General features: G+C 40.4%; 2 protein-coding genes and 1 pseudogene across 4 annotated transcripts; 2 read left to right on the top strand and 1 right to left on the bottom strand.

Annotated features, from left to right (window-relative positions):
• The first annotated feature begins 9,854 nt into the window (after window positions 1–9,854).
• Window positions 9,855–10,876, top strand: LOC308511475 (cyclin-dependent kinase 4-like; annotated as a pseudogene). Its single transcript has one exon. The product of its transcript is annotated as a cyclin-dependent kinase 4-like (transcript).
• Window positions 10,877–35,567: 24,691 nt separating this feature from the next.
• Window positions 35,568–128,030, top strand: IL13RA2 (interleukin 13 receptor subunit alpha 2). Of its 2 annotated transcripts, XM_081081473.1 has the most exons (10): window positions 35,568–35,615; window positions 108,823–108,948; window positions 111,030–111,181; window positions 112,569–112,722; window positions 116,055–116,175; window positions 118,882–119,066; window positions 121,829–121,974; window positions 123,787–123,931; window positions 126,761–126,873; window positions 127,887–128,030. In XM_081081473.1, exons 2-10 carry the CDS (start codon window positions 108,855–108,857, stop codon window positions 127,935–127,937), a joined length of 1,161 nt encoding a protein of 386 aa, XP_080937599.1. In that variant the 5' UTR covers window positions 35,568–35,615; window positions 108,823–108,854; the 3' UTR covers window positions 127,938–128,030. The 2 variants fall into 2 exon arrangements, with proteins under 2 accessions (XP_080937599.1, XP_080937598.1); XM_081081472.1 differs by lacking the exon at window positions 35,568–35,615 and having other exon boundaries at window positions 108,357–108,948.
• Window positions 115,750–115,890, bottom strand: LOC308511430 (short transmembrane mitochondrial protein 1-like; the record flags this gene model as incomplete). The annotated part of the gene is made up of 1 exon (XM_081081474.1): window positions 115,750–115,890. One exon carries the CDS (start codon window positions 115,888–115,890, stop codon window positions 115,750–115,752), a length of 141 nt encoding a protein of 46 aa, XP_080937600.1.
• Window positions 128,031–128,780: the final 750 nt, after the last annotated feature.

The raw sequence follows: 128,780 nt of genomic DNA, 5'->3' as shown, positions 1-128,780 counted from the left end.
TCAAACAAAAGAACATGAAAAATAAACAACAGTTACAAAGGAATTTTTTAAAAGAATACTAAAGGAGAGGAGACTAAAAGAATTAGAGATGAAAATAAGAAAGGGAAAAAGAGAACATGAAAGAAAAGAAGGAAGAGAAATGAAAAAATACGAATAAAAAATAAAACAAAATAATAAATGAAATAATTTTAAAAAGTAATAATAAAATGTAGAATTGGAAAAGAAAAACAGAAAATATCTACACTAATAAAAGAGAAACAGGGTAATTGGTGTACGACTGCTACCCTTTTCATTGGCTAATCAGCGAGATATGCAAATTAACTGTCAGCCAAGATGGTGGCCGGCAGCCAGGCAGCTTGAAACTAACATGAGGCTTGCTTGCTTCAGTGACGGAGGAAACCAACGTTCCCCGCCTGCGCTGCAGGCCTCTGAGCCTGCAGTTTAAGAAACTCTGTAACAAATACCGCTGGACTTCAGCCAGCAGGATTGCAACATTATAAGCAAAGGCCAGAAACCTACTTTCAGCAGCGGAGGCCTAAGAGCTGGAGCCAAGCCTCAAAGCTAAAGCTGGCCCAGAAAAAAAAAGAAAAAAAAAAAGAAAAAAAGGAGCGGTTGGGAGCTTCAGTCACCCCCAGCCTGAAAACAGCCCTCAGCCCCTCACCCAGACTGGCCAGGCACCCCAGTGGGGACCCCCACCCTGAAGGGTGTGTGACCAGCTGCAAACAGCCATTATCCCCTCACCCAGGCTGGCCAGACACCCAAGTGGGGACCCCCACCCTGATCCAGGACACCCTTCAGGGCAAACCAGACAGCCCCTACCCATGCACCAGGCCTCTACCCTATATAGTAAAAGGATAATATGCCTCCCAGCACCGGGATTAGCAGAGCCGTGAGGACTCCCGGCACCGGGATCAGCGTGACAGGGGGCAGTGCCCAAACCCCCTGATTGCCCTGCGGCTCTGTGTGTGACAACGTGCGGCACCCCAACGGCCCCCCCCCCACGGGCCCTGCTCTGTGTGTGACAGGGTAGAGCCATAACCTCCCCATCGGCCCTGCCCTGAGTGTGAGAGTGGCGGCGCCCCAACCCCCTGATGGGCCCTGCTCTGTGCGTGACAGGGTACAGAGCCCCAACCCCCATGATGGGCCCTGCTCTGTGAGTGACAGAGGGCAGTGCCCCAACCCCCTGATTGGCCCTGCTCTGTGCATGACGGGGGATGGCGCCGCAACCTCCCCATCGACCCTGCCTTGAGTGTGACAGGGGACGGTGCCCCAACCCCCCAATTGGCCCTACCCTGATCATGACTGAGGGTGGCATCACAACCTCCCAATCTCCCTGCTCTGTGCATGACAGGGGGTGGCGCCCCAACTCCCCAATCCGCCCTGCTCTGAGCCCGACCAGGGGCTGCACCTAGGGATTGGGCCTGCCCTCTGCCACCCGGAAGCAGGCCTAAGCCAGCAGGTTGTTTTCTCCCGAGGAGTCCCAGACTACGAGAGGGCACAGGCCGGGCTGAGGGATCCCCCCTCCCACCCCCTCCCCCCCCCTCGAGTGCACAAATTTTTGTGCACCGGGCCTCTAGTATAAAATAATATAAAAATAAAGCTTAAAAACAAAAAGAATAAAAGAGAAAATAAGAGACATGAAGGAAAAAGAACAATAAAATGAAAAAAAGAAATATTAAAAGATTAAAAAGATAAATCAGTAAAAATATGTGGAGTTTGCCTCTACAGATTTTGGTACCTGCTGCAAGTACCTTTTGGGTCTGCTGTTTGTGGGGCTTGCTGGATTTTGCTCTGATACTGTTTGAGTCTGGCTTCTTGGTGTGTGGTCCTGGGCTTTCTGGAAGATTCTTTGGTGCAAGTCAATGTCAGTTGTAGGGGAGCAAAGGAGACTTGGTTGGAAAGTTTGTAAGGAGGAAATTCTGATGTAGGGGAGTTGGCTGAAGGTGGATCCCCTAGTTGTTCCTTGACCTTTCCAAATACGTCTGTGCATGTGCAGACCCTAAAGATTATGCTTAATTGTTAGGTGTCCTTGCTTAAAGGACACTGCAGATACATGTGTCCTCCCAAGATTACTTACCCTACTGATTGTACCTAAAAGATAAACTTTATCCCAAACTGCTGTTACAATAAAAGTCTAAAGAGGCAGGCAAACGAGGCTGTCTGGTTCCTTTAGCCAGGCAGTCCCTTAGCCCTCTCTTTTACAGCAAACCTGTGTCAGAGTAATCATTCATCTGTTGCTCAGGGTCTGCTGATCAGCCCTGGCAGTCAGTTGCTGTCCCTGCCTGTCCCTCAGCAACCTGCCAGAAGCACAGCCAGAGAGAACCCCAAGTAGTCTGGTAGGCATGGCCTCCATAGCCCAGAGGCTGGGTCTGCCTGGGTCTCCCATCTTGAATTTTCCTGATCGCAGCTGCTCTTCCTTCCACCATGGAACTGGGCTCTGCAGGGGTATCCTGGACCTGGCCAGGTGGTTTAAACAGACTCGCATTTGGGGTGATGCCCATAGATTGTAGAAGGGCGGGGTGTGCACTTCCACTCATTCCCAGGGCTACATGGGCTGAACTCACTGGGGAGATCAGATCTGTTTCCCCATAATCCGGCCGAAGGGCCCAGGACATGTCCATCCCTGGAGACATAGTTGCAATTCCTTAGCTCTGCTTGGTTCCCTGGCAACCCCTAGTCACCACACCAAGTAGGAGAGGATAAAAAAAAACAACCCCACTTGTCACTCTAGCTTTTCAGCCTATCCAGCCCAGGCTGGGTGGGTCCTCTGCCCAGGCTCTCACTGAGCCAAATGTCCCAGTCCTCCACACTATCAGACCTAGCCATGCTTGTGCTAATTTCCAGTTCATAGCCATTCCCTTTTGTCTTGGGTCGCAGCAGGACGGGGAATACCCAGCCATTCTACATGTAGGGGGAGTGTTGCCACCCATGCACTCGAGTTGGGCAAGATTGATCCTCTTTCCCAAGCCACACTTCCCAGCCCCCTTCTGAATGTCTACCCAAAGTTCTTCCAGAGAATAAAGGGCTCCTCATATTCACTGATGAGTGTACCAATCAAACCGCTCTACTGGCCTTGAGCTTTGCTACTGGTCCCTTCCACAGACACAGATTGGAGCGAACTTCCTAGGCTGCTGTTTTAACAAAGAAATTGCTCTTTGCCTGAAATGATGAAGTCTGAGATTCCCAGGTGGACCAAATCCCCACTGATTACCAAAGCCTGATGCTATGCTTGCTCTCCTTCTCTTTTCTGTTTTTCTGGATTGGGGATTCCTGTGTGGGGCTGAGACTCCATGCTCCCAGGGAGTGGGGGCTCCACTAATGCACTTTCTCTCAGGTTTCCCAGCCTCGCAGATGGGTGAGTTGGCTCACCCTCTCTGCATTCCCTGCCTACAGTACTTAAGATCAACTACAGTTCAGCTGGTTTTTCAAGCCAAATTCTCTGCAGTTATAGCAGCAAGTCCAGTCTGATGTTGGGAGCAAGTGGACTTGCTCCCAACAGCTACTCTGCAGCCATCTGGGAATTCCTCCCTCTATTTTTCTTGATGAGTCTGGTTAAAGGTTTGTCAATCTTGTTTATCTTTTTAAAGAACAGTTTTTGGTTTCATTGATCTTTTGTATTGATTTTTTTGGAAATTTTATTTATTTCCACAGTGATCGTTATTTTCTTTTTTCCACTAACTTTGGGTATTGTTCTTTCTTTACTTTAAGTGTAAAGTTAGATTGTTTATTTGAGATTTTTCTTGCTTCTTGAGGTAGGCCTGTAATTCTATAAATTTCTCACTTACAACTGCTTATGCTATGTCCTATAAATTTTGTATTATGGTGTTCCTATTTTAATTTGTCTCAAGGTTTCTTTGGATTACTTCCTTGATCTCATTGTTAACTCATTCATTGTTTAGTAACATGTTATTTAGCCTCCATGTTTTTGTGTACTTTTCAGGTTTTTTCTTGTGATTGTTTTCTAGTTTCATGCCATTATAGTCAGAGAAGATTCTTGATTGATTTCAATCATCTTAAATTTATAGACTTTTTTGTGTACTAACATGTGGTCTATCCTAGAAAATGTTCTATGTGCACTTTTAAAGAATGTATATTCTGATGCTTTTTGGGTGAAATGCTCTGAAAATATCAATTAAATACATCTGATCTGGGTCTAGTGTGTCAGTTAAGGCTGCTGTTTCCTTGTTGATTTTCTGTCTGGGATTTATTCATTGATGTCAATAGTGTTTTCAAATCCTGTATTATGACTGTATTATTGTCGATCTCTCCTTTTATGTCCATCAAGATTCGCTTTATATATTTAGGTGCTCCTATGTTAGGTACATAAATTTTACAAGATTTATATTCTCTTGTTGAACTGATACCTTTATCTTTATGTAGTGTCCTTCTTCATCTCTTATTATAGCCTTTGTTTTAAAGTCTATTTTGTCTGATATAATAAGTATTGCTACCCTAGTACTCTAGCTTATTTTTCATTTCCACTTGCATAATCTATCTATTTCTATCCCTTTACTTTAAGTCTGTGTGTGTCCTTCGTTGTGTGTTGGGTTTCTTGTAGACAGTATGTACATGGGTCTTATTTTCTTATCTGTTTTGCTACCCTATGTGTTTTGATTAGAGCATTTAAGCCATTTACATTTAAATTGATTATTTATAAGTACGTATGTATTGCCATTTTATTCTTTATAGCTATTTTTTCTTCTTCTTCTTAAAGAAGACCCTTCAACATTTCTTGTAATAACCAAAATATTTTACTCATTATGCTTATATCCCCTTTTTTACTCCTAATGATGTAAATTCTTTTTAAATTTTTAATTAATTTATTATTTTTTTAATTTTAATTTTTTTTTAATTGCGGTATATATTCAGCACTATCCCGCATCAGTTTCAAGTGCACAGCACAGTGGCCAGACAATCAAATTGTTCTCCCTAACTTCTATAGTACCCAACCAGTACCACACACAGTCAAAACAACACTATTAACTATATATCCCATGATGTACTTTACATCTCCCTTTAGTGTTTTGTAACTACCAATCTGTATTTCTCAATCCCTTTACCCTTTTCACCTAGTCCCACCACCAACTCCACTCTGTTAAAATCACACAGAAAATTTTTATTTTCAAGGAAAATGCTACATTATCAAAACTGGCTAAAGAAAGTAAGGAAATTCAAGTAGATCAATGATACAATATAAATTAAGAATTTTGCCGAAACTGGTTTGGCTCAGTGGATAGAGCGTCAGCCTGCGGACTGAAAGGTCCTAGGTTCGATTCCGGTCAAGGGCATGTACCTGGGTTGTGGGCACATCCCCAGTAGGAGATGTGCAGGAGGCGGCTGATCAATGTTTCTCTCTCATTGATGTTTCTAACTCTCTATCTCTCTCCCTTCCTCTCTGTAAAAAATCAATAAAATATATTAAAAAAAAAATTTGTGAAAGAACCACTTACGATAAAGAACAAATCCATGACCTAACCGGTTTGGCTCAGTGGATAGAGCGTCAGCCTGTGGACTGAAGGGTCCCAGGTTCGATTCCAGTCAAGGGCATGTACCTTGGTTGCGGGCACATCCCCAGTGGGAAGTGTGCAGGAGGCAGCTTCATCGATGTTTCTAGCTCTCTATCCCTCTCCCTTCCTCTCTGTGAAAAATCAATAAAATATATTTAAAAATAAAAAAGAACAAATCCTGCCCTGGCCAGTGTGCATAATGGTTAGAGCACCAGCCTTTGCACCAAAGGGTCACAGGTTTGGTTTCCAGCCAAGGGCACATACCTGGGTTGCGGGTTTGTTCCCCGCCCCCAGTCAGGGTGCATGTAGGAGGCAACCAGTTGATGTGTCTCTCACATCAATGTTTCTCTCTCTCTCCCTCCTTTCCACTCTCTGAAAAAGCAATGGGAAAAATATCCTCTGATGAGGATGAAGAAAAAAAGACTAAATCCTGAATAGGTACAGAATACTTTCATCAAACTTAAAACAAAACTACAGACTAATATGAGGTACTGGTTCAAAAAGCTTGAATATAACATTCATATATCAAATTTAAAAGAGATTAATTAAAAGAATAAAAAAAGATTGATAACCCTTTAACCAAGCTCATCAAGAAAAAAAGAGAGAGGGCCTAAATAAAATACAATCAGAAATGAAAGAGGAAAAGTACCATCTGTCACTACAGAAATACAAAAGAGTATAAAAAATATGAACAATTATATGCCAAAAAATTGGGCAATCTGGAACACATGGATAAATTCCTGGAAACATATAATCTTGCAAAATGGAATCAAGAAGAAACATAAAATCTGAACAGAGCAATTACAACAGACCAATTACAACAAATGAAATTGATGCAGTTATCAAAAATTTTTGGACAAATAAAAAGTACTGGACTGGATGGCTTCACATGTAAATTTTACCAAATATCAAAGAAGAACTAACAGCCATCCTTTGCAAACTATCCAAAAAAATTAAGAAAAGGGAAGACAGAGATCAATGGAACAGAATAGAGTGCTCAGAAATGTATCCTTGTCTAACAATGAAATACTATGCAGCTGTCAAAAAGAAGGATCTCTTACCCTTTGGGACAGCATGGATAGACCTGGAGACTATTATGCTAAGTGTAATAAGCCAATCTGAGAAAGACAAATATTACATGATCTCACTTATTTGTGGAATCTAATTAACAAAATGAACTGACCAACAAAATAAGACCCGAAGCATGGAGGCATGGAACAGACTGATATACATCAATGTGTGGATGGGGGATGAGAAGAGATAAACCATGGACATGGGAAATAGGGTGGTGAACACCTGGGGGGGCATGGCTAGGGGCTGGGAGGAGGAGAGTAAGGGGGGTAAGGGTAGAGAGTAATATTATCAACAAAAAATATATATTAAAAAAGAAATATACCTGTGTCTATATGGTCAATTAATATTTGACAAGGTAGGCAAAAATGCAATGGGTAAAGAAAGACCAATAAATGGTGTTATGAAAATTGGATAGATACATGCAAAAAAAACACCTGAAACTAGATCACCTTCTTACACCATATACAAGAATAAACTCAAAATAGATTAAAGACTTAAATGTAAGATTTGAAACCATAAAACTAGAAGAAAACATATGCAGTAAAATCTGGAACATTTCTGTTAACAATAATTTCTCTGATCTACCTCCTCAGGCAAGGGAAACAAAAACAAAAATAAAAAAATGGAACTACATCAAAATTAAAAGCTATTGCACAGCAAAAGAAACCATCAACAAAATGAAAAGGCAACCAACCAACTGAATGGGAGAACATATTAGCTAATGATGTTATAATGGGTTAATATCCAAAATTTATGTGGAACAGATACAGACAAACACCCCCCCAAAATCAAATAATCCAGTTAAAAAAATGAATAGAGACTTCTTCAAGAACATATAGATGGTAATTTGCCATATGAAAAGATACTCAACACCTCTAATCATCAGAGAAATGCAAATTAAAACCACAATGAGATATCATCTCACACCTGTCAGAATGGCTATCATCAATAAAGCAATGAACAACAAATATTGGTGATGATATGGAGAAAAGAGAACCTCTTGCACTGTTGGTGGGTAAAAGGGGTGAAGGTATTGAGAAATATAGATTGGTAGTTATAAAATATTCATGGGAATGCAAAGTACAGCATATGAAATTTAGTGACTATTAATAAACTATATATGGTGCCAGTTGGGTACTGGTAATATGAGGGGCAAAACTTTTTAAAGTATATGTCTAACCACTGTGGTATACATCTGAAATTAGTACAAAATAATATTGACTGTAAAGTGTAATTTTAAAAGATAATTAAAACATGAGACCTAAAACAAAAGGGTGAATTTTATATGTGAATTATATCCCAACTAGAGGCCCAGTGAATGAAAATTCATGCTCTGGAGAGGGGTTCCCTCAGCCCGGCCTGCCCTCTCTCACATTCTGGGAGCCCTTAGGGGCAGGAGGCGACCCGGCAATCAGGGGAAGGCGATGCCCCCATCACACCTCTGCTGCCGCCACTGCCTACAGCGCAAGCCTCGGCTAGCCCTGGTTACCAGAGCCTCAGGCAGCCCTGGGCGGCTGGTCAGCCGCCATCTGAGGCTTGTCTGCACCTCTGGCCGGCCCTGGGTGGCTGTGGGGCTGAGGGGCCTGGGGGACTCTGGAGGCAGGTGCGTGCCTGCCGCCCTGGCGGGGCTGAGGAGACTGGGCGCCACCATCTTGTGGCTGTGTGCACTGCCATCTTTGCAATGACATGAGGGCCAATTAGCATATTCCCTCTTTATTATATAGGATGATTTGTTATTTCTAAATAAAATAGAAATATACAGACAAGTAAGACAAAAATATATAATAACTTTAGACAGTAAATGTAGACAGACCTAAATTTCCAGTTAAGGCCAGATTGCCAGAATGAATCAAAATATAAAAGACAAAAATATACAGGTGTATGCTGTTTATCAGATTCACTGTATAGCTGATGTAAAATTATTGTAAAGTTAACAGGCAAATTTTAACAGTAAAGAGCTTATGTATTATTCTGAAGCAGCATAGACAATAATTATGACACATTTCCATAAACAGTTACCACATAATAAAAGTTTCAGCTCATCATGAAGATATAAGCCCAAACTTGTGTGTACCTAATATCTTAGCCTTAATATACTTAAAGCAAAATCTATAGATAGAAAATAAAAAATAAATTTATCATTTATCATATCTATTTAACATATTTATCTTAGTGGTTTTTATTCATAAAAAATGAGTAAGGATAAAGAAGATTTTAACAGCACAGTTAACCTTTCTGATTAAGAACACCTTTTATACAGAACAGTATACCAAGCAAATGTTAGGTCACAAAACATAGGAGGTGAGGACACTGGCAACAGAGGGTTTGAAGTGATTGATAGACTATGAAATCTCAATTTGATAGGGAAGAATAGCAAAGACAAAGAAAGTATTAGATGGTTGGAGTAGATGGGTCTGTGAGATGGTGGTTGAACAATTGATGCTTTGATATTGGTAGAGTGAGAATCTTGGAAATATTGCCAAATGGTATAGCAAACAAATTTATTTCAGAAGTAGTTAGTCATGGACCACTACAAGGTTCACAGTGTTTCCACTGAAATATGTGGCTGAAGTGGGGTAGAGGCATTGAAGATAGAGATTCAGGTAGTAAAAGTCCATTATAATGGATAGGTCATTAACATAGATATGAAGTCCTCTAAGGTGTGAGGACTTTGAGTAGAAAAGAATGCTGAACTAACCATGAGTCAAAGGTTGATTGAATGGAGGAAGATTAGGTAGTTCCACAACCAAAAAAAGGTGTGATTAGAGCTAGGTGGCATCAACCAAGGTTTTCACAGGCAACTAGATATGTGAAACTCTAAAAGTAGCATGAAATGAAGAGGCCACTGATCCCATCACTTTACCCAGAGTTAAATTGAATGTAAAACAAATAGCAGCTTCTACTGATGGTATGGTAAGAGAAACCTTTTTAAATTAAGATCAGAAAGTTACCATCAGTGAAGGAACGTACATACTAGTACAGTTTGTTAAAATGTAATAAAAAATAAAGCATGAAGTCCAAAAAATGTAATGAAAGTTTAAAAGGTATAATGGAGAGGTAAGAAATAAAGTGATAAGTGGTGTGTTCAGTCAGAAGAGAAATAATAGAGGGAGAACATATAACTGAATGAATTTACATTCTGGGAGGTGAGCAAGAATGACAGGAATGTGTAGATTAGGCTGCTTGACATTTATAAGAAATTCTGGCTTTGACATGGTGAGGGGTCCACTCTAGCTTGCGGCCCGTGTCTATGGTCGGCCCATATGGTCCAGCTGCTCCGGCCAGAGATCAAGTGTATGGCGCCGCAGAAACCGGCTCCCAGGACCCGATAACGGTCCGCCCCCGCAGTTCCCCGCGCGGGGAGAAGGTCTTTTCTAATCTGAGAATGGCTACTCCATGATATGAGCCAGTGGCTGAGATTGGTGTTGGTGCCTATGGGACGGTGTACAAGGCCTGTGATCCCCACAGTCGCCACTCTGTGGCCCTCAAGAGCGTGAGAGTCCCCAGTGGAGGAGGTGCTGGAGGGGCCCTTCCCATCAGCACAGTTCGTGAGGTGGACTTACTGAGGCAGCTGGAGGCTTTTGAGCATCCCAGTTTGCCCGGATGATGGATGTCTGTGCCACCGCCTGAACTGACCAGGAGACCAAAGCGACCCTGGTGTTTGAGCATGTGGACCAAGACCTAAGGACGCATCTGGACAAGGGACCCCTACCAGGTTTCCCAGTGGAAGCCATCAAAGATCTGATGCACCAGTTTCTAAGAGGCCTGGATTTTCTTCATGCCAATTGCATTGTTCACCGAGACCTGAAGCCAGAGAATATTCTGGTGACAAGTGATGGGCCAGTCAAGCTGGCTGACTTTGGCCTGGCCAGAATCTACAGCTACCAGATGGCACTTACACCTGTGCTTGTTACACTCTGGTACCGTGCTCTGGAAGTTCATCTGCAGTCCACATACGCAACACCTGTGGACTTGTGGAGTGTTGCCTGTATCTTCGCAGGGATGTTTTGTCAAAAGCCTCTCTTCTGCGGAAACTTTGAAGCTGACCAATTGGGCAAAATCTTTGACCTGATTGAGCTGCCTCCAGAGGAACATTGGCCCAGAGATGTGTCTCTACCCCGAGGAGCCTTCCCCTGAGAGGGCCCTGCCCAGTGCAGTCGGTGAGACCGGAGATGGAGGAGTCTGGAGCACAGCTGCTGCTGGAGGTGCTGACTTTTAACCCTCACAAGCGAATCTCTGCCTTCCGAGCCCTGCAGCACTCTCATCTACAAAAGGAAGAAGGTAACCCAGAGTGAGCAATGGAGTAGCTGCAACAGAACCGAGAGAGAAGCTGTCACTTACCTTCCTTTGAACACTTGAGTGCAGAGCCCCCCACCAAGAAGGTGCTCTGTGTCTTTTTATCTGAGGCTGTGGAGATGCTTCCTCCAACTTTTTACAGGGAATATCTTGCTGGCTGCCTTAATGACATTCCCCTCCCTCCCCTCCTTTGGGGATTATCCTTCTCCTGCCCTCCTATTTCCTGACACCAAGGAGTATGTCCCTTGTTCTTCCCTTCCTTACCTTGATATTGGGATCCTTTTTTATACAGGGGGGGGGGGAGGGGGGACGACGACAAAACAAAGCAATATGGTCTTTAAAAAAAAAAAAAGAAAGAAAAAAGAAATTCTGGCTTTCCTGTAGGTGACACTGATTTTCGAGGAGAAGAAGAAGAAGAAGAAGAAGAAGAAGAAGAAGAAGAAGAAGAAGAAAGAGGGAGAGAAAAATATCAGTGTATGAGAGAAATATTGATAATTGGCCTACCAGGGATCAAACCCACAACCTCGGTATGTGTCCTGACCAGTAATCAGACCTGCAACCTTTCCGTGCATGGGACGACTCTCCAACCAATTGAGCCGCACTCTTCAGGGCAGTCCATTATACTTCTGAAAGGATTTGAGTCTTTGCTGGATACTAGGAAGGCAGTTACTATCTGGCTTGAATTCTATGGGGATCTGGCTCATAGCTCTCAAGATTCACAGAATAGATGTGAGGTTCCTATTACCTCCCTGTTTTGCATTTCATTGAGTCTTTTGAAGTGTCCAGGCAAGAAGTTCTGCAGAATGCCCCACATTTTGAATTTATTTGAATTTCTTTATAATTGGCTTAAGATGAAGCATATCTAGCAAGATCACCTCAGTGGTGTGTATAATTCCCATAGCATCAAATCAGGAGGCACATGATGTCAAGCCACTACACTATTGTTGGTTAATTCGACCACTTGTTTAATGTGGTGACCAGCAGATCTATCCATTGCATAACAGTATTTCCTCTTTAGTCCAATTAGCCGTAGCTTAATGGTGAACAGGGTCATTTAGTATAGACCATGGTGATACATACTCAGCAGGGTTGTGAGAAACAGGCAATACATCATTGCTAGTATACACGTACAATCAATGTATGAAATAAATTGGTAAGAGCTGTAAGAGAAGTGCTTACAGGAACATACATGAAGGAACAATTATTTCTCTGTGCCTAAAGTGAGGATCGTGGTTGTGGAGGAAATGAAGGGAAAGCTGTGGAGCAAAGGTGATATTTGAAAGTGTATCTCTGCCCTAGACCAGTGGTCGGCAAACTCATTAGTCAACAGAGCCAAAGATCAACAGTACAACGATTGAAATTTCTTTTGAGAGCCAAATTTTTAAAACTTAAACTATACAGGTAGGTACATTGTTATTAACTTAATTAGGGTACTCCTAAGGCTTAGGAAGAGCCACACTCAAGGAGCCAAAGAGCCGCAAGTGGCTCGCGAGCCGCAGTTTTGCCGACCACTGCTAGACGATTTGTCTCAGTGGAGAGTGTCAGCCTGTGAACTGAAGAGTCCTCAGTTCGATTTTGGTAAAGGGCACATGCCTGGGTTGTGAGCTCGATCCCCAGTAGGGTGCATGCAAGAGGCAGCCAATCAATGGTTCTCATCATTGATGTTTCTCTCTCCCCCTCTCCCTTCTTCTCTGAAATCAATAAAAACATATTTTTTAAAAAATAAAGTGTATCTTTAAAGATGAGTTAGAATTTATTAGTGGTTGAAGGTGGTGAGGGCATCCTAGGCAGAGGGAAAAAGCATGAGGAAAACAAAAACAGGCCTGTAATTGCATGGTTCAGCTGGGAGAAAAATAACATAATAAAAAGCAAGTCCTGATAACTAGCATATAAGTTGCATGGAAATGAGTGGCTGGAAATGAGGTTGGAAAGGGAGGCTGAGATAGGTTATAAAAAACCCTGAACTCCATTGCTAAAGAATTTATTCTTAATTCTGTAAGTAAATGAATGCTAATGAAGGTTTCTAAGCAAAGGGATATTCAGTTTGGGCTTTTAAAGAAATGTGTGGATGGAGGTGGAAGATTGGCAAGAAGTCTGAGAGGTTTTCGTGCGATACCATGAGGACACAGACTAGGTCAGTGCCAGAGACTGATATGAGAAATTGGGGGGGGGGGGTGAAATCAACAGAACTGCTTCTATTACCAATATATGATGGTAGTAAGAGAAGCAGATTTGGAAAAGGAAAAACAAGTTCTACATATATTGAACTTGAGTTACCTAAAGCGTACAATTTCCTATTGTAATTTCAATTGATTTTTCTTCTTTTTTTTCATGAAGCTTTTTCCCCCTCCATTTAGTCCTTATTCCTACTTTAATCACTGGATAAGTATACTGGAGTAATATGAACAACACAAGTTCCAGGTAGTCATTAAAGAGAACAAAATATGTCCTTTGACTTAAAGATAACTAGGAATCCAATTAATTGTTCCCTGAGCTATATACTGACAGGGAACAAAACAGACAAGAACATATAATGTGACAGCTGAAGAAACTTAGATTAAAACTCCAGGAAGACCTTTCTCAAAGGGTTAAAGAACCTATACATTGATATGCATTATGAAATGATGACTTGAGTCATTTACCTTATCGTCAAATGCAAAAAATCAATTCACAGCTCGGCTGGCATGGCTCCATGGTTGAGCGTCGACCTATGAACCAGGCGGTCATGGTTCGATTCCCAGTCAGGGCACATGCCTGGGTTGCGGGTTCGATACCCAGTTTGGGGCGTGCAGGAGGCAGCTGATTAATGATTCTCTCTCATCATTGATGTTTCTATCTCTCCCTTCCTCTCTGAAATCAATAAAAAATATTTTTAAAAGATCAATTCACAGATTAAGTTAATGTTTTAAAGATTTACAAGAGCTAATTAGATAAAACGTTTGTTTTGCCTTAGAAGCCAAGGATTTTTATACTGGTCCCAACAAAGACAAATGAATATTTCTTTTTGTTGAATTTTTTTGTTTTCCTGTCAAAGCTGTTTTTATTTTTATATCCAATTCCACCGAACTCTCTAATTTAAAAAGATGCTAGAAATGAATTCCCTAAAGGAGAAAACTAATGAACAAAGGAAGAAAATTAGCTAAAAATAGGACATGGAACTGCATGCATATCTGGCTCCGGAATAATAAACAACATTCAAGAAGACTGGATTCTTAAGAACATTTCTTTGATCATGGTCATGACCTGTGACTTCCAAGAATAATATAGTATTGCAATATTTTAACAAGCGTAGAGAAGACACTGGTTACAAGATGTCTGTTTGCATTAATTTTTCAGATCATGACATGTAAACACAGATGTCTGATATATTCCTAGGAAAACAAGATATCTTTAAACTATAAAAGTTTGACAATTTTGAACATATTTTTATTCATATTCTGTTATGGTTTTTCTTTTGTTGTCGTTGACACTATTACAGATGTCCCTATTTTACCCCATTTGCCTGCCTCCACCCAGCTCCCACTTCCCTGAAAATATTTTTAAATGAAATAATTGATTTATGAAACTTTAAATAAATATTTCTAGGATGCTCAGGAATTTCAAGACATGGTATTTCCCCCCTTCTAATACAAAGCAAGTTTCTTCTTTTGTAGAATCTAATGCCAATTTCCTCTTCCTTTAGTTTAGGTTATATTGTCTAATGATCAGAGTTTATAATCCAATAGTCCCAGATGCATTTTGTTTTAAAGTTCTCTCTCTGGACTACCTTCTAATTTTTTTTCTAATCTAAAGATTGTGTAATGTAATTTTGATCCTGAATGTTACTTGGGGTGAGAAACAGAGAAAGAGCCATTATACCTATTTGCCTATACTTCATATTTTCTTGCTTATAACTTGGCTTTTTACTTTTGTGTACCTCCTCTATTTGTGCCCAGAAATTCCATACTGATTCTTTATTTTCCAATCTGCCAGATTAAGCCTTTCTGGATTAGTAATTAAAGAACAGAGATTAGGAAATTAAGTATAATATAGGATTAGGAATCTTCAGGGAAAAAAAACAAAGAGGGAACCAGAAGATCTAAAGCTGGGCATAATCAAATTTATGAAGCAGAGTTGGAGAGAAGATGGTGGCCAAATAGGCAGATCTTTCTTGCATCTCCTCCCAGGACACGGCTGGAAATAAAACCAAATTGGAGACCATTCACCTGGAATTACCAAGTGAGGTCCAGCTGAGGAGGAGAGGGATATCAAGGAAGGACAGAAAACACCTGGAGACTGGTAGGAAGGGCGAGGTTGTGAGAGGGGGTTGACCCAGCAGTTTGAGAGGGAGGAAGGATCTCTCAGCTACAAGAGGGTTACTCTCCTGAGAAGATCAAGGCCTGTAACCCAGGCCCGGCTCCACAGCCCAGTGGCCCAGGTAACATCCAACCACGAAAGGCAGCAAAGGCTTCTTGCTGCCCAGGTGATCAGAGCTGGTAGATTGGAGTGAGTCAGAGAGAAAGCCTCAGGTATATATTTTTTCTTTTTTTAAACCCAGAACACAGGAGTTTTGTTCGTAGTTACTCACCTGAGGCTTTGGAGGAGGGAGGGAGGTGAGCACTTGAGGTGCCTAAGGAGAGGCTGGGGTGCGGAGCACTGGGGGATGGGAAAAGCAGCAGCTGTGAATTCTCTATTCGGTCGGTCTTACCTCCCCAAACTGAAACAACCATTTTAACTGAGAGGTGCAAGCCCCCCCCCCCTCCACACACACACAGAAGACAGCTCAAGAAAAGAAAAAGCCCCGCCCTAGGTGAGACAGCATGCCCTGCCTGTCACACCCCGCATCCCCACCTTTACAGAGGAGACAGCAGCATAGGCCCAGCCTACGGGTTTGAACAGTCTCAGGAAGCAGAAGTGACTGGATGGAGGGTGGGGCTGACCACCTCACTATCCAGGGAACCCGACTGATGGTTCCCCCACACCGGAGAGTTGATAGAAACTTCCGGTATCTAGCTGCTCACACTGGATTGCATAAGAGGATCTTTGCTCAGCGGAGGACAGAATAATATTCTGGGACACTCTCAGAGGAGTAGCTCTCCTACAGGGAAACACTCATCACTTTCCTTGAAATCTGAATGGCACCTCCCCCTCACAGGAGACCCAGAGGTCTATATTCCCAATTCTGCTTCTAGCCCTTTTAGAAACAGACTTTTAAGTGATTAACACATTCGTACCGCTCACAAGTTTTCTTGTGTTTCGCGCGCCATCTGTTAAGGACAGCTCACGAGTGTTCTCATGTTTCGCGCGCCATCTGTTATGGACATTAGATGTCAACACACTGTCTTGTCCACTGTGGGGTGCGGTTACAGTGTTTTGGCCAGGTTCAAGCCTCGGACTAATGAAAGGACAGGGTCCTCTCACTGACACGTGCAAGTCCCAGCTGGAGGGCAGGGCCCTCCCAGCACAATCATAGCCAATGGCTGTTGTTGTAAGCTTGAACCTATGGTCTGCACACGTACCCCCACGTGCCTGTGATAGAGTTCGGGTGCATGTAGTTGAGTAGGGTTGAGACTCACGAGAATGCTGTAAACAATGTGATCACGCCCCTACTTTGCCTCGTGGCATCTGCTATAAAATAAAGACACGGCTTGTGGGCGCTGGTGTTGTCTCCTCTTCAGGGAGCAGCGTCCCACCGAGACCCAGCTATTATTCTCTTGTCTGTCTTTCCTTAATCCTTTCACACCCCCCCCCCCCACTCAGAGACACCCTTGGCTGTGCTGGCGCTGCACAGTCCATATCAAATGAAGCGATCTCATTGGTGGAAACCGTGCAGGTCAATCTACAAAAAACTATATAATTGCATGAACCCATAAAGTATTGCAGTTACATTGTATTTTGGTCATTCGAATAGTCTTCGTCTTCAAGTTCCTGGCGCTTTTAGAAATGCCCTCTCTCAGAAAAAGGAAGGAAACCAACGAGACTGATACACTTCCGGAAGTATTTAACGATAATTTATCAGATATTCCTAGTGAGATCGAAGATGCGGATGACTGTATTGACGATTCCGGAGACGATTCTACTGATTCTACTGACAGTGAAATTATTAGACTTGTAAGGAAGCACAAGGTGGCGGTACTTTCAAGTGATTCGACACTGACGAAGCTACTGATAATTGTTGGTCAGAAATTGACACACCACCACGCTTACAAATGTTTGAAGGTCATGCTGGGGTCACTACATTTCCGTCTCAGTGTGACTGTACCCTCTGTGACCAATCTCTTTTTTGGTGATGAATTGTTTGAGATGTTGTGCAAAGAGCTGTTCAACTATCACGATCAAACCGCAATGAAACGCAAAACACCATCTAGAACACTAAAGTGGTCTCCGGTTACACAGAAGGACATCAAGAAACTCCTTGGCCTAATTATTCTGATGGGTCAAACAAGAAAAGATAGCTTGAAAGACTGTTGGTCAACAGATCCTTTGATATGTGCCCCTATATTTCCACAGACAATGAGTCACCATAGATTTGAGTAAATATGGACATTCTGGCATTTCAATGATAACGCCAAAATGGACAGTCGCTCAGTGAGACTTTTCAAGATCCAACCTGTGCTGGATTAGTTGCTGCATAAATTTCGAACAATATACAAACCAAAGCAACTGTTGTCTTTGGACGAGGGAATGATTCCATGGAGAGGACGTTTAAAATTTCACACGTACAACCCAGCGAAAATAACAAAATACGGTTTACTTGTTTGGATGGTGTGCGAGAGTGACACTGGCTATATCTGCAATATGGAGATATACACTGCTGAAGGAAGGAAATTGCAAGAAACTGTTCTTTCAGTCCTTGGACCCTATCTTGGCATATGGCACCATATTTACCAGGATAATTATTACAATGCTACATGTACTGCTGAATTGCTGCTACAGAACAAAACTAGAGTCTGTGGGACTATTAGGGAGAGTAGAGGTTTACCGCCAAATTTGAAAATGAAAACATCAAGAATGAAGAAAGGTGACATAATATTTTCCAGAAAAGGCGATATTCTTCTCCTAGCATGGAAAGACAAGCGGGTTGTCCGAATGATATCAACGATCCATGACACTTCTGTCTCAACAACAGGAAAAAAAAATAGAAAAACGGGAGAGAATATTGTAAAACCTACCTGCATTAAGGAATACAATGCCCACATGAAAGGCGTTGACCGTGCGGATCAATTCCTTTCGTGTTGTTCCATTCTAAGGAAAACGATGAAATGGACCAAAAAAAAAGTAGCGCTGTACCTTATAAACTGTGGACTTTCCAATTCATTTAGAGTGTACAACATCCTCAATCCACAAGCAAAAGTGAAGTATAAACAGTTTCTGCTATCGGTGGCGAGAGACTGGATAACGGATGACAATAATGAAGGCTCTCCGGAACCAGAGACAAATCTGTCCAGCCCTTCCCCTGGGGGTGCAAGGAGAGCACCTCGTAAAGATCCACCCAAAAGGTTGTCAGGTGATACGAAGCAGCATGAACCTACGTGTATTCCAGCGAGTGGAAAGAAAAAATTTCCTAGGAGAGCCTGCAGAGTTTGTGCCGCCCATGGAAAAAGGAGCGAATCTAGATACTTATGTAAATTTTGTTTGGTCCCTCCTCATAGAGGAAAATGTTTTACGCAGTACCATACGTTAAAAAAGTACTAGAAACTTTAATTGTTTTTGTAAATAAAAATGTTATAATTATTGAAAAACAACACCTAAAGTGCATTATGATCTGTAGTTATGATGATTTAAATAACGTGCAGTTTGCCCAAAAACATCCGGTCCCTGGTGTATGTCTTAGAGATTTCTATGCGGCACGAAATGTTAAGATTGACAGCTGGCTGGCAGGTGGAGGCGGGCAGAGGCAGAGCCTGGAGAACCTGGAAAAGTTTACTGAACCAGCCCTGGGACCCGTGCTGCTAACAAACAGGCCTTAGAGTTCAGCTTGCCCCCTCTCTCATGCAGCCAAGTTCTGTGGAGACAGACACAAACTGTGGATTTCTTGAAGCTTCAAACAGGTTGCTGAAAGCTAAAGGAGGAGAGTTTCTGACAATGGTTAGCACCTAAGTACCTCTTGGGCAGCACAGAATTGGCAGACAGAACAGTCAGGCACGGTCATCAGAAGAGTAGGATCCAAAGGGAGCTCCAAGGAGGCACTAAACTCTGCTGAGATGAACATCACTTTTTTCTCTCTTTTTCCCCCCTTTTTAAAATGTATCTTCTTTATCTGTCTGCTGTACTGATTTGTTATTACTTTAGTCTCTATTGTTTCTTTCATATATCTAATTTTTCTCTTCTCTTTTCCTACTCTATTTTTTCTTTTTCTCCTGCTTTATCTTCATTCCATTTCTTATTATGTGTCATCTACTTGCTTTATTTTCTTCTGTCATTATTACTCTCTATTCTCTTACCTAATTCTCTCTTATTTTGTGGTTGCTTTTGTTATTGTTGTAGAGCTCTTGTGTATGTTTTTTTTTTGTTTCTTGTTTTGTTTCGTTGTTTTTTGTTCTGTTCTATCAGCACCTCCACAACAGCTCACCTGATGTGGTAGGGGGCGAGCCTCACACTCAGCCAGACTGAGAGGAGATTCCATCTATGAAGAGGACAACAACATTCAAGACCCAATTACAACAGGAGAACCCAAATAACTCAAACAAGGGGCATTCCTAAAGCACCCAGCTCAGGAGATACAAGAGACTACAACACTGGGTCCCACAAAATACCTACTACATGAGACCACCCCACGGAGACTGGGAGGCGTAACAGTTTGGTTGAATACAGAGAAACAAACACAAATGGATAGCAAAAGTGGGGAGACAAAGAAGCAAGCCCAAAATGAAAGAAAAGGAGGAATCGCTAGGCAAGAAACTATATGAAATGGAGTCAAGCAATTTTTCAGATAAAGAATTCAAAGTAATGGTTATAAGGGTGCTCAAACAGCTTAGTGAGACCCACAAGAAATGTAATGATAACATTATGAAATTTAATGAGAACTACAGCATAAAAAAGAGGTAGAAACCATGAATAAGAATCAAGCAGAAATGAAGAATGACATAGGTGAAAAAAAAAATACCATGGAAGGAATCAACAGTAGACTAGAAGAAGCCAAGGACCAAATCAACAAATTAGAGCACAAGGTAGGACAAAAAACAAAAACATTCAGAACAGCAATTGGAAAAAAATGAAAAAGTAGGAGGAGAGTTTAAGGGAACTTTGGGACACCATTAAATGTAACAACATCTATATAATAGGGGTCCAGAAGAAGGAGAATCTGAGCAAAGAATAGAGAACCTGCTTGAAGAAATAACAGAAAACTTCCCTAAGCTAGTGAAAGAAAAGTCACTCAATTTCAGAAAACACACAGAGCCCCAATCAAGATGAACCCCCAAAAGACCTATACCTAGACACATCATGATTAAAATGCCAATGGCTTTGGAGGAGGAGAGTTATATCATTAAATGGTAAACATTAAAGACAAAGAAAGAATCTTAGAGGCTGCAAGAGAGAGACAGAAAGTTACCTACAAGAGAGCTCCCATTAGACTGTCAGCTGATTTCTCAATAGAAATACTTGAGGTCAGATGGGAGTTGTATGAAGTATACAAAGTAATGAAAAGCAAGAGACTTAATCCAAGACTACTCTATCTAGTGAGATTATCATCCAAAATTGATGGTGAAATAGTTTCTAAGACAAAAAAAGAGGCTAAAACAGTTTATCACCACCAAACTAGCACTGCAATAAATGCTAAAGAAACTGGGACTATTGTAAATAGAGAGATAGATGAACAGACATAAGGTATAAAAATGGCAACAAATAAGTACTGTTTCAATAATAACCTTACATGTGAATGGCTTATAAATGGCTTAAATGTTCCAGTCAAAAGACATAGGGTAGCTGAATGGATAAGAAAATAAGACCCATATATATGCTGTATACAAGAGACCCACCTCAGAACAAAAGACTCACACAGGATGAAAGTGAAGTGATGGGAAAAAATTTTCCGTGAAAATGGAAATGAAGAAGAAAAGTTGGGGTAGCAATATCATATCTGACAAAATAGACTACAAAATGAAGGCCATCACAAAAGCAATGAAGTCCACTGCATAATACTAAAGGGATCAATACAACAAGAGGTATAACCCTGGTAAACATATATGCACCCAATACAGGGGCACCCAAATACATTTTAAAATCGTCTGGAAGATTTTAAGGGAGAGATAGATGGCAATACAATCATAGTAGGGGACTTCAACACCCACTGTCATCACTGGATAGATCTTCTAGAAAAAAATCAACCCAAAGGAACAGCAACTCTAAGTGACATAATAGATCAAATAGATTTGATATTTACAGAACATTTCACCCCAAAGCTACAGAATATACATTCTTCTCCAGTGCACATGGGACATTCTCAAAGATAGACCACATGTTAGGACACAAACTAAGTCTCTAAAAGTTCAAGAAGATTGAGATCATATTAAGCATCTTCTCAGGTCACATTGGCATGAAACTAGATATCAATGACATTAAAAACATCCCAAAAAACATCTAAACACATGGAGGCTAAGTAGCATATTATTAAAAAATCAGTTGGTTACCAATGAAATCAAGGAAGAAATAAAAAAAACTTCCTGAAAACAAATGAAAGTGAACACACAACAATCCAAAATCTATGGGACACAGGGAAAGCAGTTCTGAGAGGGAACTTCATAGTACTACAGGTACACCTCAGGGAATATTTCTAATAAACTATCTAACCCTACAAATTAAAGAATTAGAAAAAGAACAACAAGAAAAGCCCAGAGTAAGTAGAAGGAAGGAAATAATAAAGATCAGAGTGGAAATAAATGACATAGAGACTAATTATATAGCAGATCAATGAAACCAAGAGCTGGTTCTTTAAAAAGATAAACAAGATTGATGAACCTCTAGCCAGACTCATGAAGAAAGAAAGAGAGAAGACCCAAATAAACAAAATCAGAAACAAAAGAGGCGAAGTAACAACTGAACCCACAGAAATACAAAGGAGTATAAAAAATATATACTATGGACAACTATATTCCAACAAGCTGGACAACCTGGACAAAATGGACAAATTCCTAGAAAAATACAATCTTCCAAAACTGAATCAGGGAGAAGCAGAAAACCTGAATAGGTCATTAACAACTGATGAAATTGAATAATCAAAAACTCCCAGAAAACAAAAGCCCTAGTTCAGACAGCTTCAGAGGGGAATTTTACCAAGTGTTCAAAGAAGAACAAACACCTATCATTCTAAAGCTATTCCAAAAATAAAAAAATAAAAAAATTGTAGCGGTAGGAAGACTTTTCAGCTTTTTCATGAGGCCAGCATTATACTAATTCCAAAACCAGATAAAGACACTACAAAGAAAGAGAATTCCAGGCTAAAATTCCTGATGAACATAGGTCCTAAAATCCTCAACAAAATATATGAAAAAGATCATACACCATGAGCAAGTGGGATATATTCCAGGGATGCACGACTGGTACAATATTTGTAAATCAATAAACATGATGCATTACATAAACAAATTGAAAGACAAAAATCACATGATCATTTCAATTGACACAGAAAAAGCATTTGACAAAATTCAACACCCTTTTTTAAAATAAACTCTTAGCAAAGTGGGAATAGAAGGATCATACCTAAACATAATAAAAGTCATATATAACAAACCTACAGACAACATCATATTCAATGGGAAAAAACTAAAATAATTTCCTCTAATATCAAGGAAAAGACAGGGCTGTCTTACATTCTCCACTTTTATTCAACATAGTACTGGAAGTCTTAGCTACAGTGGTCAGACATGAAGAAAAAATAAAAGACATCCAAATTGGAAAGGAGCATATAAAACTGTCATTATTTGCAGATGACATGATATTGTACATAGAAAACCCTTAAGAGTCGGAACCAAGATGGCGGCATAGGTTAACGCCGGAGTTTGCTGCTTTGAACAACTATTTCAAAAGTGAAACTAAAAGACGGAACGGACATCACCCAAAACCACTGGAACGCTGGCTGAGTGGAAGTCCTACAACTAGGAGGAAAGAGAAACGCATACGGACACTCAGAGGAGGCGCAGTGCTGAAGTCAAATTCTGAGGTGCGGAGTGCGTGGAGCGGGCTGGTGGCGGAGGGCGCGGTTGGCGTTTTCAATCGGGAGGGAGTCGCAGACTCTGAGCTCCAGATCCGGGCGAGTCTTTAGGGACCCAGACTCAAACGGGAGAAGCGGGACTGCCTAGCTTCGGTCAGAGCTAGTGCAGCTTTCTCTCCGAGCTTTGCAGCGGGTGCTGGGACTCAGAGAGGCAGAGCCCCTGGGGACAGGACTGAGAGCCGCCATAACTGCTCTCTCCAGCCCACCCTGTTGATCCTGTGCGACCCGCCCCGCCCAAGCCCTGCACACAGGCATTTGCCGGATAGCCTCAGGCAAACGCCAGATTAGCACCTCCCTAGAGGACAGAAGTTCTCTCACTGCAGACACAGCTGATTCTCATAGCCACTTGGCCTGGAGGTCAAACCCTCCCTGGAATTAGCTACAACAATCAAGGTTTATAAGACTGCGCACAAAGACCACTAGGGGGTGCACCAAGGAAGCATAACAAAATGCGGAGACAAAGAAACAGGACAAAATTGTCAATGGAAGATATAGAGTTCAGAACCACACTTTTAAGGTCTCTCAAGAACTGTTTAGAAGCCGCCGATAAACTTAATGAGATCTACAAGAAAACTAATGAGACCCTCGATGTTATATTGGGGAACCAACTAGAAATTAAGCATACACTGACTGAAATAAAGAATATTATACAGACTCCCGACAGCAGAACAGAGGAGCGCAAGAATCAAGTCAATGATTTGAAATGCGAGGAAGCAAAAAACACCCAACCGGAAAAGCAAAATGAAAAAAGAATCCAAAAATGCGAGGATAGTGTAAGGAGCCTCTGGGACAGCTTCAGGCGTACCAACATCAGAATTATAGGGGTGCCAGAAGATGAGAGAGAGCAAGATATTGAAAACCTATTTGAAGAAATAATGACAGAAAACTTCCCTCACCTGGTGAAAGAAATGGACTTACAGGTCCAAGAAGCGCGGAGAACCCCAAACAAAAGGAATCCAAAGAGGACCACACCAAGACACATCATAATTAAAATGCCAAGAGCAAAAGATAAAGAGAGAATCTTAAAAACAGCAAGAGAAAGAAACTCAGTTACCTACAAGGGAATACCCATACGACTGTCAGCTGATTTCTCAACAGAAACTTTGCAGGCCAGAAGGGAGTGGCAAGAAATATTCAAAGTGATGAATACCAAGAACCTACAACCAAGATTACTTTATCCAGCAAAGCTATCATTCAGAATTGAAGGTCAGATAAAGAGCTTCACAGATAAGGAAAAGCTGAAGGAGTTCATCACCACCAAACCAGGATTATATGAAATGCTGAAAGGTATCCTTTAAGAAGAGGAAGAGGAAGAAAAGGGTAAAGATACAAATTATGAACAACAAATATGCATCTATCAACAAGTGAATCTAAGAATCAAGTGAATAAATAATCCGATGAACAGAATGAACTGTTGATTATAATAGAATCAGGGACATAGAAAGGGAATGGACTGACTATTCTTGTGGGGGAAAGGGGTGTGGGAGATGCGGGAAGAGACTGGACAAAAATCGTGCACCTATGGATGAGGACAGTGGGTGGGGAGTGAGGGCGGAGGGTGGGGCGGGAACTGGGAGGAGGGGAGTTATGGGGGGAAAAAAGAGGAACAAATGTAATAATCTGAACAATAAAGATTTAATTAAAAAAAAAAGGTACACAGATTAGAAAGGAAGAAATAAAACTGTCTTTGTTTGCAGATAAAAAAAAAAAAAAAAAAAAAAAAAAAAAAAAAGAAAACCCTTAAGATTCCACCAAAACAAACCTCTACATTTAATTAATGAATTATGCAAAATAGCAGGGTACAAAATTAACACCCAGAAGTCAATGGCATTTTTAAAAATATATATTTTTATTGATTTTAGAGAGGATGACAGAGAGATAAAAACATCAGTGATGAGAGAAAAATCATTGATCGGCTGCCTCCTGTACACCCCACACTGGGTAGCAAGCCCACAAACTGGGCATGTTCCATTACTAGGAATTGAATCCTGATCTCCTGGTTCATAGGCTGAAGCTCAACCACTGAGCCAATTGTGGCCTGACTCTATGGCATTTTTATACACCTATAATGAACTCTCAGAAACAGAAACTTTAAAAAACTATCCCATTTATTATTGCAACAAAAAATTAAGATACACAGGAATAAACTTAACCAAGGAGGTAAAAGACCTGTCACCAGAAAGGTTGAAAAAAGAGATAGAGGAAGATAAAAACACGTGGAAGAGTACACTGTGTTCATGGATTGGTAGAATTAATATCATTAAAATATCTATATTAGCCAAAGCAATCTATAGATTCAATGCAATCCCTATTAAAATTCCAATGTCATACTTCACAGAGCTAGAACAAGTACTGAAAAAATTTAGATAGAATCATAAAAGACCCCGAATAGCTGCAGCAATCTTGAGAAAGAAGAACAAAGTTGGAGGAATCACAACACCAGATATCAAGCTATACTTCAAAGCCACATTAATCTAAACTTCCTGGTACTGGCACAAGAACAGGCATAAAGATCAACGGAACAGAACAGAGAACCCAAAAATCGACTCAAGCCATTATGCTCAATTAATATTTGACAAAGGAGACAAGAGCATACAATGGAGTAAAGGCAGTCTCTTCAATAAATGGTATTGGGATAATTGGTCAGGTACATGCAAATAATGAAACTAGACCACCAACTTACACCATACACAGGAATAAACTCAAAATGGATAAAGACTTAAATGTAAGTGGTGAAACTATAAATATCCTATAAGAAAACATAGGCAGCAAAATATCAGACATTTCATGGAGCAGAGTTTTCACTAATATATTGCCTTGGGCAAGAGAAACAAAGGAAAAAATAAACAAATGGGACCACATCAACATAAAAAACTTTTGCACAGCAAAGAGAACCAGCATTAAAATCAAAAGGGAGCCCACTGCATGGGAGAAAATATTTGCCGATGATACATCTGATAAGAGGTTAATTTCCAAAATATCTCAAGGACTCATAAAACTCAACAACAACAAAAAAGACAACCCAATTAAAAAAAAATGGGCAGAAGACCTGAATAGACACTTCCCCAAAGAAGACATACAAATGGCCAAGAGACATATGGAAAAATGCTCAATGTAACTAATCATCAGAGAGATGCAAATCAAAATGACAATGAGGTACCACCTAACACCTGCCAGAAGAGCTCTCATCAATAAATCAACAAACAATAAGTGCTGGTGAGGATGTGAAGAAAAAGGAACCCTAGTACACTGGTGGGAATGCAGACTAGTACAACCACGATGGAAAATAATGTGGATTTTCCTCAAAAAATTAAAAATGAAACTGCCAGTTGACTCACTAATCCCACTTCTAAGAACATATCCTAAAAAACAGAAACAACAATCAGAAAGATTATATGCACCCCCATGTTCAAAGCAGTGTTAAGTACCAATCAATAGATGAGTGGATTAAAAAACTGTGATACATTTACACAATGGAATACTATGTGTCTGTAAAAAAAGAAGAAATAGAAAAAAAATAAGGATCTTTTACTCTTTGAGACAGCATGGAGGGACCTGATGTTGTTATGCTAAGCAAAATAAGCCAGTCAGTGAAAGACAAGTATCACATGATCTCATTTGTATGTGGAGTCTAATGAACAAAATAAACTGATGAACAAAATAGATCCAGAGACATGGAACAGAGTGATGTATTTTAGAGGGAACAAGGTGGGAGAGGAGATTAACCAATGAATTTATATGCATATATGCATAGGCCATGCAAGGACAGTAGTGCGGGGAAGGCAGGGGGAGGAGTCTGAAGTGGGGTGGGGGAGATCAAAGGGGGGGGGCTTTTGTAATACTTTCAACAATAAAGATAAATTTAAAAAATTTTATGAAGCAGACAAACACTTATCTTTGGTACCTCCCATTCTCCTTGTTCAGCCTCTCTCCCTGACTATTTTTGCTCTTTCATCCACTTGTTGCCTAGCCTGGTTTTCCTTTCTGTAGGGCCTTGCTGTTTCCTAGCTTGTTAGCAATTTCTTCTAAGACATTAGTGGACACATCTAAGAGTATTATTCTTCCCATAGGTTTTTGAATTTCACTAAAAGTCTATTACAGACTAGAATGCTTTCTAGTCTTGAGAATGAATTCCTAATAGTTTAATGGAATTTGCTATACATTTGTATAAAGGTGTTCTCTGTGCACCTAGTAACATATTTCTCACTTTCTTATCTGCTTCCCTCTTCAACCACATTCTTCCAGCTACCCCAGTCTGACAAGGCTTTATAAATATTCAATTCCCAGAAGTTACTAGTACTTTAACCAGGCTAGTAAAAGTGAAGTGTGGTGGATGTGTGTGTGGGGAGGAGAGTAGATAATACAGGAGGCATCTGCTTCACCACTGCATTCAGCAAAAGAAGATTTTATGTATTTCAGGAAACTCTTATATCTCTGATTGCTTAGTTCCTAGCGTATTCTTGTATTGTTTTCCAGTCTGAATGACTAAAGGTACAGATGAGACTATAATAAATTGGAAGATATGTAAACACAGTGATCTGGTTGTGAACATTTTCTCCAATAGCAAGAGTGTCAATATGATAACTTGATTTCCTATGCGTACGGACCTTGCTGTCTTTCTTATGTCTTTTCAAAAATCAACTGCAGACTGACAACTGTCTACCAATCTCTCTTCTCCCTTATTTCTGTACGTACAGCTAGACTACATGTCCCAGCTTCTCTTGCAATTATGTTAGACCACCTGACTAAGTTCTCTCTAATGGAATGGGAGCAGAATTACATATGTCAATTCCAGGACTTGCCCATAGAATCTCCACACATGCACTTTCAAGCTTTATTTGCCTCCCCATGGGAAGGAATGGTAGCAACCAAAGCAACATTGGAAACTACACATTGAAAGTAGAAAAGCTACCTGGTGACCTGAGTACCCACTCTGGATTGTTACATGAAGAATTAAGATGTTGTTGCATTTGAACATCATATGCCTGTGTCTATTTGTTAATAGCAGTTTACCCTACTACATTGTAGTAGGAGATCACAGTATCTCCCACAAAATGTGCCACGATGCTGAGCATAGTGTATGTACTCAATAAATAATTGTTGAAGGAATGACACTACACCAGCCCATTCATGAAAGATCTTCTAACCCAGGCGGCAAAACTCAGTGGTTGAGTATCAACCTATGAACTAAGAGGTCATAGCTTGATACCCCGACAGGGCACATGCCCAGGTTGTGGGTTTGATCCCTAGTGTGAGGTGTGCAGGAGGCAACCGATCAATAATTCTCTCTCATCATTGATGTTTCTATATATCTCTCCCTTCCTCTCTGAAATCAATAAAAATACATTTAAAAAATATATCTCCCAGAAGTTATTATTACTATGCAACACTAAGCTGCAAAATTCCTGCATTAGCACATAATTCCATTCATTTTAAGTCATAATTAATATTTGGGTTTTGAGCACTTACTGCATGGTTTACTCCCAAAATATTCTAATGAGGAAGGTGATATTCCTCCATTTAATACATGAGGGAACTGAGATTCAAATAATTAAATCACTTTCCCAAAGCCACACAGCTCTTAAATGACTGAGCCAGGATTCAAATTCAAGCATGCCTGACTTCAAAATTCTTTCCATTACTCCATGCTTCCTTGAATATGTGTTTGGCTCCACACACCATGTTTATTGCTTTGATTTATAATCCTGAGAGTACAATATGATTCAGAGCAAGTTATAATCACTTGGACCTTAATAAATCAGTAAAGTAATACTAGATGAAATATGTGATATTAGCTAATTAATAGAACATAGAATAAAACTGTAAACATCATTCACTAATGTTAGCAGCAACCATTCTAGAATTCTGCAGTTTTATTCTTTTTTTTTTTTTAAATATAGTTTATTGATTTTTTACAGAGATGAAGGGAGAGAGATAGAGAGTTAGAAACATCGATGAGAGAGAAACATTGATCAGTTGCCTCCTGCACATCTCCCGCTGGGGATATGCCCGCAACCCAGGTACATGCCCTTGACCGGAATCGAACCTGGGACCCTTCAGTCCGCAGGCCGACGCTCCATCCACTGAGCCAAACCGGTTTCGGCGCAGTTTTATTCTTATTACCATCTCTTACACTCTTTCTTCATAAGTGATCTTTAAAATTATAAAGTAAATATAGTAAAAGCTCAGTTAGAAAACATGGGGATTGAATCTGAGATACCATAGCTGGCTGATTTTCTGGTTAGGGATCAGAAAGCAACAAAAACATTTCTAATTTTAGTACTTACTTTTTGGAAAGTCTTTCAAAATTCAGAAATTTATTTTCTGACCATTGAACAGACTGTTGCAGTGGTATTCCAAACTAGAGAAATGTACTTTACGTTTTTAATATTTTTCATTTCTTTCAATTGTTCAGGAAATATTTATTGAGCACCTATTATGTGCAAGAATGTACTTCAAGAACTGGAAATCCAGCACTGAACAACAATAAAAAATCCCTCATAGAGCTTACGTTTTAGTGGATAGAGAAATATGAGAAATAAATAAACACAAATACATAGTCTGCCGGGTGGTAACAGATATTTGGAGGAAATAAAGCAGGCCGAGAGAGAAAGGGGCTTTGCAGGGAGCAAGAGCAGTTTTGAATTATTGAGTGACTCAAGAAAGCCTCTAACAGACAGATGAATGCAAGACCTGAGGAACTGAGGAAGTCAGTTATGCAGATGTCTGGACAGAGTCTTCTACTCAAAGGAAATAGCAAAGGTCCTGAGTGGGAGACTGTGCTTGGAATGTTGAAGGAACACACTGAGGAAGAGAGGGTAGGAGATGAAGTCTGTCTCAAATGGGACCATTAAAACACAAATATATTTATTCTAGAATGGTTGCTGCTAACATCGGTGAATGATGTTTACAGATTTATTCTATTTTAGGGCTACCACGGGGAGATTAGGAAAAGATGCCTGGATATTTATATTTGTGTGAACTTGGCTATTTTTTCCTCTCTTGGTGTTGTTAAGAGTAAATGCAAATAAATAGGAGTAAGAGAGAGTTTATCACCCTTGTGAAATATTTATTTATGACTTTCCTGTCATTTTAAAAAATGTGTTACATTCCAAATATAAACTCCGTTTTGTGCTCTCTTTTTGTAAAAAAATATTTTTAAAGATTTCAGGGAGGAAAGGAGAGAGAGATAGAAACATCAATGATGAGAGAGAATCATTGATTGTCTGCCTTCTGCACGTCCCCTACTGGAGATGGATCCTGCAACCCGGGCATGTGCCCTGACTGGGAATCAATCTGTGACTTCCTGGTTCATAGGTCCACAACCACTGGGCAGCACCAGCTGGGCAGTTCTTTGGTCTTTCTGAGAACATCTTGCACATCTAGAACTAATCTATTGAAATAAAGCCTCCTATGTGCCCATTCTGGTATTTTTTTTTCAGTGTTGAACTTGCAATTGCAATCATGCATTTGTTGGCTCATGGTTGCTTTAGTGCTTCATCTTCTTCATTTCTGGTTATAAACACAGCTATGGGTGCTTCTCAAACAGAGAGAAGGGAGATTCTCACCAGGAACCTGTCTTTTCAGGTGCTCTGCTGCTGTCTTTATCAAGCAGCTCTGCAGGATTTGCATGGACTTTGTCTTGTGCTGATAATCCTGGAAGAAACTATCTGGGAGAAATCATCTGGATGGTACTTATGAAATTTGAATTTAATTTCAACAATTAACTACACAATTTACTTTAAAGCACTGCAGCTCTTCCTGTAATCTCCCTTCAGGAACACTTCTCAGGGGGTGAAATCATACCAAATAGGACTGTCATGTCCAATGAAACATACCTGTGATGTCTCTCCTGAGAAAAATCAAAACCAGCACGTCAAAACCCGAGAAAGCGCTGCTACAGTTAGGATGGCCCAAGTCTTCACTCCATCCCACGTTGAGCATAGGTGGGCTGGCCTTTTAGGAGTTTATTACCTACAAAGTTTGGAGATCACTGTCTTAATACAATTTCTTTTTTTAAAACTCTTTTTTTCTTTATCGATTAAAGTATTACATATGTGTCCTTATCCCCCCATTACCCCCTCCCCGTATCCCCCACTCATGCCCTCACCCCCCTGTTGTCTGTGTCCATTGGTTAGGCTTATATGCATGCATGCAGTCCTTTGGTTGACCTCTCCCCCTTATCCCCACCCTCCCCTACCTTCCTTCTGAGGTTTGACGGTCTGATCGATCTTCTCTGTCTCTGGATCTGTTTTTGTTCATCAGTTTATGTTGTTCATTATATTCCACAAATGAGTGAGATCATGTGATATTTATCTTTCTCTGACTGGCCTATATTGCTTAGCATACAAGTTCTTATCTTACCACATTAACAATATTTATGTACATGTCTGTTTTCTACGCTAAGTACTAATGTCCTTGATGGAAGAGGAACAATGTCTATTTTTGTATCTAGAGTATGTAGCTCTTGGTTTTGCAGAGGTAGGTGCTCAATTAATTTCTGCTATATGGAAATAGAAGTTCCCAACCAGCATTTAAATGAAGCAAGGATTAAAACAGCCTGAGTTCTGTTACCAAATAGGTCATTTTTGGTCATGTGATCTTGGAAAATGCACTTTTATTTTCCTCACATAGAAAATGTGGTGAATTCTTCCTGTTCTACCTTTCTCAATGGTTGCTTATGAAACTCACATGCAAAAACGAATTTGAAAACCATATAAAGCTATGACGTATTCATATTATTTTTCAAATATAAACTACTTTTAAAGCTTACTGTAATGAAAAACTAAGCTTAGAAAATGACAGATGCGAAAAATAGTGACTATGTTCTGAAGATTAAAATAAGTATCTTCTAGTGTGTTTAGCCTTTGAAATGTTGGCACTTTCCTTCAATAGTTCAAATTGTTTCAACAAACATGCTGTCACTGTTACAGGATTTTTTGAAAAGGAGAGGGAGATATAGACATTGCTTACCATTTCCAAGTGCCTTAGAGTGCAAAGTGGTGTCAGCATTCCCCTTGTTCTTGTTTTAGTCAGTTCTACTTAAAAATCACTCATTTGGAGATAAGAACTGAAAATTGACAGCACAAAAAGGAAACCAATGGGGCAGCTTTCCTGTTCTGTGTGAGAACTAATTTCCTGATAATGAAGGCCTATAGTCACATGAGAAGGCAAGCCTAATACTTTATTTCTCATTTGTTAACTAAGGTAACCAAATACCTTTGTTTGGATTTCTTTTTTTTAAGGTGTGAGGAAATGAACTATACCAGTTCAGTGAAACCAGGGAGATGTGTCAGGTTGGGAGAAAAAAGTTTGGTAATACAGTCTCAGGTTTTTAATAGGTAGGGGTCCCAGAAGCAGGAATAAAAGGAGTGAGGTTTATATGGAGTGGGGCTGACTTAGCCACCTGATCAAAATGAAGGTACATGAGAGATCCAGGTGAGAAATTTTCTGATTATGCTCTGACCCCACCTCTCTTCCCCCACCCCTGAACATTTCTGTGCTCTTTTCACCTCCCTGCAAACCACTTGCTGCTACCACTTCACAAATCAATCCATCATTGTCTCTATTTTATTTTCACTTGCCTCCTGCTATTCTCCTCCTTTATTCCTCTTGCTTCTTGCATGTGTGCTCTTGTCTAAGTGTTTATAAATACTACATATGTGATTATGTATATGAATAGATATATCTTACTAAATAATGATGAAATGCAACTTGTAAGAGCTGAATAAATGTTTTTAAAATAAATAGATAAAAGCAACATCCAATGAGTGTAATTGGATATATTATACTTACTATTTCTATTTTCTTTTTTTGCTTTTTTTATTGATTAAGTTATTACATATGTGTCCTTATCCCCACATTACCTCCCACTATTTCTATTTTCAACTTAATGATTTAACCAATGATTGATGCCTTCACTAGTATATGAAAATAGAGCTTGTCATAGTGCTAATCTGTATACTAGCTATCCCTTATAGGGATTGTTCAACTCATTCATATATTTAGAACATATTTGTTGAGCACGTAATGTGCCTCAGGTACTGTTTTAAGTATCTGGGCATTCTCAGTGAACAAAATAGACAAAAATGCCTGCTGTTAGAGCTTACAATCAAGAAGACGGAGATGGGTAATAAATGATAAAATAACCAACTCATGAACTAGGAAATAGATGCTTTGAAAAACATAGAGGGGAGAAGGAGATATTAATGTATGGTGACAGAAGAAGATTTGACTTATACATTTCTTGGAACATAGAAACTCACACCTGAAACCTATATGATCATATTAACCAATGTCATCCCAATAAAATTAATTTAAAAAGAGGGAAAATAGAATTCTCAGAAATATAGAAAAAATAAAAAATATAGAGACGGTGTGCTATGTGGTGGTAGTGGTGGTGGTGTTGGTACAGGTTGCAATCCTATATAATAAAAGCCTAATATGCTAAGTGTCAGGTCAACCAGTTGTCTGTTCAACTAATCAAAGTGTAATATGCCAATGATATGCTAAGGCCACTCAACTGCTCACTATGACGTGCACTGACCACCAGGGGGCAGACAGTCGACCAGTCACTATGACGTGCACTGACCAGCAGGGGGAAGATGCTCCGACTGGTAGGTTAGCTTGCTGCTGGGGTCTGGCCAATAGGGACTGAGCAAGATCAGCTGAACATGCCCTGGAGCCCTCCCACAGTCCCTCCCCGGATGGCCAACCTCCCATGTCCGATTGTGCACCAATGGGGTCTCTCAGCCTGGCCTGCACCCTCTCGCAATCCGGGACCCCTCGGGGAATATCAGAGAGCTGTTTCGACCTGATCCTGCAGGCCAGGTTGAGGGACCCCACTGGTGCACTGGACCTTTAGTTCTAAATAATATGGCCACGGTGTAGGCCATCTCCTTATTGAGAAGGAGACATTTGAGAACCCAAAGGACCAAGTCAGATACTGAACCAGACTGATCTTTTAGGTCCCCTCAAATCTCACTATAGAAGTGATGCCGATTCTCCCTATGTGTAGGGTTGGTCCCAATTGTAAGCCATGTCAGAGTTAAACCCAGAGGGCAACCGTTCCTTTCTCTTGCTGAGAGCCTGATTCAGTAATATAAGACAAATGCTTTGGAGAGGCATTAGTTCTTGTGCTATTGAGTAATATCTAGAAAGACAGCTTTTATATTGGCAGGACCTTCATACACTCCAAAAGTTCAAATTTCAAATATATAACTTAGGGCAATTAGACCATAAAAATGCACCTTGGGATGCACTGTGAAATTCTCCAAAAAATCTAACTTCATAAAATGATGTGGTCTGGAAATGAGGATGAGTGCTCAGCCAGAATATTTCTTTGATGACATAAGAACCAGGGGTAGCCAAGAACCAAATCAACCACTCCAGATTTCTGGCTTCCTCTCAGGAGTCTAAACATTTGTTTCCTGAGAAATACCACTTGAATAATTTCTTGGCCTCTGGACAAGGATACCACAAAACTAAACTGTATTGCCCTAACTTAATTTGTGAGCTGGAGTCAGGACTTAAAATTTTTTTATTTTTATTTTTTCTCACTGTGGTAAATGCAGCTGTATTTTGAATATTCTGAGCAACATTGCTCAATATTATTCTGGGAGATAAAGTTTTAGGGAAGAAACAGATTTTATAGACCCCCCATGGAAATTCTAAATACAGTGTCATGAGTTTTAGAGGGCAAAACATGAATAGAGAAACTCAAATCCAGGATGACCTTAGCAGAATCCTGAAGCCAGGCATTTGCCTGCAGAAACAGAGGATAGGTCATAGGGGATGAGATGTACTCTGAGAGGAATGTGGCAGGAACGGTATTCATCAGCCCAGAAGAAGAGAAGCCTGAGGGATAATTTAATGATTATCTTAAAGTATCAATGACTCAGATGAAGAGAATAGTCAACAAATGGTCTCTTTCTTCTTAGATGATTCAATAGACATAAGAGAGGCCATGGGAGATTTTGGTTAGACTTAACTGGGAATCTTGATTGTGAAACACTGGAAGTGGTTCCCGAGTAAAGTCTTGAGGACTCTTCTTACTAGAGAGGCTTATAAATAGGAGAAAGTCTCATTCATCTGTGATGGGTAGAGTGTGGAAGCAAGACCTAGTGACTCTAAGGTTTCTTCTGCAGGACTACACTTAGTACGCCAGCTCTTTTGGAATAATGTTGTCTTTGCATAAGGTTGGAGTAGACTGGCATGATTTGTATTTAAGCTATTGGTTAAGTGATGTTTAAAATATACATAGACCTTCTGTAAACAAATTATAACCTTTAGTAGTTTCCTCTCATTTCCAAACATATCATGACAGTCTAAGTAATTTCTTAGTATGTCTTCTTTTACTTTGTTATCTTCTTTTTGGGAAAGAAAACAGCATTTATTTGAATAATATCCATAGATATTGTCAGAAAGTTATGACATTTAATGTTCCTCTTCTATAATTCTATTTGCTTTTAACCTATATTACTCTCCTTACATAGGGCTTGTAGAGACAATTCACAAGAAGTGGCTGAATCTCACACACTTTTGGAAAGGTAAGTTTTAATTTTCTTAAAATTTATAATAAAATTGTATAAAATAAATGTATTTGTAATAAAGCAAATTTAATCATAAAATATTTTTGGAGACTAATTAGAGTAGGGTATGACTTCGAAGGTCATTAAACTTATTTTACTGTTGAGAAAATTGAGGTCCTGAGAAAAGGATGTTTATATCCAATGTAACAAAGGTAGTATTAGGACCAAAACTCAGGTCCCCTAATTCACAGTCTAGTGCTCTTTACAACACACTTCACTAAATCTTTCTCTGTTTGGGTGGTTATTGTCTGGTGAGGTGGCATGAGTATCTGCATGTCTGTTAGAGCTAAGAATCTATTGGTCCATAGAAGTGTGACAGCCATATGAAAGTGAGAGATGATTCAGAAGAGTGTGTTCTTTAATGTAGAGGGACACAGGAAAGGTAACATGGCAAAGGGAAACTCATACAGAATATATTTCCTGACTCTAGAGATGAAAATTTGGGGGGAGACTCTTCTAGAATAAGGTGTGAAGAGGACAAGGAAGAGATACTAATATACCATGCATGAAAATATAATCAAATGGTTGATATCATGAAAATTTGACTTATATTAAATATTATGTTTTTATTTTTTAAAAATATGTTTTTATTGATTTTAGAGAGAGAGGAAAGGAGAGGGAGAGAGAGAAACATTAATCGGTTGCCTCCTGTACATGCCCTGATCAGGTATTAAACCTGCAACCTGGGTATGTGCCCTAGCTGGGAATAGAACCAGCAACCTTCCATGGCTCATATTAAATACTAGAGGCCTGATGCATGGATTCGTGCACCAGTGGGGTCCCTCAGCCTGGCTTGTGCCCTCATACAATCCAGTTCACCTTGGGGGATGTTGGACTGCCAGTTTCAGTTGCAGGCCAGGCTGAGGGACCCCACCAGTGCACGAATCTGTTCCCTCGGTCTCTAGTATGCATATAAGATCTTTGGTTAATCTCTTCCTACCACCCCTCCCCGCTTCCCTCTGAGATTCGTCAGTCTGTTCCATGCTTCCATGCCTATGCGTTGAGGTTTGCCCCCTGGTGGTGAGTGCACATCATAGCTACCAGTAGAATGGTTGAATGGCCAGACACTTAGCATATTAGCCATATATATATATATATATATATATATATATATAATAGATGGTAGTTAAGAAATTAAATGTGTTCCATCAAACCTTATGAAAAAGGTTTCACAACAATTACATTTTTCACAGCTATTGAATTTTTTCTAAGGTGTTCATAGTAAGCAGCATCCATGCAGCATCTATGTAGCTTGGAATTAGAGTCTGTCTGTGTCATTAAGTATTTGTGTGACATAGAAAATGAGAATTGTCAAGCAGTGTGGCACTCTGAAAGTGTGACTTATGGTAATGTGGAAGGCCAGTATTACTGAGACATTAAATGAAAGAAAAGGCAGATAGCCCAAATTTACATACAATCAACCTATATTGTTCTAAATAAAAACCATGTTTCTTGGACTCACCTCAAGTTCTGCCTTGAGTAGAGGAAATATATTTTTATCCATCTTTGAGCTCTTGGAGTCTGACACACAACACATATCCAGTGGAGCCAGAGAGGATGGGTCAGAGGGAGCAAAGATGTAAGCCAGAAACGGACTTATCTGGGATGGCAAGAGCTTGAGGAAATAGCATTGATAGGACCTCATGTTGGGTTGATTGTGGTGGATGAAATAAAGGGAGAGAATAAGGATATCTTATCTGGACTGAGCAACTAGATAGCAGTGTCATTCTCTGAAATCTGAAACACAGGAGGAGGACCAGTTCTAGGTGGGGAGGAAGATGATGCATTCAGATTTGGACATGTTGAGTTTGCTTGTCTGTGAGACATGTAGGTGAAATTTTTTAGTATACAATTTGATATAATGGAGTTCAGTCGAGTAGTATGTATTTTTCCTTCTTTGCCTCTTCTGAATGCCGTTAGAGACCATCCTCAAAAACTTAGTCCTTGATCCCATACTGCCCTGGACTCACCTTTTATTTTCATTTCCTTCTATTTCTCAAAGGCAAACATTGTTTATCCATCTGTACTTTTTACAGTGCTTAACTGACTTGCATTTGGCCACCTCACCACTGAGGTCATTCAGGAAAACATGACATGCATGATAATACTTATTAAAAGGTGCAAAGGATATTTAAGTGTTTATAAATAGTTACAAATATCACAAGCCAGGTGTATATGTGTGACAAATTTTACAGATTAGTAGAATATTCTCCATTACTCCCTTTCCCTAATTCAGGTTTTTCAACCTTTAGCAAGAAGTGGGAATGATAACTGCTTTTCTATGCTGGCTTTTTTACAATTCTTTATTCTACCTTCTGTTTTTGAGAATCTGCATCCCAGTCTGGAATATGACATTAATAAACCAGGGAAGGGGTCAGTCAGGTCGTTGTTATTTAATGTTTGGGACCTCCCAATTATCTGTGAATGTGATATCCTGAGACACTCTCTGCTTCATTTTTGCCAAAGGAGAGGCCTCTATTATACCCAAAATGGAATATATGTGGGATTTCTGTTAAGCATTTACAGTGAATAGTTCCTCTTAAAAAAATGCAAGAGGCTTAGGCACATTTGTCAAGTATGGGAATGAGGTCTTTGATGGCTTCGTAATTCTCACTTTCCCATCTCCCCTTTTGATATTTGTTCATGATGTTTACCCTCCCTCTTTCAGGACTTCTAAATTTCATTTAGGCACACATCCATGCAGTCACACACTTATTTCTCACATCAATAAACTTTACCAGCCTTAGTCTCTGTACTTTGCAAAATACTTAATATAAGAATTAGTCATGTTGTGCAAATGAGAAAGACTAACACTTACCTGCTTATTTCCGACACTGACCTCTTAAGTACGATATGGGAATATCGAAGGGTTTTAATCTCCACATATTTGTGGGTTTCTTTACTTCCTTTTTGCAGTTGATTTCTAATGTTAAAGCATTGTGGTCAGAGAATATGCTTGGTATAATTTCAGTCCTCTTGAATTTGTTGAGCATAGTTTTGTGACCCAACATATGGTCTAACCTTGAGAATGTTCCATGTGCACTGGAGAAGAATGTATACTTTATATTCTGGGATAACAGACTGTAAATGTCAATTACGTCCATTTGGTCTAATGTGTCATTTAAGGCTGATACTTATTTTTTTAATATATTTTCTTTATTGATTTCAGAGAGGGAGGGAAAAGAAGAGAGAGATAGAAATATCAATAATGAGAGAGAATCATTGATTGGCTGCCTCTTGAACGCCCCACACTGGGGATTGAGCCTGCAACCCAGGCTTGTGCCCTGACCGGGAATCAAACCCAGGACCTCTTGGTCATGAGATGACACTCAATCTACTGCACCACACCAGCTGGGCAAAGCTGATACTTCTTTATTGATTTTCTGTTTGGATCATCTATCTAGAGCTGTCAATGGAGTATTAAGACCCCTAACTATTATTGTGTTTTTGTCAGTTTCTCTCTTTAGTTCTGTTAGTAGTTGCTTTATATATTTTGGTGCTGCTTGATTGGGTGCATATATATTAAAAGGTGTTTTGTCTTCTTGATGTAATGTCCCCTTTATCATTATAAAATGTCCATCTTGGTCTCTTGTTACCTTTGTTACCTTGAAATCTATTTTGTCAGAAATAAGTATGGCTACACCTTCTTTCCTGTGAATATTATTTGCTTGAATTATTTTTACCCTTTCACTTTGAGTTTAACTTTGTCTTTGAAGCTGAGATATGTCTCTTGAAGGCAACATATGGTTGGGTTTTGTTTTTGATCCAATCTGCTACTCTGTGCCTCTTTATTGGTGAATTCAGTCCATTTATATTTAGAGTAATTATTGATGTATGAGGATTTCCTATAGCCATTTTATCTTTTTTAAAATATATTTTTACTAGAGGCCCAGCACATGAAATTCATGTGTGGGTATGGTCCCTAGGCCTGGCCTGTGATCAGGGCCATCTTTCTGGGCTGCCTGCAGCCAGCCCTGCCCCCCCACACCCTGGTTCCCCGTTCACCATTGGGCATTGGAACCTGACAGCTGGGGAAAGGGACTGAGATGTTAGCCGTTCCCACCCACTCACTGGCCCCGCCCCTGCTGCAGGTTGCCCTGAGTGTATGGGGTGACTGGTGGAGTGGGGGCCTTGGCCTGGAGCCACCCTTGTCCCCCACCACCGATCCCAGGTTCCCTGTTCACCATCAGGCGATCAGAGCCTGCTGGCCAGGGAAAGGGACTGAGAGGTGGTCAGTGTGCCTCATAGTGACTGGTCGTGTGGTCATTCTGGTCATTCTGCTGTTAGGGTCAATTTGCGTATTACCCTTTTATTATATAGGATAGATTTCAGAGAGGAAGGGAGAGGGAGACAGAGATAGAAACATCAATGATGAGAGATAATCATTGATCGGCTGCCTCTTGCATGCCCCCTACTGGGGATCGAGCCCACAACTTAAGCATGTGCCCTTGACCAGAATCGAACCGGGGACCCTTCATTATGTAGGCCAATACTCTATCCACTGAGCAAAACCAGCTAGGGCTCTTATTTATTTATTTTTTTTGTAGCTCTGTGGTTCTTTTCCTTTGTGTTTCTGTCTGTTGTTTTTGTTTGGTGGTATTCCGTACTTCATTTCTTTCTTCCTTTTTTTTTTTTTTAAGCTATGTGTCCTGGTTTGGGATTTTTGTGTGTGGTTATCATTAGGTTTATAAAAAATGAAGTTGCATATATCCCATAGTTTGTTTGTTTTTTCTTTTGAGTGCATCTGATCTTCGTCTTCCTTTGCAAATTCAGACCTTTACTCCCTCCCCTTATATGTTTTTATTATCACAAATTATCCCTGTTTGTGCTGTAAGTTTGCTGGTGAACTTACTCATTGTTTTGTGAGCTTTTGCTCTTTGTTTCAGGTAGAGTCACCCCCTTGAGTATTTCCTGCAATGGAGCTCTTCTGGTGATAAATTCCCTCAGCTTCTATATGTCTTAAAATTCTTTATTTCTCCTTTATACTTAGAGGATAACTCTGCTGTATATATTACTCTTGGCTGGTAATGTCTCTCTTTCAATAGTTTGAATATTTGGTTCCACACTCTTCTAGCTTGTAGAGTTTCTTCTGAGAAGTTTGATGATAACCTAGTGAGCTTTCCTTTATAGATTACTTTCTTCTTTTTTTCTGGCTGCCTTGAGAATTCTTTCTTTGTCATTAATTTTTGACAGTCTTAAAACCATGTGTCTTAGAGAAGGCCTCTTTGGATTGAGAGAGCTAGGTGTTATGTTTGCTTCTTGGATTTGAAAATCTAGCACTTCCCTTAGATTTGGGAAGTTCTCATCAATTTGAATAGGCTCTTTGTTCCCTTTTCCTTCTCTTTTCCTTCTGGTATGCCTATTATCCTTTTTTAAAAATATATATATTTTATTGATTTTTCACAGAGAGGAAGGGAGAGGGATAGAGAGCTAGAAACATCGATGAGAGAGAAACATTGATCATCTGCCTCCTGCATACCCCCCACTGGGGATGAGCCTGCAACCAAGGTACATGCTCTTGACTGGCATCGAACCTGGGACCCTTCAGTCTGCAGGCCGATGCTCTATCCACTGAACCAAACCAGTTAGGGCGCCTATTATTCTTAAATTGCTCTTTCTGATGAAGTCAGATAGTTCTCATAAAGTTCTTTCCCTCCCTTCCTTCCTTCCTTCCTTCCTTCCTTCCTTCCTTCCTTCCTTCCTCCTTCCTTTCTCTCTCTCTCTCTCTCTCTCTCTCTCTCTCTCTCTCTCTCTCTCTCTCTCTCTCTCTTTCTTTCTTTCTTTCTTTCTTTCTTTCTTTCTTTCTTTCACCTTCTTTCTTCTCAAGTCTCTCTCTTCTTCCTTTGGTGTCATTTCTAGGTTTCTATCTTTGATACCACTAATTCTGTTCTCCATCTGGTCAGCTCTATTTCCTGTGCTCACTAGTTCATTCTTGATCTCTGTTAAGCTCTTCCTATCCAGAATTTCTTTTTTGAAATTTTAATCTATTTGGTAAATTACTCATTTTGTTCATTAATTTGTTTCACTAAATTGCCTATCTGTTTCTGCTCACATCTTGTTGAGTATTTCCAGAATGGCAATGTTGAATTCTCTGTCATTTATACCAATATTTCCATGGGTTCCAGTTTGCTTTCTGGAAATTTTTCATTTTCTTTCTAAACTGCCTTGCTACGTTGGTTATTTATGGTGATTGTTGAATTCTTTCACTTTCTAGGCAACTGTGTATGAGTGGCACTTCTCTAACAGATTAATATGATGAGGTCTTTCTATTATTTTCCAGTAAGTGGTGCTGAATCACAAGTTTTTAGCTCTGTGAAATCCCAATGCTGACCCGCCCCCCATCTCTGGCTGCAGCCAGTGTAGCGATGATGTGTGGGGTTGGGTTGGTTGGGGGAACCTCGTCACCTTCTTTGTTTTGCCCTCCTGGTAATGGCAACTTTGGGCCTCCATGGGGCCCCTCTTGCACCCCAACCCAGGACCAGTCACAGAGCACAACCTTTCCTTGGGGAAAATAGTGATGCTGTGGCACCAGTTCTCAGGTTTGCAGATAATGTGCTCTGCAACCTGACACCAAGGGTGAAGGGAGGCAAGCTCTGGGAGTCTATAGGGTGGCAGGGCTCCACGACTTTGTTTCTATGTCTAAATTGCTGATGGCCCTAACAACCATGGTAGCACCCTAGTGCTGTGTCCTTGCCTAGATCTCTGGACTCAGCTGCACCTCATACTGCTCATTCTTGCAGAGATACCCACTGAGTATCTTTGCTCCTCCTAGCTGAAGGGGCACTCACTATAACTGGCTTTATCCTCTCTCCTGGAGGAGCCCTGCCATCATGAGCTCCCTGCTGAGGGCTGTGTCCCAGACTAGTTTCAGCCCTTACTCACCTTTCCCATTTATTCCCAGTTGCCCAACTTTAGATGCTTCAATGCACAAATCTCTCAGGTATGCCTGTAGTTTGAGCAGGGAATCCTTTGTTGAGTTATAGCTGTTTAAATAGTTGAAACTTCAAGGGGAGAGACCAAGGGGATCTCTCACACTGCAATTTCTCTGACTGAATTTCTCAGTGGGTTTTTAGAAAAAGATAATTCCTGCTTTGGGAGCACACCACAAAGGAGTGATGCCAATATTGGCACTTGTAATCCCAATAAGTGACAAGGGGTAAATCTTGGCATGTAAACAGACAGATGGCGCTTTATTTATTATTTTTAAAATAAATTTTTATTGATTTCAGAGAGGAAGGGAGAGGAAGAGAGAGATAGAAACATCAATGATGAGAATCATTGATTGGCTGCCTGCTATATGCCCCCCACTGGGGATCAAGCCTGCAAACCAGGCATGTGCCCTTAATCAGAATCAAACCTGGGACCTTTCAGCCCACAGGCCAACGCTCTATCCACAGAGCCAAACCAGCTAGGGCATGGAGCTTTATTTTAATCACTGCTCTGCCCACTTTTCCAATCAAAATCTTCTATCACCTAATTCATACATAAGCTACTGTGGGCCAGGCACATTGTAGGTACTTTACACGTATCAAGTCATTTAATTCTCACTACAATTCTGTGAAGTAAACCTATTACTATAGCCATTTTAAAGGCGAAGAAAGTAGGGCATAGAGATGATTAGTGCATTCTCCAGCATCACACAGCTGGTAAATGATGGTGCTGAGATTCAAACCTAGGTTTAATGTTCTTAGATCAATATACTAAGATATGAATCTGGTATGATCAGTTTAGTATCTGTACTTGCATTTTTCTCAGTTATTCTGTGTATTCTTCTAAATGTGTGTCACATGTATATACTGAAGAGCAGCTCAAAACCAAGGAAAATGGTACCCAGCTTTGCTTTCAACATTTAAACATAGCACACAAGGATTAATGGCAAATCTACCAGAAAAATCAACTGAAAGTAATAGTAATAGGAAATCAGTACAACAGTACACAAGATAAAGGAAGGTTTAAATATATATCCTATATAATAAAGAGGTAATATGCAAATTAACCCTCATGCCCTTACAAGATGGCTGCCTACAACCAGACTGGCAAGGGGGTTAGTGAGGGATGACCAAATGACTGAACAAGCAGGTTGCATGGGGCGACCAGGCTGGCAGGGACGTTAGTGAGGGACGACTGAACAGCAGGCTGTGTGGGGCGACCAGGCCAGCGGGGGCGGGGGGCTGTGAGGGGTGACCAGACTTGCAGGGGGGAGCAGGTGGGGGCAACCAGGCCGGCAGAGGGGGGCAGATGGGGAAAACCAGGCCAGCATGGGGGGAAGTAAGAGGTGACTAGGCCGGCGGAGCAGAGGCAGTTAGGGGTGACCAGGCTGGCAGGGGAAGTCAGTAAGAAGCAACCAGGCCAGTGGGGTGGGCAGTTAGGGGTGACCAGGCCAGCAGGGGGGTGGCAATTGGGGGCAATTAGGCTGGCAGGAGGGGCAGTGAGGGGTGACTAGGCCGGGGGGGTGTAGTTGGTGGCGACCAGGCTGGCAGGGGGGCAGTTAGGAGCAACCAGGCCAGCAGCGGGGGTGGGGGGCAGTTAGGGGCAATCAGGCTGGCACGTAGAGGCAGTGAGGGGTGATGAGGCCGGCGGAGGGGGGAGGGGAAGTTAGGGGCGACCAGGCAGGCAGGCAGGCAGGTGAGTGATTAGGAGCCAGTGGTCCAGGATTGTGAGAGGGTTGTCCGACTGCTGGTCTAGGCCTGATCCCCTACAAGGGATTGAGCCTGCAACCCAGGCATGTGCCCTGTCTGGAATAGAACTGTGACCTCCTGGTTCATAGGTCAATGCTGAACCACTGAGCATACTGGCCAGAATAACTAACATATTTTTGTTTATGGTCTATCTCCATTACTGGAATGTAAGTTCAATGAGGGCAAAAATTTGTTTTTTTCATAGTTATATCCCAATAACCTAACACAGAACTCAGTAACTATTTGTTGAATAAATGAAAGATTGAATGAATGAATCACTCAATGGCAGTAACCTAGGGAGAATGTAGGTCATAGTCTGAGGAAAGAAATAAAACAATTTTTCGAAGATATACTGCCAATATAAAATATAGTTCACAAGATCACCTCAGTATTAGTGTAAAATATCCAGCAGTTCTCTTTTTAGGACATACAGCCACTTTGAAGGCAAATGTTAATATGATCCATAAAATCTGTGATTTTATTCTAAATCAAATATAAAGTTTAATAGGTGAGATGGTTTTGAAACCTGATTTAGTAACCCATTTAAGCATTTTAAAACCTATATACCACTAATGGAATGACAACTTGAGAAAATTAACGTGTATTGTTGATCTTTATTTTTCCTGAAAATCTGGTGTGCTCTGGCTATTAGGAATTTTCTGTTGGTTGTCCAGTCTCCAGCTGGAACTTAACTTCCTAATTTTATTAAGGCTCAATCCAAGGACACACATGTGTACACTCTGGTTTCCTATTACTAGTTTATTAACAAGTTCATCATGTGTTTGTTCCTGTCTCAGCATTATCAAGAAACAAATGGGGAAAGATCACTATATTATGGTAAAATTCAATGTGATTGTTTCTTTGAACTGTTTTGATTGAAGAACTATTTATAATACAATTAGATGCAAAAGAAGACAAATGAGAGAGTTGTTTTATAAATTGTATTCTTGCAAAATAATTTAGGTAAAAAAGACTCATTAGGTAGAAAAGGTTATATCTGGAGAAAGCCTTTTATGGAGAAAAGGCTTTTACCATATTTCATCAATTATTTTTAAAGGATTCAAATAAATTAAAGTGATTACTACTAAATAGCAGTGTGGTAGAGTGGAAACTGATTCTTGTATAGGTTATTACTAATTAAATTATCTGATTAGATCATCTCTCAATTCAGGGCCTTGGTTTCCTTGGCTGTAAAAAGGAGGTTTTAGATTAAAGTGCTTAGATTTGTTTCAGCATAACCAGTTTAAGATTCTGTGAACATGATACTTCCTGATCTTTAAGAGTAGGAGTATCAGTTCTCATGCTATGATTAATAAATATTAATATTTATCTTGATAACTATTGAATCTAGATAATGGGTACATGTAATTTCATTTAGGGAAATCTTATGTATGTTTGAATTTTCTTAAACAATAACAAATTTAGAAATTTATTGATTAATAAATGCTTGACAATAGATAATATGCTACATTCAAAATCTTGTGAAGTCTATTTCATGTCTGTGCTGTTTTCTTCCATTGTCCTCTGAACCAGTTATACAAAATAGCAGTGCCTCTTATGATTTTGCATTTATACTGCAATTGTGCATTCCAGAGCAGTTTTCTTCAGTTTTTAGGTAACTGTGCCAAGATTCAGACAAGATTAACAAATTTCCCAATATACAGATTTTTCAAGGTGAAGGTATTTATTGATTAGGAAGCTATCAAACTTTTCTTAGAAGCATGATATAATTTACATTGATTTGGCAACTCACAACATGTAATTTGGATTGGCTTAATTATCTATAACATTCTGAGATATAGGCTGATTTTTCCCCTTGCCACCTGATACATTGCCAGACCATTTTTAGAAGATAATGTGGCAGACTACATTGCAGCTAAGAAAGTATCTTTTGATGTTAAGCAACTCTTAGTTCAAATTCTGATTTCAACCTTTTCCCTAAATGTGAGGCTATGGAAAATTTTTTAACTTCTCTGAGCATCAGTTATCTTTTTTGTAAAATGGGAATGTCAATAATAGAGTCTATATCATGGGGTCACAGTGAGGAATAAAGAACATGGTTAATTATTAAACACTAGAGGCCCAGTGCACAAAAATTTGTGCACTCGGGAGGGGTCCCTCAGCCCGGCTTGTGCCCTCTCACAGTCTGGGACCCCTTGGGGGATGACCACCTGCCTTGCTAGCCTGGGTGAGGGGCTGATGGCTGTTTGCAGGCTGGCCACAGCCCCTTCAGGATGGGGGTCCCCCTGGGGTGCCTGACCAGCCTGGGTGAGGGGCTGATGGCTGTTTGCAGGCTGGCTAAGCCCCCCAGTGGGGACCCTCACCCCATGAGGGTGTGGCCATCCTGGGTGAGGGGCTGATGGCTGTTTGCCGGCTGGCCATGGCCCCCAGCCACCCAAGCTCCCAGTGGAGGCTGGCTGGAAGCAGGTATCTGGGATTTATTTATCTTCTATAATTGAAACATTGTTGCCTTGAGCTGAGGCCACAGCTGGCCAGGGCAGGCGGGAAGCTTGGCTTCCTCCATATCTGGGGCAACCAAGCCTCCTGCTTGCTCCAGCTCCATGGCTGCTGGCCGCCATCTTGTTTGGGTTAATTTGCATATAGTCGCTCTGATTGGCTGCTGGGCGTGGCTTGGGGGCACAGCGGAGGTGCTGTCAATTTGCATGTTTCTCTTTTATTAGATTAGATACTGCCTGGTAAGCACCTTAAATAAACAATATCAGCCTATTTGTTTCATCATTATTTTTGCATTTAGTAATTTGTAGTAGAATAAAATGTATATGTGAAAGAGTTTAAAAAAAACACTCAAGGAAGTGTGGCTATTTTGGTTACCTTCATTAGCAGCATTCAATGCATATTTATTTAACATCTGTTGTACTCTAGGAATTGGATTTATAGAGAAAAGTAAGGCACACTTTTTGTTCTTAAGAACACAGACAACAGTTTCTTACCTGTGTTTCTGCTTCCCTCAGCTTCAGTTATCTGTGGTCAACTGCAGTATGAAAATCCTATCTATTAAAAGAGAAACATGGTAATTAGTGTACGACCGCTACCCTTCCCATTGGCTAATCAGGGAAATATGCAAATTAACTGCCATCCAAGATGGCGGCCGGCAGCCAGGCAGCTGGAAGCTAACATGAGGCTTGCTAGCTTCAGTGACGGAGGACTCCAACGTTCCCTGCCTGCCGCTGCAGGCCTCTGAGCTGCAACTCTAAGCAACTATGTTACAAATATAGAAGCTAAACAAAACCCCAGAAACCTGCTTTAGTCCATCGGGCTTCAGCCAGCAGGATCGCAAAATTGTTTCATATACAGAAGGTAAACAAAGGCCAGAAACCTGCTTTTAGCAGCGGAGGCCTAAGAGCTGGAGCCAAGCCTCAAAGCTAAAGCTGGCCCAGAATAAAAAAAAAAGAAAAAAAGGAGTGGTTGGGAGCTTCCGTCACCCGCCAGCCTGAAAACAGCCCTCAGCTCCTCATCCAGACTGACCAGGCACCCCAGTGGGGACCCCCACCCTGAAGGGTGTGTGACCAGCTACAAACAGCCATCAACCCCTCACCCAGGCTGGCCAGACACCCCAGTGGGGACCCCCACCCTGATGCAGGACACCCTTCAGGGCAAACCAGCCAGCCCCCACCCATGCACCAGGCCTCTACCCTATATAGTAAAAGGGTAATATGCCTCCCAGCACCGGGATCAGCGGGGCCGAGAGGCCTCCTGGCACCGGGATCAGCATGACAGGGGGCAGTGCCCAACCCCTCTGATCGCCCTGTGGCTCTGTGTGTGACAGGGGGCGGGGCCACAACCTCCCTATCCGCCCTGCTCTGTTCGTGACAGGCGAAGGCGCCCCAACCCCCTGATCAGCCCTGCTCTGTGCCTGATAGGGGGAACTCCCCAACCCCATGATCGCCCTGCAGCTCTGTGTGTGACAGGGTGTGGCGCCCTAACCCCCTGATCAGCCCTGCTCTGTGTGTGACAATGGGCAGTGCCCCAACCCTATGATTGGCCCTGCTCTGTGTGTGACGGGGTAGAGCCATAACCTCCCCATCAGCCCTGCCCTGAGTGTGACAGTGGCGGTGCCCCAACCCCCTGATCCGCCCTGCTCTGTGTGTGACAGGGGCGGTACCCCAACTCCCCTATTGGCCCTGCTCTGTGAGTGACAGCAGGGAGTTTCTCAACCCCCTGATGGGCCCTGCTCTGTGCGTGACAGGGGGGAGCTCCCCAACCCCCTGATAGGCCCTGTTCTGTGCATGACAGGGTATGGAGCCCCAACCCCCCTGATGGGCCCTGCTTTGTGCGTGACAGGGGGCAGCACCCCAACCCCCTCATTGGCACTGCTCTGTGCATGAAAGGGGGTGGTGCCGCAACCGCCCCATCGACCCTGCCTTGAGCGTGACAGGGGGCGATGCCCCATCCCCCCAATCGGCCCTACCCTGAGCATGTCTGAGGGTGGCATCGCAACCTCCCGATCCTCCCTGCTCTGTGCATGACAGGGGGCGGCGCCCCAACTCCCCAATCGGCCCTGCTCTGAGCCCGACCAGGGGCTGCACCTAGGGATTGGGCCTGCCCTCTGCCACCCGGGAGCAGGCCTAAGCCAGCAGGTTGTTATCTCCCGAGGGGTCCCAGACTGCATGAGGGCACAGGCCGGGCTGAGGGACCCCTCCTCTTCCCCGAGTGCACAAATTTTTGTGCACTGGGCCTCTAGTATTAAATAAAAGGTTCCAGAAATAAATAATTCATAAGTTTCAAATTTCATGTCCTTTTGAGTTGTTTGATGAAAGCATGTGTTGTCCTGCATGAGGAGTGAATCATCTCTTTGTCCAGCATACCATACGGTATGAACTACCTGCTCTTTAGTCAGTATTCATCTTTGTTATCAGATCAACTATCATGGTATCACAGTGTTTGTGTTCAAGTAATTCTCATTTTACTTAATAATGGCCCCAAAGTGCAAGACTAGTGGTGCAGCAATTCTGAGATGCCAAAAAGAAGCCATAAAATATTTACTTTAATTGAAAAGGTGAAAGTTGTTGGAAAGAAAACAAATCTGTATGCCAAGGTTGCTAAGAGATATGACAAGAATGAATCTTGTATCCATGAAATTGCAATGAAGAAAAAAGAAATTTGTGCTGCTTTTGCTGTCCTACCTCAAGCTGCAAAAGTTAAGGCTACAGTGCCTGGTAAGTGCTCAGTTAAGATAGAAAAGGCATTATATTTGTGAGTGGAAGACATGAATTATGTTTTCTGATGAAAAGCTGGGGTAGCAATCCTCATATCTGACAAAACAGACTTCTAAAGGAAGGCCACTTCCTAATAAAAGGAATTGATACAACAAGAGGATATAACTCTGGTAAATGTATATGCATCCGATACAGGAATACCCAAATATATAAAAAAAAAATATTTCTGGAGGATTTAAAAAAGAAAAGATGGACAGCAATACAATTTAGTACGGAATTTAAACACCCCCATTAACATCACTGGATAGATCTTCTAGATAAAAAATCAACAAGGAAGCAGCAATCCTAAATGACACACTAGATCAGATGGAGTTAATTGACATTTATGGAATATTTCACTCCAAAGCTACAGAATACACATCCTTCCCAAGTACATGGACATTTTCAAAAATAGACCATATGTTAGAACACAAACTAACTCTCTACAAATTCAAGAAGATTGAAATCATATCAAGCACCTTCTCAGATCACAATGGCATGAAGTTAAAACCAACTATAATAAAAACACTCAGAAACATTCAAACACATGGAAGCTAACTAGCATGTTATTAAATAATGAATGGGTTACCAAAGAGCTCAAGAAAGAAATAAAAAAAAAACTTCCTGGAAACAAATTAAAATGAACACACAACAATCCAAAATCTATGGGACACAGCTAAAGCAGTCCTGAGAGGGAAGTTCATAGCTCTACAGGCCTACCTCAAAGAACAAGAAAAACTGGTAATAAATTATCTAACCCTACAAGTTAAAGAATTAGAAAGAGAGCAACAAGAAAAGCACAGAGTAAGTGGAAGGAAATAAAGATCAGAGTGGAAATAAATGACATAGAGACTAATAAAACAATACAAAAGAACAACAAAACCAAGAGATGGTTCTTTGAAAAGATAAACAAAATTGATAAACCTTTAGCCAGACCATCAAGAAACAAAGAGATAAGATCCAAATAAACAAAATCAGAAATGAAAGAGGTGATTAACAAGTGACTCCACAGAAATACAAAGGATCAAAAAAAATATTATGAACAACTATATTCCAAAAAGCTGGACAACTTGAAAGAACTGGAAATAGTCTTAGAAAAATACAATCTTCCAAAATCGAATCAGGAAGAATCAGAAAACTTGAAAAGGCATATAACTACTGATGTAATTGAAGCAATAATAAAAAACTCTCAGCAAACAAAAGCCCTGGTCCAGATGGCTTCACAGGGGAGTTTTACCAAAAATTCTAAAAAGAACTAACAACTATCCTCCTCAAACTGTTCTAAAATATCCAAGAGGAAGGAACACTTCCAAGCTCTTTTTATTGGGCTAGCATTAGCCTAATTGCACAACCAGATAAAGACAGTGCAAAGAAAGAGCATTGCAGGCCAACATCCCTGATGAACATAGATGCTTAAATCCTCAACAAAATATTAGCAAATTGGATCCAGCAATATATTAAAAAGATCATACACTATGACCAAGTGGGATTTAGTACTGGGATACAAGGCTGGTACAGTATTGGCAAATCAATAAATATGATACAGCACATAAACAAATCGGAAGACAAAAAATCACATGATCATATCAATTGGCACAGAAAAAGCATTTGACAAAATCCAACATCCCTTTTTGATAAAGACTCTCAGCAAAGTTGGAATAGAGGGATCATACCTCAACATAATCAAAGCCATATATGACAAACCACAGCCAAAATCATACTCAATGGACAAAAACTAAAATCATTTTCCCTAAGAACAGAAACAAGACAGGGATGTCTGCTTTCACCACTATTATTCAATATGGTATTGGAAATACTAGCCTCAGTGATCATACAAGAAGAAAAAATAAAAGGCATCCAAACTGGAAAGAAGGAAATAAAACAACCATTATTCGCAGATGACATGATATTGTACATAGAAAACCCTAAAGACTCCACCAAGAAACTGCTAGATTTAAGAAATGAAGTTAGCAATGTAGCAAGATGCAAAATTAACATCCATAAATTGATGGCATTTTTATACACCAATAATGAACTCTCAGAAAGAGAAACTAAAAAAATCAATCCCATTTACCACTGCAACAAAAAATTTAAGATACTTAGGAATAAACTTAATTGAGGAGATAAAAGACATGTCCTCAAAAAAAAACCCTACAAGATGTTGAAAAAAGAGATAGAGGAAGATATAAACAAGTGGAAGAAAATACCGTGTTCATGAATTGGTAGAATCAACATCATTAAAATGTCCATACTACCCAAAATAATCTACGGATTCAGTGCAATCCCTATTAAAATACCAATGGCATATTTCACAGATCTAGATCAAACACTGCAAAAATTTGTATGGAACAGAAAAAAGACCCCAAATAGCTTCAGCAATCTTGAGAAAGAAGAACAAAGTTGGAGGAATCAAAATACCAGATATCAAGTTATACTACAAAACCACTGCACTCAAAACAGCCTGGTACTGGCACAAGAACGGGTATATAGATCAATGGAACGCAACAGAAACCCCAGAAATTGACCAAAGACATTATGCTCAATTAATATTTGACAAAGGAGGCAAGAGCATACAATGCAGTCAAGACAGTCTCTTCAATAAATGGTGTTGGCGAAATTGGACAGATACATGCAAAAAAAAAATGATACTAGACCACCAACTGATACCATACAGAAGAATAAACTCAAAATTGATAAAAGACCTAAATGTAAGTCATGAAACCATAAAAATCTTAAAAGTAACCATATACAGAAAAATCTCAGACATCTCTTGTAGTAATACATCTTTGTGTATGTTTAACAATACATCTCCTAGGGCAAAGAAAACTAAGGAGAAAATAAATGAGACAAGATTAAAATAAAAAGCTTTTTCACAGAAAAAGAAAACATCAACAAAGCAAAAAGAGAGCCCACTCTATGGGAGAACATATTTGCCAATAATACATCCAAAAGGGGTTAATTTCCAAAACATATAAGGAACTCATACAACTTAACAAAAGGAAGACAAACAATCCAATTAAAAAATGGGCAAGGAACCTAAATAGACACCTCTTCAAAGTGGACATAGAGATGGCCAAGAGACATGAAAAAATACTCAGAGTCACTGATCATCAGAGAGATGCAAATGAAAATTACAATGAGGTATCACTTAATAACTGTCAGAATGGCTACTGTCAACAAATCAGCAAACGACAAGTGCTGGCGAGGATGTAGACAAAAAGGAACCCTCGTACCCTGCTGGGGGAATGCAGACTGGTGTAGCCACTATAGAAGACAGTATGGAGTTTCCTCAAAAAATTAGAAATGGAACTCCCATTTGACCTAGTGTTCCCACTTCTAGGAATATATCCCAAGAAATAAGAAACACCAATCAAAAGAAATATATGCACCCCTATGTTTATAGCAGCCCAATTTATAATAGCTAAGATCTGGAAACAGCCCAAGTACCCATCCGCAGATGAGTAGGTAAAGAAATTGTGGTACATTTATATGCAATGGAATACTATGCAGCTGTAGAAAAGAAGGAACCCTTACCATTTCCAACAGCATGGATGGACCTAGAGATTATAATGCTAAATGAAATAAGACAGTCAGAGAAAGATAAGTATCACATGATCTCACTCATATGTAGAATCTAATGAACAAAATAGATCCAGAGACATAGAACCATGAACAGACTGATGAATTTCAGAGGGTAGGTGGGGTTGGGGGCTGGGGGGATGAGATTAACTGGGGAACTTATATACATACATGTATAGCCCATGGACACAGACAATAGTGTGACAAAGATTTGGGAGGGTTGGAGTGGGGAGGAGGGGCTCAATGGTGGGAAAAAACAAAGCAGACATCTGTAATGCTTTAACAATAAAAATAAATTAAAAATAAAAATGATTTTCGATGATGGCAACATGTTGCACCAGAAAGCATTGAGACTTCTGCAAGGGATCGCCTGAAACAAGTGACACCAAACCATTTACTACAAGTGAGGGATGGTTATGCAGATTTAGGAATAGTTTTGGACTGAACAATAAAAAAAGTTAGTGGAGAGAGAGAGAGAGAAAGAGAGAGAGAGACCACATTCACATAACTTTTGCTATAGAATATTGTTATAATTGCTCTATTTTATTATTGGTTATTGTTGTCAATCTCTTACTGTGCCTAATTTATAAATTAAACTATATCATAGCATGTATGTATAGGAAAATCATGGCATATATAGGGTTTGACACTTCGAGTTTGCAAGCATCCACTGGGAGTCTTGGAATGTATACCCCTTGGATAAGGTGGAGGAGAGACTACTGTGCTAATTGGAGAAACAGACATGTGAGAGCTTAGAGTCAGGGCTAAACTTAAAGAAATGACAGAGTAGCCAATTGCTCGTATACTGAAATTTAAGGCAGGTGAAAACAAAAACCTCTGGCCTGAAACACCATTAGCATATTTTTAGTGTGAACTTTGTACAATTACTAGAGACCTGGTGCACAAAACTCGTGCATGGGTAGGGTCCCTAAGCCTGGCAGGCGATCAGAGGCGATCAGGGCCTTCTGGCTGCTGGCTGGGGCCTTCCTTCCCTGGCTGCTGGCTGCCAGCTGGGGCCTTCCTTCATTCTGTGTTGCCCCCTTGTGGTCAGCACACGTCATAGTGAGCAATAGAACTCCTGGTCTCCTGGTCGAACTCCCCTGAGGACATTTTGCATATTAGCCTTTTATATATATATAGGTTTTTGGAATCCATGTGCAAATGTCTTTGGAAAGATTAACACATTAATATGAATTGCTCTTTAATATGAATTGCTCTGAAAATTTATGTCTATATTATTTAAGGTACAAGGTAAATTGTTATAATCAAGCAACCTCAAAATATTATGGCTCAAGCAGTTGACCAAAGGTGGCCAGGTAGCATTGATACAGAAAGTCTTCCAAGGCCCAGGATCATTCTACCTTATTGTTTTGTCATCTCTTAGTATGTTGACTTTGCCTTTGTGGTCAATTATGGCTCCCACTATCATGTCTGTGCTGGTTGAATGAGGGGCGAGAAAGAAGAGGACAAGAGATTTTCCTGTCAAAACATGATCCAAAGGTTGTATGCATCACTGCTGCTTGCATATCTACAATGTCTACATTTATTCATATCTTCATACCAAACTGCAAAGGAGTCTGAAAAATGAAACCTGGCTGGGAGGCCATGAACACACCTAAAACTCATGAATTTCTATGGCTAAAAGGAAGGGTAGGAGAATGGATACTGACAAACAATTAGCAGTATCTGTCTTAGTTTATCAGGTGACTATTTATTTATTTTAAAATATATTTTTATTGATTTTTTATTGATTTCAGAGAGGAAGGAAGAGGGAGAGGGAGACAGAAACATCAATGATGAGAGAGACTCGTTGATCATCTGCCACCTGCACGCACCCCACTGGGGATCGAGCCCACAATCTGGGCTTGTCCCTTTGACCGGAATCAAACCTGGACGCTTCAGTCCACAGGCTGATGCTCTATCCACTGAGCCAAACCAGCTAAGGCTATCAAATGACTTTTTAAAATATTTATCTTTAATGTTGAAAATATTACAGATACCTCCTTGTCCCCCCCCCCCTTTATCCCTTCTAGCCCAGACCACCCCCCCCCACCTCAGGCCTTCACCATACTATTGTCTGTGTCCGTGGTTTATGCATATAATTTCTTTGGTTAATACCTTCCCACCCACCCACTCACCCCAACTTTTTTTTTTTTTAAATATATTTTATTGATTTTTTACAGAGAGGAAGGGAGAGAGACAGAGAGTCAGAAACATCGATGAGAGAGAAACATCGATCAGCTGCCTCCTGCACATCCCCCACTGGGGATATGCCCGCAACCCAGGTACATGCCCTTGACCGGAATCGAACCCGGGACCCTTCAGTCCGCAGGCCGACGCTCTATCCACTGAGCCAAACCGGTTTCGGCCACCCCAACTTTTTTTTTTGATAAGCTTCCTGAAAGACCTTAGCCTTTCCAAAGAAGTGGGCTCATAAAGAAGTGGTAATAAAGAAGGTTGACTTGTCTGAGGTGTTTTCTGACATCAACCAATTATATGGTCCCAGATTCTCTGATGCCTACGGGGTAGCCTATCATTCAATTCAATTCTGACAGTTAGTATGTGTAGTTAGTTAGCAAAGACCCCACAGGTTGAGGGCTGAGTCTCACAGACTATACCCATTTCAGATGCCAGTAGAAATTCAGGAGTTTCTATGACCCCTTACAGGTTTGATAATTTGCTAGAACACCTCAAGGAACTCAGATAAACACTTTAGTGGTTTACTATGAAGGATACAACTCAGAAACAACCAAATGGAAGAGATGTACAGTACAGGGCAAGGTATTGGGGGTGAGAGTGGTGTACCACAGCCCGGGGAGCTTCCATTCTCTCTCCAGGTATGTTACCTTCCAAGTACTTTGATATGTTCACCAATGTGGAAGCAATTTGCACAAGTTTAGGAGTTTGTATGGAAGTCTCATTACATGGGCACAACTGATTAAATCATTGGCCATTGGTAATTGAATTCAACTTCCAGCCCCTCTCCCCTCCCTGAAGGTCAGGGGGTGGGACTGAAAGTTCCAACCCTCTAATCCAGCGGTTCTCAACCTGTGGGTCGCAAACAATGAAAATACATCCTGCATATCAGATATTTACATTACGATTCATAACAGTAGCAAAATTACAGTTATGAAGTAGCAACGAAAATTTTATGGTTGGGGATCACCACAACATGAGGAACTGTATTAAAGGGTCACGGCATTAGGAAGGTTGAGAACCACTGCCTGAGTGATTAGTAATCACTTAGTTGGTTTCTCTGGCCATCAGCCCTCTTTTTGAAGCTCCCTAGTGGCTCACCAGTAGTCACTTTATTAGCATAAACTTCGGTATGGCTGAAAGGGACTCATTAGGAATAACAAAAGACACTCCCATCACTCAGAAAATTCCAAGGTTTTTAGGATCTCTGTGCCAGGAACTGGGGACAAAGACCAACTACATATATTTAACGTACATCTGAGGATATGTTGTGTGTTCATTTGTTTTTTAAATATATTTTTATTGGTTTTAGAGAGAGAGGAAGAGAGGGAGAGAGCGTGAGAGAGAAACATTGATTGGTTGCCTTCTGTACAAGCCATGGATCGAACCCACAACCTAGGTGTGTGCTCTAATCATGAATCAAACCTGCAACCTTTCGGTGTACAGAATGACACTCCAGCCAACTGACTCACACCGGCCAGGGCCCAAATATATATTTTTTATTATGCCACAACTTGATATGGTCAGGAGCAGGAGTATAGTTATTCAGTATTTGTAGTTTCTATCCCTCAAACTAGAAGGTAAGCTGTATGAGATTATATCTAACTCACCTTTGTACCCCTAGCATCTAGCACAGTGCTTGGCGCATTGTTGCTTTGTAAACCATTGAATGAATGTGAGTGAATTAACACTAGAGTCTGGCACTGCTGACTTCTGCAGTCTGTGAGTGTTTTTAAGACTGTTTGGTGCTAATCTGGGCACTGGATCATGTATTTCCCAGCTCATGTGGGTTTCCTGAGAAGCTCAGCTCGTGTCCTGCTGTTGAATCTGTGCTTGTCTGGAGGGGAATTCAGAGTTCATAAATTAGTTTGTTTCCAAATTTTAAAAAAAACTGGATTTCAGGGAAAGCAGGCAAGTTGATATGTCAAAATCTGTCTCACAGTGTGTTCTTCATAGGACACTGCTTTTCTGTATAATAGCCAGCTCTACTAAATAATTTTTCAAATTAGTTTTCTGGGGGTGCTAATGATTTTTTTAAAAAAACTCAGAACTTTAGAAGTTTGGCATATGCCTGGATATTTAAAAACTGTTGTTAAATCCAAAGAATTTTGGTAAGAATAGTGTGCATGTGTGTATACACACAAACTATGTAGCCACTGGTTACTTTTTGTATGTTTATTGTTTTTCTTTATTTAATGTCTCTTAACCTTAAAAAGGAAATAACACTTTGGGAAATTAAATACTGCCTTTGCTGATTGCCTTATTTGAACAGAAGTTCAGGAATACCCATTTCCTGTTTTGATGGTGAACAGAATGGAAGTTACAGATCTTTACACAATGAAAGAAATATGATCCCTGCTAGCCAACTGTTTTAGCTAGTGAGGTATCTAAAAGTATCCCACCAGTGGCGTGATTCTGCAGGAAAAGCACTGAGCTAGGTGTCAGGTCCACCTAGATTTTATTACTCCTGAATTTTGGACTTTTAGAAAGTGACTCAACCTATTGCAAACAGATTCATATTCATTTGTAAAACTGAAATAGTATCTCCTTAGCTATCCTCGGGGGGGATAATGGATAAAATAAAATAATATACGCGTGTTCCTGCTAGAGAAGCCAAGGATAGTACTTGTCTGCCCTGGGCCCATCCCAGCTTCACTTCATGGTTTCAGCCTAAATATAAATAGTCTCAGTTCATGGCCCAGTGAGAACCATTGTCTTTTAATAGGTAAAAGGTCTAGCACTAGCCTAGTGTGCATGCTTAGCCTCTGGAATTGATTTGGGTCCCCGGGAGACTTTCCAAGCATCAGGCTTTAGTTTTATCTCCTACTCTGCCATCTGCTTTTGGTTGTTTAATTGGACTTTGGCTCTGATCTGGAACCTCAGTTCTTCCCCTGAGTCTCTATTGAAATTGGGGCGCTGGCCTAAATCTTTTTGCCTAGTTTCTGGTAGGCAGTTGGCAGAATCGCTTGTATTATTTTCCCCAGTTCTTTCAGAAGAATGACTTAATCCCAACTATCCTGAAGAACTTTTCCACTCCGGGGCTTTGATATACCTCTTGATTCCATACCTCTTGGGTGACAGAAACCCTGGTCTGCTTCATATGTGGGTGTAGACCTGCTTCCTTTTGGTGTAGACCTGCTTCCAGCAAGGGAGGGGTTCTTCCAACTAGTCTTATCCAGCCTCCTTTCTCTGCACCAAACAGGTTTACTTTCAAATTCTCTTATTCTTAGGAGTTACAACATGCCTTGTATCTGGGGCAGAGTAATGAGAGTGCTAAGGTACAAGCACACAAGTATCATTGACAGCTTCTATTGATGTCACCAGAAAGCCACCAAATGGGGCTTTTAGAATATTAAAATGAGTTGGCTTTTTAGTGTCTTGCTCTTTACACCAAGAAGTAAAGCATAGCCTTATGCTTTCACCGAGCAAGCTATCAAATCAGGGTGGAAGTTCATATCTAATCAATTTTAACATCTGAGGCATGGTGCATTGTTTCCAACTACATCTTATTAACTATGTTTAACAGGTTTTGCATGTCGACAAATAAATGCATTACATCATTCCAAGATATTATTATGGTTCTATTTCTTTGAATCATACTTTTCTATTATACCATAAAGTATGTTATGGTGAATTATTTGCAAGAGTCAGAAGACTTGGTGGAAACATGTTTGAAGAAAACTTCCTGGAAAGTTTTTTAAAATTTTAGATAGAAGATAAATGAGCTCATTGGAATTGCAATCACAGGAAAAGGATTTTAAATTTAGGTCTCCTCCCCCCACTCCCCACCATCATGTGAGCAAATTCTCATTATAAAATACCTCACATAGGCCTGATAAATAATTCTGCCAAAAACAATTGTGAAAGAGCCAAACTAGCTGACATCTGAAAAGCAGATACTAAACTCCCCAAACAATTCTCAGTTTCTTCCCACCTTCAACTTCAATTTAGGGTAAAACATTAACTATACAAATGAATAAAAAAGAAAAAACCTCTTAAGGTAAACATAAAGTTAGTAATGGACTGTATATGATCCCCTCTTTATTCAGTCTGCTTGCTTTTTGTTTTTGTTGTTTATTCACATATTTAGTGTAAACTATATCCTTGGTATCTGAAGGAAATTATTACAAGGAAGATGCTTTTATCCATTGGAATATTAGGTGGTATGTGAACTGGATCCCATCTCAATTCCTTCCTATTTTGGAATAAATCACTAACATCATTTTAGCTACTTTAAAAAAGCATCAAAGTATTCTGGCTTCTTCCTCGATCAGACTGTCAAACCCCAGAGGGAAGGTAGGGGAGGGTGGGGGTAAAGGGGAAAGATCAACTGAAGGATTTGTATGCTAGTATATAGGCCTAACCAATGGACACAGACAACAGGGGGGTAAGGGCATGATTTGGGGAGGTCGGGGGGGGGGTTATGGTGGGATAAGGGCAAATATGTAATACCTTAATAAAAAAATTAAAAAAATTAAAAATGTATTCTGGCTTCTTATGTCTCTTCATAGTTTCTGGGCATGGAGGTTCAATCAGGGGTGGATTAAAAACTCAGTGGGGGCTTGAAGGACAAAGGACACTTTGGTGGTGGCCTGAGTTTGTTTGTTTAATTTTATCTGGGCTGAAAGAAAACCTTGTTTGGTTATGTAAAGAAATATTTGATAAACCTTCAATGGGAAATAAGGTACATGACACCGAATTTTAATCACAACCTGAAGGATTTTTAGAAATTAGAGATACCTTGGGGCAAAAGAGGAGGCAATTTGAAGGTTGGACTAGTTGACTTCTGAGGTTTTGTTGAATGTTTTTTATTGAAACTGAAGTCCAAGGATGTTAAGGAAATTCCCCAAGGTCACCTAAGCTGATTGTGGGAGGGAGAGCCTCGAGTAGAATCCAGGTTTCAGGTTCCTTATTCATTTATGACTCTTCATACTTAAAGATATTTGAAAAAACAGTGGAGTAATTTTGGAGAGTGCACTCTGAGGGAACAACATAGAACAGGCAATGAGATACTTACCTTTGGATTATCTTCTAATTCCCAATGTGGTGAGTCACATACTAAAATAATATTGGCATTCTGAAGTGCCAGTAGGGAACCAATTAAAAGAAAATCACTCAGATGAACTTTGTGATTTCCTCTGAATCTTTTGACAAATGTAGTCTCTGATGCTGACCTGCACATTTTCTCATGACAGTTGGTAAATTTTGGTGGAAAAAGCAGAGCTCCTCCTACATAAAGACTTCAGTTCTAAGGTCATTTAAAATTCATTAAGCTAAGAAGCTGTTCATTGTGACATATTTCATTGATATTACAGAAGATTTGATGGTAACTGGACACATTATTCACTTACAGTAAGTCTGGAACTTAAATTTGGGGGAGGGAATGTGGAAGTGAGAGGTAACTTGTTTTGAATATTGATTTGTTTCACCTTCTTCACTGTTTAAAAAGAGACCCATAAATATTTTTGTAGCAAAAATTGTTTGTTTGACTTGATATAATATTAATTTGGGGAAATGCTGCATTATTTTGCATGAAGCTAATTCATAGGTACTGAATAATCAGCATAAATAACACAATTGCTTGTAATTCTTATTGTTGTTTCCTTACTAACCTCTGTTTTCTATAAAAATCATCATACCTCATAAGCAAACCTGGTCCCTTGGAAATATAAGGATAGTTGCATTTTAGAGTTAAGATCTTTTCTGAGATTATATTCTATTTGATTTATTTCTACAACTGAAAACCTCTACTTTGCAGTAACTTTTCTTTCTTAAGTTCAGAAATAACCATAGAACTCCTCTAAAATGAATGATTTAATTTATTTTTATATGATATTTTGATTGACTTTATAGAACCCACATATTCTCTATATGTAGTGTTTATTTGTATAGTGTTTTTACATATATACTAAGTTTATGAAAATAAAAATTGTAATTGTCACTGTGAAATGAACTAGAATCTTATACATTTGTTGCTTGTTTTCCTCTGAAAGTATATAGTTAACACTTAAAAACACATCACTTTTATACATTGCACTCACTTCAGATGCTTCCAGATTACTTTTAATTTTTAATATGTAAAAGGGTTTATGAAACAAGGACATGAATATAGGGGATTTTTCAGTAGTTTTTTTATTTTATAAATCTTATCAAAATATAGAATGTTTTAGAGAGTTCAAGACTTAAGTGCATGGATTTGTTGTTGTTACAGAATAATAACCTAAAGGACAAAGAGATCTGGTTTTCAGTCCCAGCTCTCCCCCATATAACCCTGTGAACTTGGGAGGGACATCTCATTCCCTCTCCCTTGTAATTTATTAGTTTGTAAAAGAAATCAGATGTCCTGACTCTGCCTAATGTCATGAAAGGCAATAGAAAAGTGAGAAACAGTAATTTAAACAGCAGGATTAAACAAAAAGAGGTGGAACAACTGTTAGATTCTTTTCATTTTTTGTTTTAATGCAAAGATCTTACCTGTAAATGCAAACCTGCTTTCAAGGTATTTTTTGATAATGAGAGAAATATCACTCATGTTTTGCTATAACTTGGATGAGTTGGGGGTAGGGTGGGTTGCTTGTTCCTTTTGATGTATTTTTCAGAGTGTCTTCAAGGAATTTATAGAAGGTACTAGGGGCCCGGTGCACGAAATTCGTGCACTGTGTGTGTGTGTGTGTGTGTGTGTGTGTGTGTGAGTGTCCCTCAGCCCAGCCTGCCCCCTCTCACATACTGGGAGCCCTCAGGCATTGACCCCCATCACCCTCCAATTGCAGGATCGGCCCCTTGCCCAGGCCTGATGCCTCTGGCCCACGCATCAGGCCTGGGAAGGGGACCCCCAGACCCCTCCGATTGCTGGCTCTGCCCCTTGCCCAGGCCTGATGCCTCGGCCAGAGGAGTTGACCCTCATCACCCTCCGGTCACCAATCACCGGATCGGTCCCTTGACCAGGCCTGAGTCCTCCGGCAGAGGTGTCAGGCCTGGGCAGGGGACCGCCAGCTCCCCGTGGTTGCAGGCTCCGCCCCTGCCTAGGCCTAACGCCTCTGGCCTAGGCGTCCGGCCTGGGCAGCGGGGACCCACAGCTGCAGCGGCCCTGCAATCGTGGGCTCCACTTTAGGCCCAGGCAAGGGACCCCTAGCTCCTGGGACTGCCAGCTTCGACCCTGCCCAGCTCCCATCGCTGGCTCCACCTCTACTTCCTGCTATCACTGGCCAGGGTGGCAAAGGCGCCTGATTCTCCGATCATGGCTGGGGGGCAGGGCAAAGGCGGCCCCAGGGCCGCCTTTGCCGTGCCCCCCAGCCCTTAGCTCCCCCCTGGGTTTCCGATCACTGTCAGTGGCAGGGGGCTTCTTCCTGCTTTCCCTTTCGCCTCCCTGCATTGTGCCTACATATGCAAATTAGCCGCCATCTTGTTGGCAGTTAACTGCCAATCTTAGTTGGCAGTTAATTTGCCTATAGCCCTGATTAACCAATGAAAAGGGTAGCGTCGTACGCCAATTACCATTTTTCTCTTTTATTAGTGTAGATTAGTTCTACTTCGAATGTTTGGTAAAATTTGAAAGAGGTGGCTTCTGGACATGGGAGAAGTGGAAGGCAACTAATAACACTTAAGTTATATGCTACTATATTGCAGACATTTTATATGTATGATCTTATTTAATTATTACCTGAACCCCAAGAATTATTGCCTTAATTTTTTATTAAATTTATTGGGGTGACATTGGTTCAAGAAACCATACATGTTTCAAGTGTGTAACTCAGTAGAACATCACCTGCACACTGTGTCATGCGCCCATTGCCCCAAGCAAAGGTTCTTTCTGCCCCCATTTTTCCTCACTCCTTTGCCCACCTCCACCTACCTCCCACTCCTGTTTCCCTCTGGCTATCACCACACCTTTGTCTGTGTCTATGTCTATATATATATATTTTTTTTTTCCCAAACCCTTCACTTTCTTTCATCCAGCCTCCTAATGACTCTCCCTTTTGACAGCTGTCAGTCTGTTCCAATGTTCCATGCCTCTATTTCTATTTTGTTTGTCAGTTTATTTTGTTCATTAGATTCCACATATAAGTAAGATCATATGGCATTTGTCTTTCTCTCAACCTAATAAACTCCAAGTCCATTCATGATCCAGCAAAAGATAAGATTTCCTGTTTTTTTAAATATATGTGATACATCACATTTATTGATTTGCAAATAATGTACCAACTTTATATCACTGGAGTAAGTCCTACTTAATCATGATGTATGATCTTTTTAATGTATTGCTGGATTTTGTTTTCCAAAATTGTTTTGAGGATTTCAGCATCTTTATTCATCAGGGATATTGGCCTATGATTTTCTTTCTTTGTCTGGTTTTGGAATTACAATAATGCTGGCCTTGTAAATAGAGCTTATAAGTCTTCCCTTTTCCAGAATGTTTTGGAATAGTTTGAGAAAGATAGGTATTAGTTCTTTGAATGTTTGGCAAAATTTGCCTGTGAAGCCATCTGGCCCAAGATATTTTTTTTGTTGGGAGTTTTTTCATTATTTTTTCAATTTCATTAGTTGCAATTGGTCTATTCAAATTTTCTGATTCTTCTTGATTCAGTTTTGGAAGATTGTATTTTTCTAGGAATTTATCCATTTCACCCAGGTTGTTCAATTTGTTAGCATGTAATTGTTCATTGTATTTTCTTACAATCCTTTGTGTTTCTGTGGTGTCAGTTGTTACTTCTGCTATTTCATTTCTGATTTTATTTATTTAGCTTCTCTCTCTTTTTTTGTGAGTATGGTTAAACTTCATGAATCTTGTTTATCTTTTCAAAGAACCAGCTCTTGGTATCACTGATCTTTTGTAATGTTTTTTTAGTCTCTATGTCACTTATTTGTGCTCTAATCTTATTATTTCCTTCCTTCTTCTTACTCTGGGTTTTGTTTATTGTCCTTTACCTAGTTTTTTTAAGTGTAGGGTTAGATTGTTTACTTGAGGTTTTTCTTACTTCTTGAGGTATGCGTGTAATGCTATGAACTTCCTGCTCAGGACTACTTTCATTGTATCCCATAGGTTTTAGGTTGTTATGTGTTCATTTTCATTTGATTCCAGGTAAATTTTGATTTATTCCTTGATCTCATTGCTAACCCATTCATTCGTTAATAACATTATTCAATCTTCATGTGTTTGAATGTTTTTCAGTTTTTTTATTGTAAATTATATCTAGTTTCATACTAAAATTCATACCAAGATGCTTGATATGATTTTAATTTCTTAAGTGTAGTAAGACTTATTTTGTGTCCTAACATGTGGTCTATCTTTGAGAATGTTCCATGTGCACTTGAGAAGAATGTATATTTTGCTGATTTGGATTGAAATGTTCTATAAATATCAATTAAATACATCTGATTCAGTGTGTTGTTTAGGTTGCTATTGTCTTGTTGATTTTGTGTCTGGAAGATCTATCCATTGATGTCAGTGGGATGTTAAAATCCCCTAGTATGACTGTATTGTTGCCGATCTCTGCCTTAATGTCCACCAGGATTTTCTTTATATATTTAGGTGCTCCTATGTTGGGTGCATATATGTTTGTAAGAGTTATATACTCTTTTTGGATTGATCCCTTTAGTATTATGTAGTGACCTTTGCCTCTTTACCTGGCCTTTGCTTCAAAGTCTATTTTTTTTTAATAAAAGTATTACTACACCAGATAATTTTTGTTTTCATTTGCATGTAATTTTTTCCCATCCCTTTAGTTTCAGTCTGTGTATATTTTTAAATCTGAGTTGAGTCTCTTGTAGACAGCATATATATGGGTCATGTTTTCTTATCTATTCAGCTATCCTGTCTTTAGAATGGAGCATTTAATCCATTTATATTTAAGGTTATCATTGATAGGTTCTTAATTATTGCCATTTTATTTTTTATACCTATGTTCCTCTCTCTCTTGATTTCTCCTTCTCCTTAAAGCAGTCACTTTAATATTTCTTGCAATACTGGTTTGGTGGCAATAAATTAATTTATGTTCTTTGTGTCTGGGAATCTCTTTATTTAGCCTTTTATTTTAAATGATAGCTTTGCCGGGCAAAGTAGTCTTATTTGTAGGTACTTGCTTTTCATCACTTTGAATATTTCATGCCAATTCACCTGGCCTGAAATGTTTCTGTTGAGAAATCAGCCAACAGTCTATAAGAGCTCCCTTGTAATAACTATCTTTCTCTTGCTGCTTTTAAAATTTCCTCTTTGTCTTTAACTTTTGCCATTTTAATTATGATGTGTCTTGGTGTGGGTCTCTTTGGGTTTATCTTGATTGGGACTCTCTGTGCTGCATGAACTTATGTGACTTTTTCTTTCACCAGGTTAGGGAACTTATCTCTCATTATTTTTTCAAACAACTTCTCTATCCTTTGCTCACTCTCTTCTCCTGGTGCTGCTCTGATGTACATGTTGCTGCACTTGATGTTGTCCCAGAGGTCCCTTAGAATTTCCTCATGTGTTTTTTTTTAAATCCTTACCCAAGTATATGTTTAGGAAGAGAAAGGGGAAGAGAGAGAGAGAGAGAGAGAGAGAGAGAGAGAGAGAGAGAGAGAGAGAGAGAGAGAGAAATAGGAGAGAGAAACATCGATGTGAGAGAGAAAACATTGATCAGTTGCCTCATGTATGTGCTCTGATATGTGCCCTGACTGGGAATTGAAGCCACAAACCTTTTAGTGTACAGGAAGATGTTCCAACCAACTGAGCCACCCACCCAGGGCTTTTTCTCATTTTTAAAAATTCTTTTCTTTTTGATGTTCTGCTTGGGTACTTGCTATTATCTTGTCATCTATATTGTTGATCAGATCCTCTGCTTCATCTATCCTGCTATTGATTCCTTCTAGTGTATTCCTCATTTCAGATATAGTATTCTTCATTTCTGACTGGCTCTTTTTTATGGTTTCTATGACCTTTTTAATGCTTGTTATCTCTATGTTTAAGTTGTCACTGAAATTATGCATTCTTCCCCTAAGGCCATGGTCAGCAAACTGCGGCTCTCGAGCCACATGCGGCTCTTTGGCCCTTGAGTGTGGCTCTTCCTAATCCTTAAGAGTACCCTAATTAAGTTAATAACAATGTACCTACCTATATAGTTTAAGTTTAAAAAATTTGGCTCTCAAAAGAAATTTCAATTGTTGTACTGTTGATATTTGGCTCTGCTGACTAATGAGTTTGCCGACCACTGCCCTAAGGATCTTGAGCATCCTTATAACCATTGTTTTAAACTTTTCATCTGGTATTTTGGTTGCTTCCATTTCATTGAATTATCTGGAGATTTCTCTTGTTCTTTCATTTGGGGAATATTTAATTGTCTCCCCATTTTGTGTCTGTGTATTAGGTAGATCTGCTATGTCTTCCAAATTTGTTATGATGACTTTATGATATAGGTATCTTATTGGGCTCAGTGGCACAATCTTCCAGATCATGTGAGCTTGGTTATCCAGGAATATTTCTTTTTCTTTTTTTTTACAGATGTTCCTCTTTTTTCCCCCCATAGCTCCCCTCCACCCAGTTACCACCCCACCCCATGCCCTTACCCTCCCCCACTGCCCTCATCCATAGGTGTAAGATTTTTTGTATAATCTCTTCCCGCACCCTTCACACCCTCTTCCCCCTGAGAATTGTCAGTCCACTTCCTTTCTGTGCTCCTGCTTCTACTATATTCACCAGTTTATTCTGTTCATCAGATTTTTTTATTGACTTAATTTTTAGATTCACTTGTTGATATATATGTATTTGTTGTCACTTTGTTGTTCATATTTTTTTATCTTTACCTTCTTCTCCTTCTTCTCCTTCTCCTCCTCCTCCTCCTCCTTCTCCTCCTCCTCCTCCTCCTCCTCCTCCTCCTCCTCCTCCTCCTCCTCCTTCTTCTTCTTCTTCTTCTTCTTCTTCTTCTTCTTCTTCTTCTTCTTCTTCTCCTCCTCCTCCTCCTCCTCCTCCTCCTCCTCCTCCTCCTCCTTCTTCTTCTTCTTCTTCTTCTTCTTCTTCTTCTTCTTCTTCTTCTTCTTCCTCTTCTTCCTCTAGAATACCCTTCAGCATTTCATATAATCCTTGTTTAGTGGTGATGAACTCCTTTAGCTTTTTCTTGTCTGGGAAGCTCTTTATCTGACCTTCAATTCTAAATGATAGCTTTTCTGGGTAGAGTAATCTTGGTTGTAGGTTCTTGCTATTCATCACTTTGAATATTTCTTGCCACTCTCTTCTGGCCTGCATAGTTTCTGTTGAGAAATCAGCTGACAGTCGTATCGGTACACCCTTGTAGGTTATTAACTGCTTTTCTCTTGCTGCTTTTAAGATTCTCTCTTTGTCTTTTGCTCTTGGCATTTTAATTATGATGTGTCTTAGTGTGGTCATCTTTGGATTCCTCTTATTTGGGGTTCTCTGAGCTTCGTGGACTTGTAAGTCTATTTCTTTCACCAGGTAGGGGAAGTTTTCTGTCATTATTTCTTCTAATAGGTTTTCAATATCTTGCTCTCTCTCTTCTTCTGGCACCCCCATAATTCGGATGTTGGTATGTTTGAAGTTGCCCCAGTGGCTCCTTACACTATCTTCATGTTTTTGGGTTCTTTTTTCTTTTTGCTTTTCCAGATGGATGTTTTTTGCTTCCTCATATTTCTAATCTTTGATTTGATTCTGGGGATCCTCTAGTCTATTGCTGGATTTTTGTATATTATTCTTTATTTCAGCCAGTGTATGCTTAACTTCTGACTGGTCCTTTCCCATTTTTTTGGCATTCTCATTAAGATCCTTGAGGGTCTTAAGTTCCTTGGGGGTCTCACTAAGTTTCTTGGAGGTTTGTAGAAGATTCTTGAGTAACCTTATAACTGTGGTTTTGAACACTATATCCAGTAGTTTGCTTTCCTCCATTTCTGTCATTTGTGATCTGTTTTGTTGTCTCCGCATTTTGGCTGCTTCCCTGTGTTGATAGAGTGGCTTTGTGTGGTATATGTCCTGTTGAGCACAGTGGCTCAGCCTCCCCAGTCACCTGAGGTGGACACTCTTGGTGCGCCCCTTTGTAGGCTGGGTACACAGTCTTGTTGTAGTTAAGCCTTGATTGCTGTTGGTATCCCTGGGAGGAATTGACCTCCAGGCCAATTGGCTGTGAGGACCAGCTATGTCTACAATGGGAGAACTGCTGTGCTGGAGGCACCCTTATGGGGCAGGACTTGCTTTAGTGGGGCTTTGGTGCTCACTGAGTCTGTCTCTTGAGTGTGTCATTTATGGATATGAGGAGTTGAAATCTGGTATCTGACTACTGGGTACACTGGCCTCTGGATCTCCAAGGAGGTGCAAAGTCATCCACTGCCTGAGGCCACCCAGCAGGAGCTACAATGAGATCTGCAGAGTTGTCCTTTTTGTTTGGGGTTTGGAAGTTTTGGAGCTCTCTGAGGACAGGCGATTCATATGCAAAAGCCGCTGTGCGCAGTTTGGGTGGGGTTGTAAATTGGGTGGGGCGGGGTCTCAGGGAATCACCAGGGCGGAGAAAACAGTGATGGCTGTCAGTCAGCTGTCTCTGTGTCTCCAGTTCTCCGCATCCCTGAGTCCCATGCCCCTGAGTCCCGTGCCCCCACAGTAACAATGATCCCTGCGGGCAGCTCTGTGAGAAAGCCACCTTTGCTTTCCTACCCAACGCCAGACAGTCCAGTTTCTCCCTGTAGGAGTTTGGGTCTCTAGAGTCTCTCCGGAAATGAGTTCAGAGCAGTCAGGAGCTTGTATCTCCCTTCCAATTGAAATAAACAGCGTACCCAGTTGCCAGCCTGTTTCATGAGCCTCCTTACCTCTGCTCTTGGCACCTCTGCACCTCCTACTCAGTGTCAATGTGCTTTTTTCTTTCCTTCTACTTGTAGAACTTCCACTCAGCCAGCTTTCCTGTGGTTCTGAATGATAGCCTTTTTGTCTTTTAGTTGTACTTTTTTTTTTTATATATATTACTACAGGCTATAGCCTTTGAGGTAGTTATGCAGTATTTTTATTTCTTTTAAAGAGCTTGTGCTTTTTTAAAAATATATTTTATTGATTTTTTACAGAGAGGGAGGGAGAGAGATAGAGAGTTAGAAACATCGATGAGAGAGAAACATCGATCAGCTGCCTCCTGCACACTCCCCACCGGGGATGTGCCCGCAACCAAGGTCCATGCCCTTGACCGGAATCAAACTTGGGACCCTTGAGTCCACAGGCTCATGCTCTATCCACTGAGCCAAACCAGTTAGGGCTAGTTTTAGTTTTGGTGTGGTTGTTGGGGGTAGCATGTACAAGTGTATATCTTATGTCACCATCTTGGTTCTTCTCCAGGAATATTTCTTATAGGTTATGTGCACCCTCCTGTTATAGGCCCTTGAGTGCTGTTGGCCCTTTCATGGATAGAATTAATCCTTCAGGCTGTCTGACTATAAGGATAAACCTCAATCACCATGTATGAGTTGCTGTGTAAGGATTGCTCCCCCCCCCGCCCCCCTCCCCCAGAGGTGGATATGTTTCCAGAAGGTTCTGGTGTCTACCAGAATCTCCCTTTGGGTGTACTGCTTTTGTGGCTAGTTGGGTCAAGTTTTGGGTGTGATCTGAAGCCCATCACTGGTTGTATTGGTTCTGGGTCTATTTGGGTGGGGTTCAGGTACAGGTCAATGTCACATGTTGTGTGTAAACAGCCTTGGGTTACCTGTCTGGAGCTACCGCACTATTCACTGTCTGTGGCTGCATCTACTGGGCCTGGATGTATGTGGTGTGTGGGGACAATCTGTGTACAAAGTTAGGCTTCCTTCAGCTTAGACCTGGGGCAGATCAATAAAAGGTCCGAGGCTACCTGAGATCTGCCTCCACCTGTCAGCTACTTTGCCTCCCTCTGAGTAGCTTATTTTCCTCCAGAGCTTTCTGAGGAGACTGTAGAGTGGGCCCAGGCTGGCCATGACTGACAGACCTTTCCTCATGTCATGAGCTTGGTAGGCTGGGCAAATCAGGGTTGGAAGGATGGGGCCTGTGTGTCCCCTACTTGCCGACCATGCAGTCAGGCACTCAACAACGGTAAAAGGGCCCCTACTTCAGAGCCAAACCAGTCATTCTCTGCCAGAATCTCCAACTCAAACTCCCCCATGAGGAGCTCGCTGCAGGTTCAGGTTGGGTGCAGCCAGCCATCCACTCTGTAGAAGCAAGCTCAAGAGGGTGGAGCCACTGGGGCTCAGGTTGGGTGTGGTGCTGGTGGAGTCAGTAGGAGGCGGCTAAGCACTTCAACCTGATCCCAGACAATAACCTCCAAGAGAGACATACTCTAAATGTCCCAGATCCTAGCAGTCTTCCCTTCTTTCTGCAGAACTGAGGTCAGCAGGGCAGGGCCACCAGGACTTGGGGGAAATATCCAAACAGTCTCTTGTTGAAGGTGATGCCAGCAAGCCTGCAGGATAGGAGGGAACTTCTTCCCTTTCCTGGAATAACATGAGCTGAGCTTGCAGAGGAGATAAGAGTGGCCCTTTGTGTTTTAGCCACACAACCTAACACCTACCTGTCTGAGTCCCAGACAAATGCCTCCCCAGGAGATGGTGTTCCTTTTCTTTGTTTAAATTTCATGCCACCCTCTTTCTTTTTCAGAGATCTCCATACATAATTATCCTTTTTCTCTTCTGCATTTTTTAATTGTTTTTGTTGTAGTTGATTTCTAGTTTTATGCCATTGTGATCTGAGAAGATGCTTGATATGATTTCTATCTTCTTGAATTTGAAGAGACTTTGGCTGTGACCCAATATATGGTCTATCTTTGAAAATGACCCATGTGCACTTGAGAGGAATGTATATTCTGTGGCTTTGGGGTGAAATGTTCTGAAGATGTCAATTAATTCCATCTGATTTAGTGAGTCATTTAGGATTGATGTTTCTTTGCTGAGTTTTTGTTTAGAGGATCTTCTGCATTTTTAAGCTCTTCTCCTCTATGAGTTCTTTTGTAAGCAAAGGAAATAAAAGACTCCTTTTCTTGACCCTTTCCTATACAACTAAGACCTGCACAACCTATACAATCAAGCTTCAATAAAAAGTGTTCCACCCATATAACTGCTTTTACCAAAGTCAACAATTACTTCTTATTTCCACATAAAACAGACACATGTTGAAACCAAAATTCAAGTTGAGGCTGGGTTTGTTGTCTCGTGAAATTGAAGAATGAGTTCCAGGGACAAAGAGATAAGTGAAAGCAAAGTTTTTATTACAGAAAAGCTCCCTGCTGCAGGGAGGGGACCAGAACAGGTTGCCATGGCAGCTCCTTTGTATAGGGGTTAATATATACCCTGCTAACTTCCCATTAGTTGGTTAAAAAAAATTTAGCCCTAGCAACATCCATATATTTTAAGCTTCAGGGTTCTGTCTATATTCCTGCCCTGTGTGTTCAGCCTGGGATCAGGGCCCTTTGTTCTTGGGATTTTACATGGGACAGGGTGTGGCTGATGAACTGGTTCCTGTCCACGTCCACAGTATCCAGCTGTACACCCCCTTTACATTCCTCTCCCATAGTCCCATCCCTATAACTGCCTAGTCGCTCCTAGCTCCTCAATTTCAATTCTTGTCTTATTTTCCCCCATGTCTTCCTTTTTTAAGCATGTGAGGCTTTTGAATATTTTTTCCTTGAATTCTTCTGCTTCATTAGTTTCCATGATACTACTTTCTACTGTCAGTACCACTTATTACCCTCAGGATTAAGTCCAAAGTCTTTTAACATGTCTCAGAAAGCATGCATATATACATCTTACATTGCAGCCAAAATAAACCACTGATAGATTCCTGAATTCATTAAACATTCTCGCTGGCTTTTGCTTTATCAATTACCATTGAGACAAAATCCTCTACCCCTGCCAATTTCCCCTCACGGCCTTGGCAAACACCTATTCCTTATTTATGAGATAGTTGAGGAATTCCTTCTCTAAGGACTCTTACTTGACCACTACTACTCCCAAGATCAGGCTACATCCTTGTCCTTTGTATTTCTCAACACTTGCCTCTCTCTCTCTCTCTCTCTCTCTCTCTCTCTCTCTCTCTCTCAGAACTTAGCACATTTTATTATAATTGAAGTTAGTGTGAAATTAATTCACAAACTGGGGTATGCAAGAAATTTTCTTTTTCCTTCTCAGTACCCTGAAAGGAATTTCATCTGTCCTCTTGAGATCATCATTGACACTCCCAAGCATAATCTCTGCCATTACCTTAGATTTGGGGAATACAAAGCCAGGAAATTAAGTCTCTGTGGACAATTTCTGCTTTTAATTCTGGCAGTGGGAGTGGGGGTGAGGAATCCCTCTGGTGAGATAAGGAAGAATAAAAGGACCTGGTTGTTTTCTTGAAATGGGAGGGCGAAGCAAAAAATAAACTTAGAGCAAACCACAGATAATTATCTCAAACCATGTTGCCACATACTTGTCTGTTTATGAAACTCTCTCTTTCAGTAAATTGTGAGTACCTTTTGATATACTGCAGAACTTCATTTTCTAATATTTCTGTGGAGAATACAGAGGAGACTCACAAAATCCAGTCTGGGGAAGGGAGTACAAAAAAACTTAGAAAAAAGTGCTACCTGAGCTAAATCTCAATGACTGAAAGTAATCAAGACTAGGCTAGTAAAACAGGATTACTATTAGGTTACCTGATTGGGCAAAAACTTAGAGATGAAACAAGACCCGACTTTTCAAGATCTATAGGAAGGAGATGAGACTGAATGTGTTGGCAAGGTCTCTAGATAATAAAAATTGTTGATTGCCATGCTAAATATTTTATGAGATGCAATTACATCATAGAGATTCAGGTACAGGCTCTGGAATGACACTTGCCTCGTTTAAATCTGACCACATCACTTACTAGCATAATCATTTAGCTTCTCTATGTGTCAATTTCCTTATTGGTAAAATGGAATGACATAAGTACCTATCTCATAATGCTGTGGTGATGATTAAATGAATTACTATAGTCAAATGCTTATAAAATTACTGGCATACCATGAACACATTGATTTATAAGCTTTTATTATAAATTATTCTGTGGAGCAATGGAAAGCTTGTAAAGGAGTTTTAAATGACATATTTGTGTTTTCAGGAGGAAACACTGACTACAGCATAAAAAATTAAGTGGATATGACTTATTGTAAGGTGGAAATGCATCAGGAGGTCATTGCAGTTGATCCGTCAAGAGATGGTAATGACTAGGATTAGGGTCATGGAAGTGAAGATGGAGTGATACAGATGAATCCCAAATAGAGGAAAGAAGATGATGATAAGTTGCATTAATGTTCTGACTTCATAATCTCCAGATGTATTCATATTCTTTAAAACAGAAAACTGACTTACATCATCTCTGTTTTGAAATCATGCTTTGAAGGATTATCTGGATATTTCAAGATAATTTGCATGAGTGGAATTTATCACTGTTCCAGGAAAGATATACTTTCCTTTTCATGACTCTTTGATAAGTATGGGCTTGTTATTTACATAGCTTAAAAATATAATCCAGAAGAATCCTTTGGTGAATGATGTTGTGGACCTATCAAGGTAACATTATTGAGTATGGTACATTTACATTGGATCAGGAGCCTGCCAGCTTTCCAAAATGAAGAGATCTCTGGAAATAACTAGCTTACACTCTTAAAGACACATCAGTTCATTCATTCATTCATTCATTCATTCATTCATTCATTCATTAATTTATTCATTCACCAAATATTTATTGTCTACTATGATATAGGTATTATGCTAACAAGAAAGCAGAAGCAGTTCCTGTTCTCATAGACCTTGCAATTGACCAGAAGTGATAGACATTATTCAAATAATCTCAATTATAAATATGTAATTTTAAATTCTAACTACCACAAAGGAAAGTTTCCAATGGCATTATATTATGAGTTAAAAGCACATGTTCTAGAATCAGACTGATTGGGCTGGAATTCTACTTCCTCCTGCTTACTATCTGATCATTTAGATCAGTTATTTAACCTCTCTGAGTCTCAGTTTCCTGTCTAAAATGGAGATAATAATATGAGTAAAAGGTAACTTAGTCCAAGGGGGATAGAGAGAAATGTGAATATTCTGGCACACGGAACAGCATGTGCACAGAACCTGTGGTGAGAATGCATAAAAAGTGTCTGCAGAAGTTGTCAGATGCCACAATATTTAGGACCTTAAGGACCAAGTAAAATAATTTTTATCTCTATTTCAAAATAAAAAGCAAGCAATGAATAATATTTTGCAGGGAAGTTGTATAACCAAGTTTGCACTTGGAAAACAGAAAAAAAGAAGTCACTCTGCCTATAGCATGGAAATAAAATGGGACCAGAGTAAATTTAGGAAGATGTATTAAGAAGCTAATAGTAGAAAGTAGGAAATATACACCATGGCTGGTGTGGCACAGTAGGTTGGAGTGTCATCCCATTCACCAAAAGGTGGTGGATTCAATTCCCAGTCAGGGCACTTACCCAGATTGCTGGTTCAATCCCTGGTCAGGGATAGTGCAGAAGGCAACAGATCAATGTTTCTCTCTCTCTCTCTCTCTCTCTCTCTCTCTCTCTCTCTCTCTCTCTAAAAAAAATAATAGAAAGTAGTAAATATACCCCCGTTATTAGCAGGAAGAGAGGAAAAAGGATGTGGAATCAGGAAGATGAGAGAATTTCTATCAGATAGCTTCAATTTGTTTTTTTAAAGAGACAAAGTCATGAGCTGAGATGAGGGAGAGAGGATGAGAAAATTGAGGATATTACAAAAAAAGTTTGTAATTGTTGTCAAGAATGGAATGAAGTTGAACAGAGACATGTAGTAATGTTTATGAGTAGTACTGTGAGTTTATTTAAAATGGATTATTATGGCCCAGCTGGCATAGCTCAGTGGTTGAATGTGGACCTATGAACCAGGAGACCACAATTCAATTCCTGGTCAGGGCACATACCCGGGTTGCAAGCTCAATCCCCAGTAGGGGAGTGTGCAAGAGGCAGCCGATCAATGATTCTCTCTCATCATTGATGTTTTTATCTCTCTCTCCCTTTCCCTTCCTCTCTGAAATCAATAAAAACATATAAAAATAAAATGGAATATTATGAATTTAGCAAGGAACTAGCCTATTGTGGGACTTCCTCCAGAACTCACTACTTAAGCATAGGCACAAAGAAAACCTGAGAGTTGGATTCATTCAGGGTAGTGGTTTTGTTATGACAAAAAGTCAGGCAAATAGGCTGAGTTTGAGATATGGAAGCAAACCTGGATTGAATAAAGAAAGGAAGAAGACAAATCTGGCTGATGAATATAGAAAAAGCAGCTAAGTCTTTGCAAAGCTGAGCAATAATCACAATTGTTGTACTAAGAAGTGTAAGCTAGAATAAAAGGACATTATGGAAAAATCATTTAACTTATCTGGCTTCTTTTTTTTCCCACTGGTGTATAAGCCAAGGTCATAGAGGGTGGAAGCCAAGTATGTGTTTGTATGTGTAAATTTACACGTGTCTCGTTGGTTGTTGGTAGTCAGTATCAAGAAAATCAGGAAGGCCTAGGAGCTCCTTCCTGAAGAGCATCCCACCTACTTCTAAGGACTGAATCAGGGTTGGAGGGTAAGAGGTATTGGTCATTCTAACCTTCCCATGAATGCTCATTGAAAGAAATACAAAGCCATGCTCTGTACATATGATTCTACTACAAGAAGTTCTCTATTCTCTCAGTGGTTCTCAACCTTCTGGCCCTTTAAATACAGTTCCTCATGTTGTGACCCAACCATAAAATTATTTTCATTGCTACTTCATAACTGTGATGTTGCTACTGTTATGAATCATAATGTAAATATCTGATATGCAGGATGGTCTTAGGCGACCCCTGTGAAAGGGTCGTTCAACCGCCAAAGGGGTCGCGACCCACAGGTTGAGAACCCCTGCTCTAGGCAAGTTTAGCTTTACTCAGCCAGCAGTGATTAACCTCTGATTATGCAATCAGCCATCTCTTTTATCTAACAGTTTTGTAGGAAGAAGGGTGTACATTATTGATGAAATTAGTACTGATTTATTGAGAGAAAACTTGAACTCTAGATCATTCTGATAATAACCAAAGCATGTGGGGTGAGCTGTCAACATCTGGAAACGATGGAACAGCATAGGATTAAAGATGTGTGAGTGTACCATCAGGATATCATTCAGAAAACCGTGGCAGCAGCTCATGATGGTGGAAGAAGTGCTGTGGTACTAAGAGCAGCTCATATGAGCAAAACCTGCAGGCAGCCAGAGAGGCCCCTGCAGCACTTACATCCACTTGTTTACAACAGTAAGGACTTCTAAGGCTTCAAAGGGGGACATTGATTTATTGTCACATTGTATTTTGTCACTGTGAAAAGTTTCTACTTCAGTACCTTATGGTTATAATATTTGCAAGTAGAGTACTTCAGTAAGTCTCCCCCATTAGCCCAGGGAAGTACTACATAGCTTAAATGTTGCCCTTTTGAGAAATAATCTTCTGACTCAAAGGCTATGCAGAAAATGAGGTGTTGGACTATATAAATACACTAGAGGACTGGTGCATTCATGCACCGGTGGGGTCCCTCGGCCTGGCCTGCAGAGATCTGGCTGAAACTGGCTTTCCAACATCCCCCAAAGGGTCCCGGATTGTGAGAGGGCGGTTCTCAGGGGACACACCCCAGAATCAGGCTCCCTCCTCTCTGGTTCCGGTGCATCACCCAAGAAACAGAACTGCCAAGTCACCACAGCTCAGCAGCTCCTGCGTTGGGCATCTGTCCCCTGGTGGTCAGCACACATCTCAGCTACCGGTTGGCCGGTCAAACGGTCGGCCATTTGGCTGGTTGCTTAGGCTTTTATAGATATAGATAATTCTTTGATTACTTGGAAATTTGGGCTCAAAAAGTTATAAACTTTTAAAGGATTTTGATACACAATGCTAAATACTCTAATTAGGTTACAGGTTTTGCTTAAATAAAAAAGTGATTTATTTTGCTCCCAGGTACTTGAAAGTAGCTAATCCAGGGCTGCCTGAAGAGTGTGCAATTTTACTGAAGGAGGACAAGGGCCTTGAGCTATTCAGAATGGGTTCTTCTGCCCTGCCTAGGGTGTTTCTCTCATCTGCTGATTGCTTGATCAAAGGTGGCTCATACTCTAAGCAGCAGGATGGAGAAAGGAGAAAGGGTGAGGGGAGAAAAAGGTCCATTGTCATGACCCAGAGACTGAAGATAACAGTTCCCGTTACATCTCTTAGGCCAGGATTTAATGGGATGTCACATATAGCTGAAAGGTGGTTCAGAAATGAAGTCTTCATTTTGTGTGGCAATATGCCCAGCTAACACTTGAGGGTTCCATTACTGTTGAAGGAGAAAATAATGAATATTAGGGGACAGCTAGTAATCTCAGCTGCACCATGTCCAAAAACAATTGTAGCAATTCACATTTCTACCAGTAGCCTGAGAAAGGGCTCATCCTTTATTTATTACTTTGCTTGTATTATAATTTATTTAACAGAAAGTCTGTATCACTTAATTTTTAAAGACTAATTATTTTAGAGCACTTTTAGGTTCATAGAAAAATTTTTAAAAAGGTACAGAAATTTTCCACGTCCCCATGTCTCCACACACACATAGCCTTCCTATTACCAACATCCCTTTCAAAGTGGTGCATTTGTTACAGATTAGTATTGACACATTATTGACACATCATCATCACTCGAAATTTCATAGTTTATATTGGCTTTCACTCTTTTTCTTTTTTGTTAATCCTCACCCGAGGATGTTTTTCCTTTTTTTTTTTTTTTTAGAGATTGGAAAGGAAGGGGGAGAGACACAGAGAGAGAAACATCGATGTGAGAGTGACACATTGATTGGTAGCCTACTGCATGTAGCCCCAACCAGGGAGAGGCTTGAGCCTACAACAAAGGTACATGTCCTTGACCGGAATTGAATCCGGGGCCCTTCAGTCTGAGGGCCAACACTCAGTCCACTGAGCCAAACCAGCTAAGTGGCTTTCACTCTTTTTTTTAAAAAAAATGTTTTATTGATTTTTTACAGAGAGGAAGAGAGAGGGATAGAGTTAGAAACATTGATGAGAGAGAAACATCAATCAGCTGCTTCCTGCACACTCCTACTGGGGATGTGCCCACAACCAAGGTACATGCCCTTGACTGGAATAGAACCTGGGATCCTTCAGTCTGCAGGCTGATTCTCTAGCCACTGAGCCAAACCGGTTAGGGCATGGCTTTCACTCTTAATGTTGTACATCCTTTGGGTTTAGACACATTATAATGACATGTATTCATGATCATGCAGAGTATTTTCATTGTCCTAAAAATGCTCTGTGCTCTGCCAATTAATTTCTCCTGCTTACTCCAACCCCTGGAAACCCCTCCTGTTTTCACTGTCTCCATAGCTTTGCCTTTCTCAGAAAGTCACATAGTTGGAATCATACAGTATGTAACCTTTTCAGATTAGCTTCTTTCACTTAGCAGTTTCCATTTAAAGTTTCTCCGTGCCTTTTCATGGCTTGATAGCTCATTTCTTTTTAGCACTGAATAACATTCCATTGTATAGATGCACTGCAGTTTATTTATCCATTCACCTACTGAAGGACATCTTGGTCGCCTCCAAGTTTTGGCAATGATGAATAAAACCTCCATAAACATCCATGTGCGAGTTTTTGTGTGGACATAAATGTTCAGCTTCATTGGGTAAATATCAAGGAGCATGAATACTTGATCGTATGGTGAGAGTATAGTTTTGTAAGAAATTGCCAAATTGTCTTCCAAAGTGATTGTACCATTTTGCATTCCCATCAGCAAAATATGGAGTTCCTGTTGTTACACATCCTTGTCGTTATTTGCTGCCAGTGTTCTGGATTTTGTTCATTTTAATAGGTGTGTAGTGAGAACTGGTGGGTTTTTTGTTTGTTTTGTCTGCTCCTTCAATAGACTTGAGGGCAGGGAACAGTGTTTCTTGATTGTTTTCGTATCTGCAGTCTTGAGAGCAAAATTGATGCTCAGGAAATGTCTGTGAAATGAAGATCTGGATGGATGCCTATGACCATGTCAGCACCAATACAGCAATCAAAGGCACAGGTTATAAAAATAGACACTCTAAGGTTCTATTTTGATGAGAAGGCTCTAAAGTCACTTAGGACACATTGTCTAACCCAGGCTCACAAACAGCTATCAAAACAGTGAGAAAATAGATTAGTAGGCAGACCTACCACTTAAGATAATGATGTAGATTTAGAGGTTTTAAGCTGGTGACTATAAAGAACCAGTCCTCAGAAAACAGGAAATTCATTTTTAAGAAGGGCAATCAGACCACTGGAAAACAATAAAGCTCTGGCCACATACAAGTAAAAAATAACTGTCATAAGCACTTTTAAAAAGTAAGCTTATGAGCCCTGGCCAGCACTGGAAAGTCATGGGTTCGATTCCCCATCAGGGCACACACTTAGGTTGCAGGTTTGATGCCCGGTCAGAGTGGCAACCATTCAATGTTTCTCATGTCAATGTTTCTCTCTCTCCCTATTGTCCTGCTTTATTATTTTTTTATAGAACTTATAATTATCTGATATGTTAATTGTCTGGTTCTCACACCAAAAAGTTAATTCCAAGAAGGCAAGTTATTTGCCTTGTTCACTGTTGTATTTCCAGTGTCTAGAACAGTGCCTGGCATTTAATAAATAGGCTTCCAAAAATAATTGTTGAATAATGAATACATAATAGAAATATGTACATGTTTTGTTAATGTTTTTAAATGAATGCTACTATATATAATATAATACCCTATTTCCATGTATTTATAATCTATATCTTATGGACATGAAAGAGCATACTGGTAGAATAACCTTAATGTAATATAAAACCTGCTATTTTACATTTTGTATCCTGTTCTCATTTAATATGGAGGGGGTAGGGCACACTTTTTTATTACTTATTCCACAAAATGAATGTTTTGATTACATAGTGTTTGCTTGCTAAAAAGTATTTGAGAGCATCTGGGAGTAGAGAGAAGGGTGTTGATCATAAAAATTGTTTTGCTAGTTCCAGAGCAGTGGAGACTTTCAAGATACTGCACTGCTGTTCAGCCATGACTGCATTTGAATAGAATGTAAGGCATGCTTAATAATAATTTAACCTGCGTTAAGAAGTTGATGGCCTTGGAGGATTGTTTAAAGGGTTGTAAAATCCTGTTGGCAGTATGTTGGATACAATAATAAAGCTCTGGTCTGCTCGGATTGGGAACAGATTCTGAAGTGTGTAAACTGCTTTGTGAATTAACACTTTTAATCTGGCTATCGTAGCTCAAAACTAAATTCTTTAGCTTTGGTAGTGCTTCTGGAAATTTGTTAACTGGATGAATTCAGGATGCCATACAGGAAACCATCTAAAGAATAATTAGGACCCTAGCCAATTTTGTTCAGTGGATAGAGCATCGGCTGCGGACTGAAAGGTCACATGCCCAGGTTTCAGGCTTGATCCCCAGTAGGGGGCCTGCAGGAGGCAGCTGATCGATGATTCTCTCTCATCATTCATGTTTCTATCTCTCTCTCCCTCTCCCTTCCTCTCTGAAATTAATAAAAAATATTTTTGAAAACATTTTTAAAAATAATTAAGGAATGAGAATACTACCTATGCTTTACAAGATATATTGCATGTATTTCTTAAATATCAATAAAAATATGAGTATGTAATATTGGCAGGGAGATAAATATAACTGTATTATACATAACTGGATGTTAAAGTGATATTTGTTTAAAAAGAGATCCTACCTGTATTTCATTTGTCTACAGTGATTTCCGTCATTCAATATGTCCTTAACTTTGTATTTTTGTGGGAAATGACTCACTGCTTGACTAGTGGTGAGCATGACGAATCTGTTTGATTCAAAGTCTTTTTGTGTTTGAGAGTACACAAAGTCATCTTCATTCTTTGTAAACTACTCTACTGCAGGAAATAACATTTTCTAGTTATTATCTAAATTACATTTGACTCACCACCAGTTCATAGGCTGATTGTACTATTACCGAGCAATGCATTCATCTTGGCCTTGTCAGGCCCTACGATCTGGCAGGTTCCAGAGATGCTGATTATGATGCTGAGTCATGGTCATACTCTAGAAGCTTTGTGTACACATTTGTACATGTTGAATGGTGTCCTTGAAATAAGATTAGTTATTCAGTAAGCCAGTGTTTTTGAGTCACATCCTGGAACTGTGGATGGATACACGGCAGATTAACTGAGGAAACAAATTGATATTCCAGGAAAAATTATATGAGAGGAAATTGAGCTTATTAAAGTGAAATTAGTTGAAAGACAATTTATATGTTAAAATGAGCACGGTTTTTAGAATCAGATATACACGTCTTTTCTTGCTTAAGTTGTATGACCTGGAGTAATTTACTTAACATTTTTGAGCCTCAAAAGACTCATGTGTGGTATTGGGATTATAATAATAGTAACTAGCAATGTTGGTGAAATGTAAATGAGCTACCCACATCAAGCATCTGGCACAGAGCTTGACACTTGGTAAGAGCTTAATAAACTATAGTCCCTATTATCAGTGATTTCTAAATCTCCTACAAATTTGGTGCTAGAACCCAGATCTCCTGGTCAATGCCTTCTCATGTAAGGCCACATAAATTTATCATCTCACCCACAGGTGATATTTAAGCCTTTATAATCACACTACTTTTTCTCAAGCTCTACTTCTTGATTTCCCCATTTTCCTCTTCTCTAAACCTTATTGTAATCGATTTGGCTGACATTTTTTGATATTTTAAATAATATGAATGGAAAGTATCAAATTTTATAACACTGATTTTTTTAACACTCGCCCCCCCCCACCCACACACACACTAAAAGCAGTATAAATAACATGCCATAATTCTTTTGGGTGGCTTCTTTAGAAGGCACTTTAGTGACATTGAAAAAGCCTATTCATCATTTTCTAACACATAATTCTTTGTCTCTGTAACTTGGTCACTGCTTTATAAACAAAACAAGAGCCTGTGATCATTTCAGATACTTTGAAGAAATCTTTTCTGTCTTTGTCAAGGTAGAGAAGGAACTTTTCTTCAAAACCATATTATGTGGGTGACTAGATTATTAGCCTTACAACATTTTTCTATCCCTGTCTTCTTTTAACTTTCCTTTTGATATGGATCGTAGCAGCTGTGGGATCTTGTACAAATTGCATCACTCCTCTAAGCCCCAGGTTTACTGATTGTAAATATGCAACACCAATGTTATTGATTTCAATAAATTCAATAAACTCTTTGTAAACTATAAAAAGCTAAACAAATGTAAGAAATTATTGTTATTAAGGCAAAGTCCAGTAAAGGCAGATAATAGATCAACAAGGGAGGTGGAAGTTGGATTTTAATATAAATGCTTAGTTATCAACTGTCAGGTGAACTTTGCTGAATTACTAAAGGCAAATGTATAGGTTGGAGCAAGTTATTTTCAAGTTTTTGCTTAGTGGCAAGATGCTCATAAGCAAGCCCCTTTCAAGCACATAGAACAATTTACTATTCTCATAGCACTTTCACATATATTATCTCATTTAACCTTTAACACAAATCTGCAGTCTGTCCATTTTATAGATGAAAATTGAGTTATAATTTGCCTCTTTAGCACATTAGTGGTTGAGGCAGGGCTGAAATTCAAGTTGATACTTATACTATTGTGCCTTTCATTATAACAAGCTCCTTAGCTGTATATCTGTTAGTTTATGCAAGAATTAATTAGTCCTGTCAGCTTTTTAAAAATACATTTTTACTGTTGATAATATTATAGATACCTCCTATCTCTCCCTTTAAACCCCCTCTCCTCCTCCTTCCAGCCTGTATGGTCAGCTTTATAAAAAGATTTTTATTAAAATTAAAAAAATATTGATTTTAGGGAGAGAGAGTAAAAAAAAAACACATTGATTTGTTGTTCCACTTATTTATGCATCCATTGGTTGGTTCTTATATGTACCCTGACCGGGAATCGAACCCGCAACCTTGGAGTATCTGGACGACACTCTAACCAACTGAATGCCTGGCCAGGGCAGTCCTATCAGCTTGTATAACGCTTTGCTAAATTTGCTTTTGATGGCTTTTAGGCCCATCCATAACCTCACCTATCTTGTTACTTGTGGTTTCTGGATCACTGATCTAATGTTTTTTAGTGTGCTTGATGATCAGACAGGAAGGAAAAGAAATATTAGAGATTCTAGTTAATGTCTCTAAAGTGGACAGGAGAAAGAAAAAAGGGCCTGTGATAAACACCTATGATAACTTATTTCTTGAGAAACCATATTATTGGTAAGTACCTGGAGTTTCTCCAATAATGCAAGGATTATCGCAGCCAACTCTTAGAACAGGGATTATATAACATGCCTTTGAAGAGGTGGGGAAGTGAGGCTGAAAACAGGAACTAGTTTCAGGCTTGCCATTCCAAAGGGGCTTCTCACTAGGAAACTAAGCAATCATACCGTGTGTGTGAAACAGTAGGTAGGAACTGGAAGCTGCCTTCCATATTGACCTTAAGCATGGAAAATGCCTAGTGGAGTGGTTATCTTCAAGGGCTCTGAAATGAGACTATCGGAGACAAATCTAAGCCTCACCATTTATTGTCTGTGTGACTTGCAGGAAATTGTTTAATTTCTCTATGTCTTGACTTCTGGTCTTTAAAATGGTAGTAAATGGAATACATAAGATACATGCAAAAAAAAAAAAAAAGCAACTAGATCGCCAACTTACTGGTATACCATACACAAGAATAAACTCAAAATGGATAAAAGACTTAAATGTAAGTCGTGAAACCATAAAAGTCCTAGAAGAAACCATAGGCAACAAAATCTCAGATATCTCTTGTAGCAATATGTTTATAGATACATTTCGTAGGGCTAGGGAAACTAAGGAGAAAATAAACAAATGTTTCTACATCAAAATAAAAAGCTTCTGCACAGCAAAAGAAACCATCAACAAAATGAAGGAGGAGTTCAATTTGTCGGACAACATACTTGGCAATGATACATCTGATAAAGGGTTAATATCCAAAATATATAAGGAACTCCTACAATTTAGCAAAAAGAAGACAAACAATCCAATTTAAAAATGGGAAAGGGCCTAAATAGACACTCTCCAAAGTAGACATACAGAAGGCCAAAGGACATATGAAAAATGCTCAAAGTCACTAATCATCTGAGAGATGCAAATCAAAACAACAATGAGGTACCATCTCACACCTGTCAGAATGGCTCCCATCAACAAATCAACAAATGACAAGTGCTGCCGAGGTTGTGGAGAAAAGGGAACCCTCATGCACTGCTGGTGGGAATGCAGACTAGTGCAGCCACTGTAAAAAACAGTATGGCGTTTCCTCAAAAAACTAAAAATGGAACTCCCATTTGATCCAGTGATCCCACTTCTAGGAATATATTCTAAGAGACCTGAAACACCAATCAGAAAGGATATATGCACCCATATGTTCATAGCAGTGCAATTTAGTACATTAGCTACGATCAGGAAATAGTCCAAGTGCCCATCAGTAGATCAGTGGATAAAAAAGCTGTGGTACATTACACCATGGAATACTATGCAGCAGTAAAAGAGGAACCTGGCTGGTATTGCTCAGTGGTTGAGCATCAACCTATGAGCCAGGAGGTCACAGTTCAATTCTCAGTCAGGTCTTGTGCCTGGGTTGCGGGTTCTATCCCCAGTGTGGAGCATGCAGGAGGCACCAATCAATGATTCTCTCTTATCATTGATGTTTCTATCCCTCTCTACCTCTCCCTTCCTCTCTGAAATCAATAAAAATATATTTTAAAAGGATCTCTTACCCTTTGAGATAGCATAGAGGGACCTGGAGAGTATTATGCTAAACGAAGTAAGTCAGTCAGAGAAAGAGAAGTATCACATGATCTCATTTTTATGTGGAATCTAATGAACAAAATGAACTGATGAACAAAATAGATCCAGAGACATGGAAGCATGGAACCAACTGTGGAATCTCAGAAGGAAGGGGAGTGGCAGTCATAGTGATAGTGATGGTATGGGTGGGAAGAGTTCAACCAAAGAACTTGTATGCATATATGCATTAAGCATGGACACAGACAACAGTGTAGTGAAGGCCTTCGGCAGGGGTGGGAGTGGGGGGTGGGGCGGGCAAGAAGGGGTCAATGGGAGAAAAAAGGGGACAAATGTAATACTTTCAATAATAAAGACTTTTTAAAAAAGACAAAAAGAAAAAAATAAGATGAAAGGAATACATAGATCCAAGACTGTGAGTATTACATGGGATAATGTAGATGAAGTGCTTAGTGTAGGGCAGTGGTTGGGATGCTATGAATGCTGAATAGTAGGAAGCAATAGGCTGGCGAGTGGGAAGGGAGGAATTGGGGAGAGAGATTTATTGAACCTCAGTAAGAGAAATGGAATCCTCTCTTGTTTTTTTTTAAAAAATATTTTTGTTATTGATTTCACAGAGGAAGGGAGAGGGAGGTAGAAACATCATTGATCTGCTGCCTCCTGCACACCCCTTACTAGGGATTGAGCCCGCAACCCAGGCATGTACCTTTGACTGGAATCGAACCAGGGACCCTTTAGTCCGCAGGCTGACGCTCTATCCACTGAGACAAACCGGCTAAGGCTCCTCCCTTGATTTTATGAGACATAAAAAGAATAGCATGGTGTTGATTCAGTCTGGCTAGCTAATCGAAGGAAGATTTAAATACTGGAGCCCCAGAGGAAAAGCGTTCATAATCCTGAGTCAAAAGTGTGGGATCCCGCTGAGTAGGGTGGAAGTGCACTGGACTGTTAATCATATCTCTGTCCTACTTCCAGCTCTGTTACTAACTTGTTGTGTAGTCCCAGGCAAGTCTGAGTTTTACTTTTCATTATATAAAGGATGATTGGACAACCATTGTCTCCAATATACCAGCTTTCTCTAACAGTTTGATCCCAAGATTCTATTATGTAATAATTGAAGCCTAGCAACATTAGAACATTACAGATTGGCCAGGTAGGTAGGATAAAGACGGTGGTGCAGAGAGAGAGAGGTGTCTGCTACATTCAGTTTACGTAGGAGAAAAGAAACGTCCCTGAATGTTGGGGTAAGTGACTTTTAATCCTTAACTTCCTGTGGAATTGTTGGTTCCAGGAATACAGACTCAAAGAAAAGTATAGGACTTAGAGTAGTAATTTTTCCTTGAAAGGAGAGTTTTGAAAATTTATTTTATTTTTAATTGAATTTATTGACATTGGTTAATAAAATTATGTAGTTTTCAGGTATGCAATTTTATACTACATCATCTGCATATTGTATTGTGTGTTCACCACCCCGTCATTTATCCCCCAGTAACTTCTTCAACTTCTACCCACCCCCTTTCCCTCTGATAATCACCATAATGTTTGTGTTTGAGATGGTTTTGTTTTTTTTTGCTTAGTCCCTTCACCTTTTTCATTCAGCCCTCCAACACCCCTCCTCTTTGTCTACTGTCAGTCTGTTCTCTGTATCTATGCATCAGTTTCTATTTTGTTTGATAATTTATTTTGTTAATTAAATTATATATAAGTGTAATCATATGATACTTGTCTTTGATGCCTTATTTCACTTAGAATAATACTCTGCAGGTCCATCTATGCTGTCACAAAAGGTAAGATTCCTTTCTTTACAAATGCACCACAGCTTTTTTACGCACTCATCCACTAATGGGCAATTGGGCTACTTCCAAATCTTGACTATTGTAAACAACCCTGCAGTGAACACAGGGATTCATATATTCTCTCGAATTACTGGTTCAGGTTTCTTCTGATATATATCCAGAATTGGAATTGCTGGGCCATAAGGCAGATACATTTTTAATTTTTGAGGTAACTCCATGCTGCTTTCCACAGTGGCTGCACCAGTTTGCATCCCCACCAACAGTACATGAGAGTTTCCCTTTCTCCACATCCTCACCAGCACTTGTTGTTTGTTGATTTATTCATGATAGCCAGTCTGACAGGTGTGAGGTGCTTTCTCATTGTTGAGAGTATTACAGATGAACCCCTTTTCCCTGCCATTGCCCACCGCCCAATCTACCCTGTTCCTGCCCTGCTCCAGGCCTTCACCACTCTATTGTCTGTGCCCATAGGTAATGCATACATGCATATAGGATCTTTGGTTAATTTGCCCACACATCCCCACCCCTTCCCTCTGAGATTCGTCATTCTGTTCTATATCTCTGATTCTATTTCATTCATCAGTTTATTTTGTTTGATTTTTTGTTCATTTATTTTTATTTCTAGATTCCATTATTGATAGATATATATTTATTGACATTTTATTGTTCATACTAAAGGCCTGGTGCACAAAAATTTGCGCACTCGGTGGGGGGGAGGTCCCTCAGCCCAGCCTGTACCCTCTCACAGCCTGGGACCCCAAGAGGGATGTCCACCTGCTGGCTTAGGCCCGCTTCCCAGGGGATCGGGCTTAAGCTGGCAGTCAGACATCCCTCTGGCAGCCTGGGAGCCCTCGAGGGATGTCCACTTCCCAGCAGGGAGCAGGCCTAAACTGCAGTTGGACATCCTTAGCGCTGCTGAGGAGGCAGGAGAGGCTCCTGCCACCACTGCTGTGCTGGCAGCTGGCAGCCGTCAGCCTGCCTTGTGGCTGAGCAGAGCTCCCCCTGTGGGAGTGCACTGACCACTAGGGGGCAGCTCCTGCATTGAGCTTCTGCCCCCTGGTGGTCAGTGTATGTCATAGTGACCAGTCATTCTGCTGTTAGGGTCAATTTGCATATTACCCTTTTATTATATAGGATAGAGGCCTGGTGCATGGGTGAGGGCCGGCTGGTTTGCTCTGAAGGGTGTCCCGGATCAGGGTGGGGGTCCCGCTTGGGTGCCTGGCCAGCCTGGGTGAGGGGCTGATGGCTGTTTGCAGATTTGCCAAGCCCCCCAGCAGGGACCCTCACCCCATAGGGGTGTGGCCAGCCTAGGTGAGGGGCTGAGGGCCGTTTTCAAGCTTCCCACAGCCCCGTCAGAGTGGGGGGTTCCGACTGGGGTGCCTGGCCAGCCTGGGTGAGGGGCTGATGGCCGTTTTCAGGCTGGCCACAGCCCCTGGTAACCCAGGTTCCCAGCCCCTCCTTGAGCAGAGTCCATGGCCACGGCCAGCTGGAAGCAGGTATCTGGGATTTATTTATATTCTATAATTGAAACTTTGTAGCCTTTAGGGGAGCCCAGGGCTGTCCAGGGCAGGCAGGAAGCTTGGCTTTCTCCATCGCCGGGGGAAAACCAAGCCTCCTGCTCTCTCCAGCTCTGTGGCTGCCGCCCTTAGTTGGGTTAATTTGCATACTCACTCCTGATTGGATGGTGGGCGTGGTTTGTGGGTGTAACAGAGTGATGGAGTGACAGAGTGATGGTTAATTTGCATCGTTCTCTTTTATTGTAGACTAGAGGCCCCGTGCACAAAAATTTGTGCACTGGCAGGGGGTGGGGAGTATCCCTCAGCCCCACTTGTGCCCTCTCACAGTCTGGGACCCCTTGGGAGATAATGACCTGCTGGCTTAGGCCCACTCCTGGGTGGCAGAGGGCAGGCCCAATCCCTAGGTGCCTGCCCCACAGCCCCTGGTCGGGCTCAGAGCAAGGCCGATTGGGGAGTTGGGCGCCGCCCCCTGTCACACTCAAGGCAGGGTCGATGGGGAGGTTGAAGCGCCACCCCCTGTCTCGCACAGAGCAGGGCAGATCAGGGGGTTGTGGCGCCACCCCTGTCACATACAGAGCCGGCCGATCAGGGGGTTGGGGCTCCATACCCTGTCACACACAGAGCAGGGCCGATCGGGGAGTGGGAAGTCCCCCCCTGTCATGCATAGGGCAGGGCCGATGGGGAGGTTGGGGAGCTCCCCCCTATCAGACACAGAGCAGGGCCGATCAGGGGGTTGGGGGGCCTTCCCCTTTCATGAACAGAGCAGGGTGGATAGGGAGGTTGTGGTCCCACCCCCTGTCACACACAGAGCCACAGGGCGATTAGGGGGTTTGGGCGCTGCCCCCTGTCACGCTGCTTCAGGGGCCAGGAGGCCTTGTGGCTCTGCTGATCCCGGTGCTAGGAGGCCTCGCTGCTCCTCTGATCCCTGTGCTGAGAGGCCTCACGGCTCCGCTTGACACAGGGGCAGTGAGGCCTCGCTGCTCCGCTGATCCCAGTGCCAGGAGGCCTCGCGGCTCCACTGATCCCGGATTCGGGAGGCCTCATGGCTCCGCTGATCCCAGTGCTGGGAGGCCTCGCTGCTTTGCTGATCCCGGTTCTGGGAGGCCTCCCGGCTACGCTTGCCCCAGTGGCAATGAGGCCTCACTGCTCAGCTGATCCCGGTGCTAAGAGGCCTCGCGGCTCCACTGATCCCGGGTTCGGGAGGCCTTGTGCCTCCACTGATCCCAGGCCGAGAGGCCTCGAGGCTCCACTGATCCCGGTGCTGACAGGTCTTAATGCTCCCCTGATCCCGGTGCTGGGAGTCATATTACCCTTTTATTATATAGGATAGAGGCCTGGTGCATGGGTGGGGGCTGGATGGTTTGCCCTGAAGGGTGTCCTGGATCAGGGTGGAGGTCCCGCTTGGGTGCCTGGCCAGCCTGGATAAGGGGATGATGGCTGTTTGCAGCTGGTCACACCCCCTTCAGGGTGGGGGTCCCCACTGGGGTGCCTGGCCAGCCTGGGTGAGGGGATGATGGCTGTTTGCAGCTGGTCACACCCCCTTCAGGGTGGGGGTCCCCACTGGGGTGGTGGCCAGTCTGGGTGAGGGGCTGAGGGCCGTTTTCAGGCTGGCGGGTGACTGAAGCTCCTCCCAACCTCTCCTTTTTTTCCTTTTTTTAAAATTCTGGGGTTTATTTACCTTCTATGGCTGTCACTGGAGCTGAGAACCGGCTTTAGCTCAGACCTCAGCTGCTGAAAGCAGGTTTCTGTGCTTTGTTTACCTTCTGTATTTGAAACTTTGTTGCGACTCCAGCTCTGAGATCCCAGCAGGCTGAAAGCAGGTTTCTGGGTTTTGTTTAGCTTATATCTTTGCAACAATGTTTCTTAGACTGCAGCTCAGAGCCCAGCAGCGGCAGGCGGGGAACCTTGGCTTCCTCAGTCACTGGAGCAAGCAAGCCTCCTGTTTGGGTCAGTTGCCTGGCTGCTGGCTGCCATCTTGGCTGGCAGTTAATTTGCATATCACCCTGATTAGCCAATGGGAAGGGTAGCGAAGTTACGGCTAATTACCATGTTTCTCTTTTATTAGATAGGATTTTTTACCTTTTCCTCCCTTTTCCTGTTCTTACTCTTCTTAAAGAATAACCTTCAACATTTTATGTAATACTGGTTTGATGGTGATGAGCTCTTTAGCTTTTTCTTGTCTGTGAAGCTCTTTATCTGACCATCAATTCTAAATGATAGCTTTGCTGGGTAGAGTAATCTTGTTATTAAGTCCTTGCTTTTCATCACTTTGAATATTTCTTGTCATTCCCTTCTGGCCTTCAAAGTTTCTGTTAAGAAATCAGCTGACAGTCATATGAGCACTCCCTCATAGGTAACTAACTGCTTTTCCCTTGCTGTTTTGAAGATTCTTTGTCTTTAACCCTTGTCATTTTAATTATAATGTGTCTTGGTGTGGGCCTCTTTGGGTCCTCTTGTTTGAAACTCTCTGTGCTTCCTGGACTTGTAATCTATTTCTTTCACCAGATAGGGGAAGTTTTCTGTCATTGTTTCTTCAAATAGGTTTTCAATATCTCACCTCCTTCTGGCACCCCCATAATGTGAATGTTGGTACACTTGAAATTGTCCCAGAGGCTCCTTACACTATCTTCATATTTTTAGATTGTGTTTTCCTTTTGCTCTTCTGACTGGGTGTTTTTTGCTTCCTCATATTCCACATTGTTGATTTGATTCTCAGAATCCTCTGCTCTACTGTTGAATCCCTGTAAATTATTCTTCATTTCAATTAGTGTATGCTTAATTTCTGAGTGGTCCTTTTTCATGTGTTTGAAATTCTCACTGAGATCCTTAAAAGTCTCAGAAAGTCCCTTGAAGATCTCATTAAGATCCTTAAGCAACATTATAACCATTGCTTTGAACTCTGTATCCAGTAGGTACCTTGGTTCCATTTCATTTATTTCTCTTTCTGGAGGTTTCTTTTGTTCTTTCATTTGTGACATGTTTCTTTGTCTTCACATTTTGACTGCTTCCCTATATTTGTTTTTATATATTAGGTAGAACTGCTATATCTCCTGGGATTGGTAGAGTGGCCTTGCATAGTAGGTCTTATAGGGCCCAGTGGCTCAGCCTCCCCAGTCATCTGAGCTGAGCCCTCTAGGTGCACTCCTGTGTAGGCTGTGTGCACAATCTTGCTGTAGTTGAGCCTTGATTGCTGCTGGTATCCTTTACCTCCAGGCCAATTTGGCTATAACAGTGGTTCTCAACCTTCCTAATGCTGTGACCCTTTAATATAGTTCCTCATGTTGTGGTGACCCCCAACCATAAAATTATTTTCGTTGCTATTTCATAACTATAATTTTGCTACTGTTATGAATCATAATGTAAATATCTGATATGCAGGATGTATTTTCATTGTTACAAATTGAACATAATTAAAGTATAGTGATTAATCACAAAAACAATATGTAATTATATATGTATTTTTCGATGGTCTTAGGCGACCCCTGTGAAAGGGTCGCTCGACCCCCAAAAGGGTTGCAAACCACAGGTTGAGAACCGCTGAGTTATAAGGACCAGCTATTACTACAGTGGAAGAGTTGCTGTACAGGAGACACCCCTATGTAGCAGGACTTGCTTCAGTGGGGCTTTGGTGCTCACTGAGTCTGCCCCTAAAGTGTGTTGCTTGTAGATGTGTAGAGTTATAATCCAGTATGGTCTGAAGCTGTCCATGGGGTTCACTGGCTCTGGTTATCCCAGGAGGTGCAAAGTCAGCCACTGCCTAGGGCCACCCAACAGGAACGATCTGCTGATGGCTGCTATTTGTATTGGGCTTGGAAGTAACCAGGCAAGGCCAAGTTGTGAAGCAAGGCAGGCTGGTGCTAGTGCTGAGTCTCAACCATGTTACTGATAGGTATGGGGCACGCTGACTGCAGCTGCTTCTTTTTAAAGAGATGTTAGAAAAGTCTGGAGCCTGAGCAAACAATGACCCCTGTGAGGACCTCTGGGAAAAAGCTCACCCCTGCGAGTTCCTGCCCCAACGCCAGACAATCTAGTTCTTCCCAAGTTCCTCCCCTTATGTCCCTTCTCCCCACAATGGTGCTGCCCAGTGCTGGAGCTCAGAGGAAGCAAGACCATGTAAGTGTGTGCAATGGCCCATTAAGATGAATCCTTTGTGTCACTCAGCCATGATCCCAGATGGTTTTTACAGCCTGAAGTTACAGAGACTTCTTTTCCAAGCTCTGGAGCCCTAGGCTAGAGGTCTGGTGTGGGACTGGAACCCCTTGCTCTTCACAGGGAACCTTTATGGCCGAGATATCCTTCCTGACAAAAAACATGCCACATGTGGGTGTCAAACCAGCCCATTCTATACCTCTGCTCCTCCTACTAGTCTCAATGTACTTTTTTCTTTACTTCTTTAGTTGTAAGACTTTCATTCAGCCAGATTTCAGGTGGTTCTGAATGATAGCTGTTCTGTATTTTAGTTGTAATTTTGATGTGGTTGTGGAAGGATGCAAGTACTGGTATTTACTTAAGCCGCCATCTTGGTTCACAAAAGGAGAGATTTATTTTTTATTTTTCAAAATATATGCTATTAATTTTTTACAGAGAGAAAGGGAGAGGGATAGAGAGAGTCAGAAACATCAATGAGAGAGAAGCATCAATCATCTGCCTCCTGCACACTCCCTACTGGGTATGTGCCCGCAACCAAGGTACATGCTCTTGACCGGAATCGAACCTGGGACCCTTGAGTCCGCACGCCAATGCTTTATCCACTGAGCCAAATCGGTTAGGGCAGGAGAGATTTTGATTGAATAGATATGTGGAGATATGAATCCTTTAAGTGTTTTTGTTTGTCTTGTTTATCCTTACCCAAGAACATTCTTTTGTTTAATATTTTTCTTTTCTTTTTTTTTTTTTTAGAGAGAGGGGAAGAGACAGAGGGAAACATCAAGACAGAGAGAAACATCAAGGTGAGAGAGACACAAGGTGAGAGAGACACATGCCTCCCAGACGCTCACCAACTGGGACTAGGGATCGAGCCTGCAATCAAGGCGTGTGACATTGACCGGAATCAAACCCAGGACTCTTCAGTCTGCAGGCTGACGCTCTATCCACTGAGCCAAATCAGCTAGGGCTTGAGTCCTTTAAGTTTTGATCATAAAACCAATATTTTTCAAGGTTAAGAAGATTATTTTTGGGAGGGAGGGAAGAATTTTCATTTTAATTTTTGTTTTTTTATACACTTTTTATTGTTGATAGTATTACAGATATCTCCCATTTCCCCCCTTTACCTGCCTCCTCACAGCCCCTACCCTCCTCCACATGTCTTCACTACTCTATTGCCCATGTGGATGGGCTATACAGATAAGTATATAAGTTCATTGGTTTATCTCTTCACGTTTCCCCACCCCCACATTCAAGTATATCAGTCTGTTCCATGCCTTCCTTCAGGTCTTCTATTGTTGGTCAATTCATTCTGTTGATTAGATTCCACAAATAAGTGAGATCATGTGATATCTGTCTTTCTCAGATTGGCTTATTTCACTTAGCATAATATTTTTCAGATCCATCCATGCTGTCCCAAAGGGTAAGAAATCCCTCTTTTTTATAGCTGCATAGTATTCCATTGTTTAAATGTCATAGCTTTTTTAACCGTTCATCTACAGATGGGCAAGTGGACTGTTTCCAATTCTTAGCTATTATAAATAATGCTCCTATGAACATAGCAGTGTATATATTCTTTCTGATTGGTGTTTTGGGGTTTTTAGCATATATTTCCAAAAGTAGAATTGCTGGGTCAAATGGAAGTACCATTTTTAAATTTTTGAGGAAATTCCATGCTGTTTTCCACAGTGGCTGCACCAGTCTGCATTCTCACCACCAGTGAACTAGTGTCCCCTGTTCACATCCTTGCCAGGACTTGTTGTTTATTGATTTATTAATGATAGCCATTCTGCTTGGTGTGAGGTGATATCTCATTGTTGTTTTAATTTGCATTTTTCTGATGATTAGTGACTAAATTTTTTTTTATGTCTCTTGGCCATTCGTATGTCCTCTTTTAAGAAATGTCTATTCAGGTCTTCTGCCCATTTTTTATTTGGATTGTTTGTCTTCCTTTTGTTGATATATATGAGTATTTTATTTTATTTACCAGTTTGACAATTTTTATTTTATTTTATTATTTTTTTCTTTGACAATTGTTCCCCGTTATTGAATAAGATATTACAAATGTGTCCTTATCCCCCCAATGTCCCCCCATCCCCCCAATCCTGCCCTCACCCTCACCCCCTGTTGTCCACATCCATCGCTTATGCTTATATGCATGCATACAAGTCCTTTGGTTGATGTTTCTCCCACACCCCCACCCTCCCCAACCTTCTCTCTGAGTTTTGAGCATCTGATCGATGCTTCTCTGTCTCTACATCTGTTTTTGTTCATCGGTTTATGTTGTTCATTATAATCCACAAATGAGTGAGAGCATGTGATATTTATCTTTCTCTGACTGACTTATTTCACTTAGCATAATGCTCTACAGCTCCATCAATGCTGTTGCAAATGACAGGAGTTCCTTCCTTTTTACAGCAGAATAGTATTCCATTGTATAGATGTGCCAAAGTTTTCTAATCCATTCATCTGCTGATGGGCACTTAGGCTGTTTCCAAATCTTAGCTATGGTAAATTGTGCTGCTATGAACATAGGGGTGCATATATCCTTTCTGATTGGTGTTTCTGGTTTCTTGAGATATATTCCTAGAAGTGGGATTACTGGGTCAAATGGAAGTTCCATTTTTAGTTTTTTGAGGAAGCTCCATACTGCTCTCCACAGTGGCTGCACCAGTTTGCATTCCCACCAGCAGTGAACGAGGATTCCTTTTCTCCAAATCCTCGCCAGCATTTGCCATTTGCAGATTTGTTGATGATAGCCAGTCTGACAGGTGTGAGGTGGTACCTCATTGTCGTTTTGATTTGCATCTCTTGGATGATTAGTGACTTTGAACATTTTTCATATGTCTCTCAGCCTTATGTATGTCCTCTTTTGAAAAGTGTCTATTTAGGTCCGCTGCCCATTTTTTTATTGGGTTTTTTTTGTCTTCCTTTTGTTAAGTTGTATGAGTTCCCTATAAATGTTGGAGATTAAACATTTATCAGAGATATCATTGGCAAATATGTTCTCCCATGCAGTGGGTTTTCTTGTTGTTTTGTTGATGTTTTCTTTTGCTGTGCAGAAGCTTTTTATTTTGATATAGTCCCATTTGTTTATTTTCCCTTTAGTTTCCATTGCCCTAGGAGCTGTGTCAGTGAAGAAATTCCTTTGGCATATATCTGAGGTTTTGCTACCTGTGGATTCCTCTAATATTCTTATGGATTCCCTCTTACGTTTAAGTCCTTTATCCATTTTGAGTTTATTTTTGTGTATGGTGTAAGTTGGTGGTCTAGTTTCATTTTTTTGCATGTCTGACCAAATTTCCCAGCACCATTTATTGAAGAGACTGTCTTGACTCCATTGTATGTTCTTGCCTCCTTTGTCAAATATTAACTGAGCATAGTGGTTTGGGTTGATTTCTGGGCTCTCTATTCTATTCCATTGGTCTATATGTCTGTTCTTGTGCCAGTACCAGGCAGTTTTGAGAACAATGGCTTTTTAATACAGCTTGATATCTGGTATTGAGATCCCTCCTACTGTGTTCTTCTTTCTCAGGATCGCAGCAGCTATTCGGTGTCTTTTTTTTTTTTTTAATTCCAGATGAATTTTTGGAGAGTTCTTTCTAGATCTGTGAAATATGCTGTTGGTATTTTAATGGGGAGTGCATTGAATCTATAGATTGCTTTGGGTAGTATGGACATTTTGATGATGTTGATTCTACCAATCCATGAACACAGTATGTTCTTCCATCTGTTTATGTCTTCCTCTATCTCTTTTTTCAATGTCCTGTAGTTTTCTGGTAGTTTTCTTGGTTAAGTTTATTCCTAGGTATCTTAATTTTTTGTGTGCAATGGTAAACGGGATTGTTTTTTTAATTTCTCTTTCTGTAAGTTCACTATTGATGTATAAAAAAGCCATAGATTTCTTGGCCTTAATTTTGTATCTGACTACATTGTCAAATTCATTTATTAAGTCTAATAATTTTTTGATGGAGTATTTAGGATTTTCTATGTACAGTATCATGTCACCTGTGAATAATGACTATTTTACTTCTTCTTTTCCAATTTGGATGCCTTTTATTTCTTCTTGTCTGATCGCTATGGCTAGTACTTCTAGTACTATGTTGAACAGGAGTGGTGAAAGTGGGCATCCCTGTCTTGTTCCTGTTCTTTAGGGAAATGGTTTTAGTTTTTGCCCATTGAGTATGATGTTGGCTGTAGGTTTTTCATATAAGGCTTTTATTATGTTGAGGTATGATCCCTCTATTCTCTCTTTGCTGAGCATTTTTATCAGAAAAGGGTGTTGGACTTCGTCAAATGCCTTTTCTGCATCAATCGATATGATTATGTGATTTTTGTCTCTCAATTTGTTTATGTGATGTATCACGTTTATTGATTTGTGGATATTGTACCAGCCTTGTATTCCTGGAATAAATCCCACTTGGTCATGATGTATAATTTTTCTAATGTAATGCTGGATCTGGTTTGCTAGAATTTTTTTGAGGATTTTAGCATCTATGTTCATTGGGATATTGGCCTGTAATTCTCTTTCTTTGTGGTGTCTTTATCTGGTTTTGGGATTAGGGTAATGCTGGCTTCATAGAAAGAGCTTGGAAGTGTGCCTTCCTCTTGAATTTTTTGGAATAGTCTGAGAAGGATTGGCTTTAGTTCTTTAAATGTTCAGTAAAACTCCCCTGTGAAGCCATCTGGTCCAGGGCTTTTGTTTGCAGGAAGCTTTTTGATTACTGTTTCAATTTCATCAGTAGATATTGGCCTAGTCAGGTTTTTTTATTCTTCCTGATTGAGTTTTGGAAGGTTGTATTTTTCTAGGAATGTGTCCATTTCTTCGTGGTTGTCCAGTTTGTTGGAGTAGAGTTGTTCAGAGTTGTTCATAGTAGTTGTTCATTGAGGGGCCCTGGCGCCAAGCACCTGGAGCTGAGGGGCCCTGGCGCTGAGGGGCCCAGCTTGGATGGGCAGTTATTCAAGCACCTGATTCCCCTTTGTATATCAGTAGGGTCAGTTGTTACTTCATCTCTTTCATTTCTGATTTTGTTTATTTGGGTCCTCTCTGTTTGTTTCTTGGTGAGCCTGGCGAGAGGTTCATCAATCTTGTTTATCCTTTCAAAGAACCAGCTCTTGGTTTCATTGATCTTTGTATTGTTTTTTGGTCTCTATGTTGTTTATTTCTGCTCTGATCTTTATTATTTGCTTCCTTCCAGGTACTGTGGGCTTTTCTTGTTGCTCTCTTTCTAACTCTTTGAGTTGTAGGGTTAGATCATTTATTGCCAGTTTTTCTTGTTTTTTGAGTTAGGCCTGTAGAGCTATGAACTTCCCTCTCAGGACTGCTTTTGTTGTGTCCCATAAATTTTGGATTGTTGTGTTTTCATTGTCATTTGTTTCCAGGATGCTTTTTATTTATTCTTTGATTTCTCTTGTAACCCAGTCATTGCTTAATAGCATGCCATTTAGTCTCCAAATGTTTGATTTTTTTCATTGTTTTTATTGTAGTGGATTTCTAGTTTTATGCCATTGTGATCTGAGAAGATGCTTGTTATGATTTCTATTCTCTTGAATTTGAAGAGACTTTGCCTGTGTCCTAATATGTGGTCTATCTTTAAAAATGTCCTGTGTGCACTGGAGAAGAATGTATATTCTGTAGCTTTGGGGTGAAATATTCTGAAGATGTCAATTAAGTCCATCTGATCTAGTGAGTCATTTAGGGTTGCTGTTTCTCTGCTGATTTTTTGTTTAGTGGATTTATCCAGTGGTGTCAGTGGGGTATTAAAGTCCCCTACTATGGCTGTATTGCTATCGATCTCTCCCTTGACATCTTCCAGAAGTTGTTTTATGTATTTGGGTGCTCCTGTTTTGGTGCATAATTTTACCAGAGTTATATGTTCTTGTTGAATTGCTCCCTTTAGTATTATGTAGTGGCCTTCCTTATCTCCTGTTATGGCCTTTACTTTGAGGTCTATTTTGTCATATAAGTATTGCAACCCCAGCTTTTTTCTCATTTCCATTTGCCTGAAAAAAATTTTCCATCCCTTCATTCTCAGTCTGTGTGAATCCTTTGTTCTGAGGTGGGTCTCTTGCAGACAGCAAATATATGGGTCATATTTTCTTATCCATTCATCTACCCTGTGTCTTTTGATTGGAGCATTTAATCCATTTACATTTAATGTTATTATTGAAAAGTACTTGTTTGTGGTCATTTTTATTCTTAATGTTTGTGTTTCTTCTTGTCTTTCTGTTTCTTCTTTTTACAGCAGTCCCTTTAGCATTTCTTGCATTGCTGGTTTGGTGATAATAAACTCTCTTAGCCCTTTTTTGTCTCTGAAGCTCCTGATTCCACCTTCAATTGTGAATGATAGCCTTGCTGGGTATAGTATTCCTGGATTCAGTCCCTTGCTTTGCATCACTTTGTATATTTCATTCCATTCCCTTCTGGCCTGGTGTATTTCTGTTGAGAAGTCAGCTGATATTCTAATAGGAGATCCCTTGTAGGTAACTTTCTGTCTCTCTCTGGCAGCCTTTAAGATTCTTACTTTGATGTTGGTGTTTGCCAATTTAATTATGATGTGTCTTGGTGTTGGTCTTTTGGGGTTCATCATGTTTGGCACACTATGTGCTTCTTGGACTTGTGTAGTTTTTTTCTTGCCAGTATCAGGGAAGTTTTCCGTCATTATTTCTTCAAACAGGTTTTCTATTCCTTGCTTCTCCTCTTCTCCTTCTGGTACCCCTATTAAGCGAATGTTATTTTCGTTTTGCATTGTCCCAAAGCTCCCTTAGGCTCTCCTCTTGCTTTTTAAGTTTTTTTCCAGTTGCTCCTGTGTTTGTGTTTTTTCCTACCTTGTCTTCTAATTTGCTGATGTGGTCTTCCAGTCTGCTGTTTAAGCCTTCCATTGTGTTCTTTATTGCAGCTATGTCGTTCTTCTTTTCCTTTTGGTTCCTTTTCATGTTGGTGACAGTCTCATTTAGCTCCTTAGAATTCTCATTGAGTTGTGTGCATTTGTCATCCAGCCGTTTGAGCATCCTTATGACCATTACTCTGAATTCTTTCTCTGATAAGTTAGTAACCTCAATTTCATTTAACTCCCTTTCTAGTGATTCCTCTTTTTCTTTCCTTTGTGGATTGCTTTTTTGTCTTCCCATGTTTAGCTGTAATGTTTTAATCGTAGCTCTGATTGCTTTGCTACCTAGTTTTTTTAGGGTATGGTGCTACTGGTGTGACCTCGGAAATCTCCTGGGTTTGATAGTCTAGTGTAGCTCCCTACTTGAGCTATTTGGGTTCTCCTGATGTAGGCCTGCAAGCTGGGAAGGTGCAACTGAGGTGTCTAGAAGTCAGCAGCCATGGAAGTGGTGTTCTAATTTTTGCTGTCTTATGCCCTTGGTTGAAATCACTCGTGCCCCACAGGGACTCACATTGGCACCCAGGAACCGTCTATTGGGGTGGTGGAGCTCAGGAAGCCTGCATTCTGGCAAGGCATGACTGTGGTGTCCAGAGTTCTGTAGTTGTGGGGTGGGCAGACTCAGCTTTTGCTGCTGCCTCCATTGTTGGATACAGGTGATCCAAGCTGCAGTTCACAGAGGCTCTGTGGTGTGTTTGCCAACAGGGTATACTGACACACTCTGAAGGGCCCTGGCACTGAAGCCACTGGATTGCAGTGTCTGTGGGCAGGTATCCCAGAAGAGGGAATTCAGCGTTTCTGCAGCCCAGCAGTGCACCCCTATTTTCTTAAGTGCATGTCCAGCGTGGCTCACAGTGGCGCCCCAGGGCTGCCTGTGGAGCAGTGGTCTTGGGAGACCTGCATGCTGGAAAAGCCTGCACCTGTAGTGTCCAGAGTTCTGCAGCTGTGGGGTGGGGAAACTCAGTTTTTGCTGATGCACCTGTGGTGGATAGGCTCGTGTTCCCAGTGGCAGCACACAGGAGCACCTGCAGTGAGTTTGCTAGCGCAGGTACAGTGAAACACTCTGAAGGACCCTGGCACCCTTAATCGAGGCGTCTTTGGGCAGGTATCCAGGATGGGTGAATTCAGAATTTCTACTGCCCAGGGGAGTGCGTCCCTATTAGTACAAGATCGGACCCAGCAGAGGCTCACTGTGGCTTCCCAAAGTGCCCTGTGGATAGATGGGCTCGGGGGAATGTACAACTGTAGCAGTGCAGTTCACCAGCGCTGAGCTCTGCCACACTCTGAGGGGCCCTGGCGCTTAAGTTGCACAGCTGGGTGTGTGTGGGCAGTTATTCAGGCAGAAGGAATTCAAAATTTCTACTGGGGAAGAGTGCGCCTGTGTCTGTAAAAATCACACCCAGCTGAGGCTCACAGTGACTCCTATTGAGTGGTGTGCCTCAGAGACCTGTGCGTTGGAGACACGCGAATGCAATGTGGAAGGTCTGCCACTGAGGAGGGGGAGGCTGCACTTACTGCTTCGGGTGTGGTGCTCCTTTGGAGGTGGAGATCCCAGGGTCTGTGAGTCTGCGGGTGTGGCTGCAGGATTTTGGCTGGAGTGGCTGCTGGGTCGCGGGCAGTGTCCAAGGACTGTCTGAGTGGTGGTGGTGATGAGTTTCTAGAAGAGGCCACTCTCCCCTTCAAGATGGCGTGGGCTCTGTGCCCAAGTCCCGCAGTCAGGGGAGTGCCTGCAGTGGTGGTAGTCTCTCCCTGTCCCAGAGAGCCTGGTCTGCCAGCCTCTGCTGCTCCTGCCGGATTTAACTGTCCCTCACTCACTCAGACACACACCACACATCCACACACTCTCCTTTCATCCCCTCACTCGCTCACCTATCCCTCACCTCCGTCCTGCCAGCCGCCATCTTTTTTTTCAGTCTATATGAGTATTTTATATATTTTCTATATTGACCCCTTATCAGATGTATCATTGGCAAATAGGTTCTCTCACACAGTGGGTGGTTCCCTTTTCATTTTTATGGTGGTTTCTTTTGCTGTCCAGAAGCTTTTTATTTTGATATAGTCCCATTTGTTTATTTTCTCTTTAGTTTACTTTGCCCTGGGAGATGTATCTGTAAACAGATTGCTACATGAGATGTCTGAGATTTTGCTGCCTATGTTCTCCTCTAAGATTTTTATGGTTTAATGCCTTACATTTAAGTCTTTTACCCATTTTGAGCTTATTCTTGTGTATGGTGTAAGTTGGTGATCTAATTTTATCTTTTTGCATGTGTCTGTCCAGTTTTCCCAGTACCATTTGTTGAAGGGACTCTCTTTACTCCCTTGTATGTTCTTGCCTCCTTTGTCAAACATTAATGGACCTTAATGGTGTGGATCAATTTCTGGGCTCTCTGTTCTGGTCTATTGGACTATATGCCTCTTCTTGTGCCATTATCAGGCTATTTTGGTTATAATGGCTTTTTAGTATAGTTTGATATCTGGCATTGTGATCTCTCCTACTTTGTTCTTCTTTATCAAGATTGCTGTAGCTACTTGGGGTCTTTTATAGTTCCCTATAAATTTTTGAAGTATTTCTTCTAGATCTGTGAAATATGCCATTGGTATTTTAATAAAGATTGTGTTGAATCTATAGATTGCTTTGGGTAGTATAGATATTTTAATGATGTTAATTCCTCCAATCCATGACCATAATATACATTTCCATTTGTTTGTATCTTCCTCTATTTCTTTTTTCAATATCCTATTGTTTTTCAAGTACAGGTCTTTTACCTCCTTGGTTAAGTTATTTCTAGGTATTTTAGTTTTTGTTCTTGCTGTAATTGTAAATGGGAATGCTTTTTTAGTTTCTCTCTCTGAGAGTTCATTATTGGTGCATAAAAATGCCATCAATTTATGGATGTTGATTTTGTATCCTGTTACCTTGCCTAATTACTTTATTAAGTCTAGTATTTTCCTGGAGGAGTCTTTAGGGTTTTCTATGTACAATATCATGTCATCTTTGAATAATGAGAGTTTTACTTCCTTCTTTCTAATTTGAATGCCTTTTATCTCCTCTTTTTATCTGATTGCTATGGCTAGGACTTCTAGTACTATGTTGAATAAGAGTGGTGAAAGTGGACATCCTTGTCTTCTTCCTGTTCTTAAGAGAATTTCTTTTAGTTTTTGCCCACAGAGTATTATATTGGCTGTAGTTTTGTCATATATAGCCTTTATTATGCTGAGGTATGATCCTTCTGTTCCCACTTTACTGAGAGTTTTTATCAAAAAATGGTGCTGGATTGTGTCAAATACTTTTTCTGCATCTATTGATATGATCATGTGGCTTTTATCTTTCTTTTTTTTAAATGTATTTTTCTTTATTTCAGAGAGGAAGGGAGAAGCAGAGAGAGACAGAAACATCAATGATGAGAGGCAATCATTGATTGACTGCCTCCTGCATGACCTACACTGGGGACTAAGCCCACAACCCAGGCATGTGACCTGACCAAGAATCGAACTGTGACCTCCTGATTTCATAGATCAACACTTAACCACTGACCTATGCCAGTGGGCTGTGGTTTTTATCTTTCAGTTGGTTTATGTGATATATCACATTTATTGACTTGCAAATATTGTACCATCCTTGCATCCCTGGAATAAATCCTACTTGATCACGATGTATGATCTTTTGAATATATTGCTGGATCCAATTTGCTAATATTTTTGTTGAGTATTTTAGCATCTATGTTCATCAGGGATATTGGCCTATAGTTTTCTTTCTTGTAATGTCTTTATCTGGTTTTGGAGTTACAATAATGCTGGCCTCGTAAAGGGAGCTTATAAGTCTTCCCTTCTCCTGAATATTATGGAATAGTTTGAGGAGGATAGGTGTTAGTTCTTCTTTAAATGTGTGATCAGATTCTCCCGTGAATCCATCTGGTCCGGGACTTTTGTTTGCTGAAAGCTCTTAAATTACTGCTTTAATTTCATCAGTGGTTATTGTCCTACCTAGGTTTTCTGATTCTTCCTGATTTAGTTTTAGAAGATTGTATATTTTTAGAAATTTGTCCATTTCACCCAGGTTGTACAGTTGGCATGTAGTTGTTTGTAGTATTTGCTTCCAATCCTTTGTATTTCTGTGGTGCCCATTGTTATATTGCCTCTTTCACTTCTGATTTTATTTATTTGGGTCCTCTGTTTTTTGATGAGTCTGGCTAGGGGCTCATCAATCTTATTTATCTTTTCAAGGAACCAGCTCTTGGATTTATTGATCTATTGTATTATTATTTTTTTAGTCCCTATGTCATTTATTTCTGCTCTGTCATTTATTTCTACTCCCTCTGAGCATTTTTTGCTGTTCTCTTTCTAATTCATTTAATTGTAGGATTAGATGGCTCATTAGTTGTTTTTCTTATTTCTTGAGGTAGGCTTGTAGTGCTATGAACTTCCCTCTCAGGACTGCTTTCCCATAGATTTTGGGTGGTTATGTGTTCATTTTCATTTTTTTCCAGGAAGTTTTTAATTTCTTGCTTGATCTCATTGGTAACCCATTCATTTATATATATAAAAGCCTAAGCGACTGGCCAACTGGCCAACTGGCCAACTGGCTGACTGGCTGACCATCCGGTAGCTATGATATGCACTGACCACCAGGGAACAGAAGCTCATTGCAGGAGTGGAAACCACAGGCATGGAAACATGGAACAGACTGATGAATCTCAGAGGGAAGAAGGGAGGCGGGGGTGGGAAGAGATTATCCAAAGATCTTATATGCATACTAGAGGCCCATGCACCAATGGGTTCTCTTGGCCTGGCCTACAGGGATCGGGCTTCAACCAGCTCTCCAACATCCCTCGAGGGGCTCTGGATTGCGAGAGGGTGCAGGCCAGGCTGAGGGACCCCACCAGTGCATGAATCTGTGCACTGGGCCTCTAATTGTTTAATAACATGCTATATAGTCTCCATGTATTTGAGTGTTTTTAAATTTTTTATTGTAGTTGATTTCTAACTTCATGCCATTGTGATCTGAAATGCCTGGTTTTATATCAATCTTCTTGAATTGGTATAGACTTGTTTTGTGCCCTAACGTGTGGTCTATCTTTGAGAATGCCCCATGTGTGCTTGAGGAGAATGTATATTCTGTTGTATTGGAGAGAAATGTTCTTTAAATATCAGTTATATTTATCTGATCTAGTATGTCATTTAAGGCCTCTGTTTCCTTATTCATTTTTGTCTAGAGCAGTGGTTCTCAACCTTCCTAATGCCGCGACACTTTAATACAGTTCCTCATGTTATGGTGACCCCCAATTTCATTGTTACCAATTGAACATAATTAAAGCATAGTGGTTAATCACAAAAACAATACGTAATTATGTATGTGTTTTCCAATGGTCTTAGGCAATCCCTGTGGGTCATGACCCACAGGTTGAGAACCTCTGGTCTGGAAGATCTATCCAGTGATGTCAGTGGGGTGTCAAAGTCCCTTACTATGACTGTATTACTGTCAATCTCTCCCTTAAAGTCCATCAATACTTGTTATATATAGTTGGGTGCTCCAGTATTGGGTGCATATATGTTTACAAGGGTTATATTTTCTTGTTGAATCATTCCCTTTAGTATTAAGAAATGGCTTTCTTTATCTCTTTTTATGGTCTTTGTTTTGAAGTCTATTTTATCTAATGTGAGTGTTGCTATCCCAGCTTTCTTTTCCTATCCATATGCATGGAATATATTTTCCCACCCCTTTACTCTCAGTCTGTGTGTATCTTTTGTTCTGAGGTGGGTTGCTTGTAGACAGCATATATATGGGTCATGTTTTCTTACTAATTCAGTCACCCTATGTCTTTTGACTGGAGCATTTAATCCATTTACATTTAAGGTTATTATTGATAAGTATTTCTTTATTGCCATCTTTATTTTATTTATGCCTTATGATCCTCTGTCCCCACTTTTCGTTTTCATAGAGCAGTCCCTTTAACATTTCTTGCATTTCTGTTTTGGCGGTAATATACTCCTTAACCTTTTTATGTCTGGAAAGCTTTTTATTTCACATTCAATTTTAAATGATAGCCTTGCTGAATATAGTATTCTTGGGTTTAGGCCCTTGCTTTTCATTACTTTGAGTACTTCATGCCACTCCCTTTTGACCTAAAGTGTTTCTATTGAAAAGTTAGCTGACATTTTAATGGGAATTCCTTTACAGGTACTTTTCTGTCTCTCTCTTGCTGCCTTTAAGATTCTTTCTTTGTCTTTAACATTTGCCATTTTAATTATGATGTGTCTAGGTGTGGGTCTCTTTGGGTTCATCTTGATTGGGACTCTCTGTACCTCCTAAACTTGTGTGACATTTTTCTTCACCAGGTTGGGGAACTTTTCTGTCATTATTTCTTTAAACAGGTTCTCTGTTCCTTGCTGAACTTCTTACCTTTCTGGTATTTCTATAATGTGGATGTTGTTACATTTCATGTCATCCCAGAGTTCCTTTAAGCTATATTCCTGCTTTTTAATTACTTTTTCCATTTGCTGCTTTAATTGGGTATTTATTTCTATCTTGTCTTCCAAATTGCTGATTTGATCCTCTGCTTCATTCAATCTACCTTTAATATCTTCAAGTGTGTTCTTGATTTCAGATATATCATTCTTCATTTCTGCCTGGTTCTTGTTCATGGCCTCTATTTCTCTTTTCATGCTATTGTAATTTGCACTAAGTTCCTTAAGCATCTTTATAACCATTGCTTTGAACTCTATGTCTGATAGGTTGCTTGCCTCCATCTCATTTATTTCTTTTTCTGGAGATTTCTTCTTTTCTCCCATTTGGGGGTTGCTTTTGTGTCTATCCATTTTACCTGTCTCTGTATTTACTTCTATGTATTACATAGAACTGCTATGTCTTCCAGTCTTTGTGGGATGGCCTAGTGTAGAAAGTGTTTTGAAGGGTCCAGTGGTGCAGTCTCTGTGTTCACCTGAGCTAGATGCTCTAGGAATACTCCTTGTGTGCATTATTTGGGCTCTCCTGTTGTAATTGGGACTTGATTGTTGATGTCCCATTCCTGGGAAGGATATCCCCTTGGACTTGCTGCCAGTGAGGTTCAACCCCAACATCTTTGTGCCAGCTGTTATACAGTGCTAACAGAATGGAAAAAGACACAACAAGGCCAAACCAAAGCACCACAAAAATCAAGCTACTCAGTGCATCAACAACTGGAAAGACTAAAAGGAAAAAGAAGAGAAAGCAAAGAAAAGCACAGAAAAATATAAAAAGAATGCTAAAAGACATGTGACCAAAGATTTAGAGGTGATACAAAGAAAAAAGAAGGCAAAAAAAGGCTATATGGAAGCAAGGAAGAAGCTAAAAGAACTAGTATAGGTGGAAAAAAGAAGAAGAAACAGGAAATAAATGAAATAATAATAATGAAATTAAAGCATAGTAATAATGGGTATATGAAGTTATAAATAGGAAAAATAAAAACAGAAAAGAAATGGGAAAAAAGAGAAAAACAAAACAAGAAAAAAAATAATAATGAAAGGCTAAAGTAGAATAGAATCAAAGGAAAGAGAGAAAATAGAGATATGCAATAAAAAAGAAGAAAAAAGAGTGTGTGTGGGAACAACAAAAAACAAAAAATCCACTCAGACACACACACACATCAAAAAACCAAACCACACACACTCACACACTCAAAGACCTTTGGGTCCGCTGGCTGGAGTTGTGGGGATAGCTGGATTTTGTTCTGATGTTGAATCTGGTCCCTTGGTGTGTCTGTTCTGAATCACTGCCCTTTTTGCAACCTGATTGAGGTCTGAGAGGTTGAAGCCCCTAGTAGTCCAGTGGTCAGACCTCCTTGGCCCAGAGGCTGGGTCTGCCTTGAGTCTCACACTTTTTCCCTGTTCTGAGCTGTACTCCCTTTCCCCATGGAGTTGGACCTGTAAGTGTCAGCTACAGGTGCTAGGGGTCCCACTAGTGCTCCACTAGCTGGTGGCCCCAGGAAGTACTTGTAGTGGGGGAGGGGGCATGCATGAGGCCCCCTGGCATTCCACTCCCTGGCTGTCTCAGTCAGTGCCTGTGTCAGTGGACGCTTGTGAGGTCCCGCTGGTGTTCTACTAGCTGCCCCTCTCGAGCAGTGGATGCAGCAGAATGCAGGTGAGGTCTTGCTGTCCTTCAACTTACTGCATGGTCAGAGTTCAAGGCTAGTCTGGGTGGTGGTGATGCTGTGTTCCTAGCCGCTGCCACTCTCCCCTTCAAGATAGTGTGGTTTCTGAACCAGAGTCGTGCCCACCCAGGGAATACCTATGGTGGTAGCAAGGGCTCTTTGTCCTGGAGAGCCTGAACCACCCGCCCCGAGACTCCTACAAGATCTGACTGGTAAACACACACACACACACACACACACACACACACACACACACACACCCTGCACATCCACACACTCTCTTCTCACTCCCTTACTCACTCACTCTCTCCCTCACTCCAGTTATTCCAGCCACCATGTTGGAATCTCCAAAAAAGATCATTAAATTATATTCTGTGGCAGTGAAGTACTGCTTTAAGAAAAGGCTAATAAGTTCAGATTTCCCTTTTAGAGAGGTCATTTTTGCTACGTGAGTGGAGAATGGTTTGGAGGCAGGAAAGACTGGATAAGGAGATCCTTGATGAAAAGATCCTCAATTTAGGAAATGGTAGTAATAATTGAGATCTTAGATGAGAGAAGGAGAAATTGAGGAAAACTCCCAGGTTTCTGGTTTGGGCAGCTGGGAAGATGTTGATACCATTTACTGGTACAAGAAAACAGGGAAGAGTGAAACAGATATGAGAGATGATGATTTAATATTTATGAAGAAATAGAACAAAGCTTTGAGTTATCTGAGGCTTTTGGAGTGGGTTCTGAGCATTCTTAGCAGTCAGATAACTTTCAAATACGTTTTATTTCAAAAAAAGTTTGTGTTAGTGTTTTCTTTGTTTCTAGGGGAGAGGGTTGCTATGGAGACTAATGATGTCATAATTCCCTCCGGTGAACCAGTTAGAGCACTCTGGTAGTTCTGGCTCAGTCTTCAGGCTGAAGGCTGTCATCCCCTCCTGGCCACAGATGTAATGTATAGAAAAGTGTGGGTGTGGGAGTTGGAGGCGGGTGAAGGGATACAGGTTTTGCTTTGTTTTCAGCTTTATAAGAAGGATGAGACTAGAATCCTCAATTTCCAAATACTTTGGTTCCAAACTTGATTTTTTTGGTTCATGGTTCAGAGGGGCACAATTTTCCCAAATCTTGATAGGCAGGCATGCAGAAAGTTCCCAAATGTGTTTCCAGTCACATTTAGTCATTTGGTTATTTGAAGTAAGATAAAGTTAAAATGTATTTTTTTTTCTTAGAGTGGAATTTCAAGGTATTAAATTTTAGAGAAATGGCTTTCATTCGTTTGGATGTCAGATGCCTATATGCCATTCTTATTTGCACAGCATTTGGCTCTACTTTGTCTTCAAACACTGAGATAAAAGGTAAACCAACAATGGAGTAGTTTTAAAATTAGGGTTATTAACTGCCTTTTCAACGTTCCCTAAGAAAATGCATGACAAGTAGGTGGATTGTTATTGGAATTAATGTATAAGGTAACTGATGATAAATATTTTGTGGGATAAAAACCAAACTTAAGCCAAACTCAATAGCTATTTATACATGAGACTGACTAGTAAGAACATATATATTTGTTCATGGGCTTCCTGAATTAATTCCAAAACATTTATAAATGTTTTATATAGTTTTATCTAATGAATAGGTAAATTATCTGAAACCTCACTGCCTAGTACCCAACTAACTGAAACTTTCCTTAATTACTATCCTTAACTTTTTAAAAAAAACCTGCCACAACTTCTTTCTGTGGATATTTTCCCCCTCACCTCAGTGTTATAAAGTATTAAAATGAATGACACAATAGAAATGAGAGAGATTTAGCAGCAGAAAGGCAGCATGAGGGTCATAGTATAGTACTGCTAGCTTTGCTAGTACAAAAGTTTATAGAATACTAGAGGCCTGATGCACGAAATTCATGCACTCATGGGGGGGGGGCGGTCCCTCAGCCCAGCCTGCGCCCTCTTGCAGTCCGGGAGCCCTCAGGGGATGTCTAACTGATGGCTTAGGCTCCCCGCGGGCCTAAGCCAGCAGTTGGACATCCTTAGCACTGCCTTGGAGGTGGGAGAGGCTCCCGCCACTGTCACTGTGCTCACCAGCTGTGAGCCTGGCTCAGAGCTTCTGGCTGAGCAGCGCTCCCACTGTGAGAGTGCACTGACCACCAGGGGGCAGCTCCTACCTTGAGCATATGCCCCCTGGTGGTCAGTGAGCATCATAGTGACAGGTTGTTCTGCCTTTGGGTCGATTTGCATATTAGTCTTTTGTTATATAGGATTTATTTGTTTTTGTTGCTTTTGAGTTACCAGATGGGGGAGTCATTGCCTCCCACTGCCTCTTCCCCCCAATATAAAAGGGGCTGTTTCCAGATGTCACTCTATTCAGCTGCCTGCCACTTCTTGAATCCTCCCAAAGAGTGGCCCTGGTTTGCCATACTTTAGGTATCACTCTGAACATTAGTTTACTAGAGGATTTAATTAATGAGATTAAACCAACAAGATCTGCCTAATCTTAAGGCCTTTAGTCTTGTAGTTGTCTTTTATATTTTCTATACCTTTTTTGTATGTGCTATGATGTTATATGGATTTAGTATGCACTGAATTAATACTGTTTGGTTCTTGCTATTAGAGAGATTTATGTAATAAAGTGTCCCCATCCTAGACCAAATTATGATCTATATGACCATAGAGATAACTCCGTGTTGAAATTTTTGTTTCTGTGAAAACTTAGTACCTAGCTAGGCAAAACCACATTTTGCATATGCGATTTCTGAAAGAGGGGATAACTATATAGCAGTAATCCAGATTTTTAAACTGCTCTATTGAGATATAACTTTCTAAAATATGTTTTTATTTATTTCAGAGAGGAAGAAGGAGGGAGAGAAAATCATCAGCTGCCACCTACATGCTCCCCACTGGGGATTGTGCCCACAACCTGGGCATGTGCTCAGACTGGTATTGGAACCATGACTTCCTGGTTCATGGGTCGACACTCAATCACTGAGTCACACTGGCTGGGCAAGATATAGTTTAAAAGTGCATTGTTCTGTGGTTTTTAGTATATTCACAAAGTTGTGTAACAGCCACTAGTATCAAATTCTAGAATATTTACATCACCCCAAAAAGAAACCTCATATCCATTCAGTAGTCCTGCCTCATCCTTCTCTCCCTCCAGCCCCTGGCAACCACTAATCTGTTTTCTGTGTCAGTGCATTTGCCTATTCTGGATATTTTATATAAATGGAATCATGCAATATGTGGTCTTTTGTAGTAGCTTATTTCATTTAGCTTTATGTTTTCAAGGTTCTTCATAGTGTGGCATGTATCCATTGTATAGATGAACCACAGTTTATTTATCCATTCATCAGTTGATGGACATATGGAAGTAATCTAGATTTAGCAATCTTTGTCATTAGATACGGGAGAAAACTAAAAATATTTTTATTTTATTTCAGTTAATCCTCCTGAGGATTTTGAGATAGTGGATCCTGGATATTTAGGTTATCTCTATTTGCAATGGCAACCTCCACTGTTTCTGGATAATTGTGAGGAACACACAGTAGAATATGAATTAAAATACCGAAACATTGATAGTGAAAACTGGAGGGTAAGTAAAGCATGCATTTGTGATATCAGAGCAATTATTAGGAGTTTTCTTATGATTCCTAATGTCAGTATCTACTCTAATTCCTGTATCTCAATAGCTATTATTAAGATACTAGAGGCCTGGTGCATGACATTTGTGCACTGGTGGGGGGGTCCCTCAGCTTGGGACCCCTTGGGGGATATCTGTCTGGCAGTTGGACATCCCCCAAAGGGTCCTTAGCTCTGCCACGGAGGCAGAAGAGGCTCCCACCACTGCCACTGCACTTGCCAGCCATGAGCCTGGCTTCTGGCTAAACAGCACTCCCCCTGTGGGAGCACACTGACCACCAGGGGCAGCTCCTGCATTGAGTGGGAGTGCCACTGCTGGTCACCTGCCATGTTTCACGCCGACCTTGGTAGTCAGTGTGTCATAGTGACCAGTCATTTCCCCGTTTGGTTGATTTGCATATTAGCCTTTTATTATATAGGATAACAAGCCACTGTGGCTGCTGCTCTCTACTGTGCTTCTTGCCACATCTATTTTCACCCCATCCAGTATTAAGACTACCATTGGAAGTATATAGAAAAATACTTGGTCCCATGAAATATGAACTTGAAGAGTACTTATATGTTTTATAATATTTCATAGTTACTTATATACCTGTATATGGGTCTTATATATGCTACTCAACTGTGAGATTTTACTCTGTGGGAATCAAGCCTTATCTCTGTACTTACCCCACAGAACATAACATGGTTATTTACATATATTGTACTAAGTTGAAGTATTAACTATTTATATAGTCAACAAGCATGTTCATTTAAAGATATCTGTTGTACAAGGAATTCTGTTACCTTCCTAATTCAGCTAGGTAGTTTCAAGGGGCAATTCAAATCATTTACTGGGCAACATTTTGTGCCAGGCACTCTGCTAGGTATCAGGAATACAAGGATTAATGATATATGATTTTAGCCTTGGAGCTCACAATTTGTCTTGCTTTCTTCAGTTACCCCCAAGATTTTATTTTATATTATTTCTGAAGAATTCATATGGCATTTGAAAGGTACAAATCATTTGCCATGTAACATGTATATAGTATGTGAAATGTATCTGTTGATTTCAAGTTGGTTAAAGCTCAAATCCTGCCATAGAGCCTTTTTTTCTCTTCCAGATTTTTTTTGGTTTGTTTTTTGAATGAGATATTAAGATTCAAATGATCTCATCAAATAACATAATATACTGAAGTGAGTTCTGCCAGAAATATAATGGAGAAATTGTATCACACAATCATGATGAATTTTCTAGATATTGAAACTTCTCAGGGTATTAATGACTTATTAGCCATATTAATGTAGCTCATGATGCCATCACTGTTTCTAAGCTTGACTTTGTCTCATCTTTTTATCAGACCATCATCACTAAGAATCTCCTTTACAAAGACGGGTTTGATCTTAACAAAGGCGTTGAAGCAAAGATACATACAGTTCTACAAGGGCAATGTACAAATGGATCTGAAGTTCAGAGTTCATGGTCAGAAGCTAGTTATTGGACATCACCTCAAGGTTAAAACAAAGCTCTCCTTTCATTTTTAATATTGTCAGAACAATCCACATAGGGAAAAAGTCCTTTAACTCTTATACATGAGATTGCATGTACAGTTGAGAGTGTGGCACAAAATAGAATCCTTCTTAGGAGTGGGTGATTGGCCTTTTTAAATTTTTTATATTAGCAAACACATTTGGCAAAACCTACATCTTATTAGGCTAACATAGTTCCCAGTTTTGGGGTAATATTAATAAACATGCATGTGAGCATTTGCCAAATGTGTATATGCTTAGTTCTTGTGTATATGCTTGTAATAGTACTTACACTAGTAAATGAGCCCTCAAAAGTTTTTGATTTTGCAAGCCCCTTTGACAGTGAAGTGATTTCCAACAACTTCCTTTTGAAATACTCTTTTTTTTAAAGTGATGTATTCATACATTTTTATTTAATTTTTTCAAATGAACTAATTATACATTTGACAAATTACAATGATAATTTCTGATTGCAGCAAAAAATGTTTTCTTGTGAGAATCACTATAAAGTTATAATGTTGATACATTTCTTTTAATGTGAAAAGGCATAAAATTTCCTTTATAGACGACTTGTCATTTATCCATCATGTAATGTCAAATGCATCTATAATCCCTTAAAATAAGTATGATTCATTTGAGAAAATGAGCCAGATCAAATGCATCATTAAGAAAAAACATGCATACTAAACTATGAAGTCTACTGAGAACAAAAGTCATTATTTTTTAGAGGCCCAGTGCACAAAATTTGTGCACATATAGGGTCCCTAGGCCTGGCCAGTGATCAGGGTTGATCAGGTTCCTCCGCCTCCCTGCCTCCCTGCCTCCTCCTTCCCTTGCCACCTGTGCACTGCCACCACACTGTCCCGTCCCCCCCCCGCCTCCTCACCTCCTCCTTTTCTCGCCACCCATCCATACTCTGCCACCTCACAGTTCCCCCTGCCTCCCTGCCTCCTTCTTCCCTCCCTCCCTCAGTGCCCTGCCACCACTGCTGGTCACCTGCCATGTCAGTGCCCATCATAGGAGCAATCAAACTCCTGTTCTCCCAGTCAAACTCCTGAAGGGACACTTTGCATATTAGCCTTTTATATATGTAGACTAGAGGCCTGGTGCACAAATTCGTGCATGGGTGGGGTCCCTCTGGGTAGCCTGCAGGGATCGGGCTGAAACCTGCAGCCCAATGCCACCTGCAGCTCCTACCTGCTGCTCCCACTCATCCCAGCCCCACTGTGCCTGTCGTGGGCTCTCACCCAATCAGTCCCGATTGGGAGAGACTCACACTGCTGCAGCTGTGTTGGGGTCCAGCCCCAGCAGGTCCAGGGGTTCCCAAAGGTGTGGACGGAGTCAGCGAAGAAGAAATGACATGGAGGCAGCATTCAGGTGATCAGCATAGCCAGGTTCTCCAGCCAGGTTCTGTCTTTATTGTCCTGTTACATCTGTATTTATACCAGTTGATTTTAATCCTATTCATTCTATTCCAAAGGTAAGGGTGTTTCTTATCTTCATTCCAAGGTTACTCTACTGTTCTATTAAGCTACAAGGAAGTAACTGAAGGAGATTATCCTAAGTAAAGATTATGTAGCTTAAGCTTGATTATTCGTAGTTAAAGTGATTAACTACCCGCCTGGCAGTTAAGGGGTTTTACAGATTCCCTTCCTTAGTCCTAAACAACCTTTCTCAGAGAGGTGACCTTGGTTAAAACACATAGCACTAAGAAGGGGAGCAAACATATTAAGAACAGTATGCCGTATACGCCAGGTCCCTTGAAACGTAAGCTGTGCAGATGTTTCTTCCCTGTAGCGACTGTGTCAAGCAGCAAGGGTGGACTGGCTTCTGGCAAATTCCCCCATTTTTATTTTTTAAATGACAGCACGGGTAAATCAGTGGCCACCTCTCAGATTGGGTTGTTTAAGACTCAGAAGAAGACTTGTTTGTGACTTTGCCAACAGGTCAGTCTGAGGCTTAACCCTATATCGGCTCCCCACACAGCAGTGCTTGCCAACCATGAGCCCTGCATCTGGTGCCCTCCCAAGGGGAGTGGCCTGTGGGATCGGGCTGAAACCGGCTCTCTGACATCCCCCGAGGGGTCCCAGATTGCAAGAGGGCACAGGTCAGGCTGAGGGACCCCACCAGTGCATGATTTGGGCCTGGGAGGAACTGCAGGAGGACTCCAGGGCATGTCTGGCCCATCTCACTCAGTCCTGATTGGCTGGACCCCAGCAGCAAGCTAACCTACAGGTCAGAGCATCTGCCCCCTGGTGGCCAGTGCACGTCATAGTGACTGGTCAACCAGTTGACTATCTGCCCCCTGGTGGTCAGTGCACCTCATAGTGAGCAGTTGAGCAGCCTTAGCATATCATTAGCATATTAAAATTTGATTGGTTGTTTGGTTGTTCTACTGTTCGGTCTATTTGCATATTACCTTTTTATTATATAGGATTCCCCAATTCCTGATGGAGTTCTCAGAATATAGTTTCTCAGTTGATGAGTAGCAAATTGATTTATTGGTTAAATTAGCAACTATGGAATTATATATGCCAGTTATATTGAGAACAGTATAAAATAAATGGATAATTCACCAGAAACTGGCTTCTAGATTTTAATTTTAGTGACCTTGAAATAACATAATTTAGTACCAAATGTTTAAACACTCATTATAATTGCTAGCCAATGAAGTCAGCATTATTTATATCTGATCAGCTATCCAAAACTCATTAATTTTTCTTTTGAAAAAGGCAGTAAAAAATCCCAGAGAATAAGAGGGAGACTACTAATTAAAGGTCATGTTTACTAATCTAGCACCATAATTCCAGTCTGAGGACCTCCCAAGCTGCTAGGAAGAAGGGAAGAGGTGAGGATGTTGGGAAAGTAAGTGCAGTTCTTAACTTGTGGCCCCATTTGTGCTCGAAGCGAAGACTGAGACTGGATAGAAGGCAGAAGCTGTGGTTTGGGTGTGAAGGAGGGCCTAGAGATGAGGAGAGTCAGGATTTCCTGGAACCAGTGCTAGAGTTGGCCTCATGAACTAGGGGGTTTCTTCTTGGCATCCATGTCCTTTTTAATTTCAAGTTTTTTAACCAGGTTTGGCATGTCATAATTTTGAGCCAGACACATTTCAACCAGGTTGCCAAAAGTAAATCCAACCAGGCACTGGAGCATGATGTCAGCGAAGGCGGTGCGAAGGGCCCCTTTGAAATATTCTTGATTATGCTGATTGCTAAATGAAATGGAGAGGTCAAAGGAAAGGAAAAAAATCATACAGTGATTTCCCGAATGATTCATCACTGTGCCTTTCAAGCATTCACAGTTCATTTATTCCTTAGGAGATCTGGAAACTAAAATTCAGGATATGGATTGTATATATTACAACTGGCAATATTTACTGTGCTCTTGGAAACTTGGCATGGATGTCAACTTTGATACCAATTACTACTTGTTTTACTGGTAGGTGTTTTTATAATAAGAATTCCATATTAGGAAAATATCTATTAAAGTTAATCCGTTGTATGAGTAGCTGTATTTTTACTTAATTAAATTCATTTTATTTTTTCAGTGCTGTGTTTATTAAGTGTGTTTTACAATTATTTGGGTTTCATTTATTTTTTTGATATATTTTTATTAATTTCAGAGAGGGAGAGCGAGAGATAGAAACATCAATGATGAGAGAGAATCATTGATCGGCTGCCTCCTGCATGCTCTCTACTGGAGATCAAGCATGCAACCTGGGCATGTGCTCCCGCCTCTGACTGGAATTTGAACCCTGACCTCCTGGTTCATAGGTTGACATTCAACCACTGAGCCACACCAGCTGGGCTGTTTGGGTTTTTAAATGGGAGTAAGTAGGTTTAGGCTGTGGCTTCTGGAAGGCACTGTATGGGTGATACAAGGAATGCAATCACTTTGTATAGTCGATTAAATTTTGTATCCTTGAGATAGATGGAGTTATAATCTAAACAAATTGACATTTTTTATATTCTTGCTTTTTGAAAAAGCAAGTACCTATTAAGACTGGATTCTTTTTCCGACGTTTTCATCTTTGATAACTATTACTGAGACTTTGAAACTTAGAGCCAGATTGAATCTTCTATCTCCTTCATTCCTTAGTTGTTTCATGGTAACACTGATCATGTCCTGAAACTCCTTTGCAAGGTGATATATCTCTCTTTTACTTCCTGTCTCTTCTGTAAGAACATGACTTTAGGCTCACCTCAGCCTAAACCTGCATGATTGCCACAGCACCCCAAATGCCAATCTCTCCCTTTCCCATTCATTCTGCACATTGTAGCCAAATTTCTCTTCCTACTCTGCACTATGCATGTGCCACTCTTTTGCTCCAGTGGCTACTATTGCCTCCAGGATAAAATCTAAACTGCCATTCAAGTCTCTGCCTCACTGTATCACTGCCTTCCCAAAGTTACCTTCTGCCATCACCATTTAGACCATCGCTACATATTTTCCCTCACACATGGTTATGCTCTTTTAAAAAAAACATTTATTGTTAAAAGTATTACATATGTCCGCTTTTACCTCCCATTGGTCAGAGCCTGCCCCCCTCCTCCCCCCGCCACCACTACCCCCACCCCAGGCCTCCGCCACCCTATTGTCTGTGCCCATGGGTAATGTATATATGCATACAAGTTCTTTGGTTGATCTCCTCCCAACCAACCATCATCACCTGATGTTATGCTCCTTCATACCTTGTGTGCGTTGCTATCTGGAATGCCCTCTGGCTCTCTCTTTTACAAACTTTTTTAAAAAATCTTTATTGTTGAATTTTTAAAAAATGTATTTTTATGAATTTCAGAGAGGAAGGGAGAGGGAGAGATAGAAACATCGATGAGAGAGAATCATTGATTGGCTGCCTCCTGCATGCCCCTCACTGGGGATCAAGCCTGCAACCCAGGCGTATGCCCTGACCAGGAATTGAACCCTGGCTGAGAATCAAACTGTGACCTCCTGGTTCATAGGTTGACGCTCAACCACTGAGCCACACCGGCCAAGCTCTGGCTTTTCTGAGGTTTCTCTCTCTCTCTCTCAATCCTCACCTGAGGATATTTTTGTCATTGATTTTTAGGGAGAGTGGAAGAGAGAGAAAGAAAGAGAGAAACATTGATGTGAGAGAAACACATTAAAGAAAATTCTCAGAGAATTTTCATTTATTTTATTAAAAATAACAATATTTTGTAAATCTGCTTACTTCAAATGTAAATTCTCCAGTACAATATAAAAAAGGAAGTATCATGCTGCAAATGACAAAATTTCATCCTTTTTTATTGCTGAGTAATATTTATATATATCACATCTTTATCCTTTCATCTATTGATAGATGCCTAGGTTGCTTCCAAAGCTTGTCTATTGTAAATAATGCTTCAATGAACATAGGGTGCAGATATCTTTTCATATTAGTGTTTTCATTTTCTTTGTATAAACATCCAGAAGTGCAAATTGGTGGCTCATATGGTAGTTCTAGTTTTAATTTTTTGAAGAACCTCCATAACGTTTTCCATATTGTCTGCACCAATTTACAATCTCACCAACAGTGATGAAGGTTGCCAGAGAAGAAGGGGCTTGGAGAATGGGTGAAAAAAGTGAAGGGGAAAAAGAGGTACAAACTTCCAGCTATAAAATAAATAAGCCCCAGAAATCTAGTGCACCGTACAGGGAATATAGTCAATAATTGTAATAACTTTGCATGGTGACAGATGGTTACTAGACTTATTGTGATTATTGTTTTGTAAGGTATACAAATGTTGAATCTATGTTGTACGTCTGAAACTAAGATAATATTATAAACCAACTATAATAATAAAAAAAGGCATTATAATCCATAATTATATAAATTCCTGGTTTTCTTAATAAGAATCTTACTCTTTGATTCACAAATCCTGATGGTGAGTCAACATATTTTTGACATTTTGTAAAGGTTCCCATCAGATTGTAAGCTCCATGAAATCATGGACTATGTCTGCTTTCCTTACTATGGAATCCTTAGCATTTATCATAGGATCCGGTACATAGTTGGTACTCAATAAACATTGCATGTTATTAAGTGATTTTTAATTCACTTAGTATCTCAAGATAATTGAAAATTGGGCGCCATAGTATCAGAAGATATCAGTGAGAAAATTCTTACAAAACTTCCCTTTACAGGTATGAGGGCTTGGACCATGCCTTACAGTGTTCTGATTACATTGAAGATAATGGGAAAAATATTGGATGCAGGTTTTCCTATTTGGAGGAACCAGACTATAAAAATTTCTACATTTGTGTTAATGGATCATCGGAATCCCAGCTTATCAGACCCAGCTATTTCATTTTTCAGCTTCAAAATATAGGTGACGTAAACAAACAACTTCAAAATGTTTCTAGTTTAAGCCATTTACAACCATGTGGAAGAGAAGAGATAGACATAGAACGAGAGAGAGATATAGATAGAGATGATAGAGATATAGAGATGATGGAGATAGAGATATAAAGATATATACCTACTAAAATGCAAAGCCAGAAAAATGAGGGCCAACAGAGCATACAAGGACATTCTTATTAAATATAAAAGTATGGAAGATAAGTAATTGAATGAAGGGTAAAGTGTCATTTTCATTTAGAACTCACAATCTACTACCCAGCTTCAAAGGGTTGATCTGCTATATAGTATTATTGTCTAGTGTTAGTGATGGAGTAATTATGGAATTACTTAGTTCCAGATCTCAATAAGCATATATTTGGATATTTTCTGAGTCTGAGTTCTTATCTCTAACAGTGACAACAATAACAGGTTCTAGAGTCAGCCACACTGTGGTCTGAATCTTGGATTTACCACTTTTTAGCTATATGGCCTTGGGCAAGATACTTTTAACATCTATTTAATTTCCTCATCAGTAAAATGAGGATAATAAAAGATTACCTCACAGATTTATTGTGAAATATGAATGAATTTATGATATAACATCCCTGGTTCAGTGCCTAAGACATCATAAACTTTAAATAAATTAGCTATGGTTGTGTTGTTTCTATGATGATTGTAGTAGTTTCTAATGGTGCTGTAGGGGATAAAAAATTTTTCCTCTACCATTCTAGGTTCTTTAACTGGTCTAATAATTAAATTGCTATAAGACAGATTTACAGGAAAAAACAAATTTAATTACATATGTATGAGAGCCTCACATAGATATGAGAGGCCCAAAGACAATAAGGCAGTTGAGGCTTATATGCTGTCCTGACCTAAGGAGAAGGGGATAGGGGTCTGGGGCTTCAAAGGGAAGGAAAACAATTCACAGGAAGATGGGAAGAGTAAAGGTTTGGTAAATAAATGTTTGCAATTCCATACAGAGACAGTGGGACACAGGAAGGACTTAGAACAAATAATCCCTGCCAGCTTCCCCCAGCTCACCGTGCCTGGCCCATACTCTTTTTATTTTTTTTAATTTTTATTTGGTGAACCTTGACCAGAATTGAACCTGGGACCCTTCAGTCCGCAGGCTGACGCTCTATCCACTGAGCCAAACCAGCCAGGGCTGGCCCATAGTCTTTGTAGTTATCTCTGGTGATAGCTCTCTTCCTGGACCAGGCCATCTATTTAAATTCTCTTTAAAAAAGTAAAAGAAATAAAACTGTTCCTGAGTCTTTTGGACCTTGATTGTCTTCAGCTCAAAACAACCCACGTGTCGAAGTGGCACATTTTGGAGCGATGTATTCTACTTCCCTTCACTACAAAATGAAAAAAAAAAAAATGACTGTAATGATTAGGCTCTTCTAACTTTTCTCTTGGGCTTTAATATTTGTCAATATGTGACTCACCAAAAATTAGTTTCCAAAATAATCAAGATTTATTAATAGCCCAAACTTGGTTGGCAAGCAACTTTGATTTTCATTCACATTATAGAGAATAGTCTTGAGCCATGAGGCAGGGGGTCTCGCGGGGGTGAGGCCGACGGAGTCCTAACGAAGCATGCCCGACTCCGGAGACCGGTTCAAGATGCAGATCTGACTTTATTGTTTAAGTGCAGCGACATATATAACATTCCAGACCAATCAGAAGTTTACACCATCCTTAGGGCAACCAATGGTAGGAAAGATAGGGTACTATGTAGGGCTCTAAGGGGCTTACACAGGCGGGCGCTGCCACTTCCCAGTGTGCCGAGGAAGCCTGTATAGGCGGAGTGCGCTCACGCCATTGCATCTGCCACTGCACTGAGATAAATCTCCTGAGCTCTTCCCACAGAGTCACATGATTTATCCTGAAGGCTTAGGTTACTAGGTTTGCTACCATTGTAATAAGCTAGTTAGTAATAATAGGAAGAAGCAAAAGGGAGGCCATACATTATAAGCATGGCCACCTGGGCAGCTTCAACAGGAAGCTGTAACATTACACTCCCCAGGGAACCCCTGGTCCATTCTCTGCAGACCACTGGGGGGAGGGGGGGGGCAGGGGGGGTGCGCGGCAGGCATATGCTCAATGAGTTGGGATGATGTAAGGTACTTGCTTCCAGTCAAACCTGGGGACAAAGATCAATGACTGGAGGAGAAGGTGGAGCCAATGCAAGTCCACAAAACTTTGGAGAAACAATCCCAAAACAAAAGAGTTCATGCTCTTGGCTCTTGGTTATTGGCTCTTGGCTCTTGGTGCTCTTGGAAGCCTTGGCTCTCTTGCTCCTCTGGCTTTGCTCCTACCCATGTTCCCTCCATAGCTATGTGGCCTTGCAGACCCCACATGCAATGGACTGATAGCCTGTAGTTCGAAACACAAACTAACCCAGCCTGATGCTGGGTTAGACACTGCAAATATGGAATGGAAACTCTGAGCAATGGCTTTAATTCTAGCCCTGCTAAAGGCTCAGCTGGACTTTTTCCTTGGCAGGACAGAGAGAAATGGGACCTTGTAAAAGCAGGGATTTAACTCCACACAAATGCCACTCATTCTACCATGTGAGGCTCAGGAAATTCTTTTTCTTGTGACATTGCAAGAAACCCACATACCCCTGGCAACAGATAGGGACAGGGAGAGCTCTCCTCAATGACAGGTTTACTTTGCTTTAATAAGGGCTACTACTAAACTTCAGTAACCTCCATGTTGAAATGGTTTCCTTTTGCTTTTCAGTTAAACCTTTGCCACCAGACTATCTTAATATTATTGTGAAGAAGTCAGAGGATATTAACCTGGAATGGAACATACCTGAAGGACCCATTCCAGCAAATTGTTTCATTTATGAAATTAAGTTCACAGAAGATAATACTACCTGGGTGGTATGAACATTTTACTTATTTGGGAAAATCATAAATATAGCCTTTTAAATAAAATAGCAAGCATGAAAACCAATCAATTAATATCCATGAGGAATATGTTAGGTTAGGTGGCTCAGGAGGTGGCGCAAGAAATAGAGAGTCCAGTGAATCAGAAAAGAAAGGAAAGGGAAAGGTTTATTTCTGCGGCCCTGGGAGACCCACGTACCCCAAGGACAGGGCACGTGGATTCACACCAACAGGGAGGGGGGCGCTTTTTTTATACTGCGGTTGGGTGAGGGGCAGGGACATGAGCTGAGGTATTCAGTTGAGGAAGTTTCAGCTGCAGGGGGTCAGCAAGGTGTTCAGGAAGGAGTCAGTATCTGTGTGGGGGTCAGTGTTGATTCAGGGAGAAGCCTGTATCTGTGTCTGGCATGCTGATCTGTTAGACATGCCAGGGGGAGTCCATTATCTCGTCACATGTCTGCATGTATCCGATTCTGGGCTCTCTCCGACCTAACAGAATAAATGTGACATTTATCTTATTTTAATTTCCAAAAATTCAAATCATCTAGTAGACAAAAGAAAGACCTTTGCGGTCTGAAAGTATAATCAATCATACCAATTTCAAAGCTACATAGTACCTTAGATATAATCCAGTCACTTATTTTCAATAATGTGTCAATAAATTAAAGTTGCCAAGTACATGAAAAAGATGGATTATGAAGAGATCTCAGGAAAGATGAAAGAAAGAAAGAAAGAAAGAAAGAAAGAAAGAAAGAAAGAAAGAAAGAAAGAAAGAAAGAAAAAGAAAACTCCTTCTTGAGGAATAGCCATCAGGACAAAATTAGAGTTTGGTTGTGCTACCTGAGAATTGCTTGTAGCAAGGAAGAGAGACTAACTGGGGAAGTAGGCAATGTTTGCAAGACCGATTACCCTCCAGCATCAACAATGCGGTGATGATGCCTTTAGCCCCACATTGTTGTATGTTAATTTTATTCATTGGTTTCCAATTTAAAGGATGGTGGAGATTAGGTGAGGCATTAGTTCTAATCAATTTATTTAATAAACATGAGAAAACCAGAGTTGAATTGATTTACAAGTCCCAAGGAAATGAATTGACTTACAGTCAAATTACACAGCTAGAACTAAACTCCAGATCTTATTCCCAGTCCACTTTAACCAGAGAAAAAGTTACAATAAAAGCAAAGCTGTTATTTTGGAAGAGAAACGCTCTTCAGCTCTTTGAAATGTAAAATTAAAGTAATCGCTTCAGTAATTTTTTTTTTCCTTTGCGATCATCCAGCTTTGTGTTCTCATATCTGCAAGGGTAGTTTCATGCCAAGCCCTGAGCACTGCTACACTGGTCTTATAGCAGTTAACCAAAATAAGAATAAGGGGGGGGGGGAGCAAAAGTTTCATGTGTATGAATTTTATAGTTTCCATAGAAACAACATTCACATGATGGCTGTCTTTTTCTAATTCAGTGTATGTAGCATTTTCCAGTTCATGGAATCTGGGAAATTTGACACTAATCCAAATACTGGGTGTTATAAACACCAAAGCTACCTAGCAATTTTGCCCTGTCACACATGCCCTTTATTGCATGTGATCCATTATTACTATAGAAAAAAATTTGAAATATAGATAAGGAAGGGAAGAAAAAAAAAAAGGAACCCACCTAATCACTGTTAGGATTTTGGTATATACATTTGTAGTCATTTGATGCATATATCGTATGTAACAAAACCCACTTTGAAATCAACAAAACAAATGGGATCGGTCTAGCTGCAATTAGATCAAATAATGCAATCTTATTTTTTCCTTGGCTTTTAGGCTACCACATTTGAAAATGAAATGTATGTCACAAGAACATCAAATGACAGCCAAGAAATATGCTTTTTAGTGAGAAGCAAAATGAATGTTTATTGCACAGATGATGGAATTTGGAGCGAATGGAGTGAAATAGAATGTTGGAGAGGTATGAGATAAAAGAATAGCAACTAAATAACGAGCAATTTGCTGGTAAAATTAATTTTCTTTCAGTGTATTTTGTAATTATGAAAATCAAAAGGCTCTTTCATATAGCCTATAATCAGAGAAGATAAATTAGCAAGCACCTCAATCGAACATAGATTTATGGAAAATTTAATATTCAGTTTTAACTAGGAATAATTTAACTAGTTTAATTAAGAACCTTGTTATATTTCTATTATCAATATTCTTGTATTTCTGCTGGTCCATAAAAGAACAAACTAGTTCTTTTGGGGGGAGTCTATATAGTATTAACAATATATTCTTATGCTTTCAATTTTTAAAAAAAAATATATTTTATTGATTTTTTTACAGAGAGGAAGGGAGAGGGATAGAGAGTTAGAAACATTGATGAGAGAAAAACATTGATCAGATGCCTCCTGCACACCCCCTATTGGGGATGTGCCTGAAACCAAGGTACATTCTCTTGACCAGAATCGAACCTGGGACCCTTCAGTCCGCAGGCTGACGCTCTATCCATTGAGGCAAACCGGTTAGGGCTGCTTTCAATTTTTAAGAGAACAGAAATCTTAAAACAAGGATATGTCAGCATATACTTGTTTTTGAGTGTCTAGTACTGTGTCTAATGAATATTTTTCTAATTAATATGTCATCATTAGTAAAATACATATTCCATTCCCTTCCAACACTGATTTAAAGTGACGTGATAAAATATATATTTTGAAATGGAAATATAGACTAAAAAAGCCTTGAGAATAAGGCAAAATATCATAAATTAACTAACATTGCTCTTTCAGATATATAGGTATATAAATATATATACAGATATAGATACAAACAAATACTGGCATTTCTATCTATCATTCATCTCCTTTCATGTCATTCATTATACTAAAATTGCTGTTTGACTACTTATATTTATATCTATTAATATACTGTTATCATTGTTCTCTTTCACTTAGCAAATGTTTATTAAGCACACTTTTCAGGCATGAGAGATACAGCAATAAAATAATCCCTGTCCTCATGAAATTTATATTTTATTCCCAAGTTGAGTAGAGATAAGCAACAAAGAATCCAAATATATCGCATAATCACTAAGGGCCATGGAGAAAAAATAGAGAGAGGGAGAACTCAATTAACCAAGAGATACTATAAAATCAGAATGAGCCTCACTGGTTCTACTTTTTTCTTTTTGTCACTGCTATAAAAAATCTGGGGACTCTATGGGAATGACATTGAGAAAGTTATGTCCTAAATATCTTGTCATTTGTCAATTAATAGTTTATGGTGAGTTTTTAGACATATCCTCAAAATATACATCTTTTTATGTATTTTACATATAGTTTTAACCATGATATTGACAGAGATTTCTTTTTCCCTGATGGGCATCTCTTGGTAAATTCTTAATAATTTGGGGTTAAGAGTCAAGAATTTCCTGATGTGTGTGTGGTCTTAGTTCTTTCGGCTATTTTTTTAAAATATGTTTGCATCGATTTCAGAGAAGAAGGAAGGAGAGAGAGAAACATGGGTAATGGGAGAGAATCATTGATTGGCTGCCTCCTGCTTGTCCCCTACTGGGGATGGAGCCCGCAACCCAGGCATGTGCCCTGACCAGGAGTCAAACTGTGACCTCCTGGTTCATAGGTTGAAGCTCAACCACTTAGCCATGCTGGCTGGGCTTGGATTGATTCTATATAGAGAGAAAGCAACTGGAACTTCAGGAAAGAAGCCTGCTTTCCCACTGTTTTTTGCATGCCAAAAACTTACATTATTAGTTATTTCTCTGGATTATATCCTTGCAAATCTTAACTGAACTGACCATATGAATTTCACTTAGTACAAAATAAGATCCTAAGAGAATAGGACAAAGAAAAAGGTAGGGTTGGGAATAGATAGGTTTAAGTGCAGGTAAAGCCTAGGATTCAAGATGCTCTGTAGTAGTACTACAAAACAAGTGAGAGATACTAGTTTTGAAGGACAGGCTTTTTCTTTTTGTTTGTTTGTTTTAAAACATGTTTTATTGATTTAAGAGAGGAAGGGAGAGGTAGAGAGAGAAACGTCAATGATAAGAGAAACATTGATCAACTGCCTCCTGCATGCCCCCTACTGGGTATTGAGCCCACAACCCGAGCATGTGCCCTGACCGGGAATCAAACCGTGACCTCCTGGTTCATAGGTCGATGCTTAACCACTGAGCTGCACCAGATGGGCTACTTTTTAAGTCTATCTAGTTATTGCTCATTTTTCACTATGTAGAAGAACCATTAAAAGTTCATCCCTAAAAGAGAAAAACCTTATCTCTTTCGTCACTGAAATGTGAGACAACTTTAAAATCATGATCTTTATAGACTAGGTCTATTATTGGACTTCTATTGAAGACCAGCTCTTGCTCACTATAGCATTATATGATATAAACATTTGACTTATTAAGAGTAAAAAGATACATAAGATATGTTTATCTTATCACTCGGCTAATGTTTTATTATTTTGTTTGTATGAAAAATTTACAAGGTCAATTTTTAAACAAAACATATTAGAAAATAAGAATTGGGCTTTGGGGAGCTATTGTTCCAAGTGAAATGAAGAGATGCCACAGTTCAATAAGGTAGTTGTCCTATATAAGAAGTGCACAAATGAAAGGAATGCTATACCCAACAGAACTGTGGTATCTATGCAATGGCAAAGATGCAGCAGTTTCTGAGTTAAAACTCAGCTCTTCACCATTTCCTAGGTTATTTATAAAATAATTTTGTTTCAAAAATAACTGTAAACATCTAACCCTTCCCCCCTTTTATGTGATTTTTCCACCTAGGTGTCCGGCAGGAGGAAATCTTAGCTTTCTTGATACCATTTGCTTTTATCTTATTTTTAATTTTGGTAATAACTTGTCTGCTTCTGTCTAAGCAAAAAGCTTTACAGAAAATGGTAAGTTGTATAACATTATAATGCTTGCTCTGGGACAGTAGATAACAAAAATATGTCCTGCATTTAGGACTGATGGAACTAAATTTTATGATTTTGCCTGCACACTCTGGGTATACAATTGATGTATGGATTGTGATAATGTCTTCAGAAAATACAATTTAAAAATTAACCCTAAAAAGCTACATTTTGGGGTGGATTTACTTTTGCTGAAATAAAAGAATAATGCTTCAGAAAATGAAACACTATTTACCTTTAGATTAGGGGAAATACAAAGAAAGAGTTACTGGAGAAAAGAAAAGATAGAGTGACTTAAAACGGACATACTCTGCCGAAACCGGTTTGGCTCAGTGGATAGAGCGTCGGCCTGCGGACTGAAGGGTCCCAGGTTCGATTCCGGTCAAGGGCATGTACCTTGGTTGCAGGCACATCCCCAGTGGGGAGTGTGCATGAGGCAGCTGATTGATGTTTCTCTCTCATCGATGTTTCTAACTCTCTATCCCTCTCCCTTCCTCTCTGTAAAAAATCAATAAAACATATTTTTAAAATGGACATACTCTGAAATATATTACTAATATACCATAGGTAACGGATCACAGAAATTCAAAACCAGGGTGCCTAACCTTTAAGAGCTCATTTTGTAGTTGAGGGAGATAAAATTCATACAAAAATATAACCTGCATTATGAGCTGATGTTAGATGATTGCTATTTGAGTTGTGCAGATAATGTAACAGAATTTCAGAAGGTGGATTACTGTGAGTTGGAGGGATTTCAGGAGGAATTGTGACTTGGAGGAAAATATCTCAAAGTCAAGTCTTTTAAAGATAAAGAGAGCTGTGAATGTGTATGAAAGGTTTCACTTTATTTCTCTGCTGAATGCTTTTTTTTGCATATTCCCATGAGTTAATAAGAGCAATTATTAACATTAATTAATAATTCCCATGAGTTAAGCTTAAGTCAAATAGTTTGTTATTAATGACTATTTGTTGATAATGAAGCTCTCTTTTAATTTCAGATTTTGCAGAAAACACAAGAAGTTTTTCCTCGTCAAGAGACAGTCTGTTGACTCAGTCATTTTGTCTTATGGCCAAATGTTAACAATGAGTCTTATTGAACTGAATTTTCTCTACAAGTGTTGAATAAATCTGATTATAAAGGCATTGTTGTATTTAAGTATTTAGAGCACTCAAAGCCTCAACTAGCAGTAAATTTTCTAGATTCTGTGTACATGGTTTTTCCTTATTAATCCATGGTGAGATTGCTGCACATACAGAAGTCAAGGGATGGGCCAGATTCTATTCAGTGATGTATTAAATGTTAGCAGCAGAAATATGGCACCAGGCATTAACCTCAGTTCTTGAGTTCTGGCTAAGAAGAAAGAATTCAGAGCCAAGATTCAAATTATAACAGAAAGTTTATTCAGAGTATCACAGGAGTAGTAGAAGGGCCTTTGGCACTTAGGAGAAAGAGGGAGAGAGATAAGAGCTTTGGACATGCCCCAGAAAAGAGAGAGAGTGCCTGTGTCCTGGGGAAGATGGGGGTGAGGAACCACAGGGTATGCCCCATAGAGAGAGCCATGCTGGACCTTCATCCTCAGGGCTTTTATTTGAGGTCTCAGTGGGGGATCTCAATAGAATAATCATCAGCTTTCCAAGAGTGTCTCCTGAAGTCTTTGCCTCCGCTGATTGGGTGGCACTAGGGGAGGGGATCATTAGTCAATGAAGCTGGTCCTGCTGTCAGCCACAGCAACTCTCCACCTGGTTTTGCTGCTTTATTGGGACTGGAGCTGAAACAGAGCTGAGGCCTAGATATCATCTCCAATGGTTAATGCTTGAGGGAGTGGTTGCCCGTTGCTAGGCACCCAGGCTCTCCACCCTGGTGATCTTCTTCACCTGGCCCATCTTTCCTG

Source organism: Myotis nattereri (genome assembly GCF_964212035.1).
Source record: "Myotis nattereri genome assembly, chromosome: X".
NCBI lineage: Eukaryota > Metazoa > Chordata > Mammalia > Chiroptera > Vespertilionidae > Myotis > Myotis nattereri.
The sequence above is the reverse complement of the archived record's forward strand: the minus strand, read 5'-3'. Positions and strand labels throughout refer to the sequence as shown.

What these genes read in the sequence shown, in the direction of transcription:
- IL13RA2 (XM_081081472.1), top strand. Translation starts at nt 108,804, where the DNA reads ATGTATTTTTTTTTCTTAGAGTGGAATTTCAAGGTATTAAATTTTAGA. An exon ending in TTCAAACACTGAGATAAAAG is followed by an intron (nt 108,949 to 111,029) that starts GTAAACCAACAA and finishes ATTTTATTTCAG; the next exon opens with TTAATCCTCCTGAGGATTTT. An exon ending in TTATTGGACATCACCTCAAG is followed by an intron (nt 112,723 to 116,054) that starts GTTAAAACAAAG and finishes TTTATTCCTTAG; the next exon opens with GAGATCTGGAAACTAAAATT.